The 137540-nt window shown below is 45.2% G+C and overlaps 1 protein-coding gene across 1 annotated transcript; it reads left to right on the top strand.

Moving 5' to 3' along the window:
- Positions 1–16311: 16311 nt before the first annotated feature.
- PRKCQ (protein kinase C theta) lies at positions 16312–89096 on the top strand. The gene is made up of 19 exons (XM_050936885.1): positions 16312–16473; positions 16564–16715; positions 20217–20342; positions 32566–32765; positions 35003–35063; positions 39034–39196; positions 41405–41436; positions 41532–41617; positions 42761–42890; positions 44251–44360; positions 44852–44975; positions 49729–49889; positions 53088–53261; positions 61884–61975; positions 64899–64961; positions 75813–75951; positions 82878–83066; positions 86093–86221; positions 88390–89096. The coding sequence occupies exons 3-19, from the start codon at positions 20225–20227 to the stop codon at positions 88543–88545; spliced, it is 2127 nt and encodes a 708-aa protein (XP_050792842.1). The 5' UTR covers positions 16312–16473; positions 16564–16715; positions 20217–20224; the 3' UTR covers positions 88546–89096.
- Positions 89097–137540: the final 48444 nt, after the last annotated feature.

Here is a 137540-nt window from a genome sequence, read left to right as displayed (position 1 = left end):
CTGGAAGATGTAGTCCAACTGGAGAGCCTGCCCAAAGGAGAATGGGGAAATGAGGAAGCTGAACTACAACTCCCATGAGGCACCATAATGGGATAGCTTGAAATATTTTGACTCATAGACTCATAGACTCATAGGTCAGAAGGGACCAATCTGATCATCTAGTCTGACCTCCTGCACAAGGCAGGCCACAGAACCCCACCCATCCAATTTTATAACAACCCCTATCCCAGGACCGAGTTATTGAAATCCTCAAAAAATGGTTTGAAGACCTCAAGCTGCAGAGAAACCACCAGCAAGCGACCCGTGCCCCACGCTGCAGGGGAAGGCAAAAAACCTCCAGGGCACCTGCCAATCCGCCCTGGAGGAAAATTCCTTCCTGACCCCAAATATGGCGATCAGCTAAACCCTGAGCATGTGGGCAAGAGTCACCAGCCAGCACCCAAGAAGGAATTCTCTGCAGCAACTCAGTACCCATCGCATCCAACATCTCCCCGCAGACCATTGAGCAGACCTGTCTGGTGGTAATTCAAGATCAATGGCCAAATTAACGATCCTATCATAACATCCCCTCCATATACTTATCAAGCTTTGTCTTAAAGCCAGGAAAGTCCTTTTGCCCCTACTACTTCCCTCGGAAGGCTATTCCAGAACTTCACTCCCCTAATGGTCAGAAACCTTCGTCTAATTTCAAGTCTAAAACTTCCTAATATCCAGTTTATACCCATTCGTCCTCGTGTCTACATTAGTACTAAAACTTAAATAATTCCTCATCCCTCCCTAACGTTAACCCCCTTGATATATTTATATAGAGCGAGCATATCCCCCCTCAGCCTTCTTTTTGGCCAGGCTAAACAAGCCAAGCTCTTTGAGTCTCCTTCATAAGGGCAGTTTTTCCATTCCTCGGATCATCCTTGTAGCCCGTCTCTGAACCTGTTCCAGTTTGAATTCATCCTTCTTGAACATGGGACACCAGAACTGCACACAGTATTCCAGATGGGGTCTCACCAACACCTTATATAACGGTACTAACACATCCTTATCCTTGCAGGAAATACCCCGCCTGATGCATCCCAAAATCGTATTTGCTTTTTTAACAGCCGTATCACATTGGCGACTCATAGTCATCCTGCTATCAACCAGTACCCCAAGGTCCTTCTCCTCCTCCGTCGCTTCCAACTGATGCACCCCCAACGTATATCCAAAATTCTTATTATTAATTCCTAAATGCATGACCTTGCACTTTTCACTATTGTATTTCATCCTATTTCTATTACTCCAGTTTACAAGGGGGTTCAGATCTTCCTGAATAGTATCCCTGTCCTTCTCCGTGTTAGCAATACCCCCCAGCTTTGTGTCATCCGCAAACTTTATTAGCACATTCCCGCTCTTTGTGCCAAGGTCAGTAATAAAAAGGTTAAATAAGATCGGTCCCAAAACCGATCCTTGAGGGACTCCACTGGTGACCTCCTTCCAGCCTGACAGTTCACCTTTCAATACGACCCTCTGGAGTCTCCCCTTTAACCAGTTCCTTGTCCACCTTACAACTTTCATATTCACTCCCATCTTTTCCAATTTAACTAACAGCTCCCTGTGCGGAACCATGTCGAACGCCTTACTGAAATCTAAGTAAATTATATCTACCGCATTTCCTTTATCTAAGTAATCCGTCACCTTCTCAAAGAAGGAGATCAGATTGGTTTGGATTTTGATTTCCAAGCATTTGTTTTTTCAATGAAAAATGTAGATTTTCCATAGAATAAAGGCACTTTTCAGGAAAAAACATGTGTAGAGTTCAGTCTCAGAAAGGGATTTGAAGGACAGGGCAATGGCCATGGGAAGCCATATGATCCAAGCATATGAGGCAGCATGGGAGGTGTGAGAATGCTCATGGGAGAAATGGATAAAAGAGGCTGCCATAATTGAGTACGATCACCAAGTCATTACTATGGTGATGGGTGGCAGTATTAAACCCAGAGAGAGAGAGGGGAAACTGGTGTAATGCTCCCCCAGGATTCCCAGGGTTGTGAGGCATCTCACCACCACCTGCCCTTGTGAAGGGGTCTTGTCTATGACTACTGCAGATCAGCTCTCTAAGACCAACAGCTTTTGGCAGCACAAGCACTGCCTTCCCTGCCTTCACAGGCCTCACTCTCTCTGGGCAGGTATTAAAAGGCACTCACCAACCCTCAAGTCCTCGGAGCATTGCCTGCAGCGTCCAGCCCCCTTTCCACTGAACACTGACAGAACTACCCGGCCTGTTGTTCCTGAAGGAATAGCACACACCAGCTTGTAAGATTCAACTCAGGATCATCATTTTGCTTAACACCACAGCACTGAGGTATATTTGTAGTGAAAACAAGAATAAATTTATTATCAAAGAACAGCGATTCAAGTGAAAGTGGATAAGAATATTGGAAATAAATGGTTACATATGAAACGAAATCGTAACACCCTTTCTAAAGACTACATATAACTTACAGGTTAACATCCTATCTAAACAAGTCTATCGCTTCCAAAGTTCTCTTCAGCGTGTTTGACCAAGCCTGACTGAGACCTCTTTTTCATGAACCAAAACTGCTGTCCTTTTAGTCCCCAGTCAAGGGTGCTCATGTGTTTTCTCTGCCCCCCAAGTATAGTCAAGAAAACCTTTGATGTGCATCTCCAGACAGGGTTCCCTGCCATCTGCTGTCCTACTCTTCTTGAGAAAGGGCAGGTCTACACTAATGCTTATTTTGATATAACATATAACATAACTTACACCAACCTAAGTGCTGGTGTGGACAACACTTGTCAGTGGGAGATGCTCTCCCGCTGACATAGCTACCACCGTTTGGGGTGGTGGAATAATTATGCTGCTGTAGTGATTCTAAGGTAGACTAGCCCTTAGAGTCCATCCATGGTCTTTCACTTGCCTTCAGTTTAGACTGGTGATGGGAAATCCACTGTGAATGAGACAATACTCAGTTCACATGTAAACACATAGGTAGAGTTAGATCTCTTGTCTGACAGGAAACCTGTTTTTTTAACCTTTGCCAGTGACCCGTGCCTTGAGACAGACTTTAAGAATGTATTTTACGTGTATATGCATAACTCCTTAAACAGTTTCACAGTGATACTGATGACAAGTGTGATGCCGGCTTTTATTTGAGACCTCACATGCCATTCTTTGGTACATATCCAACCCAGGAGATGCCTGCACTGCCCATTGCACTCCCTGGCCGGTGGACATTAAGAGGTTCTTGAGTCACAGCTGGTCATAATGCAGTGAGATTAGAGACTGGGTAAGTATATTGTCAATGAATACTCTGGTACGGAGGACCATCCAAGTACCTACATAGATGGTATATCTTTTTTGTGCTGAAAGGTAAAAGACCACCCATAGCCTAGATATTCCGTTCCAGAGTAAACAAACACGGAGGTGCAGCAGAATGTGCTTTTTCAGACCATGAAGCTCAGTTCTTTCCATGTTTGTGTTATATCACCAGGCACTGTCTGTAAAGAAAAATAAACCAAGTCCAGTCGACATAAGCCTCTCAGCCAGTAAGTGCAAGACCTAATTGGCATTTGATTATTTTGACCATTTCTCAGCATGCATGTTAACTCAGAGCGTGTATGTAATATTGTACTTCTCCACCCTGGAGAGCCAGGGCAGTTTATTATGTGCATATACAGATCACAGCACCTTCATTGAATTGCTGATGCCTGCTTAGGACACCTGGGGTTTTTTAAGGATCAGGTAATAAAATAGTCTGATGATTTATGGGGAAATATAAACCAGCTAAGAAACTTGCCCAAAGTTTAGACCAGATCCTAAGATCCTTTCTCAGATTTTACTCACTCCTTATTCAAGTGTAATGCTGATCGTCGGCAGGCAGGATTGAACTGGGGTACCTCTGGAGCTTAGTGCATGAGCTAAAAGCAAGCTCCTTCTTAGCTAAGACTAGAAAACACGCTCATTTTCTCCCTCACTCTAAGTGGTCTTGGTGCCACTAGATGGGACAGAACACCACACCCAGGAGGTGTGTGGGTTACACAAGCTAACTTCCAGTGGTTTCCTTCCTGCATAAAGACCACAGGATTTATCCTCTTTATAAATCATAACCATATATCACTACCTATCCACAGTGCAGGTCTTTCTAATGTCAAATCATGGTGCCACTGAAGTCTCCCAGATTCTATGCTCAGATACTACAGTGATGAGCACAGTATAAGAACCTATATAGAACAGAATAGAATATTAAACTTCCCACCGATTCAATGGGGCAAGGCTTTGGCTCATGGAGAATTGCACATGCAGGTAGATCATGTAACCTTTACTCAGATGTGCATATAGATTTAAGGCCCAATGGGCCTGATTCTGGTCTCAGAATGACTTGTTGGCTTTGGTGGAGTTGCACAGTGAACCCCAACATGCAGTGTGACTTTTGCCCTAATCCAAATGTAGGGTCAAATTCTGCTGTCAGAAACACACATGTGACTCCTGTCAACCTCAATGGAAAGTTGTGCGTCCATAGCTGCAAAGCCAAATTTGGCCCTTACACTGGTTTCTACATAGCCTGCCCAGCAAGATGTTTTTCATTTTTAACCTATTAAAAATATAAATGGTACTAGGCCAAATTTTGCTAACAGTTTCCCTGGTGTAAATCTACAGGGACTCCACTGAAATCAACAAGCTTGCTCTGAATTTATACAGCTGTGATAGAATTCAGAATTTGGCCTCTTCCTTTAAAGAGCACCACATGTGATGAAACAATTCATAACAATCAAGGGTGAAATCTGGCCCTGTTTAAGTCAACGGCAAAACTCCTGTTGACTTCAATGGGGCCAGAATTTCATCCCAAGATTTTAAGATATAGATTCGGTGTGTTTATGGTCTTTTTTTAACATGCAGCATTAGCATGATGCTGTTTTGGCTCTTCTATGCACCAATGGGCCTGATTCTCCTCTGATTTGGCCCATTTACACCAATGTAAATTAGGAATAACTGTCGAAGTCAATGACGAGGTGGAATCGGGGCCAGTCAGAGGAGAGTCAGGTACAATATTTTTAGTGCAAAAAGAACAGGTTGAGGTGTATGCAGATTTGTATTGGTGTGTGAATGGAATTAAGGCAAGGCCATACTGTAGCTGCCTGTAAAAATCAAATAAAGGCCCAAGTACTACTATGGGAAACACCATTATTTGCCCAGAAGGGTGAAAAAGAGCCAGAGCTGGAATTTAGCCAGGCTTAGGTTTCCCCTTTCCTTCCCCTCCTGCACTAAAGCAGTAATGAGCACTGTTTCTTTTTAGATCTATCACATTAGTAAACTAGCGAACACCCACCCTCCAGCTTCCTTTTTCAGCCACTTCCACCCACCCATCTCCCTCATTTTTTCCCCTGTGTTTAAAAATACAGAAAGGGAAAGAAAAAAAAAGTGCTGGCCCTAGGAGTGAAAACTGTAACAATTAGTAAAGACACCACCTCAGCCAATACTTAGAATCCTCAAAGTCTGAGAGGTGAAAAAGACCCATTCAGTGATTTACCCCATGTTCCTGCCTAAGAAAAATTGTTCCCTACAGTGTATTTTCTAGTGTATTGTCTCATCTGTATTTAAATGCATTGGTGCTTCCGTCACTCTAATAGAGCTGACTGTCAGGAAATTCATTCTTAGAGTCAGCCTAAATTTTCTGTTTCCCAGTTATAACCTCCGATGTGTTCTTACACTTTCTTGGTGTTTATGAATCTGAAATAAATAGAAACAATGAGGAGTCCTTGTGGCACCTTAGAGACTAACAAATTTATTTGGGCATAAGCTTTTGTGGCTAAAACCTACTTCATCAGTTGCATGGAGTGAAAAATGCAGTAAGCAGTATATATATACAGCACGTGAAAAAATGAGAGTTGCCTTACCAAGTGGGGGGTCAGTGCTAATGAGGCCAATTCAATTAAGGTGGAAGTGGCCTATTCTCAACAGCTGATAAGAAGGTGTGAGTACCAGTAGAGAGAAAATTACTTTTTGTAGTTACCTATCCACTCACAGTCTTTATTCAGGCCTAATTTGATGGTGTCCAGTTTGCAAATTAATTCCAGTTCTGCAGTTTCTCATTGAAGTCTGTTTTTGAAGTTTTTGTTGTTGAAGAATTACCACTTTTAAATCTGTTATTGAGTGTCCAGGGAGATTGAAGTGCTTTCCTACTGGTTTTTAATGTTACAATAATAGAATCATAGAATATCAGGGTTGGAAAGGACCTCAGGAGAGGGGTGGCTCCAGGCACCAGCACGCCAAGTGTGTGCTTGGGGCAGCAAGCCACGGGGGGCACTCTGCCGGTCACCATGAGGGCGGTAGGCAGGCTACCTTCGGCAGCTTGCTTGCGGAAAGTCCGCTGGTCACACAGGAGGTCTGCCGAAGCCGTGGGACCAGCGGACCTTCTGCAGGCATGCCGCTGAAGGCAGCCTGCCTGCTGTGCTTGGGGTGGCAAAATGCCTAGAACCACCCCTGCTTCAGGAGGTCATCTAGTCCAACCCCCTGCTCAAGGCAGGATTAATCCCCAATTATTTATTTTGCCCCAGTTCTCTAAATGGCCCTCTCAAGGATTGAATTCACAGCTCTGGATTTAGCAGACCAAGGCTTAAACCACTGAGCTATCCCTCCCCCCCACTCTCCATAGCAGAGGGGCATTGCTGGCACATGATGGCCTATATCACATATATAACATTGGTAGATGTGCAAGTGAATGAGCCCTTGATAGTGTGTCTGATGTGGTTAGGTCCCTATGATGGTGTCCCTTGAATAGATATGCAGACAGTGTTGGCAATGACGTTTGTTGCAGGGATTGGTTCCTGGATTAGTGTTTTTGTTGTATAGTTGCTGGTGAGTATTTGCTTCAGGTTGGGGGGCTGTCTGTAAGCGAGGACTGACCTGTCTCCCAAGGTCTGTGAGAGTGAGGGATCGTCCTTCAAGATAGGTTGTAGATCCTTAATGATGCACTGGAGAGGTTTTAGTTGGGGACTGTAGGTGACAGCTAGTGGCCTTCTGTTACTTTCTTTGTTGGGCCTATCCTGTAGTAGGTGACTTCTGGGTATCTTTCTGGCTCTGTCAACATATTTCTTCACTACACCAGGTGGGTATTGTAGTTTTAAGAATGCTTGATAGAGATCCTGTAGGTGTTTGTCTCTGTCTGAGGGATTGGAGCAAATGCAGTTGTATCTGAGGGCTTGGCTGTAGACAACAGATCATGTGATGTGATCTGGATGAAAGCTGGAGCATGTTGCTAAGTATAGCTGTTATTAGGTTTCCGGTATCAGGTGGTGTTTATGTGACCATCGCTTATTTGCATTGTAAAAATAAAAACATAAATACATAAATAAATGATGTGTAGAGCTGGAAGAGAAGAAATGCAACCCTGAAGCTACTCACGCGTTCTGGATTGCCTGAGGGCATCACGACCACCTGTGCAATTACCATCAGAGGTTCTAGTGAGTAACCACAGATGCTATTTGAACAATTCATTGTACAGTAAGAATGGGATCATACTATACAAGTAAAGTAAGTTTGTGCTGCTAAGGTGAAATTCACCCTGTGATGAATCCTGAAGATCCTGGGCAAGGCCCTTCATGTCACAAAATCCTGAGATATGCTGTGTAGGGGTGGGTTGGGTGTGCCCCACATAGGCCAACATAGAGAGGGGTGCAGGAAGAAGGCCAGAAGAGAAGCCACTGCATGTGTGACAGCCTGGATCTGGTGCCTCCAAGGGACACAGAAGAGCAGTGGAAGCTGTTCTAGCCCATAGACTGACACAGCCGTGGAGTGACCCCCTTGCGAGTTGGCTGTAGGTCATAGCTGCTTGATCTTTGCTTAGTTCTTCCCAGAGGATGAAACTCACCTGCAGAAAGCTCACACTTTTAGGAGGGAATGTGACAAAATGCCTAATTCTCGCCATTCTGGACTGAATGTAAATACCCTAGAACTTATCCCACCATACTCAGTTCAGGTCACAGAGGAAAATAAGGGCAGAAGGAAAGAGAGAGACATTTGTGGGTATGGATACAGGAGAAGAGAGATCTCTTCATCTTAGATAAGCTGGAAAATGGGCAAAGCAGAGAGCTTCAGGGAGGTTGTACAGAAAATCTGACATGATCAGATGTGAGACTGTGCAAGGGGAAAGAAAGGAGGCCAGTGTTAACTAGACAGAGAGCTGTGAATCGGGCTACAAAAGAGTTTCATGAACAATGAATGCCATTTTTAACCGGACCCTGGAATGCGTGGGGAACCGACAGAGTTGTTGGTGGATGGGATTGATGTGTTAAGAATGTAAGAAAGCAGACAGAATTCTAGAATCTGGAGAGCTTGGGAGCTGGAAAGCCAGAAAGAAGGGTGTTGCAATGATAATGACAAGAGGAGATGCTGATACAGGTGAGGACCTCAACAGGACCTCAACCTCATGGCAGCGATGCAGCCAGGAAACTTTGTGGAGGTGATTTGTAGATATAGGAGGAGAGCTCAAAGTCAAGGCTATGGGCAATAGAGAGCTATGGGAGACCTTAGCTGAGGATGGAGATAGAGGATGTGGAGTTCTGCGAAAGGATGCTCCTCTTGCCCAAGAGAAATGCAGCTGCCTTTAAGATAATTAGCTGAAGGGAGTAGAGAGGAAACCACAAGGTACCTGGTCAAGTGAAAGTGGACAAGGATGAATGACTAAAGGGACCAAATGATAGTATAACTGAGTCTCAGCAATGCAAATGTGTTCAGTAATACTGGGCTAGATGCTCAGCTGTTTCAAGAACTCTTGTACAGAGAATATAGGTTTCCTTGAAGGTGTGAGGTGGCAAAAGGGTAGAACATGACAGTCCCAGGGGATGTTCTTGAGGTGACCCTGTGTTCTGTCAGTCTGCCTTCAATTTGATCAGCTAGCTGGCCTGCAGCACCTTGAGGTGTCCATTTTGCCGTGGCATTACAAAAACTGGGACAAAACACTGGGGACAGGTCGTGAAAACAGGGACATTCTCAGACTAAAACAGGGCCTAAAATTAGGCTCCTTAATCCTAGTTTAGGCTCCTAAATAAGCATACTTGAGTACTAAAATATGGATTTCAGCTCCTCTATGTGATAATCTTGGTCCAACTTTTCAGGAAAACATGGTCACCCTAAGCATGTCCATTATCTAGCTACTGTGCCTGATTTGTGGGCGAGATCAGGGAGCTAGCAGTCCATATTTCTGTCCAGAATTAAGTGTGGGTTCAAAACTGGGCCTGCAAAATGGAGGACTTTTAAACATCAAGCCCATCTTATTTTTTTTCCCCTCTTGCATTTTCTTTTGCTTTTGATTGAGAGTGAAAAAAAAAAAAATACAGAAGTCGATGTGGGCAGGAAGTGCTATGAAATAGATGCCACTCTGACTTAAGGTGGTTAGATATTGGTTGAGGCAAAACTCCAGCTGTGTCATTTTTTTTAAAAGTAAACACAGCAGGAAGTCTGTTAACCAATACCAAAATCTTATAGAAATACAGGAACCACCCGGCTGATGAACAAGACAACAAAAGGGCGAAAGGTACTACAGTTGTATCTCAGTGTAAGAGATTTCCCTCATCACTATATGGAATGCAACTGCTGTTAAAAAGCCTTATGAAAAGATCCACCGGTCATGGAGTGTGGGGGAGTCAGGGCCCTGCACCCCTCTTCCTGAGATTCACCGTGACTCTCAGCCAGCCAATAAAACAGACCGTTTATTAGACGACAGGAACACAGTCCCAAGCAGAGTGTGTCGGTACAACCAGAACCCCTCAGTCAAGTCCTTCTGGGGGGTTCAGGGAGCTAGACCCCAGCTTGGGGTTCCCTGCATTGCACCACCCAGCCCAAACTGAAACTCAAAATTCCTCGAGCAGCTTTCTTCCCCCTCCCCCTGCACCTCCTCTCCTTTGTTCAGTCTCCTGCGCAGAAGGTGTCTCTTCTCCCAACCCCCCTCCTGGCCAGGTTACAGCTCAGGTAGCTTCCTTCTCAGCCCCAATGTAACATCCTGGCAACATTCCCAGGTCAAATCCACCCTGCTCCTTCAAACCACCATCCAGTCAAATTTTCTTAGAAGAAAACTAAGACCATGAGAAATATTTTCATGAAATAAAAAAAAAATGCAGTGGAAATAGTTGTTTTTAGACAATTAAATATTCCCCTGTGGTTTTTGCCACCCAGATGTTGCAGCACTGGGGTAATGCGGGACGTGAAATTAACTAGGAACAAAAGCAAAACTGACCAGTCAATTTTCCTTATGCATACCTGAGCAAAAGGCAAAAAGTAAACAAGCAGCAGAAATAGAGGAAAGTAAATATAGTGTTTGTACATCTTTCTGTTGGAACAGGTAAGGATGTGTTTGAGTTTAGGGCATCAGAGGTGGCAGTGCGTGGAATGATGGCAAGAGAAATGGTTATACAGTTGCTGAGTAGACAGGGAATTCAGCAAGGTTTTTCACTGAATATCTTTGCAGTCCCCCTATTGGCGTTCCTGGTTTGCCTCTCCCTGGTGTCTGCAGAAGTAGCAGAGGAGTCAAACCAGCCCGTAAAAATTACTGGTCTCCAAATTAATTGCTAGAGATGTTCTCATTGCCTATTAGGGAACAAGGCAAGTACCCAGCATCTAGGAAAGATCTCTTTTGCATGGAATAATCCTTATCTTGCAGGAAGTCCATCTCTTGGGAATGAAGAGTATTAATCCTTCCCTTAACATTTCAGTGTCGCTTTAAGGCTGCCAAACACCATTAGACTTGTCTCCAGCTGTCCATTGTTCAACCCTTGAGATCTGTCTCTCCTTCTCCTTCTCTCCTATAGTGTGGGCTGAAGCCGTGGGTCAGATCCTCAACTACAGTATCTGCCTAGTTACATTAATGTCACTGGACCTAATTTAAACCAGCTGGGGATTTGGCTCAGCCTAGGTGCTACGTCTTTTCTTTTTCACACAACAAGCATAAGATGAATATGATGTACAGGACGTCACACTGGGTGATCTAATGAACCTTCTGGCCTTAAACTTTGTGACATCACATGAGCATGGTGGAGTCCAAATAACTATGTACTAGCCTTATATAGCATGCAAGGCCTAGCTACCTTCATGCCCTGCTGCTGTGGCATATCTCTAAACATAGAACACAGAGACCATCACTGGATGTTCCACAAACTATTTAAAGGGAAATTACCCATCTCCTGAATGCTGCAGTGGGCTGCTCTGAACCCTGTACCATCTGTTCCACATGGCAGAAACATTCAGTGCCTTTTCTGGCTGAACTGTATTCAGATCAGTGGGAGTGTTGGCCTGGTACTGAGTTAGGGATCCTCTAGGTGCAGGAATCAAATTTGATTGTAAACTTTTTGGAGGTCTTCACCACATACAGTCTCATTCTGTAACATTTCCAAAAGTGACAACTGGCTCCCCTCCACTCCCCCTCACTCTTCCTCCACCCCCTCTAAGCCACTGGCTGCAAATGCTATGGCTGGCTGTGGAGAAAAGGGAAATTAAATAGCTATTCCAATTCCCTTTCGGCCCTCCTCCCATTCCCCAAGGCAGGCTGAGAAAGGGACTGTCCCACCCAAAATGCTTTCAGATGGTCTCTTTATAAAAATATTGGTTTTAGCTCTTTTGCACTACCAGTTGATGTATACCCCTAAAATGAAAATGACAAAAGGGAATTATTTACATATGTTCTCTCCTGAATTTCAGGACAGAGAGAGAGAAAATTTGGCCCTGATCCTGCAAGGATTTATGCACGTACTCATAGGTGCCAACTTTTCAAAGTGCCAGGGGGTGCACGACCCCCCTAGCTGTGCCCTAGGCCTCACCAGCACTCCACCCCTTCCCCCAAGGCCCCACCCCTGCCCCTTGCTCCTTCTCACTCCCTCCCAGCCTGCTTGCACACTGTGAAATAGCTGATTGTGATGGGTGGGAGGCGCAGGAAGGGAAGGGGAGGTGCCAATCAGCAGGACCTGCCAGCATGTGGGAGGCAATGGGGGGTGGCGGGAGCTGATGGAGGAGTGCCAGTGGGTGCTCAGCACCACTATTTTTTCCCCATGGATGCTCCAGTCCCGGAGCAGCTACGGAGTCTGCGTCTATGCTCATGTGCTCATCTTTATTCACTGGAAAGTAATCCTGTTGAACTCAGTTTGGGAGCCCAGATGTCATGGGACTACTCCTGGTGTGTAAAGTTCTGCATGTGTCCAAGTGTCTTTCAGCTGGGAAGCATCCCTTTGAGAGTTACATTTTTCACCCACAATACCAGCTCTTCTATCTGTTTGTGGTCACAGATGAGAAAGTTAAAGGTGCAAATACTGCCGTTTTGCCAGCAATATGGCTGGAAATAGATCCCATCCTCTCCACAAACTGTGAATTTAGCTACTGAAAAAAAGAGCTGAAATGTTTAAAATCTCCCCTCGGGTAGACCTTGATTCAGCAAAATACTTCTGCACATGCTTAAGACCATTCTGAAGTCAAGCATGCTAAGCGTGTGATTACGTGCTTTGCTGAATAAGAGCCTTGGTCCATACATTCCACGTGGTTCAGGTTCATGTGCTTAAGACTATTAAGTCTATTGCTTCCTAATATAGTCAAGAAAGAGTTGCCCTTCCTATTTTCCCAGGTGTGAGGATTGCACTGGGGCTGCAGTTGGAGACAGAGGCCAAGGCACCTGCCTCAAGCAGCAGTGCATATGCCCAGAAGCAGAAACTTAGGCACCAACGCAACTTTTACAGCAAAACTTTAGGTGCCCAGTGAGTTTTGGCAGCCATCGGGTTAGGCAGCAGCTGACGGGGGTTGGTGGATTGCAGTGGTCCCTAAAACTGGGACTTAGATGCCAGAGTTCCTTTGTGGATCTGGCCCTCAGGGCTGGTCTACACTAGGGGAGGGGATCAATCTAAGATACGCAACTTCAGGTAGCGTTGCTGAAGTCAAAGTATCTTAGTTCAACTTACCTGTCCATCCTCATGACGGCAAGTCGATCGCTGCAGCTCCCCTGTCAACTCCACTTACTCCTCCTGCCGAGGTGGAGTACGGGTGTCGATTCAGGGATCGATTTATCATGTCTAGATGAGACACGATAAATCAATCCCCGATAGATCGATTACTACCCGCCAATCCGGTGGGTAGTGTAGACGTGGCTTTAGTCTCTTTGTGCCTCAATCCCCTCCTGTAAAATGGCGGTAATAGCACTGCCTAGTTCACCAGGGTGCTGGGAGTATACATTTGTTAAAGGCTGTGAGGTGCTCAGATTGCATGTTGATAGACACCATATAAGTGTCTTAGATACGTCGCCTTACTGTGAGACCTGGGTTTAAATCCCAACTCCGCCACAGACTTCCTGTGTAATGTTGAGTGAGTCACTGAATCCCTTTGTGCTTAGTTCCCCATCTGTGAAATGGAGACTATGGTGCTTCCTTTCCTCTGTCTTTCTTGTTAGCTTAGAGGATAAACTCTTCAGGGGCAGGAGCTGCATCTTAATATTGCAATGAGGGCATTGGGTTCACCTGTCATCTGCTACCGCTATTGCTCTCCTGCACCACGCCACGATATCTGCCAGAAGTCCAGTCCCGTCCAGCTTCAAGCTTTCTGAGTAGTTAATAAAGAAGTGGTTTTATATAGGCATTTAGCTACAGAAAATAGGAGGATGTTAGAAGTTGGAGATGAAGCAAAGGATTAGATCATCCAGCCCTCCCCTATGCCAGGACTGGGTATGTACTATATGCCCTCTGCTTTCATCAAGTTATCAGGGGCCCGCTCTCTATCTTCTCCCAGATGCTTCTGTGGGGACTTCACACATTTCTATGAGTCTTACTGGGGAGAAAAAGTGAGCCTGCAGTTATTGTTCTTTGTAAAGCAATGGAATAGAAAGTCAGTGCACACAACACAAAAGACTCACACAGATCCCTGATGAACTCTCCCTCAGATACAATCTGTTTCCTTCGGTTGCAAAGGGCCCACACAGCCATGTAAAATATCCTCTCTCATTTGCTGATGACTGCTTGATTGCCATGGCATTTCAATTTCTAGAACCTCTGAGTGATAGATCAGCTTATGGGAAGTGCCCTGAATGTCCCCAATCCAGGTCTCCAGTTCTTTATAACTAATATGTGTAAGAGTCTCTAAAATTGATTTTCAATAGAATATAGTGACATGCTGTTGAGGTCAGTTACTGCGCAGCCAACCAGGGCTACAGTAAATGCTATTTTCCATTGGAAAGAGGGTTTTTGACTCTCCAGCGGAATACAGACCTGGCTCCTAACACTGATGGTGTATGAGGGGTGAGCCCTAAGGCTAGTACTGATTTGAGATCTGATAACTCTTCAAAACTGATCTTTTTAAAAACTTTGACCTTTGCTGTCAACACGATGGACCATGTTCATTGCTAAAGTAAATGCATCACTTCAGTGGATTACACTAATGATGGATTTAGCCCAATACTTTTCACCTAAGTGAAGTTTTTCTAAATGTTTGAGAAAATGACTTAGTTGCATTTGGGGTATTTCTGTGCCAAGAAGCTATAGAACAATATTTAGATTGCTTTGTTGATTTTCATGCTCAGAGATTCCCAAAGTGCTGTATTATACTTTTTAATCATAAGAACGGCCATACTGGGTCAGACCAAAGGTCCATCTAGCCCAGTATCCTGTCATCTGACAGTTGCTAATGCCAGGTGCTTCAGAGGGAATGAACAGAACATGGAATCATCAAGTGATCCATCCCTTGCCATCATGCAGTGACTGTAAGCCAGTGCTGCTCAGCATGGCATCAGTGGACCACTTACTGGTGATCACAGCCCTTCGTGAGGTTCCACAGAGTGGACTGTTTTGAGAGCCAAACAGTTGAGAATTAGGGTATTGGGACATGTACCCATTAAGGGATCTTTCTCTTGCCAGGTCATTAGCAGAATGAAAAAAATGGAGAACTGATGGTGTAAACAAATGCAAAGTGGAACCAAACTCCTACTGTGCTATTTATATAACAGATTAATCTCCTCACTCCAAGTGGGCAGGGCCAGCCTCTAAAAAGATGGGTTTCTACCTACTTCATATTTGAACAGGTGAGCGCAGAAGATTGCAGATGTTTTGAGTGTCAGCCCCAGGCTGTCTTCAGGGTCCTGTTAGTTTGCCCTGATGCCCATTACTTGGCACAGGCATTTATATTTACATCTTGCTGCCAGAATTCCTCAGGTTAGTTTTTTTACCCTCTCAGTTTAGCTATGCCTCTTATTTCAGGGGGGGCAGGAAATGTTTGAATAGTTGAAGACAAAGAAAGAAGAACAATGCATTTGTTTCTTGTGGGGGGACAACTATCTATTTGGATTGGGTTTTTCCATCAATCCAGGCTAAGGCACTCCTCTTCCTGATTCCTCATCTTCTTTAATATCATGGACCCCTCTCCTAATAAGTAACTTGGAGGGGGTTTCTACTCACTGGGCTCTTGGTGCTGCTCCATTTCTGTTCCCATCCTGTTTGTTGCCATGCAAACCTTTCCAAGCCTGGGCTGATTATGAGGATGGCCTCTCCAGCTTCCCTCAAGGACCTATCTTTCTAATACTGATGTATCTCCAAGGGGCTGAGCAAACTCCAGAGATATCTCGCCCAAGACCTGAGGAGAGATGGACGGTGCTAATTCCCTGTATTATCCTGCAGTACAGAAACTAGTTTCAGATGTTCCAGCCTGTGATTTACCCTCCCCAGCAATTCCTGGGAAAGTCAGAAATCACAGATGCTTCCGAAAATGGTTTCTCCTACTTGCGGGCAACATCAAACACTGAGATCTTATAGAGAAACACGGGAGTAGTTTTTTGAAGTGACCCTAGGAGCTTTCAGATTTTTATGTGCCACAGTCTGACCATCATCAGTGCACTGCCTGGGGTCTTATGAAGAGCTCATGGAGTTTTCTTTCTCCTAGGCATAAGACCCCTCTCAAGGTATCCAAAGGCTTTCCACTTTCTTAGACATAGTACCTAAGTGCCTATGTGATTCCTCCTAGAGCTCAGTCTGTCTCAGCCAGATTAGCAGCTACACAAGCTGCTGATCACAGAGCACTTCAGCTAAAATTGGGAGGAGAACCTTCACAATAATGCCAAGGTTGTGGACCGTCGCTATACTGGTGCAACTTATCTGAGAAATCCCTTGACAAACCCCTTAAAACATCTAGCAGTGAATAAACACGCCCCATTGCCTGTGCAAGAAAAGAGCAGGTGTCCCAGCCTTCAAAGGTGCTGAGCTCTGAGTCTTAAGCGCCTTTGAAAAATCAGGCCTGAAGCATTTGCCCCAAATCTTGTTTCAAGCCCAATCCTAATTGTAGATGTTTGTCTTTATTTTCCAAACCAGGAAGAAGAGGGTTTTACCATATTTAGATGGCAAGAGGATCTGCCAGAGGCTAGGGTTGTGAGGCACAGTCATGCATTTACAAAGACTCCTTCTGACTGTTGCAGTCACCCACTACTTCTGCACAGCGCGGGGGGATGGACTCTCGTCTCTCCAAATTGCCTGGTAAGATGGTCGCCATTTTGGCAAGTGGCTGCGGCCCGGTTTTGCTCCGACTCCCCCATTCATTCTCCTTTCTCCCACCTCCTTAAACAGAGAGTCCAGAGTTTTAAAGGCAGTCCAGCCCCAGGAGCAGTGACAATGAGAGACAGCAGTGACATTGCTCCATGTTTTCTACAGATGTGATGAAAAGGAAAACCCATCTAGTTAGAGACTGACCTTGTCTATCAGTAAAATTCCATTTACAGGTAAGAAAAATGGCTTTATTTACCCTATCCTCCTTCGCGTGACCCTTGAGGTCAGCTGGGTTGTTTTTACTGTCAGTCCATAGGAGCACTGGTGGCTGGGTGATCTCAGCTGTCCGTTCTGGACTGTGAGATTTATTTCCCAATCATAGTCCATGAAAGGCCTGGTTTGGCTTTCGGAGCACAGTGCAAGGTGTATCCTTTTAATCAACCGATTGACTGATGCTGCAACTAAGCTGTTCAAAAGGCAGCAAGAGGTTACAGACAAGGTTTGCCATTTGTGGACTGTGCACATGTGTCGATTCTGTTTATTTTAGGCTTTTGTGCTGCTGCCCATGACCATATCTGAGCACTTTCTGTGCAAAAATAGATTAGCAATGCCAAAATCCCTCCCAGTGAATTTCATACAGTCTCTGGCACGTCTTACTTTTCAGTGTATAAAAAGCTGTGCTCGGGAGAGGGTGTTTGTGTGTATAAGTGAGATGTGGTGGTTGTTCTTGTGAATGTTGTTCTGGTTAGGGTGGGAAAACCTTTCTAACATGACAAAGTTTTTCAGTGTTTTCTAAAAATGGTCAGACTCTGTATTCAGCTCATCTTTTCTAGAAGTTCAGATCCCCTTAACAGGGAATGCTTTGCCTCCAGCTCTCACACACTTATTTCTGGGCTTTGTGACCTTCATTGTCCCAGAGAATCACACTGTTTTAGGGGGTTCATAGATGGAAATTCACTCTCTTATGTTGGTAAGACCTGAGCCATAAATGCACAGGTGCTGACTTTTCAAACTGCGGGGGGAGGGTGGGGCAGGTCCCTCCTCCACTCCACCCCTTCCCTCAACCCCCACCACTGCCCCGCCTCTTCCCAGCCAGTTCCACCCCCTCTCCTGAGTGTGCCACATCCTCACTTCTCCCCTCTCCCTCTCAGCCTCCCTGCATGCCACAAAACAGCTGATTGCTGCGGATGGAAGGTGCGAGGAGGGACGGGGAGGTGCTGATCTGTGGGGCCCACCAGAGGGCTGGAGGCACTGGGAGGGGTGGGGGAAGTGCTGAAAGGAGGGCTTCTGTTGGGTGCTCAGCACCCACCATTTTTTCCCCATGGGTGCTCCAGCCCCAGAGCACCCCCGGAGTCAGGGCCTGTGCATTAATGGCTCTGACAACTAGATGCAAAGTCTTAAACTGGCATCTGTAGTGGACTGGGAGACATTGGAGGGGCCAGACCAGAGTCTTGAGCTTTTATGCTTTGTATGGGACCTAGATATGACTGTGGTGGGCACCCAATAATCTGAAAATAAAGAGTTATTCCATTGACATGATTATCACTTTGTGATATCTTTTCCCTGCAAGCTGTAGAAGAGCTACAAGATGAGAACAAATAAGTTGCTCTTCGGCTTTATGGTATTTCTTAGTGGCTTAACATATCTTAGGCCACATCTACACAACCAATCTTAAATCAGCATGCAGCCACCTCAGTGACAGCATTGCTTGTGTATGTCTATACTTGGCTCCTTGTGTCAGTGTGCATCCTCACCAGGAGCACTTGTATTGATTGCACTGTCAGTGTGGAGCACTGTGGGATGGCTCCTGAAAGCCAGTAACCAGGGCCAGCTCCAGGCACCAGCTAAGGAAGCAGGTGCTCGGGGCAGCCAATACCAAGGCGCGGCACTCCGGCTGCTACTGGGGCAGCACGTCCGGTTCTTCGGCAGCAACTCAGTGATGGGTCCCTCAGTCCCTGTTGGAATTGCCGCCGAAGAATGGAGCAGCGCGATCGTGCTGCTGCAGCTTTTCTTTTTTGTTTTTTAGCTACTTGGGGTGGCAGAAAACCTGGAGACGGCCCTGCCAGTAACAGTGGACATAAGCAACGCAGTGTCTATACTGACACTGGGTTGACCTACCTACAATGCCTTGACTCTATGCCACCTTTGGAGGTGGAGTTATTACGTTGGCATAGCAGGGCGGTTACATCAGCAGAGGTGAAATTTAAATGCAGTTAGGCTGGCATAAGCTAACTCTGTAGTGTAGACCAGGCTCTAGATGTCTATGCACAAATGGAAGGAGCAAACAGGAAGAACTGGAAGTATTGTACGTAAGCTAAATTCTGATTTAATTGGCATCAATTGGTGGGATAAATCTCATGACTGGAATATCGGTATAGAGGGGTGTACCTTGTTCCAGAAGACCATATTCAAAGAATAGTTATTCATAGCTTGCTGTCAAACTGAAAGGTCATAACTAGTGGGGATCTGCAGGGGTCTCCACAACTTTCTTGAAAAGCGATGCCCAGAACTGGACACAATACTCTAGTTGAGGCCTAACCAGTGCAGAGTAGAGCAGAAGAATGACTTCTTGTGTCTTGCTCACAACACACCTGTTAATGCATGAATACATTAAGGGCTGTTATAAAGAGGATGGTGATCAATTGTTCTCCATGTCCACTGAAAGTAGGAAAAGAAGTAATGACTTGACGTGCAGCAAAGGAGATTTAGGTTAGATATTAGGAAAATCTGTCTAACTATACGGATAATTAAGCATTGGAATAGATTTCCAAGGGAGGTTGTCAAATCCCCATCGTTGGAGGATTTTTAAGAACAAGTTAGACAAACATATGTCAGGTCTAGGTTTGCTTGGTCCTGCCTCAGTGCAGGGGGTGAATTAGATGACCTTTCGAGGTTCCTTCCAGCCCTATATTTCTGTGAATCTATGATTCTATAAGTGTTCTCCTCTCTGGCCTTCCAGCAAGATCTGGATCCAATGAGCAGCATTTTCACTTCAAAGGTTTGCCAATAAATAAGTGTCTGCTACCCAGTGATCTGATGTCTGACATCATTTCCATGTTTCATATAAACAGTGCTTCAATTTTTCATAGCGTCATGTTTTACTTGCAGGTTTCCAATAGACTGGTGTTCCCAAAACTCAGTGTTTCCCCACTGTGTTCTGTTTTGTGAGTGTGTGACTGCTCATAAACTAAAAGGGAGGGTATCCCATGAATATGACTTGGTTTCACTCTTGCTGTAGTTCCAATGTGTGAGCTAGTGTTGAATCAGTGGTACTCTGAAGCCAGCTGAGTGCATTTCTAGCAAATGCCTTGTGACTGGTAAAGTCACACCTAGAATATTAGGGTTGGAAGGGACCTCAGTAGGTCATTTAGTCCAACCTGCTGCTCAAAGTAGGGCCAGTCCCCAAACAGATTTTTATCCCACTTCCCTAAATGGCCCATTCAAGGATTGAACTCACAACCCTGGGTTTAGCAAGCTAATGCTCAAACCACTGAACTGTCCCTCCCCCCTAAGCCTTAAAATCGACATGTCTGGTTACGTTACCTCACTCATGCGTAGCCTCATGACAGTTTTGTGCTAGTCAAGCAACTTGCTAGGCAGAAGAGGAAATCATAGAGCCCCTTTTCAGATGGATAAGTAGCTGCTAGTTTGCCCCCTGACTACCAGTGACGCTAGTTAAAACAAAGGGAACTTTTAGACTCCCCCAAATATCATTTCTCTTTTCCTCAACACAGGATCTGTCATGTCACCCTTTCTTCGGATTGGCTTATCAAACTATGATAGCGGCCCCTACCTGCCATCACAAGGGGAGGTGATTAATCCTTATTGTGCGGTGATGGTCAAAGAAGCAGAGGAATCAGGTAAGCATATACATGCTAAGATATACATCTTATGTGGCTGTTATAGATGTGTGCCTCTCTGCATTGCTACTTGTGCATAAAATGTGTGCTGAGATCCTTATAAGCATTCGTAGCATCTTTTAATAACAAACTTTAAAAACAATAGTATTCCATAGAATAATTCCTCCATCATGCACGGCTTGACTGGTCTCACTGGGGCCTTCAAGACCATGAGGTATTTAAAATGTAGCCTAGAAAAGTCCTCATCTTTTCTGTGGGCTCATGGGTGCTGAGGCTATAGATCCCAGCATGCATTGCTCCAGAATTAGCTGAGCCAAGTCATGTTTCATTTTTATTCAAAGTAGGTGCAAATTGCCTGGGTGTCTCTGAGATACAGGGGTATAACTTAAAACATTCATTCTATTTTTAGAGATACAGCCAGGTGCAGCCATTTCTCTGTTTGAAGAAGCCTGGGAAATCTCACTCAAACAGGCAGAATCGTGTAAAACTGAATGAACTGTTTAGCATAATCACTGCCCTGTATAAGATATATTTTTGAGGGAATTTTACACTTAGGTATGAAGAGAAAACACTAAAGTAGCTAGTTTTCCAGCTGCAAATGCACACATTGTTACAGTTTTGATAGTGGAATGACTAATTGGAGACAGTCCAGTGAAGGGCAACAAAAATGATCAGGGGGCTGGGGCACATGACTTATGAGGAGAGGCTGAGGGAACTGGGCTTATTTAGCTTGCAGAAGAGAAGAATGAGGGGAGATTTGATAGCTGTTTTCAGCTACCGGAAGGGGAGTTCCAAAGAGGATAGAGCTCGGCTGTTCTCAGTGGTGGCAGATGACAGAACAAGGAGTAATGGTCTCAAGTTGCAGTGGGGGAGGTCTAGGTTGGATATAAGGAAACACTATTTCACTAGGAAGGTGGTGAAGCACTGGAATGGGTTAGTTAGGGAGGTGGCGGAATCTCCATCCTTAGAGGTTTTTAAGTCCCAGCTTGACAAAGCCCTGGCTGGGATGATTTAGTTGGTGTTGGTCCTGCTTTGAGCAGGGGGTTGGACTAGATGACCTCCTGAGGTCCCTTCCAACTCTAATATTCTAGGATTCTATGATTTATATGGGCCGTAGTCCTGAAGCCATTTTCACACATGCCTTTAAGCATGAGAACAGTCCCAATGAGATTACTCACATGTCTAAAGTTACTCACATCCATACGTATTTGCAAAATCAGGCCATAATTATTGTTCAAGAATTTCTTATATTTACTGTTGCATTTGACCATTGTTTATTTTAATCATTAGACTAATTGATGGCCACTGCCTACCATGCTGACCATTGTCTCATTATTTCCTTGTATTCCCCCATCTGCCTGTATCCATCTGTAGTCTGTTTCCTTATACTTAGATTGTAAGCTTTTGGGGGTAGGAACCATCCTTTTGTGATCTGTTTGTACAGCACCTAGCACAATGGGATCCTGGTCCATGACGGGGGCTCTGAGATGCTACAATAATAATAATAATTCAGGTGACTGTCTTAGAAATCAACTTGCCTGAGGAGTCTCTTTATATCACAAGCCCTGCAAGGTGTTACAGTACTTAGTAAAAGAAGATTTTTATACTTTTAAAACAATTAATTCAACAGTTAACTGTGGGTTGTTTTTTTAAGAAAATGTGGACTATGTTTATGCAGTGTTAAAATTCACCCTTTCATAATATATTTTAAATGATTTTGGAAAATGTAGGGATATCAATGCATGTAGGTGGAAAACAACGGATGCCACCAGATCCTTAGGATCTTAAAACTCACAGTCTTGATTGAAAGCAATACTTTCTCATTCAGCTTTATTCATAGCCGGGGTGTCTTCTTCAGTGAATCCTTTAAAGGAGCAACAACTCAGACTGAAGCCTCTGTCAGTTCAGAAGGGAATAAAATAAATTTGGGGAATCTTGGTTTATTCCATTAAAGAAGACTCTGAAGTTATGTCCCTCGCTTAACAGATTACACTGCTCTACAGCCAAAATGCTTCTGAAATAAATGTAGTCCAACTTTACTAATTCTGGATCACTGAGAACGAAAATGATGCTTAAAATTGTTGATTGGCTCTAGTTTTCAAGATATGCTATTGGGTCAGTATATACGACCCTTGACTTGGGAATGGCGGAGGATAAGTGAGTTATAAAGGGAAGGGATCTCAGTTTAAACCAGAAATGACTGAAATACATCTTTGACTGGATCTATGAATAAATCTATGACTGGGTTTGGACAGTACTTGCTTTTAAGGCAAAACAATGAATGATGCAATCTGAAGCTGGTATTGCGTCATACATAATATGAATTGCATCATGTTATTCCTAGAAGTCATGGATGATGCAATCATAACGAAGCTTACATCACTCTGCTGAACAAATTGCCCTCTATCAGCCCTAGAAATCATATAGTGTCGTGCTCTCTTATTTGTCAGTGCTTGATTTTGCAAAGGGACACATTTCTGTTTAGTCAAAGTGAGCAGAGATGCCTCGTACTTGTGTGAACAGTGCAGATAACTTCTCCTATGTTTGTGGTGAAGTGACTTTTGCATCACAAAAGCGCAGTATAACCACTCTGGTTAAGAAAGCCTATCACCTTTTTTTTGGCTGCAAAATTGGAGATCAGGACAAGAGGTGGGCCCCACAGATATGCTGCAATACTTGTGCAACAAATCTTCACCAGTGGTTGAACAGGAAAAGGAAATCTATGGCTTTAGCAGTGCCAATGATTTGGAGAGAGCCAACAGATCATACTAGCAATTGTTACTTCTGCATGGTGCCTCCAGTTGGGAAAGGTGTGTCAAAGAAGAAAAAGTGGACTGTGCATTATCCAAACATTCCATCAGCTATACGCCCAGTACCCCACGGAGAAGGCCTGCCGGTTCCTGATGCACCAGAATCCTTCTCACTTGAGTCAGACGAGGAAGAGGAAGAGGATGAAACTTCTGGTCCTGAACCATCAATGTCACAGGACCCACATTTTCTCCCATCCTCCTCCTCTGAACCACACCTCATAACACAAGGTGAACTGAATGACCTTGTCAGGGATTTGGACCTACCCAAGAGTAAGGCAGAGCTGTTGGGCTCCAGACTACAGCAGTAGAATCTCCTGGCAGGCTATCAGGGCAAATGGAGCCCATCAATACTTGCAGATTATTGCTGGACAGTGACAAGAGATGCTCCATTTAATGAATACAAGAGACAAGCCAAGAAGCACCGAGTAGACACTGAATAGGACTAAACTATGTACATAATAGTTTTTTGCCTTTTGTTTCATAATTAACCCTTTTGCTGATTTTTAAAGTGTTACATAAACAGGACAGGTGAAATATTATCATGTAAAGCAACCATAAACACATGAAAAGACCTAGGTTTACAATTTATGATTAAAACTCTACTATCTACACAATATACATAGACATAAAATGTAAAAACTTAAATATCTTAGAAACAGTAGCCAATCAGTTGTTTTAATTGTCATATTTGAATTCAGCACATCAAAATACATAATAAATATCACATTTTATCTCTGAAGCAGACGACTTCTCAAAAATTGTAGACCAGTGTTATTGTTCACTGTGTCCCGACAATGTTCTCAGCTCTGTGCCAGATACAAACAGTGACAGACTGTGATTGAGGGATCACTTGGTACCAACTGGCAGAGGGGTGCCCAGGGCTTTCCAGGGATTCCCTTGGTCAAATATGTGCATTATTGTTCACCAAAGAGTGGCATGTGAAGTCTCAAGTAAGAGCCAGTAGCCCACTGGTCGGCATAATCATTGCAAAATGTATACACAGACAATATTGATGAACGTATTTATCCATACTGAAAATTATGTTCTGAATATCTGGGAGTTAAGGTCACCAGGAGATGACAAACCTTGGACATATTCCTTTCAGGCAGGCAGAAACAGACGCTCATCTCTGGGTCTAGCTATATGTATACTGTATGTCTTACAATAAATGCCTATTTGCACACAACCCAGATACCAGTGGAAAGACTCTGAAATCTACAAGAAAGAAAACAACAGCAGGGTGTGTCCTGATTGTGACTAAAGGCAAAGAGCTGCTAGGGATACAAGGAAGCACACAGGATTGTTCATGGAGGATGCAAGCTGACACCATGTTTGTTGTAGGAAAGTGGGGTCACCGTCAGCCTGGCTGGCAAATGGTGAAAGGATTTGGGGTGAGCATTGCTCTACAAGGCAGGCTCGTATCTAGTTAACAAAGTCTAGATTCTAGAATGCGTGCTATGATTTAACTTTTCTGTAACCATTTGTTTCCAATACTGCTGTTCTCATAGACTCATAGACTTAAGGTCAGAAGGGACCATTATGGTCATCTAGTCTGACCTCCTGCACAACGCAGGCCACAGAATCTCACCCACCGACTCCTGTAACAAACCCTTAACCTACGTCTGAGCTATTGAAGTCCTCAAATCATGGTTTAAAGACTTCAAGGCACAGAGAATCCTCTAGCAAGTGACCCATGCCCCATGCTGCAGAGGAAGGCGAAAATCCCTCAGGGCCTCTGCTAATCTGCCCTGGAGGAAAATTCCTTCCCGACCCCAAATATGGCAATCAGATAAACCTTGAGCATGTGGGCAAGCCTCACCAGCCAGACACCCAGGAAAGAATTCTCTGTAGTAACTCAGATCGCACCCCATCTAACATCCCATCACAGACCGTTGGGCATATTTACCGTGAGTAGTCAAAGATCAATTAATTGCCAAAATTAGGCTATCCCATCATACCATCCCCTCCATAAATTTATCAAGCTTAGTCTTGAAGCCAGATTTGTCTTTTGCCCCCACTGCTCCCTTTGGAAGGCTGTTCCAGAACTTCACTCCTCTGATGGTTAGAAACCTTCGTCTAATTTCAAGTTTAAACTTCCCGATGGCCAGTTTATATCCATTTTTTCTTGTGTCCACACTGGTACTCCCTCCCTGGTATTTATCCTCTGATATATTTATAGAGAGCAATCATATCTCCACTCAGCCTTCTTTTGGTTAGGCTAAACAAGCCAAGCTCTTTGAGTCTCCTTTCATAAGACAAGTTTTCCATTCCTTGGATCATCCTAGTAGCCCTTCTCTGTACCTGTTCCAGTTTGAATTCATCCTTCTTAAACATGGGAGACCAGAACTGCACACAGTATTCCAGATGAGGTCTCACCAGTGCCTTGTATAATGGTACTAACACCTCCTTATCTCTACTGGAAATACCTCGCCTGATGCATCCCAAGACCACATTAGCTTTTTTCACGGCCATATCACATTGGCGGCTCATAGTCATCCTGTGATCAACCAATACTCTGAGGTCCTTCTCCTCCTCTGTTACTTCCAACTGATGAGTCCCCAGCTTATAACAAAAATTCTTGTTATTAATCCCTAAATGTATGACCTTGCACTTTTCACTATTAAATATCAACCTATTACTATTACTCCAGTTTACAAGGTCATCCAGATCTTCCTATATGATATCCCAGTCCTTCTCTGTATTGGCAATACCTCCCAACTTTGTGTCATCCACAAACTTTATTAGTACACTCCCACTTATTGTGCCAAGGTCAGTAATAAAAAGATCTAATAAGATTGGTCCCAAAACTGATCCCCGAGGAATCCACTAGTAACCTCCCTCCAGCCTGACAGTTCACCTTTCAATACAACACGTTGTAGTCTCTCCTTTAACCAGTTCCTTATCCACTTTTCAATTTTCATATGGATCCCCATCTTTTCCAATTTAACTAATAATAATTCTCCATGTGGAACCGTATCAAATACCTTACTGAAACTGAGATAAATTAGATCCACTCAATACTTGAGATCCTGCTCAATATCTGTGAAGATCAGGCTGTTTTTATTTAGGTGCCCAAACGTGATACCTAAGCATGAAAATATTGGGCTTGGTGAAATGCTCAAGGAGATTCAGTTAATTAGTTGCGAAGTTGGTAATATAATCCAGGAATCCTGGCTCTGAGCCTTATGCTCTGGCCATGCTACCTCCAAGGTTTTTATGGAGAAAAGACGCTAAATTCCCACTACAGCACAGGGAATGCTCAATGAACTTTTGGCTATCGTTGGTGTCTTTCACAAATTTAAATTATTTAAATGGATTTGTTTTTGTTAGTTGGGTCCAATGATATATCAGGATGGAATGAGCTTGTGATGGAATACACCCCTGTCTTCACACCCTACATGCTATTGTAATAGTCTTTGTACAAGGTATGCCTTGTGAGGTATAGTTTGAAAACTCATCACTTGCTGATCAGTAATAGCATGGTAAAGTCTATATAGCCACATTATATGTAAAATTAAGAACATAAGCTGAAATCACGACTGAAATAGGTTTCCCAGATAAGTCTAGAGATTGGTTATACCAGTTTCCCAAAGACAAAGAGCAAGCTGATGCCCCAGCCAGGTCTTAACAAAGCTGATGGGCCCTTCCCTACCAAGTGATCATTCTTTGGCAAGAAAGAGGATAGGGACAAAGAGATCTGCATCTCAGCGAAAAACACCCTGGAATCACTTTCCTCCAGCAGGCTGCCTGTCTATTGGTTCTCAGCTGGAAATGCTTTTCAAAGAGGGGTTAAAAAACTATAAAAAGGAGAGGCAAACACCCCAAGACATCCCTGTCTCTCCCTGTCTGTCTCTGGCAACAAAGGAAAACAGCCATTGGACTTTGTGGGGAGGGGTCCTGATCTGAAGCGTTTTAACCTTGCTGGAAGCATGTGGTGAGAAGCTTTGCTTGAATCTTATCTAGTTTGTTCAGTTAGGCACTAAAAAGCATTTTATCTTTGTTCTTCTCAAAACCATTTCTGACTCTTATCCCTCATTGCTTGTACTCACTTAAAATCTCTTTGTCATTAATAAACTTGTTTTATTGTTCTATCGAATCCAGCATTGGTAGCTGAAGTGCCTGGGTAACTGTTTCAGGTAATAACTGTTGTGTATTATTCTCTTCATGGAATAACAGACTTCATATATTTGGACTGTCCAGGAGGGGGCTGGGCAGTATAAGACATACATTTCAGGGGAAAATCCAGGACTGGGAGTGTATTGAGGTCACCCTGTAGTATGACCAAGACTGTTGATGTGCAGTTACACAAACACATCTGGGAGTGATCTGCATGCTGGTGGCCGTTTGTGAGCAATCCAGGTTGGGGGCTACAGCAGAAAGGCATTGCAAGGCACCCAAAGTTATAGGGCAGGGGTAACACAGCCCCGCACTGGTCTGGGTTCCCCTCTGGTATGTCACAGAGACATATCCCAGATATGCAGCTACATTATGTCTGATTCAAAGCTCCTTAAAACCCCCAGTAATTTCAATGGATTTTAGATCAGGCCCTCTATGCTGGAGCCATTTTGGTAGGAGATTCTGCTTCAATACTTTGCAATGTGCATTGGTGTCATCTTTCACTGCTGTGTCTGTTGCATGCTGTTTTTTCTGCACTTTGTAATTTGAGGCAAGGTTTTCGGGTTGTTTATTTTAAACACAGGAATCACAGTATTTAATCAAAGGCCATTGCCATTCTCAAAAATAAAAGTCAAGTGGTTGGAAGTGCTACTGCAGCTCACTACACAAGAGAAACCTTTTCAGATATCACAGGAGCCTTTGAGGCATAAAAAAATCTGCCCTTTAAAAACTGCTCTGGACCTAATGGGCCACCTGGATCCATGCCCTTTTAACACCTGTCTTGATGACATTTGTCTCATGAGAGGTTCTGCACTGTGTTTGAACTTTATACGCACTCCCACTGATCAAGAGACACTGTCAACCAAGGAGAAAGCCTTGCACTACAGGAAAGACAGATGCTGTTTCATCTTCCAGGACCATGGAGGTAAAGTAATCCCTGATATAACTCTATTCACTTCAGTGGGGTTACATCAGAGAGAATTTTGCCCTCATGCATTGGCCAATTCATTATCATCCCAGTTTTGTTTATTTTAGCCATATATTTTCCAGGGCACTGAAAACTGCAATATTTATTTTGCAGATGATTCTGTCTCTTGGATAAATTGATTTCTCTGTGTCGAGTGGTTGTGTAGGTGATGCAGTGAGGAAGTCATGTTAATATTTTTGTTCTCAGTGACATCTGGAAGTTTATGTTGCACTCGGCTGCTTTTCTTTTTGTGCAACTTTTTATCAAAAGATACTGAATGTATATTTATGAGCTTGTGCCTCGAAGCAAGCCTCTGTTGTTTGACATACAGAGTCATATTCATCCCTGATGAAACTCCATCAAAGCCAGGAATTACAGCAGGAATGAATTAGGCCCATAGACTATTATCTAAGTATATTAATTGCAAAAATCTGCATACATACAGTGTTCAAGTGTGAGTAAAATATGCCCAATCACATACTTACTAAATATGTGATGGTCTTTAATTATAGAGATGGGCCTGATCTAGACCCAAATTCCCTTGAACTTTGGGAAAGTCCATGTACAGATTTAAGCTTTCGACTGAGTGGTGCAACCTCTACTCATACGAGAAGTCTCGATTCACATGAGGAAACACTGTGTTGTTAGTTTTGTGATAAAAGTTCTTTTTGCAGAAGCTGTGGCAAGCCATAAGAAGTTTGTTCTCTGCCTTTATTTCTCTGATGTCTTGGTGCAAAATTGCTCTGAGGAACAACACGCAGAGTTTGGGCTGAGATTTCAGGAAGCAGGGTTTGCCAACATACCATTTGTGACCATCTCTGTTCAAGGACCGGTGTATATGGTGTAAATATGCCAGTGTGAGTAAAGCGTTCACGATCTGGTCCTTACCATACAAAACCTCAACACATATAGGGAGCTGGGACTGGATCCCAGATCCTTCCTTCAAGATTGTATATTTCTTTTCCCAGCCCTTGTCTCTACTTCCTTAGTGAAAGCAGGTGTAGGGATCACTGCTGTGGTGATATGCAAATAGAACAGACCCAGGGAGCTGAGAGGCAGCATCCTAGCAGAGGTCACACTGGGGCGCAGCACCAGGTACAGTAAGAGACATCTCTTCTCTGCCTTTTTCTCCAGGGATCCAGTTGCAGGAAGGGAGGAGAGGGCATGGACTCCTAAAGTGGGGGAGATGGAAAGGAGCAATAAAGGCAACTTTCTGTTGTCATTGGGTGAGCCAGACAGGGAATGGAGATTAAAAGCTTTCCATGTGCTCCCCATTCTATGTTCCCTCCCCTCTGGTTCCTGCTCCTCCCTTCCAGCAGCAGCAGGTGGCCGACGGCTGGTTCTCCCCCGAGCCCCAATCAACAGTAGGTTGCTGTCTCCTTACTTTGCCTCTACCCACTCTTGACCCTTAGAGAAAAGATCAGGGGGCAGGGGGGAGGGAGGTTCTTTTACATGGGAGTATGGGATCTCATAAAATTATGCTCCTTCAAGACCTGGTCTGAATACAGAACTTGCAGTGGTTTACCTTAAATCAGTTTGAAAACTGATTTAGTTAAACTGGTGCAAGTCTGCATGAAGACACACTTAATTCAGTTTAAGAGTGGTTCACTGCCAATTAATCCATTTTTTTTAAACTGGATTAAGAGAAATAAAAATAAGTGTCTAAACCAAAGATCATACCAATGTCACCAAATTGGTTTATAAAACCGCCTTTAGTTAAACTGGTTCCAGTTGGTTGTACGCATCCAAGTATTTAAAGTTGACCTGATGATGAATGATGAAGATGATGATGATAATTACTAATAATACCGAGCTCTTACATAGAGCTTTTCATCAGTAGATCTCAAAACACTTTACAAAGGAGATCAGTATCATTATCCCCATTTCACAGATGGGTAAACCGAGGCACAGAGCTCTGAAGTGACTTACCCAAGATCACCTGTCAGGTCAGTGGCTAACCAAGGAATAGAGCCCAGGTCTCCTAAATCCCAGTCCAGTGCTGTGGTTTCTATTGCTTCTGTGTGATGTATAAAGAAGTCATAGAAGTATTTTTATGAATATTTGTAAAGCATTTGTAGATTGTCTGAAGTAAGAGGCTATGAAGTGTAAAGTATTACTGTTATAGAGGGAGTCACCAGATGGCACCATTCCACACAGCATGCAAGCAGTGTATATTCTTTGAATAAATGCTGTATTGTTGTTAGTTTTTTTTGACATAGCTTCTTTTAAAGGAAGCTGTTGCAAACAGCAAGAGAGTTTGTTCTCTGCCTTTATTTCTCTAAGTCCAGTCAATACTTGGTGCAGAGTTGCTTCCTGGGAACCAGGTATTGGTTTTGGGGTGAAGATTTCAGAAAGTGGGGCTTTTCCTGCATGTCGTTTATGACTACCTTTGTTCATGGATTCCTGTATATTGTGTATATAAACCAGTTACAGTAAGGATAAACCCCCTCACCCTGCGTCATTGATTTTTCCTTTAACAGGAAACCAACCTGGAGGGTCCTGACCTCTGCTAACACTCGGCAGAGGGGCGATATCATTACCCCACAATTCACTTAAACATGCTTTATATTTTTAATTTTCTTATTCCATTAAATTAACATTTTATAAGAGGAAAAGTTAAGGATGGTTATTGTTAAGCAGAGCTCACCTTGAGTAAAGAGTCCAAGTTCTTGACATGAAGTATAAACTGACGGTTATAATACTGAGAACGATGGGTGAGGTTCTTTTCATTTTTACGGTCACAATGGGGATAAAGCTTTCTCCATAATGGCTTCTCCCAGCTGCTCCAAGTCCGTGTGGGTTTGGGCACTGGAACTGAAGACGGGCAGCCTTTCTCCTGCCCTCTCGGTCACCTTTCTGCTGGCACCCAGGCAGTGTGGAGGAGGAAACTGTCTGATTCAGATGCAGAGAGAGCTACAGCCGGATCTAAGGAAAGGAGTAGATTGGGACAGAGTCTGGCGAGACTTGGACTGAAGAGCGAGGGGAATTATAACTGAGACTGGCTGGGCAGTTTTATGGGAGGCCTCAAAGATACCTCACCTCCTATTAAGACGTGTCTCCTACCATAAGCATTGACTCCATAGCTGCTCCAGGGCCCAAGCGCCCAAGGAAAAAAAAATAGGGGTGCTCAGCACCCACCAGCCACAGCTGTTTGGCAGGGCTTCTGATCAGCTGTTCAGCAGCTGGCAGGAGGTGCTCGGGGGAGGGCAGAGAGCAGTGAGCAGCAGGCAGGCCGGGGCCTCAGGGGAGGGGGTGGGGCAGGGGGCGAGAAGAAGTGGAGCGAGTGCGGGGCCTCTGGGGAGGGGGGCGGAGTAGGGGCAGGATCTCAGGGCAGAGTGCAGACCTGCCAAACCTCTGAAAAAATGCAGAAATTGCACTTGGTTTTGGCTTAATTGGTTTGTGAGTTGCTTGTTGGAAAGTTTTTGGCTTGTTGCTTGTTTGGCTTGTAGCTTTGTGCTTGTTGTAGCTTGTTGCTCCTTTTTTTTTTTGATCAGCTCCTGGCACACAGGGGCAAGGGTAGGGGGAAAGTTGGGGCAAGGATGGGAGAGAGTCGGGGTGCACAGCAGGTCCACCACGGTCCCAGACTGCACACCGGGGGATCTAGTCACATAGAGTGTTGGGGTTCTTAGGGACTGGCTTGTTTTGGCCTTGTTTTGAGGTGGGATTAGCTTGATTTCTGGCTTATTGGGAAAGTCGGGGTGTTTATTTACCACGTGAAAGTTGGCAACTGTGGCGGCATGAGGATGGAGCACACACTGGGAAAAATAGAAGTCAGCACCTGTATCTCCTATGTCACATTTTCCTGCCCCTATTTTCTTCAGTGTTTCTGGCCTTGGTGGACTAATTGTGAGGAAACCAAGTGATTGTCCTCCCACAGAAGCCTAGGTTCTCTGACTCCGGTCTCATTTCCTCCACAGAAATGATCTAGCCGCCAGTTTCTTTGTTTGGGTTCAGAGGGAATAACCATGGAATTGCTTTACTTGTTTTGGTTTCATCGTGGAAGACAAAGAAGTTTAGAGGCAGGAATGTTGGGAAAATAATTTTGACTGAGACGATATTAAGGCCTGATTCATAACTGCATTACTGCAGATTAACACCAGTGTAACTCCACTGATTTTTAATGGACTTGATTCTTATTTACACTAAGTCACTTTACATTACTGTGGCAGAATAAAGAGGTCTTTAAGTGGGCACAAATTACATTTAAATCTAGTTCAAGGGCCCCTTCTCGCTTGCATGGTGGCCTTGGCAAAAATGAGAATCAGGCCCATTCTGTCACATCCTCTCAGGTGGACATCCCAATACGTCTAAATATCTTTTCCATTAACAGATAATGGCCAGGTGTACGTCCAAAAGAAGCCCACCATGTATCCACCCTGGAACAGCACGTTCGATGCCCATATCAACAAGGGTAGGGTCATGCACATTGTTGTGAAGGACAAAAGCGCGGAAATGGTTTCAGAAACCACGGTCGAACTCAATGTACTGGCGGACAGATGCAAGAAGACCAATGGGAAGACAGAAATATGGGTAAGCGCGTTGGGTTCTTAGCACCATTGATGGCTTGTTAGAGATAACTGTTATGGAATAAGGGGAGGCGCTAGGTGCATACCAGATTGCAAATGGAACTGATACGCCAACAAAAATTGTCTTCCATCCAATGAGCACATGTGGAGTCATCTTGTATATTGCTTGATGGAAAGCAGTCCATGAACATAAAAAAGAGCAACCTAATGCTTTCATATTAACTGTCACTGCTATATTAAAACATATACCTTATATTAGCAAGGATTCTGGTTCCTATGAGTCATGCAGACAAAATAAATTAGATTAGATAATCCTTTGGGGGCAGATAGTAATATGAGTGGCTACATATGAATTATTTTATGTGCCCTAGAGAAATGCTCTTAAAATGTAATCTTTCTAATATCAATGGACTGATTCCCCGCTGCATCACTTCAGTGTTATATCACTGCATCAGCGGTGTAAATCTGAAGTAGCGCAGTGATGAAACAGGCTTGAAGTATTAATTACATGGCATGATAATCCCAGCAGGTAGGCTTCAGGTAATGCTGTTTAGTATTTTTGTGATCGTCGTGCTCTTAATAGGGACATGACATCTGGAGAAATGTTAAATTACTTAAATGGCAGGTAGTTTTTCCTGTCAGCTTTCAGACTAACTTGCAGAGATACTGACTTTCTGATTTCCCGAAGGATGCTCACTCCCACTCTGCCCCAGGCCCTGCCCCCACTCCACCCTTCCCCCCAAGGCCCTACCCCTCCCCTGCCCCTTCCTACCTTGTTCCACCCCCGCCCCCGAGTGCACCCCGCCCTCACTCTGCATCTTCATGCCCCTGCTCCTCCTGCCCCCTCCCCAGCTCCTCCTGCCCGCTGCTGAACAGCTGATCCTTGGCTGGTGGGAGGCACTGGGAAGAGAGGGAGGAGCTGATTGGTGGGACCAGCCAGTGGGTGCTAAGCACCCACTATTTTTTTTTCCATGGGTGTTCCATCCCCGGAGCACCCACAGAGTTGGCATCTATGCTAACTTGTAAGATTTACCCATAGAGTGAAATTTTCAAAAGCACCTAATTTCTATTTTTAAAACAGTTTTAGGTACTTCAGAGCCTACGGGTATATAGAGTCTAAGGCCTGGTCTACACTACTGGGTTAAGTCAAATTTAGCCATGTTAGATCGATTTCAAAACGAATGCGTCCACACAACCAACCCCGTTCTGTCAACCTGAAAGGCTCTTAAAATCGACTTCTGTACTCCTTGGCGGGGAGAGTAGCGCTAAAATCAACTTTTCTGGGTCGAATTTGGGGTAGTGAGGATGCAAATCTATGGTGTTGGCCTCCAGGAGCTATCCCAGAATGCTCCATTGTGACCACTCTGGACAGCACTTTGAATTCCGATGCACTAGCCAGGTACACAGGAAAAGCTCCGAGAACTTTTGAATTTCATTTTCTGTTTGGTCAGCGTATGTCTGCACACAAAGAAAAACCTGCAGCTTGCCCATGCCAGCCAACTTGGGCTTGTGAGGCTCAGACAGTGGAGCCGATTCATTGCTGTGTAGGCTTCTCAGAGAGTTTTTTTTTTAAGCAGAAATCCTTCAAAAACAAAATGAAACATTTCATGTTGGATCGAATCAAACTTTCCTTGAGGTTTTTTTACTTTTTCTAATTGCTGAAAAATTTCATTGTTGGCCAACCTGAAACAATTAAAAAAAAAAACTTTTTGATTCAGCCAGCAAACCAAAAATATCAATAGGAATCTAACTCCCATTAAAGCCTATGGGAGCTAGGTACTTACAGTCAAATTTGCAAAAGTGCTTAGCACTCAGCAGCTGCCACTGGGAATGATATGGTCTCTTGATGGAAGCTGGTGGATACCGAGGTCTTTTGGCAAATCTCAGCCTTATTTATTATTTTATCCATACTTACGTATGTTCTAGCATGCTGTTCCCAAGCCTCTGATGAGAAGCAGCATAGTCTCATAACTGTCTCTCTCTCCTCCCACAGCCCTTCTATACACTTTGTTCTCTGGTGTACTTTGTTGTCCAGTAGTTACTGTGTCTAATAATGAACAAACCGAAAACAAGCATTTATTGCCATTTTTTGAACTCTATGTGGAAATTCATTCGTTTTCTTGCCAGCTGAGATTATTGCTAGACTTTAGCTTTGAGTTCGCTCAAGCATCTAACATGATTGCCATTAAGCAGTATTGCTGTCTAACATCTACACGTTTTCTTTCTCCTTGTCTCAACCAGCTAGACTTGAAACCTCAAGGGAGAATGCTAATGAATGCAAGATACTTCCTGGAAATGAGTGGCAAGTGACACTATTTATTGATTAATTGATTCGATTTCTGGTTACGTGGGGCAGACAAGTCACCTTCAGATAAACACCTACCATTTAAAATAATGCTCATTTCAATACTGCTGATTCACCTGTAAACTTGTATTGAGAGTATTGCAATGGATTGAATACGGCTCCACTATGCAGAGCGATTCATATAGCATTGCGGGGTTCCATGCTTGCTGTCCCTCAGTTATTTGCATTCAACTTTCCTAACTTTACCAGTAAAAAAGTGGATTCTCTAACTGCCAGCCCTACATATGCATTCCCTTAAGCCAACTAGGGTAGACCCAGAAGGAAAAAGGACCTAATTCCAGATCCAGCTCCCATCCAGGACAGTGGAAAGACTCCCACTGATTTCAAAGGTTTGGACTGGCCCCGTATAGAGCTCCTAGCTGAGAAATGTATACATTAAGAATATATTGGTTTGGAGCAATCTCAACATAAAGGCATGGCAACGTGCATAAATGGCCATGTAAAACACATTTTCATCTTTTGACCTTAATGACAAAACCTCAACTTAGAAAGATCTTCCAATGAGACAATGAAAATAATTCATTAGGAAGTGTGTGTATGTTGGTACTTTTCCTCATCAACTCCTACTTCTGATGGGTAGTAAGGCTTCTGCTGTCACGCTGTATCAGGTAAGCATTGAAACAGAAGTTTTAACCCATCATAAGGGCTAACTTTTAGAGAGGTTAGGTGTATAGTACATCTCTGAATTGCATGTAGCAAAGTCTGAATCAATACTTCAGTGCAGGCTACTTCCTACAGAATACTTAGGTGAATTGTTGCACAATCCACTATGCGGATATTATTCTATTTAGCAAGGGTTGGGTTTTTTTCCTCGCAAACCTTGCAGAATCACACTAACTGGGAATTTAACTGTGTATTTTCATGAATACAGTATATCGGAAAGCAGTACTGGCCTGGTAGAATGACAAGGAATATGCAAAAACAATCTTTCAGCAAATTATATATGTAATTCTAACTACTTTTTTCAGGGCAACAATTCTACGTAAATTGAAAATCTTACACCTGAGCACTCATGTCAAGAGTTGAAAGGTCTATATTTTTTAAATCAGCTTCATTTATATTTACCCCGTGGCCCTGATCTAACTCCCATAGTTGGATCAAGCCCTACATTTTTGTAGTATTACAGATTGTACTTTGAACTGCAAAGAAACTGCATCTGAAAGAGCACCCAGTGGGTTTTAAAAAAACATGCCTCAAAAATATTTCCTCTTGTTTATGCAACACTTTTCATCACTTAGTATTTTAGCTGTTCGTTTCTCTTAAGATCTTGATTTAGATCAAGGTACCATCAGTGAGGTCAACAACATCCCAAAGAGATACTTGTGACTGTTTTCCAGGCACATTCTCTCCTTTACATCGAATCCAATGGCAGCACTTCCATACTGCTGGGGCATTAGTTCAATTCTGAATAGAGGAACGTGCACTACTTATTGACCCACACAAACCACTTCCTTTAAAGTCCAGGGTTTCCTTGGAAATCTCCCACCCAAATACTAACCAAACCCAGCCCTGCTTCATTAGTGAAAGCCAACGAGAGGAGAAGACAAGAGCTTGTCTGTATTGACACATTCTGCTTCTGCGGGTTATAAGAGATCAGAAAGGGTTCAATGTCTTTTTATTTTAAGAAAATTATTTGCTGGAAACAATACATTAAATAACTCCTATGTTCTGTATATTATGAATTCGCATTAGCAACAATTCATTGGTCCCTGTTGTCTTGTAATTCAGCATGTTAAGCCAATTCCAACCTTTGGAAACATATATTTAAAAGCATGGGGCTGTAGTTTGGGGGGGATTATCATATAATGTTGCTTGCCACAGAATGAAATAGCCTCTTTCTAATAATAAATAGCATCACCCAAGCTTCTAGAATTTAAATGTAAACATGTATGGGAAACAAACACACTATTTAAAATATGGGTAGAGGTGGAAAGAAAGTCAGATAGGGCTCAAGGCATTGGCTGTAGGATCTAGAATTTTCTCCCTTAAGTCATCAGCTCAGCGCTAGTTCAGGTCAGTAGAAACCAAAATTCAGGGGTCCCAGGTGCAATAAGGTGGTATCAGTCCATTTCCTAGTGGATAGTTCTACCAGCACAATTGACCTCATTATCAAAAATAGCTAGCAATACCAAACACTGATTGAACAGACAAGGAAACTGAACTATTTTCTTGCCTATAGGTGTGCTCTATGGCTGAGTTACACTGGGGATGCAACATGAAGGACACCTACACTGTCGTTGTATCAAACAGTTCAATCCACTTTATCATTAGAGTTGGTCGGAAAAATCCCAGTGCAACAGTATTTTGTCAGAACTTGCCAATTCATCAAAAATAAAATGTTTCACAGAGATGGTTCAATTTCACCAAAGTTCCAATCGAACCCAGGCAGTATTTTGTGACAGTTCACCCACTCGACTCCTTGGTAGCCTGTCTGCTGGGGACCTCAGGGGTTCCATGGTCCATGGCTCCAGGGACACATACTACGCAGACTGCTTCAGAGTCACAGACTCCAGAGATTCAGGGGCCACCTGGTAGGCTGCTGGGGACCTCCCTGTTTCCAGGGTGCACAACTTCCAGACAGCCTACCAGCAGCCTGCCCCAGAGCTGGGGATCTTTTTCAATGAGAATTTTGAAATTTTGGGGTTTCGTTCCCAGTTGGAACGAAATATAAAAATCCTCCCTGAAACAGAATGACCTTTTTCTGCCCAGCTCGGATTCTCATTGTGAATTTTGCCAGCTGTTTCCTCCCACCTTTTTCCTCTCCTAGGTCATGCCCCCCATCATATGTTCACATTGTAAATGCTGAAAGGATCCTCTACCAGTAGTTTCAGAACAGCAAGTTGGTATTTAAACCAATTAACTGCTTATTTGGAGGACTTTCCCTTTCTGCTTTAAGGTGGTAGAATGAAAGCCCTCATGAAACAGACATGGGCACTCTGCCTGCTTCATTTCTAACCAGAGGATTCATGTGTAATCTCTTATAAGTTTTATACTAAGTATCTATGAGCAAGTTTGGTCTCACATTAGTTGTTTCCACCAGCATAGTTACAGAGAGGAGACTAGAGAGTAGGGCTGGGACTCAGAGCTCCTGGATTCTATTCTCCAGGGGTGGCTCCAGGCCCCAGCATGCCAAGCGCGTGCTTGGGGCAGCATGCCACGGGAGGCGCTCTGCTCGTCGCCGGGAGGGCAGCAGGCAGGCCGTCTTCGGCGGCATGCCTGCAGAGAGTCCGCTGGTCCCGCAGCTCCGGTGGACCTCCAGCAGGTGTGCCTACGGAGGGTCTGCTGGTCCCACGGCTCCGGTGGACCTCCTGCAGGTGTGCCCGAGGAAGGTCTGCTGGTCCCACGGCTCCACCAGGCACGAGACCAGTGTAGCCACTACAGACACGCCTGCAGGAGGTCCACTGGAGCCGCGGGACCAGTGGACCCTCTGCAGGCATGCCTGTGGGAGGCCCACCGGAGCCACGGGACCGGCGGACCCTCCGCAGGCACGCCACTGAAGGCTGCCTGCCTGCCGCCCTCCCGTTGACCAGCAGACCACTCCCTGCGGCATGCCGCCGTCCTTGGGGTGGCGAAATGTCTAGAGCTGCACCTGCTATTCTCAACTATACAGCCTCTGTCCTTCTGCAAGTCATTGAACTTGTCTGTGTCCCAGTTCCCCATCAGTCAAATGAATGTAATACCTGCCTCACCAGGGTGATGTGTGGCTTCATTTATTAATGCTTGTAAAGCACTCTGATGAGATTCTCAGCTCAGAACACAGAGTATAAACACAGTATAAGTACAGTGAGTGTATACACACACTGTCGTTATACTGTACTTACACTATATATACTTATACTGTATATATCCACACACATAGATAATAACTGAATTTTGTAATGAACTTTTACGTCTCCTTTCTTCCCAGATGCTAAAGAGCTGATTAACTTCGAGACAGAGGGGTTTTTCTCCTTGCATCAGCGCCGGGGAGCCATCAAACAAGCCAAAATTCACAACGTCAAATGTCACGAGTTCACTGCTACCTTTTTTCCGCAACCCACATTCTGCTCTGTCTGCCATGAGTTCGTCTGGTACGTACAATGATTCAGTGTTTCCTCTACCTGTCATTCTCGTTGTCCGTCATGTTAACTGGCTGCCCTTCCATAAGCACTCTGTGGCTACAAATGAATGAGAGTTGGTGTGACAGGTTGGATCACAGAACCCCTCTTGGGAGCTGCCACCTGATATGCCAAGACTACCTCTGCTCCTGCTTTCCCTGCCAGCTCGGGACCCCAGCACCCTGTCTTGCTGACCCAGACACGCTCATCTGCTCCAGCACAGACCCAGGGTCTGAATTACTTGCCCCAAAGCTATAAGTTTACCTGAAAGCAGCTAATAGACATGTTCCTGTCTTCAACATTCAGACGCCCAACTCCCAATGGGGTCTAAACCCAAATAAATCCGTTTTACCCTGTATAAAGCTTATACAGGGTAAACTCATGAATTGTTTGCCCTGTATAACACTGATAGAGAGGTATGCACAGGTGTTTGCTCCCCCAGGTATTAATACATACTTCGAGTTAATTAATAAGTAAAAAGTGATTTTATTAAATAGAGAAAGTAGGATTTAAGTGGTTCCAAGTAGTAACAGACAAAACAAAATAAGTCACCAAGCAAAATAAAATAAAATGAGCAAATCTATGTCTAATCAAACTGAATACAGATAAGATCCTCACCAGTGCCAGAATGCTTCCTTTTAGAGACTAATCTCCTTCTAGCCTGGGTCCAGCAATCACTTACACCCCCTGTAGTTGCTGTCCTTTGTTCCAGTTTCTTTCAAGTATCCTGGGGGTTGGAGAGGCTCTCTTTTTAGCCAGCTGAAGACCAAATGGAGGGGGCTCCCAGGGGTTTAAATAGACTTTTTGTTGTGGGTGAAGACCCTCTTCTCACTCCTATGCAAAGTCCAGCTCCAAGATGGAGTTTAGGAGTCACCTGGGCAAGTCACATGTCCATGCATGACTCACAGTTTTTACAGGTAGCATCCATTGTTTACATGCTACCTTGAACATCCTCAAATAGACTTCTTATGTGGATTGGAGCATTCCAAGATCCATTGTCCTTTTAGTGTTTCTTGATTAGGTACTTAATTTCAACATTCCTTTCTACAGGAACTGACCAAATGCTCTACTAAGGTTATTTAGAAATCAAGCTAGTACACAGCCAACATTCATAACATTCATAACTTCAAATACAAAAATGATACATGCATACAAATAGGATTAATACATTCAGTAGATCATAACCTTTGAGATATGTTATATGGCATATGTAGCAGAAAACACATTCTAATAATATTTCCATAAAGCCTTATGGGAGGTACCATCACAGTTGGTGCAAGTGAGGTGCTTTCCCTGGATCACAGCCCAGTGCAATGCAGCATGTACATGTGTAGGCAGATGTCCCCAGGTACTTCTGTTACACACTAGATACTAATCATCATCTCAGGAGAATCTATTCCTCCAAACATCAGTGAAGAATTATAACTACTCACCATTAAGACGCCTGACCCCACAACTCTCACTCCCATACTTGACTCCAATGGGCCTTTTCAGTGAGAGTTTGTCTGAGCAGGGCCCAATCCAGCACCTATTTAAGTCAGTCGGGCACAAATCCCCAAAGGTATTTAGCCCCTCAACTTCCTTTGAAATCAATTGGAGTTAGGTGCCTAACTACCTCTGAAGATCTGGACCTGAGAATCTTTCCATTGACTTTAATGGGAGTGTGATCGCCCTCGATGACCTCCTGAGTCCATTAGGACTGGAAACTGAGAAAAGGCCTCAGGTTTTGGGGCATTGGAACTGTTTGAAGGAGTAAAGACCCCTCATGTGAGTAAGTATCATGATATCAGGCCCTTTATCTGTTACATGTAGGTGTTACATGTTTCATTCCCGGGATATGACACACACAATTGTCATGTTTCTAATTGCATTTGCACCAATGTGAACATTCACTCTTATCTTTTACTTTTTATGCAGTGACTAAAAGACACATAACTTTCTAATAAACAGTTTGCCATTAACTGATGCAAAATTAAAAGTTGAAAAGTGCACAAAAACAGCTGTGAGGGCTGCAGGCAGTCATTCTAACTACTAGCTGAAGTGAATAAAGATACTTAAGCTAGATAAGCCCTACAGGAGCTAATAAAAATCAATGTGGTTTTATTCAATTTTCATTGCATAAATACTGCTGACATTAGCTCTCTGAAAATTCAGAATTAACCAGCTTTGTGTTTATTCCAGGGGTCTTAACAAACAAGGCTACCAGTGCAGGCGTAAGAAGCTTTATTTTATTACTATCATTATTTATTCCGTTGTGGTTTTTTAAATGGCATTTTTTCCTAATATTGTGACTTATCTGTTCTTTTAGAATGCAATGCTGCCATTCATAAGAAGTGTATTGATAAAGTAATAGCTAAGTGCACAGGATCAGCAATCAATAGCAGAGAAACAATGGTATGTGTCACATTTCGGCATAGGGATTTCATTCTGAGCTTTCTCATGCTGATGTAAATCAGGAGGAACTCCAGTGAAGTCACTAAAGTTACTGGTGTAGAATGGGTGTCATGGATCGGATTTGTGTCCTTTGCTTGCACCTTCCTAATCAGTCACACACAATCTCTTATTTGTGATGCACTCAAATATAATAACTGAATTTGCAATATGTAAATCAAGACTGGATATCTTCCACTGGTCCTTCTTTGAGCAGGCGGTTGGACTCGATGACCTCCTGAGGTCCCTTCCAACCCTAATATTCTATGATTCTATGATTCCAAAAGTGATGTTATACCTCTAAGTTATGGGCATGAGGGAGATATTGTTGGGTGAAGTTCATTGGTCTTTATGATGCAGGAGGTCAGACTCAATTATCATAATGGTCCCTTCTGGCCTTAAAATCGAGGAATTTACCATTTCAAGAGTGTATATATTATCCAAAGTTTGCAGATTGTTAATAGGAGATCTGTATGTTGACACGTTCCCCTTTATAAGATTTTTATCTTGCTTTTTCACACCATTGTTCCAGGGAGCATTCCCCTACCCTGTTCCAAAATGAGCATAAACTGCCATTTCTGCCTTGATGTGAAGACTGCATTTTTCTTAGTTAATTTCATCCCACAGCTCCGATTTACACCATGTCGCATTTCCCTTCATCAGTTCTGATCCCTCCATGGTGTTTACACTCTGCAAACACTTCAGGCTGTTATTCTCAAAGCTGACTAGTGGGTTTAGCCACACAGTTCCCGTTGACAAAGATGGGAGCTTTGTGGCAAAATCCCCTACTTGGCTTTGTAAATCTATAGACAATTTCCTCTGTTTGGTCAATCCCAATAACAAAGATGCAGCACTGGCATGGATGTCACTTTTTTTCCTACCCTGTTTTCTATGTACAATATATTGCTTATTCCCAAGGCCTTTTTTGCCCTGGGCATGGTAAAAACCCTGCCAACTAATAATAAGGCTGTCAAAGACCACTTGATGGGCAGCAGTATAATCCCCCTAAAATAGATAGAATAATATGGATGATGAATACTGCTTTTTTTTAATTCAGCGCCAGTGTAGAGTGAGCAGTATTTTCATTGCTGTCTTTTTTTCTTGCAGTTCCACAAGGAGAGGTTTAAGATAGATATGCCTCACCGGTTTAAGGTCTACAACTATAAGAGCCCGACGTTCTGCGAGCACTGTGGCACGCTTCTTTGGGGCCTGGCGAGGCAAGGGTTAAAGTGTGACGGTGAGTCCCACTGCTCTGCAACTGTAGATGGAATGGGCCTTTGCAAGGCTGCTCTCCTAAGGAGCTGCAGTCTAAGGGTACGGCCAGACTACCCGCCAGATCAGCGCGTAGTGATCGATCTATCGGGGATCAATATATCACATCTTCTCTAGATGCAATCTATCGATCCCCGAACGCTCTCCCGTCGACTCTGGAACTGCACCAGGGCGAGCAGCAGTAGCAGAGTTGATGGGAGAGCCGCGGCCGTCGATCCCGCATTGTGAGGACAGGAGGTAAGTTGAAATAAGATACGTCAACTTCAGCTACACTATTCCCGTAGTTGAAGTTGCGTATCTTACATCGACCCCTCCCCCCAGTGTAGACCAGGCTTAAAGGCCAAATCCTATTTATGTTACACATGCAAATAGCTCCTTAATACTTGGTGGCAAGGGGACATGCTGACGGCAGAACCTGAGGATCCCCCCCACACACACACACAGCAGGATCATTCTGAGGGATGCACAAGGATGCATGATCAGGGCCGGTGCAACCATTTAGGTGACCTAGGCGGTCGCCTAGGGTGCTAGGATTTGGTGGGGCGGCATTTTCTTTGGCAGCGACTGCGGCAGCTGGATCTTTGGCTGCCTCGGTCGCCACTGACATTTAGGCAGAGGGAGCTGGGGCAGGGGAGCGTGGGGAGGGCTGCCTGCAGCAAGTTGGGGGGGGCGGCACTCAGGGGAACTCCCCGCCCCAGCTCACCCCTGCCCCGTCTCCTCCCCGAGCACGCAGTGGCTGCTTCACTTCTCCCGCGACGGCGTGCTCGGGGAGGAGGCGGGGCAGGGCTGAGGTGGGGAGGGGGTGCCTGAGGGTGGGGGGAGCTGCTGCGGGGGCGTGCCTCAGGGTGTGAGGGGGGAGCTTCCACGGGGGGATGCCTCAGGGCAGAGGGTTGGGGGTGGGGAGCTGCCACACAGGGGGCGCCTCAGGGCGGAGGTGGGGAGCTGCCGCAGGGCAGGGGGCGCCTCAGGACGAGGACTTAGGGGAAGGCACAAGGTGGAAGTTTTGCCTAGGGCATGAAACATCCTTGCACTGGCCCTGTGCGTGATCTATAGGGTTGAAGAGTGGATCCACATCTGTCCACAGGCTTAGGGAGGAAAATGCCCACATGCATCTCTCCAGCCTGTGGCTTATTCAGGTCGGGCCAGCACAGTGACTGTGCACCAATAGGATTTAACTGGTGCTTAGGCCTTGAGCTACACAGGGCTTCAGAAGGGTGAATTTCTGGCTCAGGCCAATAGAAGTGCTCTGCCTCATGTCAAACAAATGCTGTTTATAATGCAAACCTCCCCAGGCCCTGATCACCTTATAAACTTCTTCCTTTCAGCATGTGGCATGAACGTCCATCACAAGTGCCAGACAAAAGTGGCAAACCTTTGTGGAGTTAACCAGAAACTAATGGCTGAAGCACTGGCAATGATAGAGAGCACCCAGCAGGTACAACAGCTCGTGGGCTGAAACGGCGTGGTTTAGTGGATAGGGTGCTGGTGTGGCATTCAAGAGACCTGGGTGCTAGTCTACTGACCCGCTCTGTGAGCTGGTGCAAATCATTTCCCCCTCCATTTCCCCCTCCACTCTGTCTTGTCTATTTGAATTGTAAACTCTTCAGGGCAGGGACTGTCTCTGACTCTTTGTGTGAACAACATGCAGCACAATGGGACCCAGATCTTGGTTGGGGACTCTAAGCATGGCTGTAATACATATATAACAACATAGAGACTCAAACTCTTCCACAGTGTGTTGCTTTAAAGAAACAAAGACTCCAAAACCATGACCTTCCTAATGCGTTCTATCGATGACTTCAGTTAGTAGCCAACTCCTTGTCTTTCTATAATTACGCCTGTGCGGATTAAGCAGGTTTAATAAGATACCTGTGCTCATAGGCATTTTCAGCCCCTAACATCGCTCCTTTTTTGCTTGTGACCCAGGCTCGCTGTTTGCGTGACACTGAACAGATCTTCAGAGAAGGACCTGTTGAAATTGGCCTTCCTGTTCCTATGAAAGAAGTAACTCTGCTTCAATCTGTGCCAGCACCTGCAACTGGGAAAAGAGGTACCTCTCCAATTATGTGTGTTCACGGTGCCAATTATTTAAACTGTTAACCACAGACAATGATAATAATGAACTTAGTCCATTCGTAGTACAGACATCCTATGTATTACGTATATAAGCCACTCCCACTCTGTGCTCTGTCCCCCTCTGGTGGTGTCTTTCATCTCCCCATGACCAGGAAGCACTTCCCAAGCCTCAGAGGCTTCCCAGCTAGATTCCATGGAAGGACCATCACTTGTAATGCTGATGTCCCTGGATGGCTTGTTGACAGCAGGGATCAAATCTGGGAAATCCATAAATGAGCCTCTATTACTTGAGCTGAAAGACCCATCTCTCTGAGCCAAGGTCTCGCTGCCACCAGAAGGAGACAGAGTCGCAGCAAGTGGGTGTGGCTTACACTTACAAGAGGTTCCTTCCAAGCCTCATGTGATGTCACGATTCTGACATAGTAGCACGGACATGATTTATGGCTTAGACCTAGTCAGCAACAATTCCAGTGCACGCTCCAAATAATGGAGTTTCCAAAAAATAACTCACTCCAGATGATATGTTCATTAGTCAATACAAAGCAACATCTGTCGCTAGAGTCATGCCTCTACCAAAGCATATCCCTCTCATCCAGACTCTGTCACACCTACCCTCAAACTATTCCCAGCCACTCCATACAGGGGCAACTAATGCCCTTGGTCTCAGTGCAACTCCCTTCCACCTCTCTGTAGACATGTGCCCTAACCCATCCATTCCTGTCCTCCAGTGACATGAACCACAAAGCACCACACACACTGCTGACAAAATCTTCCCCAAATCCTCCTTTAGGTCAGGTATCCCAATACCCACCACTTCCCCCACCCACAACCATATTCATCAGAACCTCAAGAAGAAACGTCGCCCACTGTTTAGTTTGAACTATCTGCTCACCACTGAAAATTCATATCCCGGTTTCATTATTTTCTCTGTGTTGTGGCTTATAGCTAATGAAAGAGCAATGTTCTTGACAGGTAGCAGCTTCATAACAGTTTAAATTGTTATTTATTTATTTATTGTTTTAGTACTGCACGCATGTTGTTATAGTCTTAACTAATTATGCTGATTACAGAAAGGTGAATCTCCTGCAAGTGTTTCATTGTTGTGTTTATCTTATCTGTGTACCCTGCCACACAGCTGGCAAGCTGCACTCTGTTGACATGTGTACTTGTTCCAAGAACTGGCTAAATTAATTGTGTTTCCAGGGCTTGTTTCACTTTATTCTTCTCTCTCCTCTCTTGAATTTTGTTTGTACTTAGCTTTGTGAACATCCCTGCAGGTAATGACCATTGATGCTGTGAGACCTTCTTTGTGAGTGTGGCCTACCTTCATAGCATGGCCAAATCACACATTTAATAAAATCTGCACTCGTGTACAAAAAAATGACCATTTGAGGGGAAATCTTTCAAAGACATAAATGGCAACTAGGTGCTGAAGAGCTTGTCTACACAGGGACACTCAAGGAAGTGAATCCAAATTAATTTTTAAAGTGAATTAGTTAAACCACATTAAATCCCTGCACAGACAGTATTATTCAGAATTAAAGTGACCTTAATTTGATGTGTCTTAATTCGCTTCCAAAGTGTGCTTCAAATTCACACCTTTAGTTAATTTGGATTAATTTTCCTGGATGTCTCCATGTAGCCATGCCATCATTCCTGTAGAAAGTCAATGGAAAATCTCCACCTTACTCATCCCAGAGCTGACCTAAACATCAAAATATGGGTTTTAAGTGGAATCTTTCAGCTCCCACATTTGGAAATTACCTCCCCCTGTGAACCACAATAGCTTTTATTCCTTTCAGTATTAGCAGTGAAGATTTAAAGTTAAAAAGAAACCTGAGCAAATTGGCCCAGATTCCTAGTGGTGTAAATCACAGTAGCTGCATTGAAGTGAACGGTGTGACACTGATTAACACCAGCTGAGGCTCTATTAATCAAATGATTGAGTTGCACGGTAGATTTAAGAACTACAGTATATGCTATGCCTACCAAATTCAAGTATCATTGTGACTGGATAATTGAGATCAGGGTGCATACTTGCTAATCTGCAGTGCTAATGTGCACCTTGACATGAAAGAACTGCATTTGGAAATAGCCAACAGGAGGCCATACAAGGAAGCTCTCCTTATCTTTCCTGCTGTGAAGCAGTGTTCCATGACAGCATGTTCTGTGTTATCGGAGATGAAGTTCAGGTGGGCAGGAAAGGGTACCAGGATAGGGTAAGAGCATAGGCCTGTGGATCTGGGCTGGAGCCCAGTGACCTGGAAAGAGGATTCTGTTCCCCTCCTCAGTTGACCAATGTGGAGAACCCTTGCACATTGTCTTCTAGCCTTTGAGCTGGGAATTTGCCCAAGGGGAGTTAAGCACACAAGTCCCAATGACTTTCGCTGCGCTCCTAACTCACATCAACCTGTCAGAAAATCCCACCTTTGGTCCATAGTGCCTATTATTACCTTGGCATCGAAGAGGTGTAGCACAACATATGAATACAGCTCATAGAATGAGCAGGACAAAAATCACCTCTCCTGCAAGCTTTAAAATACATGTATTAGGAACAAAAGCAAAACTAAACCAAAGCTTAAACCCAATAAAGGCCACAACATTGGGTTCCCAGCTTGGATTCCAGTGGAATGGTGAGAAGAGCACAGTATTTCCTTTCCAACCTTTCTACAATTATCCACGGTTTTGTCACCTTACGATCGCATTGCTCTGCACGAGGGCTGCACATAGAGACCACTGGGAAAATGAAGCTTGTGCAGAATGCTGCAGCCCACTTATGAAAGCAGAGTCGCCAATCAGAAGCATGTTATACCAATGCTCTGGAGACTTTGTTATGACTACCATCTTGGTCAACACCAGAGGACTCTCACACCAGAAGCATGAATCTCTACAGCTTGTAAGAAGTAAACGGAAGAAAACAGTGAGCAATTCTTCTCCATGTCCACTCAGAGTAGGACAAGAAGTAATTGGCTTAGTTTGCAACAACGGAAATTTAGGTTCAATATTAGAAAAAACGTTCTAACATTAAGGGATAGTTAAGTGCTGGAGGAGGTTACCAATGGAGGTTGTGGAATCCCCATCATTGCAGGTTTTTAAGAACATGTTGGACAAACACCTGTCCAGGGTGGTCTAGGACAGCATTTCTCAAATGCAGCCACTGTGGCCGTATGCAGCTACCAGGGGCTTTTCTTTTGGCCACAACCTCCTGGGCTGTGATGGAGGTGGGGCCAGGGGAGCAGCAGCTCCTCCCCTTCCCTGGTGCTCCTGGATGCGTTGGTGTTGGCTGCTGGGGCTTCCAGCCAGGGCTGGGCCCTGCCCTGCTCCGAGATGCCTGGGGCACAACACTGGAGGAGCAGCCCGTGAGTTCCCCACCTTCTCAGGAGTGGTGGGGATCAGGCTTTGGGCTTCAGCCCAGGGGTGGTGTGGAGGTAGGCTCTGGCCACAAGGGTTCAGGCTCCAGCCTGGGCTCCATCTCTGTGGCTTTGGGTTCCATCCCCTAGCCGCAGGGCTTCGGGCTCCAGCCCCCTGCTACCTCCCCCAGCCAACCCTCCCCTCCCCAGCCCCTGCTATTGCCTCCCTCAGCCTCTCCTGCAGGGCTTAATTTATCCCCAGGCTTGCCAGGGCTGAGTAAGTCTGCTGTGAAAAATGATACTTGTATGTTTGTTAATATCACTTTTTGCACAGACTTACTAGCTAGCCATAAATAAATGACAGTGATTTGGATGGGTATATGTGCCAATTCATTTGTTGTTCCTAAAGCTAATTCAGTATTTTAGGAAAAAGTGTGAAAGTGGCCACCAGCAAGAGTTGGTTGCTGCACTCTGAGGTCACCAAATCATTTGTCGTGAGAACGGCTGGTCTAGGTATATTTGGTCCTGCCTCTGCGCAGGGAGCTGGGCTCAGTGACCTCTTGAGGTCTTGTCCAGCCCAACATATCTGTGATTCTCTGACTCTAAAGAGCCAGACTTGCATCATTTGTGAATTGGCCCCAGAGGAGGATGTCTGACATACGCTGATCAGAGGATTACATCTGCAGTTAGTTTCTAGCTGGAGTTTGGGACCAGATTACCTAAGGCACCACAGTGGATATTTATTTTATCTGTCAAGGTGGGTTGAGCAATCCTCTATATGGTATTGCGTGTTTGAGTTTATGGGATAGTGTTCAGTAAGGAATAGATTCCTATAAAGGTTTTTATAAATCTAAATAAATAGAATACCCAGGAAACTCATGGAAGTCCCTCTCCAGGAACTGACAGCAAAGGCAGCCAACCTGATCTGAACTTCTGGGACAGGAGCATGAAGTATAAACAGTGTCTCATCTGTTTCACACAGCAACCTTGGCAATGAACTTGCAAGAGGCCCCAGGGTAAGATGTCATGGCATGGTGTGACAGCCAGCAAGAAGCAAAGTCAAGTAAAAGCTGCACAGCATCTTCGGCTTTGAAAGCAACATTGCAGTTAAAGGGTGTCTTTCTCTTCTCATTTACACCCACGTAACATCAGAAGTCACTCTACTTAAGTCAGTGCAGTTACACCACTGTAAAAACTGATGTAATTAGAAGGAGATTAAGGTACAATGCTTGTGATTTTCAAATCCACCTACTGAATGTGGACACCTGATTGCCATTGATTTTAATAGGAACGGGGTGTCTTTGAAATATGGAAAACTAGGATGTGGATTTTTTGTTTTGTTTCTGGGTGTTTATTTTGCTTTGGCGTTCATTTCAGAGCCACAGGGAATCTCCTGGGAGACTCCGGTGGAAGACGTGACAAGCCCCGAGTCTCTTATAGAATCAGAACCAGGAAAAGACCAGAAGTCTGAGCAATTGAAATTAACAATCGACGATTTTGTCTTACACAAAATGTTGGGAAAGGGAAGCTTTGGCAAGGTAAGTGAGATGGGGCTGACGTGTGCTAAGCAAAACCAGACAGTGCACTGCTGGAGAATATAAACAGCTTTTCAATGCCTACGTGGATGTTGCATTGCCAGGGGCAGAAGGCATGACTCTCTGTTTTCAAACCTCGGAAGAAACCCTGACCCAAATGTCCATAATAATAAATTAGATTTAAACATCGCCAAGGGTACCCAACTGTTGCATTGCATAGAAACCTAATTCTCCCAGGGCTCAATCATACACCCAGCCCCACCTCTGCATAGGAGAGTAAATGTACTCTAATGGCCCTCTTCCTCCCCTGCACCGGCTACCCACATCACAGCCAGGCTTCTACTTCCCCTTCTATGCATGTGGGTGGGGAGAAAGTGGGCAGAGAATGGACTGGGTGGAGTCCTGGCTCTGCTATGAGCCAGCACAGCTGAGCTAGCTCAGAGGAGGAAGTAAGCTGCACCTGAAAAAAGGCTGGAGTAGATTACTTCCCCCTCCAGGGCAAAGAGGAAGCAGGGACCAGATTATGAAGCCCCCTATTCTTGGGGCAGTGCAACTATGCTCTGCCCCTTACTCAGGCTGGATTCAGCTATATCTCTTAGATGTTTGGGGCCAGATCTCCAGCTGATGTAAATCTTTATAGCTCCACTGAGTCAATGGAGCTATACCAGTTTAAATCAGCTGGGGATCTGTGCCTTGGATCTGAAACATGAATCTTCTACCTTCAGTGGATTCGTTCGTCTCCCTTTACGTTGTGTGGCTGATCATTATTAATTCGTGGAAGCATCCTCCATGATAATGTTAACCATGATGAACTCATCTGGCACTAATGCAGTTTTGAGAGGCATTTCGGAAGCAACTCTTCATTGCAATTTAGCATCAACTAATGAGTGTGCATGTATTAGATAACGTGTTGCCCAAAGACATCAGAGATGGAACCTCCCCTGGGTGTATGGCTGATTCTTGCATATTTTATGGACTGATGCAATTGCAGTGGTCACATCTTAAATTGTTAATGAAACATCTGATTTTTTTTTCCATTTTGCTTTCCATCTTGCTTTCCAAGAGTCCAAATCAGACTCTTGCACAGAAAACCGTGTGGGAGTATAAAATACTACAAGCTTCCTCGACAGAATTCTCTCCAAATTCTTCCATTGATTGGAGTGGAGTGTGTCCTCCTTTGGAGAAGATGCAGGGTCTTCAGCCTTCATACCCTGCCGATCTCCAGAGACCAGTATGGGTTTCAATGGTACTGGGCCATCTGTGTAGAAGCCCATTGCCGCTGCATTGACCCTATTGTCTCCTACCCTCTCCTGCGTCCCAGTCAGACAGTTCCACTCTGGTTACTATCTCTTGAGCGCCTCTCTTAAAGAATATTCCATAGCTTGGAGAGGGCACTATGAGAGAGTTGTTGTAGCATCAGCATTAATATTACTGATTATTCCCCATATGGCATGGGAGAGGCGATACACGACACACTGATAAGTTAAACATACAAGTAACCAGAAGAGTAAATAAAACTTGCAAGGGGGTTGCAGATCCCTTGCACTCTTCCATAGCTACAGTTCAGTAAACAGTACTGAGGAAGTCTCATTGATTGTTCTTGAATGTTTAGCTAACCACTGGGCATGTTAATAATAAGACCTAACTCTTATATAGTGCTTTTTATCCATCAATCTCAAAGCAATTTATGAAGGATGTCAGTATCCCCATATCAGAGATGGGGAAATTGAGACACAGAGCGGGAAGTGACTTGCCCAAGATCATCTAGAAAATTTATGACAGAGTTAAGAAGTGAGGCCAGGTCCTCTAGTACTGTGCTCTGTCCACTAAGCCAGGTGGTTGCCTAGTACTATAATTAGCCTGTAGGCCAAGAAATCAGCCTACTTCCAACACTGCTACCGGCTCATTCAGTCATTTTGCCTCTGAGTGCTTCAGTTTCCCCATCAGTGAAAGAGGTATAATAAAGCTTGCCTATTTCTCTGCGACTCAGTTCATTAGTATTTGTTAAACTCAGATGAGATCCTCAGACAAGAAATACTGTAGAAGTGCAACCTCTCTATTCATACCGCACTCTTGTAAATCAGTCAATCAGTGGCGCTACATTGATTTATCCCAGCTGAGGATCTGACCCCAAATGTTCCCTTTATATATTGCTGACAAAATAATACTCCCCTATATGTCTTTTAGAGTACTGTAGTGGTTAGCAGAGTGGCCAGAAAATGGAAACCATTATTTATGAAAATGTGCATAAAACTGGTTTCAGTCATCAAAGTTTTCACATGTCTGAAGTGTTCCATCTACTTACATGACCCGCATCACTGTAGGAACCAAGTAACTCATAGTCATTAGTGGATTTATCCCCACAACACCCCTATGGGGTAGGAAAGCGTTATCCATATTTTACAAATGGAAACTAAGGCATAAGGTAGATTGAGTGACTTTCCCAAAGCCTTATATATTTGGGGCAGAATCGGGACCTGAATTCAGGCTACCTGAGTCCTAGTCGGGCAACTTAGCCACTAGATTGAGGGTAGGCAACCTATGACACACGTGCCAAAGGCAGCACATGAGCTGATTTTCAGTGGCACTCACACTGCCCGGGTCCTGGCCACCAGTCCAGGGGGATCTGGATTTTAATTTAATTTTAAAGAAGCTTCTTAAACATTTTTAAAACCTTATTTACTTTGCATACAACAATAGTTTAGTTATATATTATAGACTTAGAGAAAGAGACCTTCTAAAAATGTTAAAATGTATTACAGACACGCGAAACTTTAAATTAGAGAAGTGGTTCTCAAACTTTTGTACTGGTGACCCCTTTCACACAGCAAGCCTCTGAGTGCAACCCCCCCCATAAATGAAAAACACTTTTCAATATATTTAACACTATTATAAATGCTGGAGGCAGAGCAGGGTTTGGGGTGGAGGCTGATAGCTCGCGACCCCTCCATGTAATACCCTCACAACCCCCTCAGGGGTCCCGATCCCCAGTTTGAGAACCCCTGAATTAGAGTGAATAAATGAAGACTCAGCACACCAATTCTGAAAGTTTGCCGATCCCTGCACTAGATCATCCTTCCACTCTAAGTTGTCTGCTCAACCTTGGTGTTGAGCCAGTTATTCTCAACCCACTTCTTTAAACAGGTCTGAACATGATTTGAGAAAATGCACGTCTTATATGAGTTGGCCTTCCCCTTCCAGGTCTTCCTCGCTGAGTTAAAGAACACGGATCAGTTTTTCGCTGTGAAGGCTCTGAAAAAGGATGTGGTTTTGATGGACGATGACGTCGAATGCACCATGGTGGAAAAGAGAGTCCTCTCTTTAGCTTGGGAGCACCCGTTTCTAACCCATGTGTATTGTACATTCCAAACCAAGGTAAATACCTGCTTTCTAGTTGTGCCGGAACGTGCTGCGGACACTCTGCTTTACTCCTGTTACTGGGCAAAAGCCTGAGCCTGTTTACTCTGAGGAAAGTTCTCTCAAACAAAATAGGGCTAGAGGAAGGAATCTTCAGTCTCAGCATGTGCCTCAGAAACTTAGACCTTATCCCCAGCTTTCGTCCGACGAATGCTGGGTTTAGGGGTGGGTAGGACACTTGGCCAGCTGATCCGTTCCAAGGAACATGCTTGGACATTGGCCCCTATAGATTCATGCTTCTTTCCCCACCTAAGACTGTTAGTGCAGAGAGTCACTGTGGTGCACGGGGGGTTGCAGTATGTACTAAGGGTGAAATTCAGTCCTGTGCAGAGGTACAGCACAAGACATATCACTATTTAAGCTCTCAAAAACAAGGCTTAAGTGGGACTTAAATAGTGCATGAGCCTTGTGCACCCTAATGCAAAAAGTAGCTTCCAGAGTTTTTCTCTCTGTCCCTGACCAGCCTTTCAAGCACCATACCAGGCAAATAAAAAAGAACTAATTTGTTTCCTTCCCTGTATATCAGTGGTCCTCAAACTTGTAAGAGTCACACACACCCCTTACCCCTGTCTGCACCCCCACTTCAGAGCTGGGGCTGGGGCTCCCGGGAGGGGCACATGGACAGGGATAAGGAAGTCGAGGCTGGAGCCACACCTGGGAACCTGGGGACAGGAACGGAGCTGCAGCCAGGGGTTGAGGACTGAGGTTAGAGCCGGGAGCGGAGAAGCAGCTGGGAGGCAGGGCCACAGCAGAGCTGGGGGTCGAGTGGGGCTGGGTAGTGCTCCCTCCCCACCCTCCATGGGAGCTGACCTGGGCCTCACGCCCCCACCCCCCATGTTCCTTTGCACTCCCTAAGGCATTTGGGGGACCACTGCTCTATATAGTAACATTTTAAACTGGCATTACGACAAGTTTAACTGGGGATATCCCAAAGACCACTCTGTTCACTTAGGCAGCTCTGGAAGGTCTGGCTTCATCTCAGGAGGCTTCCATGCTCATTCATATACCCTAATTTAGCAACGCTAGATGTTGCTCAGTGCTAGGTTAACAACAGAGCAGCAAGTGTCATAGGAAATAAATAGTACCTCTGCTGCTTCCCAAACAACACGTGTTTAGGGACAGTGGATGAAATTTACTGTGGAAAAGTTTGTGAACTCCTGTGTCAGTAGATCATGAAATTTTGAATCCTGACATCTATTTTAATCCTTTCAGGACGATGAGCAAAGGGATACCCATAACATACAGGAAGTAAATTGTGTACAGTTTCAGCTGATGGTGGGGGAAAGATAAGTGCCCTGAAATTAAGGAAAGAAAACTGAGACTAGATAATAGGAAAAGTATTCTTGACAATAATAACAACTGGGAAGTGGAAAATACTCCCAGTGGAGGTGGTTGATATTCAAGGGTATGTTGGGTGAGACACCAGTGGGAATGATATATAGCAATGTATATGTTGCTAGAATAGAGCATTGGTTTATATAGTCCAAGATCCTGTCACCAACAGTGGCCAACACCAGCTGCTTCAGAGGAAGTGCAAGAAACCCTACAGTAGGCAGTTATGGGGTAACCTGCCTCCAGGACAAGCTTCTCCTAAGCTCCTGGAGTCAACGGTTGGCTTACACCCTGAATAACAAGGATCTGTATAGTGAATAGTTCTGAAAAATGCAACGAGGTCAAATGAGTGATCACTTCAAGCCCCCCCTCTCTACTGCATGAATCTATATTGCCCTCTTAATGTACATTAAGTATCTTCTTCGGTCTTACTCAAGTCAACTTTTCAACATTTTAAAGCAGTTTGGCCTCTTCATTTCATACTATAGCTGTAGGAGTTGGCGCATGTCTTTTTAATCCAAATCGCCTGTAGACTGATTGATTTCTGACTTATGTTTTTCTCCTCTGACCTTTCCGAGTCAAGCAGTGATCATTCAACTCATGAAAGTCATTCTGAATGAGAGAGCTGTAACAAGCCGCAGACATTCTCTCCCCACTCGATGGAGGCATGTTTTAATCATAATATCCTCAGAGTAAGCATTTCATAGCAGATGCACTGGTGTGTAGAAGCCATGCCTAAGAGTTATTACTGGAATCTCTTTTTGAAGGCTTCACTGGAATGGCTTTTGATAAGTGGCATCAAACAGAAAAGCGTGCGTCAGAAACCTTTCTGAAATATTGATTTGTTGGCAATGTGAAGTTTCTGAGTTCCTTTATGTACTGAATGCATCTACAAAGAATAGTAGAAACAGGAACATAGGCATCTCCATACTGAGACAGACCAGTAGTCCTTTCAGTCCAGCGTTCTTCATCAGCATCAATATCTGCCACATGTCTTCAAAGGAATAAAATATCTCTCTAATGTACCTAGTTTGGACAGTATGATCCATTACGGGGGGATGGGTTCTGCTTGATCCCAGTCAGTGATGTTCAATGTATGCTATGAAGCATGAGAATTGATAGTCCTTTGGCCTGAATTTCAAAGATGCTGAACACCTACGGCTCTCACTGACTTTCATGGAAGATGCAGCACTCATGAAAATCAGGCAACTTGTTATTTTTAGCCTCCTTAGAATAAATGAAGATGCACTTTTTTTCAAATGTTTTTTATTTACTTATTTTTTTGCCGCAGTGATCTCAGCAGTGAGTTCAACAGGCTAATTATATACTGTGTTAAAAACCTTTTATTTTATGTGATTTAAAGGGACACTGTAAAAACTGTTTTATAATTCCTGTGCTACTAATCCTGAAATTATTGACACCGATACAGTGTTAATCTCTGAATTAACTCTTCACTCTTTATGCTGCTTTTTTTCATTTATTGATTGATTTTTGCATTTCACTCAGCTTGAATCATAAAAATAGACTTTCTATTTTTGAAAGTCAGTTTCATTTTTATTTACAGCTTGTTTCACTTCATACCCCAGATTCTAATTTACATTAAGGCCCCTCTCACAGTAAAATAGAAACCATATTTATTGTAGTTTAAAAACAAATGTTACTGAAACATTTCTGTGCTGTTAGCCTTATCTTTTGTAACAGCTCATTTGTACAACGCTTAAAGGCTGGGCCAAATTTGACATAACATGTCACATTAACATATGGGATTTTAACATGTTCAGACTCCTGTTCACTGACAGACTAGTATAAAAGGCTTTAGGGTAAAGGAGAATCAGACCCTGTAACTTCCTTTAAAAAAAAAATCTGAGGAGCCAATTCTGTGGTGAGCTGAGAGTTTTCAAAAAGCTTCAGTGGGTGTGGAGCGCACTCAGGATGTCACGGTGAACACTCAGTACCATGCAGCATTAGGCCATTAATAGATACAAGCACTCCCGTCATCCTTTTATCAACATATCAAACCTACATCTTGATTAGAGCTGGTCAGGAATTCCCTATCAAAATGACATTGAAGGTAGAGAATGTTGTTTCTGGAAAATTGAATTTTCCATGGGAACATTTCAATTTTGCTGATTTATTTATTTTTCATTTTCCATCAATCTGAATCAGAATATTTCAGTTTGTTGAACATTTTGAGTCCGTTCAACATTAAACTTCATTTCTGTATTGTGCTGCATTGCCTAATGGCAGCTGTACTTCGGAGCCCCATGCTCTCCTATGGGCAACATGGACTCTGACCAAGCTGTGTGGTGCATCAAAGGACACACGTGATCAGGGTCAGCGTAAGGATGTTTCGCGTCCTAGGCAAAACTTCAACCTTGCGCTTTTCCCCGTTCCTGAGCCCCCGCCCTGAGGCCCCCCCCACGGCAGCTCCCGCCCTCTGCCCTGAGGCGCCACCCCTGCAGCAGCTCCCCATCCCCCACACTCTGCCCTGAGGCACCCCCTCGCCCCAGCTCACCCATGCTCCGCGCACGAGCACCCCAAGCATGCCGTCGCTGCTTCACTTCTCCTGCCTCCCAGGCTTGCGGTGCCTAAGCTGATTGGTGCCACAAGCCTGGGAGGTGGAGAAGTGAAGCAGCCATGGCGTGCTCAGGGAGGAGGTGGGGCATGGGTGAGCTGGGGTGGGGAGTTCCCCTGTGTGCAGCCCCCCCCCCACCACTTATTTGCTGCAGGCGGCCCTCCTCGCGCTCCCCTGCCCCAGCTCCCTCCGCCTAAATGCCGGCAGCGACCGGGACGGCCAAAGATCCGGCCACCACAGTCACTGCCGAAGAAAATGCCACCCCGCAAATCCTAGCACCATGCTCGCCTAAATAGTTGCACTGGCCCTGCCCGTGATTGCAGGTGTATTATGGGAAATGTAGTCCAGATGCATCAGATGAAGTGGGTTATAGCCCATGAAAGCCTATGCCCAAATACATTTTTTAGTCTCTAAGGTGCCACAAGGACTCCTCTTTGTTTTTGCTGATACAGACTAACACGGCTACCCCTCTGAAACCTGTAGTCCAGTCAGGAACGCTGGCCCAAATGGGACCTTCAGGCTCCCAATCTAAAATTCCCATGGGGCAATGTGGCATCATAAGGAAATGGAGTTTAATTTTGAACTTATTCTAAATGAAACATTTTAGGTCAGTTCAACAAACCAAAATAAAACATTTCAGTATGGGCACATTGACAAATTTCATTGTGATCGACAATGATGAAATGCTTATCCATTTCTGAATCAAAATTTTTCAGAATATTTTGATCCATGAAAAATTTCAATAATCCTACTTTTCATCCTGATTCAGGACAAAAAAAATATTGAATTATTAGATTTTTTCTTTGAGTTGGAAATTCCTGGCTAGGTTTTCTCTGCCTGTCACTGTGCTGCTATCTTAGCATCATGCAAATTTAAGCCAGTGCAGTTCAAAAGACTAGCTTTCAAAAAAGTTGTAAAAACACAATTGTACCCCACATTCAAGTTCACAATGGATTGTTGTCACATCAAAAATATAAAGTCTGAACTGAAAAGACATTACAGTACAAAGATGATGTCAGTAGATGATGGGGGCTGAGTTTTGCCCTCTGTACAACAGGTAGGCAAGGAAAAGGGGAGAGCAGGTGTCAGTGATTATTAAAATGACAAAGAGCCATAGTCTCAGTTGGAGTAAATCTGCATAGCTCCATTGACTATCCATTGCTCTACTGACAATCAGCTCCATTTATACCAGATAAACATTTGGTCTATAGTTTGTGTTTTTTAAGAAGAGCTGGTCAGATTTTTTTTTCCATTGCAGAAAATGTTGACTTTTTATCAGACATTTAAAACCAAAGTATTTTGGCCAAAAAAATTTCAGTTTTCAGCTGAAAATTAGAGCATTTTTAGATTTTCAGACAAAAGATGGAAATTTTTCGAGCAAACGGCAATTTTTGCTTAATCAAAAACCCAATTTTCCATCCGAAAAGAATTTTTGAAAATTTTCAACCAGCCCTGAAACCAGCAATAGGGGCAGTTCTATCCCCTTGTAGGAGGGGTAGGTTAGCTACTCCACTTAAGCACCGCAGAAAACTCTTGTTTTGAAGTCCTAAGTGAGATTTAAGTGGTGGAATTAGCCTTTTGCTGAATTATGCCAGGAGGCCTTTAATATGTTGAGATACCATAATCTACACCTGCATCTTTGCATACATATTCAGATGTGTTTGCTGCTTTAAACCAAGCAGATGAACTTGCAAAGCAGAGCATCCTGAATCAGGTTATTTAACATGCAGTAAAATATGCTGCAAGTGCCAGAATCAGAATAAAAAGCTAATTGTGTGAGATGAGGACTGAATTGAATTGGCTGGCAGCTGTAGGAAATGCTGCCATCTCTAGTGAATAGGCTGATATTACACAAGGGAAAACATTCTTTAGCACTGAAGAACAAAATTAAACCCTCAGTCATTTTGTCTTTAGCAGCTAGGCTTCGATTGTCCTCAAAACCTTCCATTGCAAGTAGTATCTTCTGTACTTCCTATAACCACAAATTGACAGAGGTAGGATCCTGCACAAGCCATTCATCACCTAAGTAGTTCCACTGAAGTCAATGCATCTAAGGATGGACAGGGTCAGACCCAAGGCAGGACTATACATACTGATATAGGTGGGCTTGGAGGGCCAGATCCTTCGCTGGTGTAAATCAACCTATTTCCATGGACCTCAGTGGAGTTATATGAATTTACACTATCTGGAAATTTGGCCCAAGAATGGCACACATTTGCTAGGATAAAGGAAACCAACAGCAGGTGTACGTATCATGCATGCCTACCACATGAATGGATCAAATATTTGTGACCGTTAAAGCCATGGGAAGATATTTCTTCCTCTTCAGTAACTAGTCTGACTTATATTTGTATGTATGCAATGCTTAAAAAATAAACATACCCCAGGGAAAGTGCTGTGGAGTGTTTCCAGTTGGTCATAGGATTAGTTAGACCATACCTTCACAAGATTCATTTAAATGCTGCCCTGTTTCATACTTCCTGTTTATAAAGGCAAAATCACTACTGCCAGCAACTGTTCATTTTCACAGTCATTGCATGTAAAGCAGGAGCATGCTGATTTAACTCCATGCATGCCACACCCTGAGAACGTAGACAATGAGGCAAGTGATACAACATGCTTTGGTAGAATGTACATTCTGTTTCTCAAAGCACTAAGGGTTTGATCATGTAATGCATCTCCCACTGAAATCAGTCAACCCCCTTACCAGAGTGCTCAGCACCCAGGAAGGGTGACATCATTTTCAGATGGTTTCCCATTGCACACTGTCTTATGTGGGTTTGTTTTTTTCAATTACCAGTTCCTCAAGGCAGAGCATGTCTTTAATGTTGTGTATTGCACAGCATGGAGCAACACAATTCCCTGTGCCATGATAATAACACATAGCACACTCAGTAGGCACCATTAAAAATGGGTGCTTATTACAGCATTGTGGTATTTATAGTCATCTCTGTACTTAGAATGGGAAAGGCCATTGTAAGATTGACTCTAACAGGTGAGGAATGTCTAGCTGTATATAGCGTTTTTCTTGTTCACGGGACACTGCAAACATCGGGCTATACTCTGACCCAGAATACATGCCCAAGAATGGGAGGAGGAATCTCCCTTACGATCCTATCCAGGTCCAGGAACATGGGAGTAAGCAGGGCTGTTTGCCAGATGACTCCCGCCCTGGAGCATGGCAACAGGGAGAGGAGGGGAACTGACTGGCCAGAGAAGCTGAGCTGGCAGGATTGGAAGAATAATTTACTGCTGGTACAAGCCACCAGCAAATCACTACCCTTCAGGATCAAGAAAGAAGCGAGGGAGAAATTGTGACTCCCAGGGTATCTCTGAGGCACAGTGCTTCCTGGCATGATGCAGTTTATGCACCAACACTCGTTTAAGACTTTGCCTAAATTCATAATCTAAGTTATTGTTTTATTAATGTTTACAACAGGATTTTGGGTCAGTAATTAATATCCAAGTTCTGCATATGCACAGGCTACAGTCCTGCTCACCTCCTGAAAGGTACTCGGCACCCTAAATTCTTGAGGACCACAGTGGGAGCTGATGTCACTGGCTGTCCCTCAGAGCCTGGTATAATCAGACATTGAGGTCAAAGGATTTTTCTAAGACTCCAGAGGAAGTCTGTGTCAGAGGCAGGGCAAGGGCAAGAACCCAGCCTAGCATAGGACTCCGTGGCGTTCTGACACCACTAGACCAGGGCATACACTCAGATTTGTGCAGGCTCGAGTGACAGGGCTGTCCCTAATATAATTGCACTATCAAAACCATATGCAATGGCTATACGCAAAGAACTGAAATTGAAGCTTAGGAATCCAGTCCTGCTATTGATTCCCTGCAGACAGACCCTTGCATCCATGCAGGACCCCATTTATATAATGGGACACCGTACTAGCCTCAGGGTCTTCCAATTGCAGTATTAGGACACTTGTCTGTATCCAGTTTGGAAGCAGGAACTGTGGCTTTCTAAAGCTTCTGTGAACTGTTGGCACATTTTGGGCATACTACAAGACTTATTATTCGCTTAAACCTTCGCAATAATTGTTTATGTACTGCCCCATCAACAGAACTATTCACTTGCTTAAAATTAAGCATGTGCTTAAGTGCTCTGCTGGACCAGGGCCAGTGTGCTCAGTATATTACAGGATCAAGCTCTTTATTGGACCATTCCCATACATAAAGTTGCTCACATGGGCAGGTGTCTCTCTGACTGGGGCCCGTGGCAGGCAGTGTGGCCTAGTGATCAATGGACTGGACTGAGACTCAAAAGCCTTGGGCTCTATTCGCAGCTCTGTCACTCTGCTGGCTGGCCTTGGGCAAGTCACTTCACTGCTCCTTGCCTCAGTTTCCCCATATCTGAAAGGGGGATAATGAAACTGATCTCCTTTGCAATGCACTTTGAAATCTGCTGATGAAAAATGCTATGTGTGAGTTTGGGATTGTTTATTATTATGTTTTTTAACAGTGATTATACAAATCTGGGCAGTGGGAGCTAGGTAGGAGGTCAACAGAAAAAAAGTGGAAAGGAAATACTAGTGAAATAGGTTGCTTGCTTCAGAAATCCAACTTCATATTATACCCTTCTTTCCTTCCCCTTTCTCCTTCCACTTCTTCTTCATGGTTTTTTCCTTTTAGTACCTAATTCTAGTCTTTTATTGTTTTTCTAGGAAAACCTCTTTTTTGTAATGGAATATCTAAATGGAGGAGACCTAATGTTTCATATACAAAGCTGTCACAAGTTTGACACCGCCAGAGCAACGTAAGATGGTTTAATTGCCTTTTACTTTGTAGGTCCCATACTTAGTGTAATAGGGAGGCAGTGTGACCTAATGGATAAAGCTCAGGGAGACTTGGGTTTTGTTTTTGGCTCTGCCAATGGCCTGCTGTGTTAGCTTTGGCAAGCCAGTTCTCTTCTCTGTGCCTCTGTTTCCTTATCTGTAAAAGAGGAGTAATGATACTGAACCTCCTTTGTAAAGCTTCTGGACCTACAGGTGAAAATTACTATATTAGGGCTTGGTATGATTATTGTCATCTGGCCTCAGCCATTGACTTTGGGTGTGTCATTTCCTCTCCCTGTGCCTCTGTTTCCCCTCCCACCATTTCTCTGTCTTGTCTGTGTAACTTGTAAATTCTTCAGGGCAGAGACTTTCTCTTATACTGTGTATGTACAGCGCCTAGCACCTTGCAGCCCCAATCTCAGTTGAGGGGTCTAGGTACAACCATAACAAAAGCACAAAGTGTACGTTCCATTTCAAGATCTTCCAGTCAAGCATAGCCTTTCATTCAGCTGATTTTTCCAGTCATGGATCAGCGGGCCCAGTCTGGCTGCTGAAGTAGGTACCTGGGCCTTTTCATACAAAGTGTGAATCATTCACTAAAGAACTAAGATGGTGGGGTTACATTGATCCACATCTCCAGGTAATCTACAGAGAAGAAGACTGTAAGGCAATAGCAGAGCTTTTGACAACACACCAGTGCCCTGATTCTGTCCCTTGGTTTGGCCCTTCTGTTTGGCTCCAGCCACAAAAGGACACAGAACAGCTGCTGGGGATTTACCCAGAAAGGAGGGGTTCCCTTGACTCCACAGGGGTGGCATAAGCAGCCCCAAGCCACCTTCCTTCCCTGTTCCTGGCAAGACACATCTTGGGGCAGGACAAGACTTGGGAGAGGATAGTGCCGTTGCTGGAACTCTCTGGGCCGTGCAGGAGCCCATAGGTGGCTGTTGAAAATTAGAGCAGCCCCTGGGCTGCCCTAAATTGCACTGGGAGCTGGGTAGGCCCCGGTTAGGCCACAATTTTGAGAGCACAAAGGTGGCTTAAAACTCCCCTGCCCCTCCCCCACCCCCTCCCCCAGATTGTGCTGCACCTTGAATTTCAGATATGGGACCTGGTTCTGATCTCACTGCCACTGATGGAAATCAGGAGTAAAACCCCTGAAGTTAGTGGAGTTACTGCAGTGTAAAACTGGAGTAAATGTAAGGCTAATCAGGCCTCTGATGCTCAGTGTCAAATGTCTGGGGACATCTTCTGACCTTGTAAGTGTGTGGGCAGCTCACACTGAGCCGTGTTCAGCCCTGATGTAAACGAACAAACTCCGACACAGGGGAAATAAAGCAGCCAGGATTTCCCACTTTGATTGCTGAAAGTGTTTGCAGGCAGGAGAAGACTCTCTCCATACTCTTAGGGTGTGTCTACACTACAGTTGAGGGTGTAATTTCCAGCTCAGGTAGACATACATGCCCTAGCCTAAAAACAGGATGGCGATGGGGATGAGTGGGGCTGTACTCTGGGCAACTAGACTCTCCCACCTCCCGAACTGCTGCAGCTACTCTGCTGCTTTTAGGTTCTTGCTCAATCAAATTTAGCATCTGTCCATCTACCTGAGCTGGGAGTTACACTTCTAGTTCCAGTGTAGATGTACCCTTAGAAAAAGCCATTGAGCAAAAGGACTACAAATGAATCCCATAATCTTCAGCCATTCCCAGAAGTTGAAGCTCTTTGGCTTTAGGATGACTGTGTAAGCCACATGCCCCGTTATGCAGAGCTCCTGCGACCACCTACTTTGGACAAAAATAGTGTATTATGAAAGAAATGGGAGTCTCCTGTTTTCAGCACCGAGCAGCAAAAAAGTGGAATGGGGACATGAATCCTGTCAAATCGAATGGCAAAAAGGTAAATGTATATAAAAAATAAATATGCCAAGGGAGAATTAAAAATGTATTTAGGCACGATTGAAATGGAGGAACTGAAATAGATAAAAGTATTTTCTAAGTCCTTATGCCAGCAAACGATATTGTAAAAGTCAATATTGAAACACCTTAGAAATTAATTTCTATTTAAATAGCAGAGCCTAATTTAAATAAAAGAGTTTGATTTGTTGGGTTTTCTTTGAAAAAAACCCTGAATGTTGAGGATTGTGCCCCCAGCCTAGGATATTCAAGGTCTGATGAGAGTATGCAGTCGAATCCAGTGGAAATATGGCCCTAGGGTTACATTCACCTCTGGGCAGAGGGGTCCTATTTTGAGGGCTGAAGTGAAACTTAAGTGGCATATTGGTCCTACACTGGGCCTGTGTGTTGGGGTGAAGTTTCACCCCAATGCAGAAATGTGCTGTGAACAAGGGTCTCTAAAGAACCTTGGTAAAAAATGACTCTACAAAGGACACAAGCAGCCAGATCTGCAGCTGGTGTAAACTGACATGGGGTAAAATTTCCAAAAGCACTTAAGTGGTTTAGGAGCCTAAGTCCCATTTTCAAAAGTGATTTAGGCAGATTTTCAAAGCTGCCTAAAGATGCACACTAGGCACCTAAGAGGATTTTAAAAAGTGCTTAAGCAGGTAAGGGGACAATTCTCATTGATTTCCCAAGTGATTTAAATGGCAATTAGAACCAAACCCTTTAGAATATCCCACTCGGAAGCTATCAGCATCTTTAGGTGCCTAAATAATCTGTCCCTCAGAAGCCAAAATCAAAAGTCAGTGGAACTTGGGCTCTTAAGTGCCTAAGTCATGTTTGAAAAAGGGAGTTGGGGTCCTAAAATCACTCGGCTGCTTTTGAAGACATTGTTTGTAGTCCTTTGACTGCAGTGGAATGATGCCAATTTACACCAGCTGCGAATCTGGCCCCAAATGGAGAATTATTGTGGGAAGACATCAGTTCTGATTCACGGTCTGTTTTTTTCCAGGTTCTATGCTGCTGAAATCATTTGTGGTCTGCAATTTCTTCATTCTAAGGGAATAATATACAGGTAGTTTTACACTTTGGAATCTAATATACGGCACAGTTAGGTGTTTTCTTCAACATATTGATTTTACCTGTTAGTTTGTACTTTGTTCTTCTTACTAATATTGAATTTACAACATGCTTTGTTTTTCATCCCATTCGCCTATTTTATTTTGGGAGAGAGAGCTTGGAAAAGAGTCAATCTTATGCACCCCTTTGGAGATCCCATCCTACATCCATTGAGGTCAATGTGCATTGTGTATTCCAAAGCCAGTCTGAGATGTTAGTGACATTTATAAAGTGCCTTGCACTGAAAGATCCTGAAGACATGATTGCAAAACATGGGCCCAGCCCCTCCAGCACATGTCCATTCAGAACTCCCTCTGACTTTGTTAGGAGTTTCGAGTGCACCAGGAGTGCATGCTTAGACCTTATATATGGAAGGGTCACTTTGCCCTGCCACTGCAATGTAACCACTTCTAGATTGGAAGACAGCAGCTTATATTAAAAGGGGAAAAAAATACAATACTACTGAACTATTCCAATAGAACTGCAAAGGGATTTTAAATAAACAAAATGTTCTTACCCACTAGGAATTTATCCAGGTCACCAAAGTTAAGAATGATCCTAGTTGATGGGAAGATGACATGGGATTCTTAATGACCCGAAGTAGCTCAAAAGATAGCACCTCCACTAAAGCAAGACTCCCTAACCCCATTGGTTCAGTAGTGAATCAGATGGAAGTACCCCCTAATTAATCATCAATGCCACACCTTCTAAATTAAAGGGAATAGTCTCCCCTTAATTTGCATCCATAACTCCAAGTGTAGCTAAATGGAATTACATCCTTGCAGAGAAAAAATACCATTCAGCCTTCTTTTTACTGTGTCAATAGAGTTTGCACATCCTTGATGTATAATATGGACAGTGTTGCACATTGGAAAGTTTTTCAGAAGGATACTACGATGCTAAATATGCACTGAGCTCAGTTTTATTTAATGTAGGGATGTGTTGGAGCAAAATGAGGGTTGCCCCTCTATGCTGAAAACTCATTCAGAAGAAATGAGGAAATGAATAGAAATGTTCAGGAATTTTCCCTCAAAATTCAATTTAAAAAAAAAATTTGATCACCCTATAAGCTGGTTGAAAAACCAGCAAAAATCAGATGGAAGATATTCCGGAGAGCAACATTTAGAATTTCTGCACAAAAATTATATTGAAAATTTGAAATTTTTCTAACTTTTAATTAGCTCTTGATATTGGGAATTGGCTTCTGGAAAGGGGACGTTCAGCTGCCTGCCGTTAGCTAATGTAGAGACCTTGAAGCCCTAACACTTTAGCTGATGACGTTACATTTTCTGTATAAGTGTTGCCTCCACAATGGTACTAACATGATAGTTTAAGCCCTGGTCTACACTGGGGAGGGATCGATCTAAGTTACGCAACTTCAGCTATGTGAATAACGTAGCTGAAGTCGACATACTTAGATTGACTCACCTTGGTATCTTCACTGCGGTGAGTCAACTGCTGCCATTCCCCGGTCAACTCTGCCTGTGCCTCTCGTGGCACTGGAGTACAGGAGTCAATGGGAGAGCGCTTGGGAGTCAATTTATCGTGTCTAGACTAGACGCGATAAATCAACCCCCGCTGGATCACTCGCTGCCCGCCAATCCGGTGAGTAGTGTGGAAATACCCTTAGATGTCACTAGAGGAAGCACTATCAACAATATTTCAGCATGTAAACAGCACAGCTTGCTGTGATTAGAGCTGACTGGAGACTTTTCAACAAAACTTTTTGTTGTTGTTGGAAAATGCCAATTTGTTAAGACCGAAATGTTGACAAAACATTAATCAGGCAGGTTTCTGAGGTCCAAGATGAAATTGCTGGTCAAAATGAGAGAATGAGCAATAGCCAGGACACCCAACTGGGATGTGGGAGACCTAGTTTGAAACCTCTGCTCCTCCTGACAGGGACTAATGACTCATAGACTCATAGACTCACAGGTCAGAAGGGAGCAATATGATCATCTAGTCTGACCTCCTGCACAAGGCAGGCTGCAGAACCCCACCCATCCACTTTTATAACAATCCCTAACCCAGGACCGAGTTATTGAAATCCTCAAATTGGTTTGAAGACCTCAAGCTGCAGAGAATCCACCAGCAAGAGACCCATGCCCCACGCTGCAGGGGAAGGCGAAAAACCTCCAGGGCCCCTGCCAATCCACCCTGAAGGAAAATTCCTTCCCGACCCCAAATATGGCGATCAGCTAAATCCTGAGCATGTGGGCAAGACTCACCAGCCAGCACCCAAGAAGGAATTCTCTGCAGTAACTCAGTTCCCATCCCATCCAACATCTCCCCGCAGACCATTGAGCAGACCTATCTGGTGGTAATCCAAGATTAATTGCCCAAATTAACGATCCTATCATAACATCCCCTCCATATACTTGATAAGCTTTGTCTTAAAGCCAGAAAAGTCTTTTACCCCCACTACTTCCCTCGGAAGGCTGTTCCAGAACTTCACTCCCCTAATGGTTAGAAACCTTCGTCTAATTTCAAATCTAAACTTCCTAATATCCAGTTTATACCCATTCGTCCTTGTGCCTACATTAGTACTAAACATAAATAATTCCTCTCCCTCCCTAACGTTAACCCCCCTGATATATTTATATAAAGCAAGCATATCCCCTCGCAGCCTTCTTTTGGCCAGGCTAAACAAGCCAAGCTCTTTGAGTCTCCTTTCATAAGGCAGGTTTTCCATTCCTCGGATCATCCTAGTAGCCCGTCTCTGAACCTGTTCCAGTTTGAATTCATCCTTCTTGAACATGGGACACCAGAACTGCACACAGTATTCCAGAAGGGGTCTCACCAGCGCCTTATATAACGGTACTAACACCTCCTTATCCTTGCTGGAAATACCTCGCCTGATACATCCTAAAATCGCATTTGCTTTTTTAACAGCCGTATCACATTGGCGACTCATAGTCATCCTGCTATCAACCAATACCCCAAGGTCCTTCTCCTCCTCTGTCGCTTCCAACTGATGCGCCCCCAACGTATATCTAAAATTCTTATTATTAATCCCTAAGTGCATGACCTTGAACTTTTCACTGTTGTATTTCATCCTATTTCTATTACTCCAGTTTACAAGGTGGTCCAGATCTTCCTGAATAGTATCCCTGTCGTTCTCCGTGTTAGCAATACCCCCCAGCTTCGTGTCATCCGCAAACTTTATTAGCACATTCCCGCTCTTTGTGCCAAGGTCAGTAATAAAAAGGTTAAATAAGATCGGTCCCAAAACCGATCCTTGAGGGACTCCACTAGTGACCTCCTTCCAGCCTGACAGTTCACCCTTCAATACGACCCGCTGGAGTCTCCCCTTTAACCAGTTCCTTATCCACCTTACAACTTTCATATTCATCCCCATCTTTTCCAATTTAGCTAACAGTTCCCCATGCGGAACTGTGTCAAACGCCTTATTGAAATCTAGGTAAATTATATCTACCGCATTTCCTTTATCTAAGTAATCTGTCACCTTCTCAAAGAAGGAGATCAGATTGGTTTGACACGATCTACCTTTAGTAAATCCGTGTTGCAATTCGTCCCAATTACCATTGACCTCTATGTCCTTAACTACTTTCTCCCTTAAAATTTTTTCCAAGACCTTACATACTACAGACGTCAAGCTAACAGGCCTATAATTACCCGGATCACTTTTATTCCCTTTCTTAAAAATAGGAACTACGTTAGCAATCCTCCAGTCATACGGCACAACCCCCGAGTTTATCGATTGCTTAAAAATTCTCGCTAACGGGCTAGCAATTTCACGCGCCAGTTCCTTTAATATCCTCAGATGGAGATTGTCCGGGCCCTCCGATTTCGTCCCATTAAGCTGTTCAAGTACGGCCTCTACCTCAGTTGCGGTAATATCCACTTCCATATCCACATTCCTGTTTATCATCCCTCCATCATCGCTAGACTCCTCACTAGTCTTATTAAAAACTGAGGCAAAGTACTTATTTAGATATTGGGCCATGCCTAGGTTATCCTTAACCTCCATTCCATCCTCAGTGTATAGCGGCCCCACTTCTTCTTTCTTTGTTTTATTCTTATTTATGTGGCTGTAGAACCTTTTACTATTGGTTTTGATTCCCTTTGCAAGGTCCAGTTCAATGCGGCTTTTAGCCTTCCTCACTTTATCCCTACATGTTCTGACCTCACCCAGGTAGCTTCCCTTACTAATCCTGCCTTTCTTCCATTCCCTGTAAGCTTTCTGCTTTTTTCTAATCCCCTCTCTGAGTTGCTTGCTCATCCAGCTTGGCCTACAACTCCTGCCCATGGTTTTTTTCCCCTTTCTTGGGATGCAGGCTTCCAACAGTCTCCGCAGGTGCGACTTAAAGTAATTCCAGGCCTCCTCTGCATTTAAATCCACAAGTTCCTCCATCCAATCCACTTCCCTAACTAATTTCCTTAACTCTTTAAAATTAGCCCTTGAGAAGTCGAAAACCCTAATCCCAGATCTACAACTGTTTATCCTTCCATCTAGTTTGAATTGAATCAGCTCATGATCACTCGAACCAAGGTTGTTCCCTACCACCATTTCTTCTACGAGGTCCTCACTGCTCACCAACACCAAATCTAAAATGGCATCCCCTCTCGTAGGTACTTCAACTACTTGATGAAGAAATCCATCCGCTATCACATCCAGAAAAATCTGACCCCTAATATTCTTGCAAGCACTCGTCCTCCAGTCTATATCCGGGAAGTTGAAGTCCCCCATAATCACACATTTCCCCTTTGTGTTTACTTCATTAAAGACATTAAAGAGGTCTCTATCCATATCCAAATCAGATCCCGGCGGTCTATAGCACACCCCAAGCACTATCTCAGGGGAAGCTCTAGTTGCTTTTTTACCCAGTGTGATTTTTGCCCAGACAGACTCTGTCTTATCCATTCCATCGCTTCTTATTTCACTACAGTTAATCTCATCAATGATGTACAAGGCTACTCCACCACCTTTGCCTTTCTTCCTGTCTTTTCTAAACAGCACATAGCCTTCAATACCCGTGCTCCAGTCATGAGTACTATTCCACCAGGTTTCAGTTATCCCTATAATATCCGGTTTGACTTCCTGCACCAGTAGCTCCAGTTCCTCCATCTTGTTACCTAGGCTCCTCACATTAGTGTACAGACATTTTAATTTTTGGCATTTGGCGTCAGTGACATTCTTTCCCCCGTTGTGCACAGACCTTCTACCACCAGCATCACCCGTTACTCTGGTTTCTACTCCACAATTCCTCCTTGTATCAATTCTTTGGTCCGCAAGGGTATCCCCTCTCACTTTGTTTACTTCCCTCTCCAGGTTATATTCCTGCGTGGAGATCTCCCGAACATCTCCCAACCATCTCCCCCAACTTCCTAGTTTAAAGCTCTCTTGATGAGGTCGGCGAGCCTCCATCCTAGAATTCTATTTCCCTCCTTGCTTAGATGAAGTCCATCCTGAGCGAACAGTTGTCTATCCGTAAATGCTTCCCAATGACCGTACATCCCAAAGCCCTCCTTATAGCACCAATGCCTGAGCCATCTGTTGATCGCCATAATCTTGTCACTCCTTCGTCGCCCTGCTCTGACTTGAACTTGGGTCTGTTACAACCCTAGTGAGTGCTTTTATCACCAAGGTATTCGCTAGCTAATTGGCAGTCAACTGAGATCTTTCTGTTTCATTTTATTTTCACACAAAAATAACATCATGGGCTTGTTCCACACTGGAACCTCACTGCCAGACATCATGGGCTTGTTCCACACTGGAACCTCAAAATGTTTTGCAAAATGGAATTCTTGTTTTCCATCAGTTCTACTCAGGAGATATGTACGAATGTTGAGGGTGTTGTTGGGTGTTTTCTGAATTATTTTTCAAAAGTAGTCTAAGGAATACATTATTTATTCATTTTTTCATCTGAATTTATGTCATTATTATTAAGAATGTCTGGATCCCTCTTAATTTCCAAGATCTGACACATTATAAGGAAATATTGGGGTGCAAACACCAAGGACACAAAACTGGATTTACGATGGACAAACTGTGGGCCTAATGCACAAACTAGGAGCCTAATTCTCAACTGCACAAAGGCTACTGTACACCACTCCAGCAGTGTAAAAGGGCCTTAAAGTGAATGTAAATGTAAATTACACTCCTTTAAATGCCACTTCACATTCCAAGAGCAGTACAAAGTGCCTCAGGCCCAGCCTGTTTTAATGATTTAATGGGTCTGATTCTCATTTACATTAAGGTCACTTTACAGTGACTTTATATTTACACCCTTTTCAAAGTCCCTTTACACGACTCAGGCCTTGTCTACACTGCCACGTAAAGCACTGAAACTTTCTTTGCTCAGGAGTGTGAAAAAATAACCCCCTGAGCGATGCACGTTTCAGTGCTGTAAAGTGGCAGTGTAGATAGTGCTCCAGCGCTGGGAGCTACTCCCCTTGTGGAGCTGGTTTTATTGCAGCGCTGGGAGAGCTCTCGCTCAGTGCTGGAGCCGCGACTACACAACCACATTAAAGCGCTGCCACGGCAGCGCTTTAACCTCGGTTCTGTAGACATACTCTAGAGAAGCGTAAAGTGGCCTCAGGATAAATGAGGATCAGACCCAACACCAGGGTTTCATTAATATAAACTAACCTTGCCAGCAATCAGTAAATACTTGAGCTGGTTGGAAAACAAATTTTCTGCCCTGTGAAAAATTGTGAGCTTTTGGGGGGGAAATTGTTCAAAATTGGGACCAAAAGCCAAACTTTTACATTTTTCATGGTTTCATTTTGTTTCAGCGAATTTGAAACACTTTGGTTTGATTTTGACCCTTTGCATTTATTTATTTTTATAAAGTCACGTTTCCAAATGAAAAACCAAATCTTTTCCTTCAGAAACTATTGAGAGGAGAGGATTCAACATTTTCTAAATGTTTTCCCCCATTTTTTCCAAACAAAATTGAATCAAAATTGACATAATTTAACATACAAAAAAGTCGGTTTTGTGTAAACAGTGTTTTCTCATGGAGAAGGGTTACGATGAAAGGTTTTTTTGCCCAGATCTAGTAAATATCCAGGGCCTGATTCCCTCCTTTGCACCTTGTGTAGTCAAATACCCCTCTGCCAAATGGATGTCAAATCCTAGCAGTCTGATTTGCCTTCTCTTAGGACAGGTGTAAATGACTAGACAAGGTATGGGGAATCAGGCTGCCAGTTTTGTGTGTATATAACAAACAGGGATTACATTTAATTCCTAAATAAAAGGGCATGGGAACAATAAAGGATGGAAAGGGCTATTAAAATCAGTCTTGTGGCTCATGTTCCCTATGACGACAATTGCTGGCATTCAGAGTAATGACTGAACGCGTGGGAACTAGACTGAACTAGTTCTTTACAGGACAATTGACCTTCCAGTGCTCTGGTAAAAATTAGTTGTTAAATTATTACCTTACAAAATGAGGATGCAAGCAGATCATTGAAAGAAAATTAGAAAATTCTCAGAAGCAACAATGTTTACTGAAACCAAAATCAGTTTATTTCAAGGTTAGTCATGAAGTGTAAACACGGTAACAGAAATTACAGTTGAATGACTTGTTTACAAACAACTTGCCCATTAAAACAAAAGATTTGACTCGACATAATTCTTCTTATTCGTTATTAGTATTCATGTGGGAGCCGTTTATATAATCTCTATTGACCAATGACGGTGATTACCTCAATACAAGAGCAATATCACTGACATTAAGCTAAGAAGATGCTATCCGGCATCTGAATGTGTCTTATTTTTATTTTATTCCAGCCCTTTGGTGCTTTTGAGAATTTTACTGAAAGTTCTTAGTAGAGCTGGATGAAAAGCATGAGGGAGGAGGATGTGAGTTTGCAGAATATCAGTAATTTTTGGCAGAAATTTCAATACCAAAAATGTTGGCCAAAAAGCAAAATATTTTGGCTGCAATACAAAATATTTTGATTTGGAAATGCTGCCCTGATGACTCATGTGAGTTGTAGTTCAGGTAGCACGTGCTCCCATTCTCCTCTACAAGCATTTTCCCGGATCCGACTACATCTCCCCTCTACATTTTAATAAACAGCCTGAGTTTTAATTGGCTGAAGCATGTTCAACGTTTGTCCCTTGAGCCAATAAAACTGTGGCTGATCAGTAATGGAGGTGGGGGCAAGTAATACTGTTCTTTGTTTCTGTCTGTCAGACAAAACATCACAGAATGGGATTAATCTCTTTTGAGTAACAGAAATAAAGTCAGTGAAGTTGGGAATGATGACAACATGAATATCTGCCCCTTGGAGAGTGAACACAACTGTTGCCTCTGTATTTCTTGTTGATCAATGTCTCGCCTTTTATCCTGGCAGCAGGAGACTATTATCCTCTGACAATGTTTTCTTCTCTTGATATTATGGTCCTTATTTTTAAAGATTGGTGCTTTGTCTGGGATTTTCAGTGGCACCTCAGCTGAATGGGATTTGAATGCCTAACTCCCTTTTTTTTCCTTCAATAAACCCCAGTCTTTAATAGGAGTCCAACATGGCTCATGGTTGACTACTCAGATAGAGTGCTCTCAATTTTCAGAAGCAACTAAAGCCATGTCTACACTAACACTTATGATGGCAAAATTGATGTCACTCGGGGGGGGGGGTGAAAAAACTCATCCCTGAGTGACATAAATGTTGCCAGCATAAGTGGTAGTGTGCACACGTGCTCTCTCAGCAGGAGAACTTCTCTCACTGATATAGCTACCATCACTTGCTGGGGAGTGGTTTAATTATGTTGATGGGAGAGCTTTCTCCCCTCAGCATTGAGCAGCTACATGAGAGACCTTACAGTGGCACAGCTGCAAGGTCTGCAGTGTGTGCAGATATATCTATCTCATAGAACTGGAAGGGACCTTGAAAGGTCATCAAGTCCAGTCCCCTGCCTTCAAACCAAGTACTGTCCCTAACAGATTTTTGCCCCAGATCCCTAGATGGTCCCCTCAAGGATTAAATGCACAACCTGGATTTAGCAGGCCAATGCTCAAACCACTGAGCTATCCCTTCCCATAGCCTAAGCAATTTTGGTTGCCTTTATTTTTGGGCTGCTCAATTTGAAACAGGTTCTGATTTTCAGAAGGCTCTGGGTAGCCACCCACTGGAAGTCAGGCCCCTTTCAAGGTGCCTCAGGTGGGGTGCCCAAAATTATAAGTCACTTCTATATGCAGTGTTGTTGTAGCCGTGTTGGTCCCATGATATTACAGAGACAAGTTGGGTGAGGTAACATCTTTTATTGGACCAGCTTTTTTGGTAGGAGAGACAAATGTTCATGCTTCTCCAGAGCTCTTCTTCAGGTCTGGGAAATGTACTCAGAATGTCACAGCTCAATATTCAGGGTGGAGTAGATTGCATAAGTAAGCACATATTTCAAGGGACCATTCAAGGTAAAGTGGCTAAGTCACATGCTTAAGGGCCTGCTGGCGCATGTAAGTGCAGAAAAATGTGTTCTTTAGAAAACCACTTTGAAAATTGGTCTCTGTGACTTAATCACTATTTTATCAGCCGTAACTTGAAGTTTAGGTCAGCTCTGGAGACTAACCCAGAAGAAGCAGCAAAGAGTCCTGTGGCACCTTATAGACTAACAGAAGTTTTGGAACAGTTCATGGAGTTTACGTGACCCCCGAGCATGCTCCAAAACTTCTGTTAGTCTATAAGGTACCACAGGACCCTTTACTGCTTTTACAGATCCAGACTAACACGGCTACCCCTCTGATACTTAACCCAGAAGAAGTCATCACCCCATTTCTCCTTTCAGGGGTCGTTCCTGTGTGGGCATCTCTTTGTTCTGTGTTGATGTGTGTGATTCATTGGCTGGCTTGCTTTTTATTTCTCTCCAAGCTCTCGGCTCCCTGCAGCAGCCTGCAGAGTCTGCAACCTCAGAGGAGAGCTTTGCAGTAGTGTGTGAAGGACTTATGTAAATACTTCAGCTTCAGCTAGTGGAGCCCCTGAAGGGAAAAGATGATGGATGTTTTACTCATGTTCTGGGGTGCTTCCAGCCTTTGCAAAGCCAGCCCGGCTGCAGCTTCCCTGCAATTGTTTTTTGGGCTAGCTAGATCAAAGCTATCTCTGGGGTATCTCCATATGCTGCAGCACACATGCATCTCTAACTGCAGTGTAGACAGACCCCTTGAGGCTAGCACCGGAATTTGATTTTGGGACAGGATTTGTGTGGAGGTATAGTTTGGCCTTTGTCTCAGCCTCCATGAATTCCTAATGTCCTCCCCTGTCCCCGGGAGCAGAGCTGCTTATACTGCTATTTAACATGGATGTTGCAAGGCTGCCAAACGAGAAAGAAAGTGTAAAAAACCCCTCCTCCTTCTTGTAGCCTGTCTCAGCAGCCAGGTAAAAACTACAGCCCATGTGCTTCCCTGAGTGCAAGGTGTGCATCTTCCTTGTGTGCCCTGGGGGTCAATGCAACCCAAAGGGGACAGGGTGAGGCTGTGTTCTTGCCCCTCTTACACAGGCAATTTCATTCTTGAAGCTACTGAGCAGGCAGGACAGCTCCATGCTGCTCCCCGTTAATCTTCACACAACCCCCTTCCAAGGCATGGGAGGTACAGTAACTATTATAAGCCCATATGACAGGTGAGGAAATGAGAGTAGAGTAGACAGGGTGAACTCACTAAGTTGGCTGTAGAGATTGCTGGGGTCAGGATGGAGACCTTGACTCCCTCTTGAGTTCTCAAATCACCAAATCTTGCCACTGTCCCATTGCAAGAACACATTGTGTACTATTATATATGTGCTTACGCCGCTGGATAACATTTCCATAGGAGATGTTTACTTTGCTCTTCTCTTGCAGAGATTTGAAGCTGGATAACGTTCTGTTAGACAAGGACGGGCATATCAAAATCGCTGACTTTGGGATGTGTAAGGAGAACATGTTTGAAGATGCAAAGACAAGCACTTTCTGTGGAACCCCTGATTACATTGCTCCCGAGGTAGGTATGACCTGAACTTAAGTCAAATCTCTTCTCAGTCTGACCTGCATGAAGCCCATCAATATCAATGAGATTGCATGGTTGTTACTGAAAGCATAATTTAGCCCAGGGGTTGCATCATTTTCTTTGAGGAAACAGACAATGATTAATCACTTGCAGGGCTGCATGAAAGGTATATAAAAAGAAGCCCCCCATCAGCTCCCCACACCCCGCTCCCAGTGCCTCCTACCCACCAGCAGCCCTGCCAGTCAGTGCCTCTCTCTCCGTCCCTGCACCTCCCAATCAGCTGTTTTGTGGCATGCAGGAGGCTCTGGGGAGGAGGAGTGAGGGCACGGCAGGCTCAGGGGAGGGCACGGGAAGGGTTGGAGTGGGGTAGGGCCTGTGGCAGAGCCAGAGGTTGAGCAGTGAGCACTCCCAGCACATTGGAAAGTTGGTACCTGTAGCTCCAGTCCTGGATTCGATGCCTGTATAGGGTGACCAGACAGCAAATGTGAAAAATCGGGACAGGGGATGGGGTTTAATAGGAGCCTATATAAGAAAAAGACCCAAAAATCAGGACTGTCCCTATAAAATAGGGACATCTGGTCACCTACTATACAAGGAGTCTCATATTAACTTCTAAAGAGCCGCAGGTGGCTCCGGAGCCACAGGCTGGCCTGGTATATAAAGTTCTTGCGAATGGTTCCCCTAGTTAGAAACTGGGTTTCAGTTTGGCTTGTTGGTCCCTTTATTGCTCTCTGTGAACATAGGCGCTGACTCCATGGGTGGCTGAATCAAGAAATGAGATTTGATCTGTGATTAAAGGAAATTAATTTCAGGCAGTAGCTGTTTATAAAGGCAGGTCATCCAATCAGGCCACAGAAATGCCATGTGATTAAAGTGACCTGTCGCAAAACTCAATAGAAAATCCTGAATAGTTGATTGAATACTCCCTAATTTCAATGGGATTTAAGACCATGCTTAAAGTTAAGCATGGATTGAAAGAGCTTTCCAAAATAAGGATGGACTAACACATGCTTTAGTGCTTCCTGAATCAGGGTCTTTGCTGAGTAGTATTGTTAACGTGACTGGGCCCTAAATAAGGCACAGTACAAGTTTATGTGAATCACAACTGTTTTTTCATATAAATATATAGGGACTCTCATTTATACCAGTGACAATCTGAAGTCAGTGGGCCCAGTTCTCCCTTATAGTCCCATCAAGGGGGCAGAAACAGCCCCTGGGAAATACTCGAGTATAAGTAGGCCCCTTGTCCTATGTACGGTGCACGACATGGGCAGTGAGGGAATATCAGGGGAGTGGTCAGTGTGCTTTCACTGTTTTCAGTTGGTTCCTAGATGGGACTGGGGAAAGTTTAACAGTATTTACCCCAAGGCTGCTCTAAAGTGTATCGGGCTGGGATAAAGGGAGACACAAAGGTGGCTTAAAGTCCGTTCTGTTCCTGCGCTCCTCCTTGTCCTCTTCTCTTTCACCAGGATGCATCAGCTAATGAGCTGTGCATAGAGACCAGAATCCGGTCTTTGTGTGCCCTGACTGATGTAGCCTGGTGCAGGAGTGCCAGAAGCTCTCTAGAAGTGGAGGGGGGGCACCAGTGCCCAAACCATGACCCTGCCCCCTTCTCCGCCCCTTCCCCTGAGACCCCACCCCACTCTCCCTCTTCCCCCGAGGCCATGCTCCACCCCTTCCTCTGAGGCCCCACCCTCACTCCACTCCTTCTCCTGAGGCCCTCTCCTTCTTCCACCTCTTCTCCCAAGGCCCTACCCCCACAATGCCTCTTCCTCCTGCCCTCACCCTGTTCCGGCACGCCTGGCCTTGTGGTTGATCTTACTGGGTGCAGACTCCAGCTGAAAGCAGACACAGATCTTACTGGGGAGAGACTTTGACTAATTTAGCAGCAAGCCAAATGTTTCTCAGGAAGGAAGAGAACCCAAGAGCCCTCAATGCATCATGCCTGGCATCACTCTGAAATCCATTTCTTTGCCTTTCAAGGTCCCGTTCCCCGAGTGTAGTGTTTTCATGATGGATATCGGTGCTTGCCAGATGGCTTTTAAAGGCTCTGTTTTCACCCGCACTATATTTCATCAGTCTTTTACTGCACTCCGGGGACCTGATTCTGATCTCAGCGGTAGCCGTGCAATTCAGGAGCCGCTCTGTTGAAGTCATTGGAATGACGCCAGCTTGATGCCGGTGGGCGTGAGATCACAATCAAGTCCCCAATGGCTTTTATTCAGCTTCAGCATTCTTTTAAAGGAATCTTTTTCTGATCCTAAACCAGAGCCACGGTCTCCAAGAGATAATCCATTATCTGCGATTTCACTTAATGCGAGCTGGAGAGGCCAGGAGCTTTTATCTCGGCACCATCCTTTATTTTAGAACTTCAGCCAGTGCATAGAAAAACCTTTTCCCTACAAACTGAAAGAACTGGTGGAGTTGATTAATCATCTTTCAAGCCAAGTAACAGACTTTTTTCCAGCATTTCAGCACAGCTGCCTGTTCCAGTTATTATTGTTTGTATTGCAGTGGTGCCTGGAGTTTCTAACTGAGACTGGGGCCACATTGTGCTATGTGCTGCACTTACCTAGTCCTAAAGAGCCTACAAGCTAAGTAGAAAAGGCTGATGGAGGGTGGGAAGGGAAACAGACACAAAGGTAAAGTGACATGCCCAAGGTCACATAGCAGGTCAGTAGCCAGGAATAGCACCCAGGTATCCTGACTCCCACACCAGTGCCCTGTTCCCCAGACCACACTGCTTCAGCCATCAGCGGCTGTGTCTGCACTTATAAGAATAATTGTGTTCTGTGGTATTAATCATCTCCACAGTTAGCCATTTATAGCTACAGCAACTCTAGCATACGGGGTCAGATTGTAATCAGCTCCTGTGCTGAAGAGCATAGGGGAGGAGCTGCAGTGAATTTCCCCTCCATTTCTTGAGCCCCTTAATATGGGCAAGTTACAGTGGGCCGAAGCTGTCTGAAAAAGGGTTGAAAGGGGAAAGGTGAGGGCTGGGCCAGGGCCCTAGAGGGACCCCTCTGAAAAGTCATGTCATTTCCTCAGAGCTCCCAGGAAGAATTCTGGCTGACTCTCCCAGAGTTCCTTGCAGGGGGCAGCTCCGGGATGGCCACTGCAGACTGAATGTACAATTGCATTTGAGGCTCAACCCAGCAATCCGACTCTGGTAAAATGCCCATTGATTTATCATGTCTCTATCCCGCTTCTGGCATTGGAATGCTGTCATGTTGCCCTATCTCACTGACCTCAAAGGGAGATTTACCTTCCTAAGGTCTACAGAATAGAGCCCTTACAAGTCGAACAGTGAATGCCAGCAAGCCCACACCTGTGTCTTTTGCCACCTGCCAAATGGCTCACACTCAAGGGCCTTCTAACTTGGCCTTGCTCACTCACAGCTGGGCATGGGGTTATATTCTTCTTGCTCTGGCTTGTCCCGAGAAAAGGGTAATTTCTGGGCTCCATGCAATCACCCAGATTCTGGCTACAGGGGAGTTACTCCAGATGTAAATAAGAGCAGAACTGGACCAATCATATCACAGTAGGTTTGCCGGACCAAATTGTGCTCTCAGTTACATCGTTGTTAACTCATTGCCTTCAATATGGGCATGTGATTGCCAGTAACATGAAGCTTAGTTTATGCACTATTAATAGCTGAGTGACATTCCCTCTGTGCTGTCCCATTCCTTTCCTGGGTAACTTAGAGCAGTGTGTCTCAAACTGTTGTACTGGTGACCCCTTTCACACAGCAAGCTTCTGAGTGCAGCCCCCCTTATAAATTAAAAACACTTTTTTATATATTTAACCATTATAAATGCTGGAGGCCAAGCGGGGTTGGGGTGGAGGCAGGGCCGGTGCAAACATTTAGGCGACCTAGGCGGTCGCCTAGAGTACTGGTATTTGGGGGTCACCATTTTCCTCAGCAGCGACTGCGGCAGCTGGATCTTCAGCCGCCTCGGTCGCTGCCGGCATTTTGGCGGAGGGAGCTGGGGCAGGGGAGCACAGGGAGGGTCGCCTGCAGCAAGTAAGGGGGGGGCAGCATGCAGGGGAACTCCCTCCCCCAGTTCACCCCTACCCCACCTCCTCCCTGAGCACGCCGTGGCCGCTTCACTTCTCCCGCCTCCCAGGCTTGTGGTGCCAATCAGCATAGGAGCCGCAAGCCTGGGGGGTGGGAGAAGTGAAGTGGCCACAGCGTGCTTGGGGTGTTCGTGCACGGAGCGGGGGAGAGCTGGGGCGGGGGGAGGGGTGTCTCAGAGTGGAGGGTGGGGAGCTGCCACAAGGGGGACACCTCAGGGCAGAAGGGGGGAGCTGCCGCAGGGAGGGTGCCTCAGGGTGGGGGTGCTGGGGGGGAGGGCGCAAGGTGGAAGTTTCGCCTAGGGAGCGAAACATCCTTGCACCGGCCCTGGGTGGAGGCTGACAGCTCGCGTCCCCCCATGTGTAATAACCTCACGATCCCCTAAGGGGTCCCGACCCCCAGTTTGAGAATCCCTGACTTAGGGTGATTCCACCACAGCAGAAGATAGCTTGTAAAATTACAACTGGGGTCTAGTGAACACATTAAAGATCCCATGTAGCTGCTTACAGCAAACCTTACAAGACACCACACTCAACTATTACGGGATGATTTTTGTACCTCCTGCTGTGGAAATTGGACCCTGTTTGAACAGGGATTTGGGAACCAAGAAGTTTCCGAGTCATCGTCGCAAACAAGCTGTCGGAGGCATTCTCTTCTGTGAATCAAAAATCTATCCAGTACAGCTTTAAACTGTGGAGTGAAATGTTAAATTAAGGTTCAGCTAACAGAGTCTTTATGCATTGGTGTAGGGCTGAAGTACGGCTAGTGCATGGATAGGCAACTTTCTGGCCAGTTGCATGTTAACGTAATTAGAAAAAAGAACAGGAGTACTCGTGGCACCTTAGAGACTAACAAAATTTATTGTAGCATAAGCTTTCTAAGGTGCCACAAGTACTCCTATTCTTTTTGCAGATACAGACTAACACGGCTACTCTAAAACCTGTAATTAGAAAAGAAACCTAACAAAACTCTGTAAAAACGACTGGATGATCGTGGACACTTGAGCACATTATTTTATTTTTAAACCTTATTCTGGTGGTTTTGATTTTGATTTCTCAAAAAGTCAGATGCTATGGGACCACGCTGAAGACCACAGGTTTAAACTTGTTCATCTAGTGAACCATATCCTAACAACTAGGCCAGACTAGTTTCTCTGACCTATTGCACCACCTTTGCATTGATATTTCCTAGCACGGGGGAATCCCCACCCAGCATAGAGCCTGCAGAGTTGCTTCCTGTTACTCCTTTCCTGCAGACCCTAGTGCTGGGGAAGGGAGGTGTCAAGATGGGCAAGAGAACTGGCAGAGCACAAAGTCAGCTGACATATGGTCCTTAGGTAATAACACACTGGTGCATTTTAGAGCAGCCCCATGACTGCTCTAAACTGATCCAATGCCAGGGGAAAGACTCAGGCTATCGGAGCAGAATAACAAGTTCCCTACTAGCCAACACGCACATATATTTTGCTTCATCCACTATTAACTGGATATAACAGAGAAGTAGGTCCATAATCTATTGGTTACCTCTCCCCCACAAACAATGTGTGATTAGCATACTGCCACCCCTCCCAATAAAGACCCTATTCACAATTGCACAACGTCCCTGTGGGAATTACAGCAATTACATTACATGCAGCTAGGCTGGCTCCTTCCTTCTTATCTTTAGCTGCTTCCCCAGCCCTCAGGGCTTTTCTTTATAATGAAGAGCATGGATGCCTGTAGAAGAGGTTAGTAACTAGGTGGGGCTAACATCATATGACCTGCTCTCTGTGGGCTACCAGAAAGTGATTCACAGACCACACTCTGAGGAACACTAGTGTAGACTACTAGTCAGTTCCAAATTCAGTTCTTTAAAATGCAGCTCTGATTAATTAAAGAAGCCCCACAATGCACCTCACAAACTGGGTTTTTCTTTAAACAATAAGTCTGGGTTGATTTTTCTTTTTCCGATGAATTTTGCAAAAGAATCTAGGCCTGGCACTACTTCCCATATTGCAACTCAACAGTTTAGCTCCGTGTTTGTAAGCAGAAAACCAGCAGGGTTTATAATGTAACTTTAGCACACCTTTAATTGCTAGCCGTGTGTCTATTTTTCCTGCAGCAAATTGCACTAGTCTTCTACTGTTGCAGGAAAGCAAACTGTGTAGTAAAATTATACTTGCTATTTACAGCTTTTCAGGCATAGATTTCAAAGGTGGGTACATATTGTTATTATCCCTGGTTTTTATAACTAAGGAAACTGAGGCACAGATAGATTAAGTGATTTGCCCAAGGTCACACAGTAGCTTGTTGACAAACCCAGGCCTTCTGACCCACAGGCTGGTTGCCCATTCACTTGATGATGACAATGATGATGCCAGTTAATTGCTTTCTCCAAATCCCTGGCCCAAATCCTCAGCTGCATCCCAGCTCTGGGTGCAACTTATGGAAAAGGCATGGGTCAAAAGGGTCTTTACATCAGCTTTCTGTCCCTGATTCCATTAGTGGCCACGGATCAGTTAAAGAAGCCTCAGGAAAGTCCCTGACTTATACCCAGCAGTGTATGGCCCAAAGGGAGGGTTCAGGAAGCCTAGGGTTGCTGTGATTTAGAGGTGCCCTGACCCCACACTGGCAACTGTGAGGAAGGGTTCTCCAGTAAGTCTATGCCATCTGGAGGTTGCTGAGGAAAATCGTCCAATTGCTGTTTAAAATAGCATCATGCCTGTTTCGCTCTGCCTCAGCATCACAAAGTAGCTGTAGAGGGATCCAAGTCTGCCACTAATGGACACTACCGAGAGGATAGACTGTTAATGTCAAATATTTTGTGTCTGCCTTTCTCACTCTCTGCCAATTTCCCTCTGACATAGATTTTGCTGGGACAGAAATACAACACTGCAGTTGACTGGTGGTCCTTTGGTGTCCTTCTGTATGAGATGCTGATTGGCCAGTCTCCTTTCCATGGCCAAGATGAAGAGGAGCTTTTCCAGTCCATCCGCATGGATAATCCATTCTACCCTCGCTGGCTCAATAAGGATGCAAAAGACATCCTAGTGAAGGTAAGAAGACACAGCACTTCCACTTTTATAGGTCAAATACTTTTTGACAAATGCTAACATCTCTCTTTGATTTTTGCATCTTCTCACTGGTGTGCAGAGAAATGGGCTTAGTACTATGGTGAGAAATAATCTCATAGAATCATAGAATATTAGGCTTGGAAGAGACCTCAGGAGGTCATTTAGTCCAATCCCCTGCTCAAAGCAGGACCAACGCCAACTAAATCATCCCAGCCAGGGCTTTGTCAAGCCTGACCTTAAAAACCTCTAAGGATGGAGATTCCACCACCTCCCTAGGTAACCCTTTCCAGTGCTTCACCACCCTCCTAGTGAAAGAGTGTTTCCTAATATCCAACTTAAATCTCCCCCACTGCAACCTGAGACTATTGCTTCTTGTTGTCATCTGCCACCATCCTCTTTGGAACCTCCCTTCAGGTAGTTGAAGGCTGCTATCAAATCCCCCCTCACTCTTCTCTTCTGCAGACTAAATAAGCCCAGTTCCCTCAGTCTCTCCTCGTAAGTCATGTGCCCCACCCCCTAATCATTTTCATTGCCTTCCACTGGACTGTCACCAATTTGTCCCCATCCTTTCTATAGTGAGGGGACCAAACCTGGACACACAATTATATACAGTGTTTTGTCTGAGGATCTCACAGCACAATGGGCCTGATCCCAGGCCCCCTGAGTCTTAAGGCCTACATTGATCTCCACATCATCTTCATCCCCCATCTTGTTCTCTCTTGTCTCATATTAATCTTTCTGATTTGGACTCGGGGGAAGGACCATGTTATTTATGTGTCAATAAATGCTCCATCAATAATAATAACAATGGAGAAAGAGGATCCTCTGTTCTATGTATGTACAGAACCTAGGACAGCAGGACTCGGGCTTCTAGGAACCACCATAATAAGAATAATAAACAATAATGAAGTACAAACATGCTTGCTCAAACAATGCACAACGTGTGAGACAGAGATTATGGAGGTCTGACTAAGTGTCTCTTTGGTGCATATGATGCCATCTTTCCGCACAAGCAGACTGAGCCTCTGTTAGCTTTATTTAATGTAGAATCAGAAATAAAGATAATCCTTATTGCTAAACACTAAACTCCCTTGCTGAGAAAGAGACAATTAGCCTGGTTGTTGGCCACTTCCCATTAGCACTGAATTTATATAGTTATACATGTTGTAATATTTGCTCCATTAGCGTAAGCACTTAATTTAGCAGAGAGGACTCTGCATAGCTGAATTATAGCTGTGCAATCAATCTCTTTGGTTTATTTCAACACTGCGGCCAGGTTATGATTTGCTGGTGCACAACCGAAGACACCATTCTTTTCATATACGAGTAGCTGGGATTTCCTTCCACCTGATTCTTCGGTGGCTACCTTTGGCCCAAGACCTTATTGCTTATTAGTTGTTGAGCAGCGGCTGTGTGGTTGCTTGCTAAGGAGCATGCACATAAAAGTCGTGGTCCTGCCCCAGATAAAAGGCCAGATTTTCAAAAGACCTCAGCACCTACAATTGGGGGGCCAGGTTGCCGAAAGAGCTTAGCAGCCAGCTTCTTGTGTCGAGAACAATGGGAGCTGTTGGGTGCTGAGCACTTTGGAAAATGTGGCCACTAGCACTGGGCAGGAAATGGTGTTCCTGTCGTGCAAAAGTTTCCGAGAATTAAAAATAAATTATCCTGTTCAGAGACCCATGCACTGTAGCCAAGGTGGTGAGACCTGGGTTTGAGTCAGGGAGAGATGGGTCTTGAACTTAGATTACCCATATCTCAACAGATTCTGTAGTCACTGGTCTTTTTGGATGTTGGGAGGTGACTGTCTTTCTCTCTATCTCTCTATCCAGAAATTCCATCCTGGACCTAAGCAACCTTTCCCCATGAAAGTTTAATTAAACCTGATATGTCCTTGTCTCTCTAATACCTTGGGTCGAGCATGCCTACCACAACACTGCCCACCTACAGAAGGTCTTGTTTTTGTCCAGTTGGCATTTTCTAGTGAAAACACATTTTGTCAAAACATTCCTGACCCATTCTACATGCCATTTCGTTTAGGGGCCTGCAGGAGAGCTCAGCTCTTTTGAAAATCTGTGTCATAGACAACCGTCTTCTTCTAGGGCTAGAAAAGTCTTCTATCTTTTCAGCTGATCTTGATAAACAAGGGAACCTGTGGCCATGGTGGGGTGGTGGAAGCTTCCTAAAGGTAGGGGGCCCTGGGGGCCCAAACCGTGGCCCCACTCCCTGCATCGCCCCTTCCCCCTGAGCCTTTGCCCCCATGCTGCCCCTTCCTCTGAGGCCCGGCCCCTACACTGCCCCTTCCCTGAGGCCCCACCCCTTTTCCCCATTGCTCGTCCTTACTGCTGGTAAAAAGTGGGAGGGCATAGCCCCCGTTGTTGCCGTGCCCCTAGGCCAAGGTGTTATGGTAAAAGTGCCGACAGAAGGGAAGACAACACACAGATGCAAGGAGTGACTTTTAAATAGCTTTGCCACATCATAGCAACCTTTCTGATTCAGAGAGCCTCACAAAATGCAAGACCAGATGACTGGAATGCTTGGTAAAAATGAAGGTGGGGAGTATTCCAGCATCAAGGCCTAATTTTTCCAACACTGATGCCTCAGATTTATCTACAGAATATTCATCCTCACACAGGTAATTGTACACACTTGTAATTGTACAGGCATTTGCGCAGGCAAACAGGTGCAGTAATTGTGCATCTAAGCACCTATTTTGTACACACAATTCACCATTTACTTGTGCATCAGCATGTTTTGAGGGCATATAGCTTAATGGCTGACATTGAAAAACTGGCCTCAAATATCAAACTGAAATAATGAGGACAGGACAAGGTGATTCAGCTTCCCACTTGGCATGTGAGGCTAGGAATCAGCACCACTTTGCCTACAAGATTCACGTTTTTACTGAATAAAGAGGTACCATGGGTGACACCTACCCTGGCTACGTGTGTGCTAGTCAGATGGTGCTATCCACAGAAAAGTAAAGTGCTCTGCTCTCTGCTAACTTCCAGCTTTTCGTGAGAGAACCTGAGAGGCGGCTCGGAGCAAAGGGGAACATCCGCCAGCATGCCTTTTTCCAGGAGATAAACTGGGAGGTTTTAGAAGAGCGGGCGATGGAGCCACCATTCAAACCCAGAGTGGTAAGGACCATTCTTAGGTCCCTCATTCTTTTGCTCCTGAACCTTGCGCTCGCCCCAGTGGCGTAACCAGCATAGAATATTTGGGTGGACCCCAACTTCGGGTGGGCGGGCAATTATGAAGGGGCTGGGAGGGCAGCAAGGATGGGGGGGCCTGCCTCTCCCCGCCCCATGCAGCTGGCCTTGTGGGGGGGCAATGGATGGACCCTCTGCCCAGGGGCTCCCCGGGGCCCTGGGCACACACCAAGCTCTGGGAGGAGATGCTGCTCTCCAGCATGCATGGCTCCCAGCTCTCTTCCAGGAGCCACAGCCCCACGCAGGGGCCCGGCTCCCCCAGGCAGCAGACCTATCTTTTTTTAAAGATCTGCTCTACCGCCACTGCCCGCCCACTTGTTCGCCCTTCTTCCAATGGTGGATTAGCCATTGGGCCAACCCAGGGCCCTGGAAAAATGGGCGCTCCCACATCCCCACCCACTCTGCCTGCCCGGTGTTCCTGCTGGAAATCAGGGTGGGTGCGCGGGGGCTTGCTCCACTCTGCCTGCTCCACCAGTGCTCCAGCTGGGGAATGGGTTTGGGGTATGGGGGCTTTCCCTGCTCCACCCAACCGGCCCGGCAGAAGCGCCAGGTGGGCAGAGTGGAGCAAGCCCCCGCACCCTGATCCCACTCCCCGGCTGGAGCATTGGGCAAGCGGAACGGGGGAAGTGCTGGGACCAGAGCACAGCCATGGCTGGGGGGTGGGCCTGGATGCTGGACCCAGGACCACCTGTGGCTATGCCACTGGTTCTCCATACCAGCACTGAAGCAGGCACCAACAGCCAATCAGAACAGCCTGCCTGGAGAGCACCAGCAGGATTCTGGCCAACACTTTCAAATGTAGTCGCCTCTGGTCAGACACACTGGGCAACATTTTCAAGCTCCGGGGTCTAATGTCAGGGACCCCAACCCACAGTTAGGCACCTTGGGTCTTGTTTTTAGTTGTGTTGATTTCCCACCTGCAGCACTCATTGACTTCATGTGGCGTTGTAGGAACTCTTCGCTTCTGCAAATCAGTCCCTGATCCCTCAGCGTGGATTGACTTTGGACACACAGGGTGGACAATGTTGGTCTTAGGTTAAGTGCCTTAGTATATACTGAAGCATCTAATCATGGACATCCAAATGTGAAAATGCTGAACCTAACTTCTGGTACCCCATGCAGTGTTTAATTTCTTCCAGGCCTTGCCAACGGCTGAGCCCAGGCACCTATAGGCTTGGCAGTTCACAGCCCTGGCACCTCTGGGCTTGCTGCATCAGTTATGAATGTAAAAAAAAACTGTTTGAGGCCCAGCACTTAATCCCTTGAGCCCCAACACATCTTTCATTACAAATTAAGCACTAGCCCCATAGGATTTTCCTTCATCAGGACACACAGAATTAAGGTACAAAACCAAATCAAACCATCAGCTTCTCTGTGAAATCTGGAGAACATTGATGTTGTCAATAATACCAAGAGAATTTATACACTACGTACAACACAGCATTTATGTAGAGCCTTTTACCTTCAAAGTCCCTGCCAAACACAGGTTAATTCGCCTTCACAGACTGATACATCAGCATAATTATCCCTGTTTTACAGAAAGAGAAACCAATTTTCTAATGTCCCTACTAGGTAGAATTCACCGGGGTCACACTGTTGCCCATATAATCTGTACTCCCACGTACAGTACTTAGATATCATGGTGATAGGTAGGCGATTGACATCAAGGTACTGGATACTTTGATACCACACTGATACCAAGGTAACCAATCCCAGGATGATGGATACTTAGGCCTGGTCTACACTTAAAAATAGATTGAACTAACTGCATCGCTCAGGACTGAGAAAAATTTTACACCCTGAGCACCATAGTTAGGTCGACCTAACCCCTAGTGTAGACGTGGCTAGATCAATGGAAGGATTCTTCTGTTGAGCTAACTACCAGCTCTTGGAGTGGTGGATTAACTACATCAACGCAAAAACCCTTCCATCAATGTAGGAAGTGTCTACACTACAGTGCTACAGTGTAGACATGCCCCTTAGATAACAAAGATATGGGTGCCTTAAATATACCATTCGATTAGATTTAGATAAATGGCAAATGCTGTGAAATGAAACAACTGATTTTTTCGTTCTTTTCTTCTTCCTTCTTGAAGAAATCCGCAAGTGACTGTAGCAACTTTGACAAGGAGTTTCTCAATGAAAAACCTAGATTGTCGTGTGCAGACAGAGCACTGATTAACAGCATGGACCAGAACATGTTCAGCAACTTTTCATTTGTGAACCCTAAAATGGAGAGGATGTTATCCTGAGATCTGGCCTCCCCAGCACCTTCCTTGCTAAAGGAATGATGTGAATTGATTTGAGTAACACTTCTATCAACTGAAAACCAAGAATGGTTCATTTGGACAAGGACCTGAACAGAAGCACTCACCAGTGAAAGCTGATACTGTGTTTGTGGGTTTCCACCTGATTGTATCTTGTAACAGATGCCAAACATACTTCACTAATGACCAACTCTCTTTCTGGTCTCTCTTGGTCTCACTCTCTTTTCTGGATGCTCTTGGATTTGAAGGCAATAGAAAAGGAGTAGGTACAAAATCCTGTTCGCCTTATTCACACACATAGCCAGTGGAACTCCTCGTGTGCGTAAGACAACTACATTTCGGCCCTAGCGGCGAGTCTCAGATTTGCTACTCTAGAGTCCAGTCCTGATGTTCTTATTGAGGCAAAACTTTCATTGAGTAAAGGGTTGTGTGTTCAAGAATTGGAGCTCCTAGAAGGCTACCTTTCCAAGTGGGTCTCATTTCAGCCCCCACCTGTGCACATGTATGTCCACCTATGTGCACTTGGCGAAGACAAACACCGGCCTGCATTCTTTAAAAATGCCTTTATCTATGCAAGAGTTAGCATTTGCCCTCACAAAAAAGTCTTGAGACAGATGGGCTTTGCGGGTACAAATTCCAACCCTTGCATGCACATAATTGTTAGATTTGCCTAGGTGTGCAGGCAGGGATTTACACTTGCACAGACTGGGGACATTTTGACGTGATCTTCAAACCACAGACTAAACATCACGCTCTAGGTCAATGCACTGAGGCTCAGCTCTGAGCTTTATTCATCTCACCTGCATTGTATGGGTGGGTCTGTGCTTCAAGCTAGGGGTGTGATTTGCAGCTCAAAGAGATGTACCCACGCTAGCTCTGCTTGAGCTAATGCGCTAAACTTAGAGCATGGCTGTGGAACCACAAGCAGTGTGAGGATCAAACTGCCCCAAGTTCATGCCTAGCATCTCAGCCATGTACATACTCAGGTAGGCCACCCCTAGGGTGACCAGATGCAGGGCCGGCTCTAGCAATTTCGCCACCCCAAGCACGGTGGCACGCCGCCGGGGGCGCTCTGCTGCTCCCCGGTCCCGTGGCTCTGGTGGACCTCCCGCAAGCATGCCTGCGGATGCTCCACCGGAGCCGCAGACCAGCGGACCCTCCGCAGGCACACCTGCGGGAGGTCCACCAGAGCCGCCTGCCGCCCTCCCAGCAACTGGCAGAGCGCCCCCTGTGGCGTGCCGCCCCAAGCACGCGCTTGGCGCGCTGTGGCCTGGAGCCGGCCCTGACCAGATGTCCCAATTTTATAGGGACAGTCCTGATTTTGGGGTCTTTTTCTTTTATAGGCTCCTATTACCCCCACCCTGTCCCAATTTTTCATACTTGCTGTCTGATCACCCTAACCACCCACCCTGCCCCCCCCCCAGTCACTCACAGCACTGCATCTACACTCCATTTTTAGCCCGCCAGCTCCATCAGAGCTAGTGTGGGTTATCTCCTTGCACTGTGAATCACACCCCCAGCTCCAAAGGTAGATGTACCCTATGGGTGTTTGTTCACACAGGACTCTCTAAATCAAGGCTTTTCAGGACAAATTTTTTGGTGGCCTCAGAGTGCAGCCATCAACTCTTCCTAAAATGCTTAGTTAGCTTTAAGAAAAACAATTAAATATGCACATATGCATGTCCATATCATTATAATTTATTTATTGCTAGCTAGTGAGTCCATTGTAAAAAGTGATATTAGCCTACAAATATAACTTTTCACAGCCGACTTACTCAGCCCTGCCAAGCCTGAGGAGAAATTAAGCCCTGGATGAGGGGCTAGGGGAAGTGAAGTTGGGGGTAGAGCCCACCACTCCAGGACTGAAATCCAAAGCCTGATCCCATCACCCTTGGGAAGGTGGGAAACTCACTGGCTGCCTGCTCCTCCAGCATTGTGTCCCAGGTGTCTCCAGAGAGGGGCAGGGCCCAAACCCTGCTGACAGCCCCAGCAACCAACACCAAGCTAGTGCATCCAGGAGCAACAGGGAGAGGGAGGGGTTGTTACTCCCCTGCACGCGCACACACACACACACACAGAGCACAGGGGCTATGGCTGCAAGAAAAACCCCTCTTGGCTGAGTTTGGGAAATGCTGCTCTAAACGCCTGTCCTAGCATCAGGGAAAAATCTGAGTTGAGTGTCTTTTTAGAATATCAGGGTTGGAAGGAACTTCATCTAGTCTAACCCACCTGCTGAAAGCAGGACCAATCCCCAGATGGATTTTTGTCCCAGGTCCCTAACTGGCCCCCTCAAAGATTGAGCTTACAACCCTGGGTTTAGCAGGCCAATGCTCAAACCACTGAGCTATCCCTCTGCCTAATACCTGGTCAGGACTATGGAAAGACCCTCTCCAAAACCTTATTTTGGGATTTCAAGATTGGGCCTCCAGTCATTGCTGTGCAAGTATTAACTTGACAGATAGTATTCAGTATTTTCAAAGACTGAACAACTTAATACTGCTCCAAATGATGCTGCCCCTGCCCTTTGGTATTCAGCAGGAACCTGGATCAAGGTACAAAACTGCACACAACACTCTAAAGATGAGACAATACATTGCATGGTACGGCAATTATTTTCTCTCAACTGTTGACAACAAATTGCTGACCTATTATGTTCTGTTTCAGGCAAAAAAATTATTGTAGCAGTAATGAGATTTTCGTGGAAATCCTTTACAATAAATGTACGCTGTCTTCTGAGATTTGTAAAACCATCATCCTATTTATTCAGTTGCCGTTCAAGAGATAGAAATGGAAAGATCTAATGCCTCCAAGCTACTGCTTTTCACTGATAGTCTTATGGAAATATTTAGCCTGGTTATCATGTCAAAGCAGAAATAAAGAGCCAGATTCTCTGCTATGTGTAGCTCTGTTGACTTCAGTGGAGCTATGTTGGTTTATTCCAGCTGAGGATCTGTATGAATATTGAGAGATTTCCAAGGGCAATGTAATGTTAGTGACTCATTACAATTAAAACTGTCTTAGGCTTTCTACCTACGTTGTGGATATCAGTGTCAGAGGCCACGGTCCCATGTGAGGGAATGGACACTCAGCATAATACGGTGATGGGCAGCAGTATGAAAATCTAAGACAGAAAAGAAAACCACTGTGCAGTTAAAATAATATCCCAGTAATGTGAGTCTCCTGCCTCTTGAGAAGTCGCTGTTTGTGCTGTATGAAATGTAGGCGAAATCTGTGCACACTTTTTGCCACTAGTGATCATGTTTAATTAGAACTGTTAACATGAATTTTGAAAATGTCTGTGCTGTTTGTACAGTTTAATAAAACGTTGGGTACGATGGGCGAATGAGTGTAAATGTGATTAAAGGGGAACAAAGAAAGACGCCGCTCCGAAAAGCCATTAAAATTGTGACGGGCGCGTTGCTGTGTGTTCTTCAGGGGTATTTCAACCAGGTGGTAAGGAACCAAAGTCAGGATGCATTTGGATATTAAAAACTGTGCTATGGACTAACACCTATTTCTGCACGAGAGCAACTGTAAAACCAAAATGTGCCCTTTTGTAGGAGCATGCCCCTCCTGCTGATGTCAGCAACGGGATTTGTTTGTGCATCGTGGGGCCAGATCTTCAGCAGTGTATCTCAGTTTGAAGTTGATGGAGCTATGCCAGTTTATACCAGCTGAGCATCAGGCCTTTAGTATCTAAGAATGAAAAATGATATTATAAGAACGAAAAGGGGATCAAAGTAAAGAGCCAAATTCTCCTCTTAGTGACAAAAGGGGTTGCATGGGAATAACAGAGACGTATAATATCCACCACAGTGTTCCAAATATGCTTACAGGGGCCTAAATTTAGACACCCAGTGTGTTATTTTAAAAAGCACTCAGCGTTGGCTTAAACTTAGCTCCCACTGCAGTCAATAGTTAAACTCCCATTGAATCCAGCCGGAGCAGAGTTAGGTCAATGCTGTATGCTTTTGAAAATCCCACACCTAAATCCTTCATTGAGCATGTAAAAGAGGATGGCCTGGTTCTCACTGGTGCTCAGCACTTGCTGCTTGCATTGAAGTCAGTGGGAGCTGGGAGTGCTCAGCACTGCTGATCAGAAGGAAATTTCCTATTAGGTTCTTACATTCAGCTTTAGGAGCCTGTTTTTAGGCATCTAACTTTGAAAGGGTTGGTCTTTTTATACTTAAACCTAGAGTGATGGATGGGCACATTTTAAAAAAAAGATCTACATCACTAGAAATTAAATCACATCACTTCCTGCTCGTTGAATTCCAGCCAAGCCTATTCTCCTCCTGGGGGAATTCTACACTGAAAAATGAAAAATTCTATGCCAAAAAACATTAAAAATTCTGCACAGGATATTTTAAAATTCTGCAAATTTTATTTGTCAAAATAGCACTATATAATAGTGCCAGTTTCAAGTATTTTGGTAATTTATTTCAAAATACATGTCAGCAGGTATGTCTGTAACAATGCAGACACATACATGTACAGTAAAGTCCCCAAGGTCCCAGATTTCAGCACTATCCCTTAGTGAGCACCAACAATGTGCTCAGGGTTATACTAGAAAAACTGTTGAACCAAGCTGTCTTCTGGCTCAGGTTCAACTTCATAGTACTGTGGATTGGCATTGCAGGCATGCAATTTCTGCTATTTCACTTGCTCCCCCCCCACCATCAAGTGGAAATACTGCCAAATAGATACATCACAGATTGCCTCTTAAAGGCATATCACATTTAATATCTGAACTGGCTCCTTGTCTCCTGCTTTGATTTTCTTCTGGGTTTTGGTTTTGAGGTTTCTTACTGTTACCTAATCCTGTCTGGTGTTCCACACTGAGGAACTAAGACAAGTTTCATTATTAACATTGTCATCCGAATTTAGAAATGAACCCAAATCAAAACCTTATTTACCAACATCCCTACCTTACAGGAAGCTTTGGATCTAAACTTTGTGCTCAGCCCCTATCTCCAATGGGATGAACAAAACCTTTGAGATCCAAGACTTTCAAGAAATTCAGAGCTGGGTTTGAAAAGTCTAATCTGAATGGTATCATTCTGAACTGTTGCCTAAATGGTTCCCATTTCTCCTTCCCCCAACCCACACAAACCATCCTGACTCACTTGTCTCTCTCACCAACAGAAACTGGTCCAATAAAATATATTACCTCACCCACCTTGTGTCTCTAATATCTTCACTCACTAGACATAGAAACTTCCTTTCCCCATCTGTAACACTATCTCCTGACAGTCTCAAGCTGGTTAAGCGGAACGCTGGAGGAAGTCCTGTATTTCCTTAGCTTTTGGTTCAGAAGCTCTGGTCAAACACAAACAATTACTACATGCAGAAGACAGATGGTCTAGTGGCTGAGCACCTCCCTAGAACTTAGGAGACCTGGATTCAAGGCCATACTCCACAACATGCTTCCTGTATGACCTTGGACTAGTCTCTCTGGGACAGATTTGCAAAGGATTTAGGCACCTAAGGGCAGAGTTTCACAGAAATTCAGGCACCTAAAAGTGCGGATAAGTGCTTAAGCTCTGACTCTACCCCTTCCTGCCCCTACTCTGGCCCTCCAGGGTGATTCCAAGCACCAGCACAGCAAGCGCGAGCCTGGAGCGGCAAACCATTTGGGGCGCCCTGCCAGTCCCTGCGAGGGCGGCAGTCAAGCTGCCTTCAGCGGCATGCCTGCGGGAAGTCTGCCAGTCCCGCGGATTCAGCAGCAATTCGGCGGCGGGTACGCGGGACCAGTGGACCTCCTGCAGGCGTGCCGTCAAATCCATGGGACCGGGGACCTCCAGCAGGCAAGCCGCCGAAGCCGCAGGACCGGGAACCTCCTGCAGGCATGCCGCCGAAGGCTGCCTGACTGCCGTGCTTGGGGAGGCAAAAAAGCTAGAGCTATCCCTGCTGGCCCCTTTTCTGAGGCCCCGCCCTCAGTCAGCCTCCTCTTGATCCAGCTCCACCACTGAGGCCCCTGCCCACTCGCTCCTCTCTGCCCTCCCCCAGCTGCCAAACAGCTAATCAGCAGGGTCCCAGCTGTGGCTGGTGGGTGCTGAGCTCCCACTATTTTTATCCCTGGTTACTCCAGCCCTGGATGTTGGGATGGGATGGATGCTACCTAACCAGCTTTTCCACTCTTTTGTGCACTAATGTCATGAGCCCACCCTTTGTTTGCCAAACAGGAATCCCTGATACAGCCGGTCAGAACATAGCAAACATTTTTCCCAAAGGAGAAAATGTCCAAACATTTAAGAGATGTGCACCAGCTCTGATTCCTGAACCACAAAGGGAGGGAAGACCCAGGGATCCTGCACACTTAGGTATGTTGTAATGAACTAGTCTCCTAGAGAAGCTCACCAAGAACATGCAGAAAGTCAAAACATATGAGATGAAACCAGTTTCCTTCAGGTGTTGTGTATTTGGTTGTCATGGCTTTTGTTCCTATGGCAACTGAGTTAGATTATTAGGGGATAACCCAGCCAGCTTCCGCGGGTTAGGTGAGCTCTGTGTCTGTAAATAAATGGTAGTTTTGTTAGCTGTCTGCTCTCTGCCTCAAGTGATTTCTTCCTAAACCGGCTGCCCCCAAGGATATAACAAGTGGCAACGATAGATGAGATTCCGGTGCTGCTCCAGTAACAGAAGGAAGTAGAAGTCAAGGTAAAGAACAAACAAACAAAAAAACTGCTTGTTTGCACTGACTGTGAAAGTGAAACTAAAAATCATGGCTACTCTGACCAGGCCACTGGAACCTTTTGATGAGAATATAGTGCAGTGGCATGTGTATACTGAGCGTTTTGAGCTTTTTGTTATTGCAAATGACATTACAGAAGAGAAGAAGGTGCCGATATTCTTAAGTGTTGTAGGGGCTAAAACCTACTCCCTGCTACGCAGCTTACTACACCCTGTTAAGCCTGAGACTAAATCTTACAGTGACACTGTGGAAATCCTGGAGTCCCATTTTTCCCCAAAACCACTGGTAATTGCTGAAAGATACAGGTTCCACAAAAGAGACAAAAAGAAGATGAAACAGTTGTACAATTTGTAGCAATTTTCAAAAAGCTAGCAGAACACTGTGAATTTAAGGAGATGTTAAATGGTGCCCTGCGTGACAGGTTAGTGTGTGGCCTGTACAGTGAAGCTATACGGAAGTGCCTACTGACAGAGGCTCAGCTTTCATTACAGAAGGTTGTTGATATTGCTGTCTCCTTGGAACTGGCTACAAGGGAGGCGCAAATCATCAGTGCATCCCCTAGGGTGCAAAAAGTGTCACAAGAACCTACCCACAAAACTGTGCAGAGTCAGGAAAGTTACCGCTGTGGTAAGCCGGGTCACCAGGCGTCAGAATGCTGGTGTAAGAACGTGGTGTGTCGACACTGTGGCAAAAAATGGCATTGAGCGTACCTGTAAACAAAAGAAAAAGAGGCCTGTGGTCTAGCCAACAAAAAAAGGAACCTTGCATACCCTAGAGCAGACCCAGGATGATCAAGGTGACACCTCATCGCAAGAGGAAGTGCCACTGCATGTTTTGTCTTTCGCAGTGGGCTCACATGAACAGTGGGTAACCCCGTTGTTGGATGGCAAAACTATACTCATGGAACTGGACACCGGCGCAGCCGTCTCGCTGGTCTCTGAGACTGTGTATAAAGAAAAGCTACAGCATCTTCCACTTAAGGCAACAAAAAAAGTTTTGAAGACGTATACGGGAGAAGCTGTGCCCATGTTGGGCACTGTTGATGTTAAGGTGGAGCTCAATGGACAGGCTGCTAAATTGCCATTGTTTGTGGTGAGAGGTAATTACCCAGCTTTAATGGGTAGGTCTTGGCTTAGGAAGATTCAGCTGAACTGGGCAGAAGTGCACCGGATGACTAAAGAAGAAACTAGTCTAACCCCTATACTAAGGAAACATGCTGCTGTTTTTGGAGAGGACCTGGGAAGTATGAAGGGAATCACTGTGACATTGAACATTAAACCTGACAGTCCTGACACCAAAACCTGACATTAAACCTGACACCAAAATATCTGAAAGCCTGAACTGTACCATATGCCATCAGGCCAAAAGTTGAAGCAGACCTGGAGCATCTGGTCACCAATGGAGTCTTAATACCAGTTACCCATAGCCAAAAGGCCACTCCTATCGTTCCAATAGTGAAAAAAGATGGCTCTCTCCAGATTTGTGGTGATTTTAAAGTCACTGTCAACCCAGTGTTGTGTGCAGAGCAATACTCACTTCCCCGCATCGATGACCTCTTCGCAGGCCTGGCTGGGGGACAAAAGTTCAGTAAGATTGATGTGAGTCAAGAATATTTACAGATGCATGTCGATGAAAAGTCCCAAGAGCTGTTGACTATTGTGACTCATAAGGGGCTTTATTGATACTGTCACCTCCCCTTCGGAATAATGTCTGCTCCCACCCTGTTCCAGAGGGCTATGGACCAGATCTTGTGTGGCTTGTCAGGAGTTCAGTGCTATCTGGATGATATCCTGGTCACTGGAAGGAATGAAGAGGATCACTTAAAGAATTTAGAGGCTACCCTACAAAGACTGGAAAAGTATGGCCAATGAGTTCGCAAAGACAAGTGTGAATTCTTCCAGCCCTCTGTTGAATATTTGGGACGCATCATTGATGCTAGCTTAGATCTGGTAACACTGCCACCACCCAGAATTTCAGCATCTGGGGCAATTTCTGTCCCCCTGAAACTCTCCCCTCCCCAGGTTGCCTTGAAAGGCTTCACCAATTCCCTGGTGAATACAGATCCAAACCCCTTGGATCTTAAAACAAGGAGGAATTAACCATCCCCCCTCCTTTCCCCCCATCAGTCCCTGGTGAGTCCAGACCCAATCCCCTGGGACCTTAAAATAAGGAGAATTTAACCATACCCCCTTCTTTCCCCCACCAATCCCTGGTGAGTCCAGATCCAATCGCCTTGGATCTTAAAACAAGGAAAAATCAATCAGGTTCTTAAAAAGAAAGCTTTTAATTAAAGAAAGAAAAATTGAAAATTATCTCTGTAAAATCAGGATGGAAAATGCTTTACAGGGTAATCAGATTCATATAGCCCAGAGGAAACCCCCTCTAGCCTTAGGTTCAAAGTTACAGCAAATAGAGGTAAAATCCTTCTAGCAAAAGAAGCATTTACAAGTTGAGAAAACAAAAATAAGACTAACACGCCTTGCCTGGCTAGTTACTTACAAGTTTGAAACATGAGAGACTGATTTAGAAATATTTGGAGAGCCTGGAGTGATGTCCCGTCCCTCTCAGTCCCGAGAGCAAACAACATCACAAAAAGCACAAACAAAGACTTCCCTCAACCAAGATTTGAAAGTATTTTGTCCCCGTATTGGTCCTCTGGTCAGGTGTCAGCCAGGTTTACTGAGCTTCTTAACCCTTTACAGGTAAAAGAGACATTAACCCTTAACTATCTGTTTGTGACAATTGGAAATCCACTCTGCACGGCAATGCAGATGGCCTCTCAAGGTTGCCTTTGCCCGTCAAACATCAAGATAGTGCCCAAAAGGAAATATTCTACTTTGAACAGGTAGAGAATACACCGTCACTGCTACTCAGATAAAGAAGGCAACTCACGTTGACCCGGTATTGTCCCAAGTTATGGACCCAGTGATGCATGGAAAATCTCGACAAACCTCTCCAATCTCACCCGACCTTTTTACCTACATGTCCAGGAAGACGGAGTTATCGGTCTAATCTGGTTGTTTGTTGTGGGGGAGATGTGTCATTATTCCACCACCACTGAGATCACAGATGTTAGAACAGCTACATTCCAGTCACTGTGGAATAGTGCGCATGAAGGAAATTACACGCAGCTATTTTTGGTGGCCTGGATTAGACAGTGCTATTGAAGAGAAGGCAAAAGCTTGTATGTCATGTCAAGGTATGAGGAATGCACCCCAGTGGGCACCCGTACACCCATGGGACTGGCCTGAAAACCCGTGGCAACGTATTCACGTTGACTTCGCTGGCCCCCTTGAAGGAAGCATGTTCTTGGTGGCAGTAGATGCCCATTCTAAATGGCCAGAAGTCTCTATAATGCAGTCCACTACTGCAGAGAGTACTATACAAAGACTACGGGGACTCTTTAGTCGTTTCAGTCTGCCAGAACAACTTGTGAGTGACAACGGACCGCAGTTCGCCTCTCAGGAGTTTCATAATTTTTGAAGGCAAATGGGATACACCACATCACTTCAGCACCATATCATCCAACCACCAATGGATTAGCTGAAAGATTTGTGCAGATAATGAAACATGCTTTGAAATCAGCAAGGGGGCAACGCTCCATTCAAAAGCGTCTGGATACCTTACGTTCCTACATAAACACACCTCATGCTTCGACCAAGGCATCCCCGGCCTTTCTAATGATGGGACGACAGCTGCGCACTTGCTTTGATCTGCTAAAACCTTCTGAAACCTGACAAATTGTGCAACATCAGCAGCAATATCAAGTCATCAGACGGGCACCCAGAGCAAAAGACCGAACCTTTAGCTCGGGACAGCCAGTTTTGGCTCGGAATTATACTTCCGGAGCTAAATGGGTCCCTACCATGATCATCACTCAAACAGGACCTGTTTCCTACACAGTCCAGACTGCAGAGAATCTTACCTGGTGGCGACATGTAGATCAGCTGTTGCCAGGTCATGCCAGTCCTCAGGACACATCTGCAGTTGAGTGGTCTGACTTCACCTCTTCTGGTGAGACACCGAATGACGAATCACCGGTTCCTGACTGTTCTCCTCCATTACTACCGGTGGCTGAGATACCCCTTTGCCCAGCACGAGCGGATACCACCTCCTCACCCGTTCGTGTTGCGGACCCTGAGCCCATGGTACATTCGGGTGCAACAACACCAGAAGTTCGCCGTAATCCACCTAGAGACAGAAGGCCTCCTCATCGGCTGGATCTTTAACTAGGACGAATCCACGGTTATGGGGCAAAATAATCCCCAGGGTTTAGCCGGGAATGCAGGCAGTCTACTCTCCCTTTCTAGTCTAATGTGTGTTTTATTTAGGGGATGTTCTTATTGGGGGGGAGGAATATGTTGTGTTTTTGGTTGTCATGGTTTTTGTTCCTATGGCAACTGAGTTAGATTATTAGGGGATAGCTCAGCCAGCTTCGGGCTGGTTAGGTGAGCTCTGTGTCTGTAAATAAATGGTAGTTTTGTTAGCTGTCTGCTCTCTTCCTCAAGTGATTTCTTCCTAAACTGGCTGCCCCCAAGGATATCACATCAGGGGCCCACTGATATTTTGGAGGCTTTTGTTACAATGTTAGCCCACAATAGACAATGGTGCTAATGGAATCAGGTCAGTGGTAAGAGGTGTCAGAGGCCCTAGTGTATCCGCCTTGTTTCCAGTTGCATTCCCCCTGTTTTCACTGGCGTAAGTGAGATCAGAATCAAGCCCGGTGGAGCGGATACAGATTGAAAAGTTCTGATAGCTTGTCCATCCAGGCCATCTCTGACAGTGCAACTCTTACCCAGCGGCGTGCACAAGGCATGCGGGGGTTACTCCAGCTGAGATGCTGCAGTAATGCCCCTCGAATGGTTTTGTTCCCATCCCACAGCCTGGGGAAAGAGGATCCCTGGAGAGATCCCAAACGTCCAGCCCAGTTATTCAGGCTAGGCGCTAGCTGAGGATTTGTCTGTAATTAATGCAGGCTAAATTAAGTATCTGTTAACATCCAGCTGGGTTATCGTCCATACAAGGACATTGTGTTCATGTGTCACCCTCACGCAAGCATAGCCAAAGGGAGCAGCCTGAGGAAGTGAGATAATTTGTGTTGCTGAATCATCCTCTGTGGTTCGGTGGCTGAGCACCACAAGCTTTTAACACCCTGATGGCCAGAACTGTTCCCAGATATCATCCCAGACAGCCAAGCTGCAGAGCAGGCAGGTGATTCACAAGGGAAACATGTTTGAATAACTGTCAAAACATGCCCCCCCCTTTCACTTACTGCACACTGTGCTTTTGACTCTGACCGCAATAAGAGGGGTCTGCATCTCGCCCTGAGCGTCACCATTTTGAAAACCAAAGGCCCGAAGCACGGGGGGGCCCTCTATGTTGCGAGAACGTGAATGCTACGCATCTCGCCGGAGCGATGGGCTGAAATGCTGGTCTCTCCCTGCCAGGAGGTGTCTGTGGTGCACAGAGGGTGACGTGGGAAGCGACACTCGCTTTCCTGTGGTGAAGTCTGCTGTGAGATAGGAGCTGACTTGAGCTGAACATGAAGCGTCTATGTGGAAGCTGACAAAAACTCAGCCCCTTGCTGATGTTTTCAGCTAAACCTAACTCCTCCAAAGCCAGGTGCAAAATCTTCTTCGGAAAGGGGCATGTTTTATTGCAAACGGTTTCATCCAAGTCTTACAAGGGCTTGGTTAGTCTTTCATTAGGGGGCCGAATCCTGCCTTTGGCTCCAGGTGAAAACAGTGGCGTATGTATATCCACAAGGATGGCCTCCCAGGTGTCAGGTCTAAATGTAAGCCACGTTTTTGCACCCACAATTCGACTATGGTCTCAGCTCAGGTCGTGAGAGGGGCAGGAACCCAGATTTGCACCCACAATTGATTTGGAGCTAGATTCCACTACCCTTACCCATGCTGAGTGGCGCCAAAATGTGATTCCCCCACTCAGTTACTCACATGAACAGCCCCATTCTTGTCAATGGAGCTATTCATGGGAGTAATTGCTCATCAAAGTAAGGGGAGGAAGGAGGTTGTCAGTTGTCTCATTGAGTTAAGGTACTGCTCAGTGAGAGTAACGGTGGTAGGATCAGGACCAAAATCAATTGCATATGTATTAACAGCCAAACCATGGACAGCTTCTACACAGGTGCTTTGGCGTGTGGGTGCCTTGACTCCCTTCCAGCACATCCAGAATGGTCTAAATTAGTCTGTGGTGTACATCGTGCTGGATCAGTGGGCCCCAGCTGTAGGCCATGGAGCATATCTGCTGGTGTTCTGAGGAGAACATGCTTGACATATGGTACTGGTTCATCCGCTTGGTTTTCAGCTACTACATCACGTCAGAAGATAGTCAGAAAGACATTAAATACTCGCCTAACTAATGTTACTATTCCATAGAAGCAATTGGCATAGTTGCCACGGGGATTCCACATGATCACAAGTGCTGGTTGGAAAATATATTTTATATTCTGCAAAATATATATTACTACTACTACTACTACTAATAATAATAATAATAGAAAACAAAAAAAAATCCTATGTTTTTCCTGACATTTTTCAGCCAAAAACTTCTGAGTTTGGATTTTCATGAAACTAAACTCTAGTGTCAACAATGGAGCCAATATTTTCCTTCACGCCGTGCCTGTGTATTATCTTTTAGAAAATATCTCTTTTGCACTCACTCTCTCTCTCTCTCTGCTCTTTCTTGCTGCTTGCAATGGCAGGAGACACACACAAAATGTTGTTTTGCCACTTTCTTGAGCCAGACTCACTCAGCAGCATCAGTAAATAGAGTGGTAGCCCCAGGGGTGGGGTTAGAGCAGCTCTCGAGAGCATTTCTAATCCTAAAGAGATCGGCCATGCAGATGTGTCTGAGGCAGAGCTGCTGGTGGCTGCGTGACTTTCATAGCACCCTTAGCTGGTGTATAGTTCATTGATGCCAGGTACACAGGTCCAGAGCTTCTAGAGGCAGTGGTTCTCAAACTTATTTGATCAGAGCCCTCCTTCTTCGTGTCTGTAGTCATTTACACCCACACCCACAAGTACGTATACTGCCACCCAGCTCTGAAGGCGGAGGGGAGAGCAGTGGCCGCTGGCCAGGCGCCTGGCTCTGAACGCAGAGGGGAGAGCAGCGGCTGCTGGTCGGATGCCCGGCTCTGAAGGCGGAGGGGAGAGCAGCGGCTGCTGGCCAGGTGCCCAGCTCTGAATGCAGAGGGGAGAGCACGGCTGATGGCGGGTGCCCGGCTCTGAAGGCAGAGGGAAGAGCAGCGGCTGATGGCGTGTGCCCGGCTCTGAAGGCAGAGTGGAGACCAGCGGCTGATGGCCGGGTGCCCGGCTCTGAACGCAGAGGGGAGAGAATCGGCTGCTGGCCGGGTGCCCAGCTCTGAAGGCAGAGGGGAGAGCAGCGGCTGCTGGCCAGGTGCCCAGCTCTGAAGGCGAAGGGGAGAGCAGCGGCTGCTGGCTGGACGCCCGGCTCTGAAGGCAGAGGGGAGAGCAGCGGCTGCTGGCCGGGCGCCCGGCTCTGAACACAGAGGGGAGAGCAGCGGCTGCTGGCCGGGTGCCCGGCTCTGAAGGCGGAGGGGAGAGCAGCGGCTGCTGGCCGGGCGCCCAGCTCTGAATGCAGAGGGGAGAGCAGCGGCTGATGGCGGGTGCCCGGCTCTGAAGGCAGAGGGAAGAGCAGCGGCTGATGGCATGTGCCTGGCTCTGAAGGCAGAGAGGAGACCAGCAGCTGATGGCCAGGTGCCCGGCTTTGAACGCAGAGGGGAGAGAAGCGGCTGCTGGCCGGGTGCCCAGCTCTGAAGGCGAAAGGGAGAGCACGGCTGATGGCGGGTGCCCAGCTCTGAAGGCAGAGGGGAAAGAAGCGGCTGCCAGCTGGGCGTCCGGCTCTGAACGCAGAAGGGAGAGCAGCAGCTGCTGGCCGGGCGCCCGGTTCTGAAGGCAGAGGGGAGAGCAGCGGCTGCTGGCCGGGTGCCCGGCTCTGAAGGCGAAGGGGAGAGCAGCGGCTGCTGGCCGGGTGCCCGGCTCTGAAGGCGGAGGGGAGAGCAGCGGCTGATGGCCAGGTGCTCAGCTCTGAAGGCAGAGGGGAGAGCAGCGGCTGCTGGCCGGGCGCCCGGCTCTGAACGCAGAGGGGAGAGCAGCGGCTGCTGGTCGGATGCCCAGCTCTGAAGGCGGAGAGGAGAGCAGCGGCTGCTGGCCGGGCGCCCAGCTCTGAATGCAGAGGGGAGAGCACGGCTGATGGCAGGTGCCCGGCTCTGAAGGCAGAGGGAAGAGCAGCGGCTGATGGCATGTGCCTGGCTCTGAAGGCAGAGGGGAGACCAGCAGCTGATGGCCAGGTGCCCGGCTTTGAACGCAGAGGGGAGAGAAGCGGCTGCTGGCCGGGTGCCCAGCTCTGAAGGCAGAGGGGAGACCAGCAGCTGATGGCCAGGTGCCCGGCTCTGAAGGAGGAGGGGAGAGCAGCGGCTGCTGGCCAGGTGCCCAGCTCTGAAGGCGAAGGGGAGAGCAGCGGCTGATGGCCAGGCACCCAGCTCTGAAGGCAGAGGGGAGAGCACGGCTGATGGCGGGTGCCCAGCTCTGAAGGCAGAGGGGAAAGAAGCGGCTGCCAGCTGGGCGTCCGGCTCTGAACGCAGAAGGGAGAGCAGCAGCCGCTGGCCGGGCGCCCGGTTCTGAAGGCAGAGGGGAGAGCAGCGGCTGCTGGCCAGGTGCCCGGCTCTGAAGGCAGAGGGGAGAGCAGCGGCTGATGGCCAGGTGCCCGGCTCTGAAGGCAGAGGGGAGAGCAGTGGCTGATGGCCGGGTGCCCGGCTCTGAAGGCAGAGGGGAGAGCAGCGGCTGATGGCTGGATGCCCAGCTCTGAAGGCAGAGGGGAGAGCAGCGGCTGCTGGCTGGGTGCCCGGCTCTGAAGGCAGCGCTGCACCTGAAGCAATGCAGAAGGGCAGAAATGTGGAAAGTGATATTTGTCAGTGTCACTTTTCACAGCAGACTTAGTTCCCCATTGACACCGTTACTTCTGTGCTGCTGCTGCCATCCCGAGGCTGACAGCCTCACAGTGAGGGATTCGGGCCGGTGGGGAGGTAACGAGAGCCCAAGCCTGGGTGGAACTGCTCCAGCTGTCAGGTGTGCACAGCCTGTCTGCACGATCCCCAGTTGCCTGGGGCGGACAACCAGAGCTCTTCAAAAAAAAAAGGAAAGCACACAGCTTGCGCTTCCTTTGACACATTCCTGTGCCTGCCATGGGAGGCCTGCCCCATAGTTTGAAAACCACTGCTCAAAGATATTTAGGAAATGAATTCAAATGAAATCAAAGAGAATTAGGCACCTGAATACTCTGGAGATCTGGGCCTCAATTACTATGTGGATGGGGGTCAAATAAGCACTGAGTTAGAGGGGGGGAAAGTCCCCTCAGCGGATAAATTTCTGCCCTGAGCACGCGCACCACTGCCTCCCTCAAGGCATTTGGGGACCTATCTCCCACCTAAGCCCCAGAGTGATTCATGAACCATGGGAAGACAGGTGTTACTCCACCTATTTCACCCAGGGGACCTGATCCAGTTGGTGTGCTCAGAGGCTTCCCACTAGATCAGGTCCCGGTTAAAATCTGGCCAGAGCAAGATGGTAGAATAGCTTCAACAGGAGAGACTGAGGGAGCCCACCTCAGAATAACCCCTAGCCCAGTGGTTAGAGCATGCTCCTGAAAAGCGGTTCTGTGGGGTGTGAGACAGGTGCCTAATTCATTTCCATGGAAACGGCCTAGGTGCCTAAGCCACCGGACTGCAGGAGGGGTTCCCATGTATGGATCATAAGCAGAGATAGGCACATCCCTGTAGCCCAGACTTTGGCACCAATCTCTGAGAGCGGGGCAGGGCTTAGGACAAACCCCTCTCTTTGGCTTCTCCCGTTGGCTAGCTCAGGCAGTTCCCTTCCTATCGCACTGTCTGTTGTGGGTCACATTCTCAGACACCTCTCTCTCCCCATGCATTGTACAGAGAGCCTGGGCTCCACAGGCTTAGTGGATTACAGTGTTGTTCCTGTGATTTTCTAGGTGCCTAAAAAGTTAAGCATTGCAATGCTCAAGGTCATAGCACCCAAGTCCCTTTGTGGATTCAGGCCACAGAGACTGCACTACCTAGGGTGACCAGATAGCAAGTGTGAAAAATTTGGACAGGGGGTGGGGGGTAATAGGAGCCTATATAAGAAAAAGCCCCCAAAATTGAGACTGTCCCTATAAAATCTGGGCATCTGGTCACCCTATCTCTCACTTCAGCAAGGGCAAGATTTTAATCCTGCGCTGAATCTGATAGTCACAGAACGGAGGCCATGGGTCAGTCTGTGAATAGGCCAAAGTGCGTACTGGTGTGAAATGGTTAGGCAGATACCAAGGCACTTGTGTCCCAAGGCACATAGGCACCTTAGAAATACCTGAGACAGAATCTGGACAAGACTCTTCACGCTTCTTCCTTTAAATCACATAAGTAGTGTCCCTTTAAGGTACTAATGGGACTTTCTGCATGCTCATTATGTGTGTCAGGGACCCTGATCCTAGGCACCTGGAGAAAGGCCTGATCACTTTCCCAGGGCCAAAGGGAGCTTATAGGAAGCAGACTAAGCACTGTGATTGGTGGAGGTTGTGAGGGGTGGAGTCAGAGACCCTTTAAAGCTGGACATTTCCTCCTCAGTCAGACTGATGGGGAAATTCAAAGATGAGAGAGGCCAGGCCAGGCCAGAAAATAAAAGACAAGAAAAGCAGGGTAGCTTGGTTCAGGAATTTGCTGATTTTTCTTTCCTGGCTTTACAGGGAAGTTATGGCCTTAGCTGTAGCTGTGAAAATTCACTCTGGGATTGGCTAGTGTGGGGGCTGTTTTCTTTACCACACAGGGACGGGGTCTGCAGGATCAATGGGTATGTGTGTAAAATCACTGCAGACTAATGGATGCTGGGAGTTCAATATAAAACATCCCTAGCAGTTTATTTGTGGTTCCATAGCAGTAACCTGGCAGGCAATAACACTGCAAATATTGTAATGTGACAGGGTCAAGCCAGATGGCTACAGGAGAGTGGTAGTAGGCAGATATATTAGCCCCAGGTTAAGTAGGTTCCCTTTCCCTGGGTAAGGTAACAGGGAAGGTTCCAGAACAATCAGGAACTTTCTGGAAACAATTAAGGCAGACAGGCTGATTAGAACACCTGCAGCCAATCAAGAAGCTGCTAGAATCAATTAAGACAGGCTAATCAGGGCACCTGGGTTTAAAAGGGAGCTCACTTCAGTTAGTGGTGCGCGTGTGAGGAGCTGAGAGTGAGAGGGTGTGCTACTGGAGGACTGAGGAGTACAAGCATTATCAAACACCAGGAGGAAGGTCCTGTGGTGAGGATAAAGGTGTTTGGAGGAGGCCATGGAGAAGTAGCCCAGGGAGTTGTAGCTGTCATGCAGCTGTTACAGGAGGTACTATAGACAGCTACAGTCCACAGGACCCTGAGCTGGAACCTGAAGTAGAGGGTGGACCTGGGTTCCCCCCAAAACCTCCCAACTCCTGATCCAACATGGGAAGATCTCTGAGACTAGCAAAATCCTCCAATAAGTGCAGGATCCACCAAGGTAGAGGAGGAACTTAGTCACAGTAGGGAGAAAAGGACCAGGTCATCCAGCTTAACTCTGAGGGTTTCCAACACTATTCACCTTCCCCATGAAAGCTGCACCCTCCCCACTGAAAGCAGCACGCCTCTATTTAATGTAAGTGGCTATAGAGCAACTGTTCTCCTATCTAGGCACTGATGATGGCTGCCCACTTTAAGGGGTGGGGATCAAGCAGAAAAAATGAGGCCTATGCACAACAGAAGGAATTAGGACTATACATTCAAGCAGGTTGGAGAGCTAACACTGAACTCAAATTAGAGTCCTGGAGGCACCTAGAGTAGAACAGAAAACCAGATGCCTCAATCCCACCTCCCCCACCCCATGGAACCACTCCTGGGATAGTTCTCACTGGTTTTAAACCCTGAATGAGTGGGCTGTAGCCCACGAAAGCTTATGCTCAAATAAATCTGTTAGTCTCTAAGGTGCCACAAGTACTCCTGTTCTATTTTTTAGACACTATGGTGACGGATGCTTGATAGATGGAAGGTTTGACTGATCAGGGAGCATCCATCTATATATTCATGACATACAGATTGGCTTGGGAGTGGGGTGAATTAGAAATCTCCACCCAAGGTAACTTTCTGGCTACAACTGGAAGGTAGAGCTGTAAATCAAAGGGATTTGGTCATGATACTGAAGCTGGGTCAACTCACTCATGCCTGCATATTCACCCACTTGCCCTCTGAAATGTTCTTCCCCCCTGCATCCTTCTGAGCAGATCCTGCTCTCCAGTCCCAAGCCTGAAGGGACAGGAGAGAAGACAGTGGAGAGGACTAAAGGTTGGGAGGTAGTACTTGAGGGTGAGGAGAGAGCAAGAGGGCTAAGGGTTGGTAGAAAACAGAGAAGACCGAAAACAGAGGGTAGAGATTGGGCTACTCAGAGGGAAGGAGGAGAGAGGGGAAATGCTGACAGCAAAATCTAGATGGGGATAAAGGCAAAATAAGAAAGAAACAATAAATAGAAACTGTCACGCTGTCTGGAGTGGCCCACGACTGTGAGTGTCAGTCTCAGGACAGGGGGTCAAGAAGCAGACTGGAGACCTCAAACTGGTTATATGTGCTACAATTAGATTTCACCAACCCGGTAACAAATGTCAACTCCTGAAGCACTCTAACAGTCTTACCACGGAGTCACAGACAGTCCCCTTGGGCATTTCCCTCTGTTTTGCTACCTGGGCAAGGTGGACTTAGTTGGTTGCTATACACCAAAGATCTCTTGGGACTGGAAGCAACTGGAATATTTTGTGATCAGTCACTTACCTAGGTCAACTTAGAATCACAGAATATCAGGGTTGGAAGAGACCTCAGGAGGTCATCTAGTCCAACCCCCTGCTCAAAGCAGGACCAACACCAACTAAATCATCCCAGCCAAGGCTTTTTCAAGCTGGGCCTTAAAAACCTCTAAGGATGGAGATTCCACCACCTCCCTAGGGAACCCATTCCAGTGCTTCACCACCCTCCTAGTAAAATAGTGTTTCCTAATATCCAGCTAAGACCTCCCCCACTGCAACTTGAGACCATTGTTCTTGTTCTGTCATCTGCCACCACTGAGAACAGCCAAGCTCCATCCTCTTTGGAACCCCCTTCAGGTAGTTGAAGGCTGCTATCAAATCCCCTCTCACTCTTCTCTTCTGCAGACTAAATAGGCCCAGTTCCCTCAGCCTCTCCTCGTAAGTCATGTGCCCCAGCCTGCTAATCATTTTTGTTGCCCTCCGCTAGACTTCCTCCAATTTGTACACATCCTTTCTGTAGTGGGGGGACCAAAACTGGACACAATACTCCACATGTGGCCTCACCAGTGCCAAATAGAGGAGAATAATCACTTCTCTTGATCTGCTGGCAATGCTCCTACTAATACAGCCCAGTATCCCTTTGGTCTTCTTGGCAACAAGGGCACACTGCTGACTCATATCCAGCTTCTCATCCACTGTAATCCCCAGATCCTTTTCTGCAGAACTGCTGCTTAGTCAGTCGGTCCCCAGCGTGTAGCAGTACATGTGATTCTTCCTTCCTAAGTGCAGGACTCTACACTTGTCCTTGTGAAATCTCATCAGATTTCTTTTGGCCCAATCCTCCAATTTGTCTAGGTCACTCTGGACCCTATCCCTACTCTCCGGCGCATCTACCTCTCCCCCCAGCTTAGTGTCTTGTACCTCAGATCTCACACCAAAGACACTGCTTGTGGCCAATCCTATAGTAAACTAACTAAGGGTTTATTAACTAGGAAAAAGAAATGAGTTACTCACAGGTTAAAACTGGCAAACATACATACATACATACACAAATGAGTTACAGTCTATGGTTCCAAAAGGTGACAAAGTTGTAGCAATCTGTGAGCACTGCATGTCTTTTAGGGCTCACCCAGGTTAACCCTGGGGATCTCTGTTGCTGTTTTATGACTTCAGCCCTATGAGAGTCCAAACAGCAAAAGAGATGAAAAATTTTCTTCTTCACTATCTTTATTTTCTTCTTCCAGATTTCAAGTTGATGGAATGAGCCCTCTTGCACTGTAGCCTCTTCATGGCTGTGAAGGAGCAGTTAATAAAGTCTTTGTGTTGTGATGTCTCTCAATGGCCCATTTTGTTTTCATAGCCTTCTTGAGGAGCAGGAGATAATCCCTCCTGAACTTAAATATTAACTTATGGCACATGATAAAGACAATATAAGTGAGATTAATGCATGCTGCAATTTACAAGGATGTCATAAAGTCTAAATACTAAACACATTGTTGTAAGTTCTATACTCATCTTAACCATACTAACACACAGGTGAAATGGACTGATTTCCAGCAATGAATTTCAGTGCTCAGCTGAGGGCTAAAGCCTTGGCAAGAGCTGGCACCTGGTTTGCCGGCATCGCAGAAAAAGGACACAGTATAGTAGGAAAGAGACTGAAGAAAAACTGCACCAGGTACAGAAGACAAGAGGAAAGGAATGCAGGTTGTTATGATTTTTATACAGCATTGTCTTTATACAACACTTTAAATCAATGGTCTGATTGTTGTTCCTAGATGCCACCAGCATCTTTAAAGAGGAAAGAGAGTCTTGTGGTTAAGATACAGGATGAGGACTCAAGCAGTGTGAGTTCAGTTCCTAGTTCTGCTGCAGGAGTTCTGTGTGACCGTGGGAAAATCATTTAACATCTCTGGGCCTCAGTTTTCTATCTTCCTTTCTCCAGCTTCAGGGATTCATAGATTCCAAGGCTAGAAGGGACCATTGTGATCATCTAGTCTGACTTCCTGTATAACCCAGGCCAGAGAACTTCCCCAAAAGCATTCCTAGAGTGTATCTTTTAGAAAAAGGAATCTAATACTGAAGAGGAAAGGTCTCTCCATTATTTATCACATGTGGAGAATAGTGTCATATAAAAACTCCCAGTGAAGGTTTTAGATCTCCTTCGAGGTCGTTAATAAAAAAGGTTAAATAGCTGCTTCATTATCTTGCCAGAAATTGATATCAGACTAACTGGCATATAATTACCAGGTCATCAGCAGCTATTTTCCCTTTTTAAATATTGGCAAAACTTTAGCTTTCTTCTGATCTCCAAAAACTTCTCCAGTGTTCCAAGACTTTCTGAAAATCAACATTAATGGTCCAGTGAGTGCCTCAGCCAGCTCTTTTAAAACTCTTGGATGCAAGTTATCTGGACCTGCCAATTTTAAAATATCTAACTTTACTAGCGGCTGCTTAACATCCTCTTAAGACATGAGTGCAGTGGAAAGAGTATTATCAAATTATATTACTATATCATATTTTCCCCCAAATACAGAACAGAAATACTTATTGAATGTGTCTGCCTTTTCTGCATTATTACTGATAATTCTACCATTTCCACTAATAGCAGTAATACCATTGCTAGGATTTCTTTTGTTCCAAGTATACTTTAAAAACTCCTTCTTATTGTTCTTAACTATACTGGCCATAGATTTTTCCTTGTGTCTCTTTGCTTCCCTTATCAATTCTCTATAGTTCCTACAGTTCCTAGCTTCTGATTTTATATTCTTTACTATCAAGTTCCCCTTTCTTTAATTTGTTATATAGCTTCTTTCATGACCCTTCTAAACCAGGTCAGTTTTTTAACCAACATGGCCTTCTTCCTCAATTGTAAGATTGTGGCTTTTGGAGCATCTTGTAAAATGTTCTTTAACAATTCAAAATTATCTGATTTGTCTCATAATTGTTTTCCACTTTGTGAAATTAGCCCTTTTTAAAGCACCAAGTATATATATCACTGGTCTGGACTTCATTCTGTTTGCACATTATAAATGTTGCACTTAAGTTACCATTAATTTTTAGTTCTGTAATCAGATCCTCTTTATTTGTCAAAAGGAGGTCCTGTAGAAAGTGTAGAGAATTCCCCAGTGTTGGATGTAACACTTTTTGTGTATTTAGTTGGGAAGTATTTAGAGGCAGGGACTGTCTCTGCGTTTGCTTAACACAACAGGGCTTTGATCTTGGTCGAGTCTTCTAGTCGCTCCCATAATAAATAAAACAAAATGTTCCCGGCTTTGGAAGGGAAGGGTTGACACATCACTTGTCCTCAGCCATGACCTGCTAAGGATAGTTTTGGCAGACTCATTTTGTCCCCAAAGTAGTGACAGGTATGCAACAGGTTGATGTGGCAAGGGGAAGTTGATTAAAAGGGAGCTGTGATCGCAGGACTCTCACAAATGAACATATAAATTTTCCTTCAATATCATCCACTGCTAAAACACCAACTCCTTGAAAGTGAGGCAAATGTGCGGCAGAGTGGTGATGACTCATTTCCTGAGCGGCATGAGAAACGAGAGCTCTCACATTTATGCTTGTTATCAATCACTAGTTTAAAGGAAATCTAATGCTGCACTATCCATCACCACCAACGATGAATATGGGCTCAGGGACAGACAGAATTGATTTACATGTCTGGGGCAGCCATTTCCAGAAGTGTAGCATTCTGGGTGTGGGAATGTTGCTAAGCACTGACCTTCTGGAAACCACATGACCTAAAACTTGAACATTTCACTGTGTCTAGTCCCTAGCAGCAAGAGATATTAAACAAGTGAACATCAGCTAGATGTCTATATTAAGTCTATGTCTGGTCCACCTTGTATTTAGCTGTGACACTCTGTATAATTCCGTAATGGAGGACAGAGCTGTCCCTAGGGACCCTGAGCAGCACGGGACACTGAGGAGACTTAACCTTTAAGACTCCATTATAAGAAATGGAAAGGGAGGTGGATATTTTTTGCTGTTTTTAAAATTAAATAGGTAGCTAGGATTGTTTTTAAAATTATTATGAAAAACAAGTTTAAGCTTTGTTGTAACATATGTTGTTTGCCTGGAGTGCAAGACCTGAATGCTTGTGTAGGAGAAACTCTTTGAGTTGGCTTTTTAAATACCTTTCTGCTGTTTCACATCTGATACTCCTTGATGAAACATAGGAGCCTTGTCTTATAACAGGCTTATTCAAAGTGATACAAGCTACAAAAGTGAGATCTTGGAAGTGTGTTGCCATTTTCATAATGCAATAAAAATACTGTAATGATAAATAATAATTAATACATAGTGTATAATAAACATGTCACAAAAACAAATTTTATATTTTCAAGATCACTGCTTTTATAATTTATACTCAGGTAAAGGAGAAAATCCCTGGAAATATTCATTTTTAAGAGGAGGTTCACAAGACTTGACATTTTAGTGAAAGGGGTTCACAGGTTATTAAAGTTTGGGAACCACTGCATTAAGATTTGTTTTTTAGTAGCTGTTATGTCCACCAGATGAGTGTCAGAGATGGCAGTCTTGTGTATATGGGAGCCTTAGCGTATGTTCCATGAGGACAAGGTGGTGCTCAGAACACCAGAATCCATTCTTTGTAAGGTAAATCCTTCCTTCCACACTTCTCAAGAGGCTGCACTTCCTTCATTTTGTCCAAAACTATAATACCCAAAGGCATGGCACATCTTAGAGGTCAGAAGAGCATTGAAAATCTACCTCAAGCATGAAGAATCTACAAGAAGACTGGGTTCCTTATTTGTGTCCTTCCACCCAAAGTGCCAGGGACTGAGAGCTACCAAATCCTCCATCACTATATGGTTTAGACTGTTTTTTGGAAGCCGACAAATCATCAGAGGTTCCTGTCCTGGAAGAGGTCAAAATGCACTCCACGACATCCTTAGCAGCGTAGGTGAAATGAATAGGTGCGTCCACTTTGGAAATTTGCAAAGCAGCCACCTGGTCTACAGCTAACACCTTTGTTAAGCTTTACAAAGAGGACTTACTTATTTTTTGCAAAGGCGTCCTTTGAGAGGAAGGTGCTGAAGGCAGTAGCCCAGAAATATAGACCTTTGAGCAAGCTCTTTAAAATGGGGGGTACTTCTCATCTACTGAACTCCTGTTTTCATATCCCTCCCTACATCTGATTACTTTAAATGGAGCAATTACCATAGGACCATTTGTCTGTGGTCTAATGTACATAATTATTGTGTCTGTCTGTTAATGATGTTATGCAAGTGTTATAGCTTGGGACTAACTCATCTAGTGGTAAGTAGGAGCAGAGCGGGCGTGGTCAGAGTATGTGGAGCCAAAACAATGCTTTGTCTCTGTGAAGCTGCAGGGAGGGGGTGTAGAGGCCCAGAAGTCTAGACTTGTGGGAGATGCCTTTACCAGGAAGGAAATTATTGGTAAAAATTTTCTGTTATAGTGATAGACTCAAGGAGCTCAATCTTATTGCTGGAAGATTCTCTGCACCTTGAAGTCTTTAAACCACGATTTGAGGACTTCAATGGCTCAGACACAGGTTTGATACAGGAGTGGGTGGGTGAGATTCTGTGGCCTGCATTGGGCAGGAGGTAAGACTAGATGATCAAAATGGTCCCTTCTGACCTTAAAGTCAATGATTTGATGATTCTATGTTTCCCAGACCTGAAGAAAAGCTCTGTGTAGCTCAAAAGCTTGTCTCTCTCACCAACAGAAGTTGGTCCAGTAAAAGACATTACCTCACCTACCTTGTCTCTCTAATATCCTGGGACCAATATGGCTCCAAATCGTTTATAGTCAGGCCCAGATAGGCTTCTGGAATCCAACTCCCCGTCCTTCTAGCACAGGGGTTGGCAAACTTTTTGGCCCGAGGACCACATCTGGGTATATAAATTGTATGGCGGGCCATGAATGCTAATGAAATTGGGGGTTGAGGTGCGGGGGGCGGGTGAGGGCTCCGACTAGGGGTGAGGGCTCTGGGGTGGGGCTGGGAATGAGGGGTTGGGGATACAAGAAGGTGCTCTGGGCTGAGATCAAGGGGATTGGAGGACAGGAGGGGGATCAGGGCTGGGGCAGGCAGGTGTCAGGGGTGCAGGCTCCTTACAGCACTTAAGCAGCTCCCAGAAGTAGTGGCATGTCACCTCTCCGGCTCCTATACAGAGGCATGGCCAGGTGGCTCTGCGCGCTGCTGTATCTGCAGGCACTGCCCCTACATCTCCTATTGGCTACGGTTCCTGGCTAATGGGAGCTGCAGGGGCAGCGCTTGGGGCAGGGGCAGTGTGCGGAAGCCCCTGGCTGCCGCTACACGTAGGAACCGGAGGGGGACATGCTGCTGCTTCTGGAAGCAGAGCAGAGTGGGACAAGCCCTCGACATTTCTCCCTGGCTGGAGCACCAGACCGGGGGGAGCCACAGACCCCGCTTCCAGGTGGGAGTTTGAGGGATGAATTAAAACATCTGAAGGGCTGGATATGGCCCCCGGGCTGTAGTTTGACCACCCCTGTTCTAGCATATACTCAAAGAGTTATAGAGACTCAGTTTCACTTCATTCCCATCTCAGCTCATCCACCAGCCACCAGTATTACCATAACACTAGCTAGAGTTGTCCAAAACTCTTCCTTTATGTTTCCTTTGAGCATTGCCTTTGGTTTTGATCCACCCAGAAATACTGAGTTTCACTTTGAGTTTTGGGGTTTGAGGGAGTAAAACAATCCAAAGCAATACTCATTCTCAAATGTTTTCCACTCGGCTCTTGCATCAAACCTTGCAAAAGCACACACTGTGCAACTCGTACGTCGTCCCAGGTTCCTTCAAAAGGTTGGCAAACTGTATCGACTCTCTGAGCTCCAGTAGAACATTGGGACAGGTTGGAACGTGAGCATGAATAGTCTGGGCTAGCCACCGTGATGTTAACACAACTTTGCATCAGTGCAGGCAAGGTTAAGTCATGTCTTAGGGCATTGGTTTTCAAACTGTGGGGTGTGGTCCTGGAGGGCACTAGAGGGGCATGGAGCTGTGGCCAGCCAGGTGTTCAGGCCGGGGCAAGATAGCAGCAGGAAGAGAGGCAGGGAATCTCGAGCAGTTGGGAGGGAAAAGAGAACAGTCCCACCCCACCCCATGCCTCCCCGCCCTGGCAGCATTTTGCTGCTTTCCTTCTCCTCCCCAGCCTGACAGTTGGGGACTCCCTGCACACGCTCCCTGCAGCTGCCTCACCCTAGACACTGGGCCAGCCACAGCCCCACATATTTTAAGCTAGCCAGAGACTGCAAGCAAGGAGCCACAGACCACTCTATGCTGTGCTACCATGGGCTTTTCCGGGGATGGAGCTAACCAGGTCCTGCCACCAGCCAAGATGTGAGTTGCCTGCTCCCCTCAGTGAGTCACTTTCTGCACCAGAGAGGCAGGAGTGGAAGGGAACCAGTCATGTAGCTTCCGTGGAGAAGGGAGTGCAGCAAAAAACATATGGGAGCCTCTGTTTTAGAGGAAGTGCAATCTTGTGGTAAAAGTTTTAGTTGATCATTGGAGATCTGGATTCAGTTCCTGGCTCTGTGACAACACGCCCTGTGTAACCTTGGGCAAGTCATTTACTCTCAATGCCTCAGTTTCCCATTTCTAATACAAGGAAGTTCCCCCTCCTGATCTGTCTTGTGTCTATCTGTCTTGTGTCTTTGGGGCAGGGCCTGTCTCACAGTATGTATGTGCAAAAGAGCCTCAATCTCAGTTGGTGCCTCTAGGCATTACCATAATGTAAATAATAACAACGTACCAGTGTGTCAGCTAATTGTATAACCCATATGCCTAATAGGGAGCTATCTCTTTAGGAGACCCCTTGCTGGGTAGAAGTGAGTTGTGTCCAGGTAATTGCTTCTGGATTTGGGGTGTGGTAGTTTTGGGTCTGCTCCGATAGGTTCTCTGTTGCTGGGGTCAGACTCCATGAGGGCAAGTGGTCAGGGTGGCTGCTTTACAAATGGTCATGTGACCTGGGTGAGTTGCGAGTAGCTGAACCCAGGAGTAGAAAACAGGCTGTTTGCCCTAACTCTGAAGTATTTTGCAGAAGGTGAGTGATCTTGTTAAGCCTTTAACAAGGAAGCATGGGCAATGTTAATTACTGAAAGGGACAAATAATTTCTTCTATCTTAATTGTATACTTTGAATGTTGTTTGAGTTTAGCCAAACTGTTTTAATTAAATGTCTCAACTAGTCTGAGTCACCAACTTTTCTTTAAATATACTAATGGGGAAAGAACAGGAGTACTTGTGGCACCTTAGAGACTAACAAATGTATTTGAGCATAAACTTTCATGGGCTAAAACCCACTTCATCGGATGCATGAAGTAGAAAATACAGTAGGAAGAGATATATATACAGAGAACATGAGAAAGTGGGAGTTGCCATACCCACTATAATGAGAGTGATCAGTTAAGGTGAGCTATTATCAGCAGGAAAAAAAACCTCTTTTATAGTGATAATCAGGATGGCCCAGTTCCAACAGTTGACAAGGTGTGAGCAACAGTAGGGGGGGGAGATAAGCATGGGGAAATAGTTTTACTTTGTTTAATGACCCATCCACTTACAGTCTTTATTCAAGCTTAATTTAATGGTGTCAAGTTTGCAAATTAATTCCAATTCAGCAGTCTCTCATTGGAGTCTGTTTTTGAAGTTTTTTGTTGTAATATTGCAACTTTTAGCTCTGTAATCGAGTGACCAGGGAGATTGAAGTGTTCTCCAACTGGTTTTTGAATCTTATAATTCTTGACATCTGATTTGTGTCATTTATTCTTTTACATAGAGACTGTCCAGTTTGGCCAATGTAATGGGGAAAGAGCCATTTATATTTTGCTGTTCTCAGTTCTTGTATTTTATTGTCAGAGGGTTTTTTTTTTTTTTAATCTATACACTTAACTGAGTGGTTGGTTAATCAGTTAGCTGACTGGCTCTCAATGATTTCAGCAAAGGACGAGTCTGCATGGATTCCAACTGAAGATTCTCAAAAGCAAGTGGAGCGGAAATGTTGCATCCCTTCACACAAAGATGCCGGGGTGCACAGCAAATGAGGGCCATAGAAGAATGCCACAAAAGAAAGCCAGAAGTACGTGGAATGCTGGGATGGAAACAGGGCTGGCTCTAACTTTTTTGCCACCCCAAGCAAAAAAGAAGCGCGCCATCCTGCCCTACCCCACCCCTGCGAGCACCACGCCGCTGAACCCCACACACTGCCGAAACCCCCGCTCCCCCAAGCACCACGCTGCCCGAAGCCGAGTGCCGCCCAAAGCCACCACCCCCCCGAGCGCTGCACAGCCAAAACAAAAAAAACCCTTCTTCAGCGCTGCCCCAATGAACCAAAACAAAAAACAAAAACAGAGCACCACCCCGCCCCAAGGTGCCGCCCCAAGCACGTGCTTGGTCGGCTGGTTCCTGGAGCCGGCCCTGGATGGAAATCAATGCATCATGGGACATTGAGCCCGGTCCCAAGATGTGCTGCGATCCACTCTGCCTTCCCACAAGACCTACAGGCAGAAGGTGTCAAGCTGGACTGTGGGATAGGTACCCACAATGCATTGCTCACACTGCCGACGGAGGCAGCGAGTGTGAACATGCAATGCTGATTTTTACTATAGAGCTTTTTGAGTGTCGACATAACTTTAGTTGACAAAACTCTGTAATGTAGATCAGGGACTCTGCAGACTGTAGACTGGGTGATCAAAGACTCTAACTCAGACTCAAGTGAACTCAGTCTAAGCTGTGGGGAATTCATGAGTTTCTTCTCACTGTGTTTCTGTGGGGACTGACCTGTTTAGGTTTAATTTGTTTTCTTTATTTATGTTTATGTACAACCGTGAAGACAATGTCTATGGATTATAAAATACTCATGTTATGTTGTAAAAATTAAATTATTATAATTTATTATGTTTCTTTATCATAAGATTTTATAAAGTTGTTACTTGGGTAAATTCATTAATTTCGTTCCTTTTGGGACTTGAATGTGGGGAGGTTGACCCTGTGCAAGCCTTCTGAAAATCCTTAGAGACTTAATTCTGGGTCTCAGTTGCTTTTCTACGAGAGTTGAGGATTTTTATGGGAACTGGACAAGGGCAATTTAGTGAACACTAGCCCACACAAAGGTTACACTAGCTCCTATCTCTGTCACAGAGTCACTGTGTGACCTCGGTCAAAACATTTAACCTTTCTATAGTAACAGCCCTGGGTTAGTCTAGTAGTATGAATAATGGAGTCTGTTAACCCAAGAAGTTCCAGGAAACAGCCAGCTCACAGCCTACGCTGCATAGCTCAGAACCACAGCTGGAGATGCAACCAACCGTTCTGAGCAGGCCCTACGGCTGCTTATCCATTAATAGGTAATAGATAACGTGACAAGGGCTGGGTGCTGCAGATGAAACTCTTCCAGGGAGATTGGGGACCAGGGTGTATCCAGTGTTACCCGCAAGGCACAAAGGAATGGTGCAGTCCTAAAGAGCTTGTCTGCCGCGCTAGCAAGCAGGGGTGACCGAGAGCTGTCACTCACTTTAACACCAACAAATCTCTTTGGCTAAAGCAGAGAATTAACAAGGACAACCATAGTTCTGGACCCGCCCCAGAAAGTCTCACATTGGGTGGCCCAGGTGGCCATGGCCACATCACTTTTTACTTGCCTTAAGGGCGAGCGATGGAGGGGAGAGGCAGAGAGGAGCAAGCAGTTGGAGGAGCATCAGGGGGAAGAGGCCAAGTGACAGCAGGGTCTCGGTAGCAGGGGTGGAGCACAGGTGGAGCCTCTGGGGGGCCCAGCAGGGGGTGGGGCCACGGTCCAGGCAATGGTGGACCCCTATCTCTAGGGAGCTTCCGGCTCTTCTACTTCACAATGTGTCTGGTGAAATCAATGTTTATCTGCATTTACTGTTAAAAATCTAATTCTTCCAAGCCTATTTATACTGTTATCTGCCAACTTGTTAAGCAGAGGCCTATGACTCCCAAATGCCATCAGTCCCTTCCCCACTGTCCTCTCCTTTCCCTGGCCAGGCCAGAGGAAAGGTCCTGGATCAGGAAGTGGCCGGTCTCTGTTAGGAAGCCAGGAGCTGCAGGAAGCTGGATGGAGGAAGACTCCCTAGGTACCGTGTGCAGAGCTGCGTGTGGAACATGCTGTGGCTGCCGGATATTACAGATGGGACCAGTTCTGTGTGAGACATATGGCAGGGAGCCAGTGCAGAAGGGCCCCGATGAGAGACACTTACTGAGCCTGGCTGGGAAACCCTTCATCTAAGAGTGACTGGGCTGGAGAAGACACCCCAAGCACTAGCCCTGAGGAGCCCTGACTCTCAAATGGACTCCTCAGGGACCCGAACATTTACTGCTATTGCTCACCTTGAACTGTAACTGCGTAAGCCTCTGCACCTAGGGTATCTGCATCTTCCCCCTTTCCTGCCCGCCCTAGCAAAATACCCTTTCCCTTAGCCGTGGGTTGGCATGGGTATGAAGACTTACTCAGGCGAGCATCGATGAGGCCTAGATGCAGGAGCACCTGCAGTTTTTGCCTCCAAGTCTTGGTGCCCTTGGCACGCTACTGGCACTGAGGGATTGGTGTACTCCAGCACTGAGCCGCCCCAATATTTACAAAGGACTAGATAAGCTCATCAGTGCAGTCTCTGTGTCTGTACAGCACCTAGCACAATGAGGTCCTGATCTTGGCTGGGGATCCAAGGCACTACCATAACACAAATAAAGTGTAATAATCATTGCATGTTTCTATACGTTTGCATAGGTCTGTATTTCTCTTTACACATATGGGGCCAGATTCTCAGCTGGTGTAAATGTGCGGTTAACCCACACACCTCCTGGGTGTGGGGTTCTGTCCCATCTAGTGGCACCGAGACCACTTAGAGAAAGAAATTAATGAGTTTGCTCTACAGCCTTAGCTAACAGCCAGGTGGCTTTTTAGCTCGTGTGGTAGAGGCTCATGCACTAAGCTCCTGACGTCGCAGGTTCAATCCCACAAGCCGACAACTGGGGTTTGTTGCCATTACATGTGCAGCTCCATTGACTTTAAGCGAGCGACGCCAATGTACACCAGCTTAGGTCAGACCCACTGTTTTAATGATTGACTTAACAGCAAACACATTACTTAGGTGGGAGGTTATATTTGATTTATGCCTTGATCTTTTATTTTAAAATAATGTAAACAGAAAATATTCTGACATCAGAACAGGAATCTCAGTTTTCAGCTCTATTATTTATTGTTGTTACCCTCTCGGTAGCAAAGAAAACGATTTTTCAGGCAATCATTTCCGTTTCATTTACAACATCTTTCCGTTGATAACATTCTGTGTAACCTTTTTCCTAATGGTTCATTTTAAATGTGGGCTTTGATATTCCATTTGGCTTGCGGGGAAGCAAAATCAGTTCTGGAAAGCCATTTTATCTCTGCTGTGCACTGGCTCTGCAGGGTAATGTAACATCTCAGAGAATGTATTTATTTAAAATTGCTGGCATTTTCCACCGGGGTGAAATTCTTTGAGATGTAACATCTCATCTCCCCCCCCCAAAATAATGTCATGGGGTGAAGGCAGTTGAGAAAAGGAACCACATAGTGACTTTCATTCAAAAGGCATAACAATCAACTCATCATATCAAGTCACTTCTAGCCATACTAAGAATAAAGAAAAGAGTAAAAAATTGACAGAATGGAGAAAATGAAGCACATTATTATCATCAGGATAATAAATCCCAGCCCGGTGGAGTTTCTGAGATAGCAAGGTAGGAACTGGCAGAGACTGGGAAATGACCTTTCTGAAAAGATGTTTAAACTTAATAATGCATTTTAATTCTGTCGGAGCTCACTGGTGCCAGGATTCAGACTGGGAGGAGGAGGAAATACGAGCTGCTGCTCTGTGCTTTATTTTCCTCGTACACAAAATGCAACTGTACACTTTTGGTCCCAAGTGATTTATTTCGGCCAGACAAAACAAGAAAGAACAAATGTAAAATCACTCTGAGAGATCGCCATGGGTGTGATGGTAACCAACGCTGCTTCGGCCCAAATCTGGGTTTGAATCTGTAGAGCTAATAATATGAGCTGTCATCATTTGAACTAAAGGCTTAGATGCTTGTTTAGCTGGAAGCCATAACAGACTCAAACTGCCTAAATGCTCCGACGAGCAGGGGGAGACAAAGACTCGCTCTTCCCCTAGTGTGGGTTATGCCGCTCACTCTGCAGTAGCCGCCATCTTGAACTAGCTTGGCTCTTCAGACGCTGTCTTCAAAGGAGACAAGCAGGTGGATTCCTTGGAAACTTTAAAGGGGCAGTGCACAAAACAGATAGCTACCTCACACTGTCCAGAGCTGGCTGTGGGGATGGATCAGAGCCTATATAACTGCACGGATCACAAAGGCTTAAAGGCTCCCTGCTCCCTCCAAGTTTGTTAGGCTGTGACGTTGTGGTTCTGGCAGGACCCAACTGAGAGTGCCAATTCAGGACCAATTGCTTAAACAGGGCAGTCACAGCCCAAGGCTGGGGTTTTTCCACCTCTAAGGCAAACCAAACCAGCCAGACAAAAAGGACTTCGGTTTTACCCCACTGGCTAACCACAAGTCACACAAGCAATTTCCTTAGACACTCCAGTCTCCCAGTATCACCACCAGTGCCACCCGTCCTGGGATGAATGGTTATGAAAACCAACAACCCAGTAAAAGAAAAAGGTTCTCTCGATCCCAGAGGACCAAGCCCCAGACCCAGGTCAATATACACATTAGATCTTACCCACAAATCACGCTGTTGCCAATCCTTTAGAATCTAAAATCTAAAGGTTTATTCATAAAGGGAAAAAGATAGAGATGAGAGCTAGAATTGGTTAAATGGAATCAATTACATACAGTAATGGCAAAGTTCTTAGTTCAGGCTTGTAGCAGTGATGGAGTAAACTGCAGGTTCAAATCAAGTCTCTGGAGAACATCCCCAGCTGGGATGGGTCATTCAGTCCTTTGTGCAGAGCTTCTGTTCATAGCAAAGTCCCTCCAGAGGTAAGAAGCAGGATTGAAGACCAAAATGGAGATGAGGCCTCCGCCTTATATAGGCTTTTCCAAGTGTAAGAACACTCCTTTGTTCCTGCTGTGGAAAGTTACAGCAAAATGGAGTTTGCAGTCACATGGGTCAGTTTCTGCACACTCTGCTGAGTCACAGGGCGTAACTGCCTTCTCTCGATGGGACAATTGTGTAGGTGATGGTCCTTAATGGGCCATCAAGCAGGCTAAACAGAGCTGACACCAACTTGTCTGGGATCTTTCCCAGTAACACAACACAAGTTTGCAATACAGACAGCATACAGCCAATATTCATAACTTCAACTACCAAAATGCTACAGACATACAGACAGCATAATCATAACCAGTAATCCGTAACCTGGTCTTAGACACCTTATATGACCCCCTTTACCTAGGATTTGGTGCCACTACAGGACCTTGGTTGCAACCCATGTTCTATATGGTCCCAGTTTATATCAATAACGTCACATAGGCATAATTGTCCTCGGGAGTAATTCTTATTCATTAGTCATCGCTAATCCAACCAACTGGAAACTAAGCATTTAGGGCTAGACTGTGAGGCAGGCTGCGCCCCTACACAGGTGCAAATTCTACTCCGATTTTGGCTCGAGACATGCAAGGGAAGGTGATTGGTCAGCAGGGCCGGCTCCAGCATTTTTGCCGCTCCAAGCGGCCAAAAAAAAAAAAGCTGTGATCGGCGGCACTTCGGCAGCAGCTCTACCTCCTCCGCTTCATTCTTCAGCAGCAGGTCCTTCCCTCCGAGAGGGACTGAGGGATCCACCACCGAATTGCCGGACATGCTGCCCCAGGCACCTGCTTGCTGTGCTGGTACCTGGAGCCGGCCCTGTTGGTCAGGCCTCCAAGCAGGTGGGTGCCGAAGTTGGTGAGACTCCAGTGAGCTAGGCGGCACAGCTGAGCCATTGCAGAAGGGATAATAAACACTTGCTTCTGGCATGGACCACTAGCCAATTTCTACCCCTCTTTGTACCTCTCTGAGATACATTTCTTCCCCTGCTCTCCCTCTGGGGCAGTGCAGCACCAAACACTGACCCACACACAGGGCTTGTGGCAAAGCTAGAACCTAGCACTTACCACCTTCCGAAGAAAGGACAGTGCACTCCAAGGATCTAATTCTCTCTGACCAGTTTCTTGCTGGTGTAACTCCATTGGCTTCCATGGAGTGACTCCTGATTTTCTTCTGAATAACTGAAAGGCGAGTTGGACCCAAAGATTTTGCTCTTCTTTTGATGTGACTTAAATAAGAGCCCTTCTCCCCCAATGAAAGCCAGGTTTCTCCTTTCACTGAGGTAGCCAGCACAGAGGCCATGGCTACTATGCAATTAGAAACCCGTGGGCTGTCCCATGCCAACTGACTCTGGCTGCCAGGCTGTTTAATTGCAGTGTAGACATACCTGGAGTGACCTTGACAATGCAGTGAGACAGAATGCAAATCAGTTCTCTGAAAAGCTTGATTGTTCTGATGTTCTGCAAAAGATACCATGGTGCTTCTAAGGGGGGAAAGAAACCCTGTTTGATGCCACTGAATCTATACGGCTTGGTTTAGAAACTGCCTTGAGCTTTAGCATATGGAGGCTTGTGGCGAATGTTAAAACCTGGGTGCTCAACCTTTGCGATACCAAAGGAGCAGACGGCTGAAGGCTGCAGTTACTTGCAAATACATGTCCACTCTTGGTTTTAATCAAATAAACACACCAAGTCATCTGTGATGGGATGTGTACCCCACATAGCCCTTGAACGGGTAAATGTGGGCTCAAGAGGCCAATTAACATACCAGGCTGCATCTGGAGAGGGGGGGACACTTAATGAATCCTGAAGGCCAGCTGGCCAGGAGCAGGCCAGACAGTATAAAGAGAGGAAGTTTGTAGCAGAAAGAGGCTGCAGGGAGAGACTCTGCTGTCCTTCTCTGGGAATAGCAAGATAGGTAGTTCAGGTGGTGGGGGAGAAAAATTCTGGGATGGGATCCTAGCCAAGCTAGGAAAAGACGGGGAAGGAGAGCAGGGCTGCAGGGTAAAGGAATGCCCCTGGGTAACAGGCCATGAGAGGAGGGCAGGACTTGGCTTTGAAAAGAAGAGTTAAGCCCTGAAAGAGGGGCAAGGCTAGGGAAGCTGGGCTGTGGAGGGAGACAAGATTCAAGAGGAAAGGAACAACAGAGGGACTTGCAGGAAAGAGCTTGTCCCTTGAGACTGCCCCTGAAGGGAGAAGGCAGCTAGGGAGAAGGAGACTCCTAAAGCAGGCCCAGGGGAAGAGAATCTCCAGAAAAGAAACCCTGAGGGTCAGCATCTCAGGAGGAGCCAGGCCTCCCGGGAGAAGGCTCTGGAAGGCAGCATGCTGTGACAGAGCGAGGAGGGACTCTGCAGAGCCCAGGAGTGGGGCAAAGAGTGTGCAGAGGATTGATTCTGGGGAGGATAGAAGAGGGGGTTTATTTCCTTTGAGTAGGGACATTATTACCCTGGAAGGGGGGTTGAATTTTATGTGACTTGGCCAGATGCTCAAGCCACAGAAGTCCTGGTGAAAAGCAGGCAGCCTGCAAAAGGCGCTGGAGCTGAGAACATTATGCATGGACATAAGGAGGCACCCCAAGGATGAATATGCCTCATCACAAATCTTACAGGGAAGGCACTTCGATATTACGGTGATGGGTGGTAGTGTGAAACCCTACAATCATTAGATAGATAGCAAAGGTTCTTTAGCCATGTAAATAAAAAGAGAACAAGGAAAGAGGAAGTGAGACTGCTAAGCACTGAGGATGGAGTGGAGGTTAAAGATAATCTAGGCATGGCCCAACACTTAAAGGAATATTTTTCCTCAGTGTTTAATAAGGGTAATGAGCTTGGGGCAGTGGCAGGATGGCTAATGGGAACAAGGATATGGAAGTAGAAATAACCACAGCCGAGGTGGAAGCCAAACTCAATCAACTTAATGGGACCAAACTAGGGACCTGGATAATCTCCATCCAAGAATATTAAAGGAACTGGAGGATGAATTCAAAAGTCCAACAGCAAGGATCTTTAATGAATCCGTAAACTCAGAGGTCATACCCAATGACTGGAGAATTGCAAATGTAGTACCTGTATTTCAGAAAGTGAAAAAATGATCTGGGAAACTACAAGCCTTGTTAATTTGACTTCAATTGTATGCACGATTTTAGAACACATTTTGAAAGAGACAGTAGTTATGGACATAGAGATAAAAGGTAATTGGGATAAAATACAACATGGTTATACAAAAGGTACATCATGCCAGACTAGCCTGATATCTTTCTTTGAGAAAATAATCAATTTTCAAGAGAAAGGAAATGCAATTGATCTAATCTCACTGGATTTCAGTAAAGCATTTGATACAGTTCTACATGGGAAATGATTAGTTACATTGAAGATGACAGGGATTAATTTGTGAATCAAAAGGTGGGTAAGGAACTGGTTAAAGGAGAGACAACAGTGAGCCATGCTGAAAGATGAACTGTCAGGCTAGAGGGAAGTTACTTAGTGTTTCTCAAGGATCAGCCCTGGGGCCAATCTTATTTCCATTAGTGTCCTTGACACAAAGAGGAGAGTATGCTAATAACATTTGCAGATGACACGAAGTTTGGAGGTAGTGCCAGGATCAAGGAGGACTGGAATATCATACAAGAAGATTTGGATGACCTTGAAAAGTGTAATAGTAGAATTGGGATGAAATTTAATAGTGTAAAGTGCAACGTCATGCAGAAGAATATTTGCTATATACTTGGGTATCAGTTGGAAGCAAAGAGAAGAAATACCTAGATGTATTGGTCAATGACATAAAGATTATGAGCCATGAATATGTTGTGGCCGTGAAAAAGGCTAATGCAGTCCTAGGATGCATCAGGGAAGATATTTCCAGTAGAGAGAGGGAAATGTTAGTACCATTATACAAGGCATTGATGAAACCTTATCTGGAATATTGGGTGCAATTCTTGTCTCCCATGTTTAAGAAAGATTAATTCAACCTGGAACAGGTGCAGAGAAGGGCTGCTAGAATGATCCAAGGAACAGAAAACCTACCTAAGGAGAGGAGACTCAAAGAGTTTGGCTTGTTTAGCCTAACCAAAAAAAAGCTGAGAGGAGGTATGATTGCTTTCTTTGAATACATCAGAGGAATAAACACCAGGGAGGGAGAGGAGTTATTTAAGTTAAGGGCCAATGTTGACATAAGAGCAAACAGCTATAAACTGGCCATCAGCAAGTTTAGGCTTGAAAGTAGATGGTTTCTAACCATCAGAGGAGTGATGTTCTGGAACAGCCTTCACAAGGAACCAGTGGGAGCAAAAAACCTAACTGATAAATTTGTGGAGGGGATGGTACGAGAAGGTTGCCTACAATGGCATATGGCCCATGCATGCCTGCTCTTTGCTAATATCTCCAATGACCCGAGATGGGACACTAGATGGGTAGGGCTCTGAGTTACTACAGAGAATTCTTTCTTGGATATCTGGCTAGTGGGTCTCACCAACATGCTCACAGTCTAACTGATCACTGTATTTTGGAAGGAATTTTCCCCCCGGTCAGATGTACAGAGACCCTGGGGCAGGGACTGGGGGGGGATCACCTTCCTCTGTAGCATGGGGCATGGGTCACTTGCTGGTTCAATTAGGCTAACTGGTGAATTCTCTGTAATTTGAATTCTTTAAATTAAGATTTGAGGACTTCAGTAACTCGGCCAGAGGTTATAGGCCTATTACAGGAGTGGGTGTGCAAGGTTCTGTGGCCTGCAATGTGCAGGAGGTCAGAATAGATGGATCATGATGCTCCCTTCTGGCCATAAAATCTATGAGGCTATAAGATAGATAAATAGATCTTAGTCCCTTGTGCTTCTCTCTTCCTTGGTAGATGAATAGAAATGGCTTGTTGTCCCAGATTGCCAGCAGTAAAGAAATCCTTGTTGTGATCAGCTCTGTCCTCCTTAGCCTGCCAAGTGAGAGCTCAGCCAGATACCACAGTTTCTGGTTGTGTGGGCTATCAATTACTTTCTCTCCTTATTGAAGAACGAGGTGGAGAGGCGGCAGCATCCCTGCTTGAAATATGTCTATGAGAGCCACCACATTTGTAAGAATGAGAGCAGTGATGGTGGCTTTTAGTGGTAAGGATTAGAGATGGGACATATCCACATCAGACAAGCTGCAGCTAGCGCTAATTGACCCCATTTGTTATGAGGATTAGCACAGAGGCCTATGGGACGCATATATAGGCCTTGATGGCAAACCGAGCCTCTTGCTCATAACTGCTACTTTAATGTTTTTAAGTAAGCAACTATTAGCCAGATGCTGACCCAAAAAAGGTTTGTCTCAGTAGGTGGCCCAGTGGGACTTCTCTGCTTCCATGTAGGAGATCTAGGTTTGAGTTCTGGTCCCGATGGCTTTCTCCCTGAGCCAGCAGGATCTGATTAAAGAGCCACCAACACGACACTATAGTGAGGCTCATCCGACAACTTCATTGGCGTTACTCTGGATTTATACTGCTGTCAGTGAGACCAGGATCTCACCCATCCTCATCTACTTCATCCCCTGCCATGATGCCTACTAAAGACTCAACAATGGTTAAGTGACAGGTCTGCTGTGACCTCTGCTTTTTATGTTGATCAGTTTCATCTCATTGTTTCCTAGTGCTCCCTTGCCTGTTTGTTGTATCCACTTTTTGTCTTCTGTCATATACTTAACTTGTAAGCTCTTCAGGATAGGAATTGTCTTTTTGTTCTATGTTTGTACAGCCCCTAGCACGGTGGGGTCATGGTCTACAATTAGGGTCTCGAGGCACTACTTCAATATAAATAAATAATAATATCAACAGGATCTCACCCTTTCACTGTAATTCCACAGACCAGCTGGCTGTCACAATACACTGCTTCTATTTAAAGGAACCTGACGTAAAACAGTCTTGATGGCTGCTGAGACTGTTAATGATTCGTCTAATTGTGCTGTATTGAAAACTGTGTTAAAATTGTAAGCTGGTCCTGCTTGCAGGCTAAGGGGCTTTGTGGGGAAGTGTGCGATCTGGGTCTAGCAGCAGTCAGTCTGCAGAGTCAGCTTATAGCAAGGTGGGGTGAGTTGTGCTTCTCTATTTTAACAGAGCAGCCTGCTTTGTCTCTCTCTGTTTTAGGTTCTTGTGTATTACAGTGCTGGATTTTAAGTGTTATGTTGCAACCTTCCAGAAAGAGTATTATATGATTTTACATAATTTCTCTGTTTGTATGCCATGAACATAACACCAAGCAGAGCCCAAGAGACTGAGGGCTAAAGTTACACAAGGGTCTCCTTCTAAAGATGTCCATAACCTACAAAGGTCAGGGATTTGGATCCAAAATTCCCAAATGTTTGGAGATGTGTGGCTGTGGAGACTTGGTTCAGATCCATCTCTCTCTCTGTGACCAAACGTTTTCTTTCCTTTCAGTCAGAGTGGAGATTAGAAATGTGCTGATCTCAGTATCTGAGAACAGATGGGAGAACAGTATTGATTAGCAGTTGATGCTGGCTAGGACATAAATAGCTTGTTAAAAGTAAATAATATTTTCAACTCCATGTACAAACCCTTATAAAACCCAGTGAAACCAATCAAACAATAATCCACTCAGAAATCTATATGGCTTTTTGGCAAGGCAAAGAAACTCAATGGCCTCTTTTACTTATGTTAGTGCTGACATATGGGCTGATAGAATGAACAGTCTGGAACAGCTAGAGATGAGCCTGTGCTGGCACATCACATCCAAATGAGAGGTTTGCCACTGATGTGCGAAGGGAGGTGGAGACTCGAAGAGGCAGCGAGGTGCAAGATGGCAGGAGCTGAAGAGGAGAAAGCTCTGGTAGGACGAGTAGTGATGGGCCCAAGCCACAAAGCATGGGATTCATACTGGGATCCAAATTCAGACTTGCTCTGGAAGCAGGAGGTGTTCAGATTATGGGCCAGAGAGATTCTCTGAAGTACAAATCCAAGTACAAAATCTGGCCTCATTGATTTCAATGGCATTATTCACATGCTTAAAATTAGGCATGTGCTTAAGTTCCCTGCTGACTTGGGACCTTTGTGAGGGCAGGTTCAGAATCTCTCTGTCTCATCAGCATTACCACACTACCGGAGCACAATGGTTTTTCACTGCTGTGACTGTGCTGAGCTCCTGATTCACACCTCTGTAAATCAGATCAGAATCGAGCCCAGAGCATAAGCCAGAGGCTGGAATAAGTCCATGGAAGGTTTTAAAAGCACAAGGCAACTGTGAAGTGTTCTGAAACAGAAAGTTGTACAAAGTGGCTCTTTGAAGTTCTTTGAAATTATTCAAGGTCATTCGTAGGGGTGTGGTTTTTTTCTTCATTATTTTTTCTTCAATTTTGTGCTGAGCTATTTTAGGGGCAGTTCAATAAATAAAAATGAAAGTGGTGTGCGTGTGTTGCAGATCCTCTTCTGTGCCAATCTGTGGAGATTCTGAGCTGGGACAGCCCCCAGCTGCAAAGTGTTCACTTGTTTTAGCTCAAGCTGTTACTTCTCATGCTCTAAACATCAGCAGTTGAATCCCCTGTGTGTTGGCCAAGATGGCAGCCGTGCCACAAGCACTGGATCTCTAAGGTTTACAGACACATACACGTGAAAACACACCTGTCCCTGCAAATGCACACAGGTGCTCACCCTGAAATCTCTGAGGCTGTCGGGAAAGGTGCCACCTTCACAGGACTGTTTATTCTCTTAACTAATATTCTGAGATCATAGAACCATAGAATTGGAAGAGACCTCCAGAGATCATCTAGTCCAGTGCCCTGCACTCCTGGCAGGACTATGTATCATTGGGCCTTTATCTCCCCCATGCTAATTGGCTGAACATAAAAAGGATTCAATGTGTGTGGTATCAAAATTTCCCTGGGGGTCCCCTAATGACAGAATATTCTAAGCCCCACTCTGCCTTTTGGCCTCATACACTCATTTGCATCCCATTTTCATATGTGGGGGCCACCAAGTAACTGCCTCCCTTGTTTGCTCTCTGGCTTAGGAATGGAAAGGACTTCATTCTTTGTTCCTAAAACATTTGGGGCCCTTTTGAATACTGATATCAATGGGGCCAAACCACAGGTTTGTTGGATACTCCTACTTGCTGTTGAAGTTTGTTATAAATTCCATATGCTTTTGACAGCCTGAAAGGGTCTGGATTCTAAAGCATGCTGACTCATAGCCAGATTAACCCTTTGAGCATTGGCATTTTCCAGGCTGCTGGACAGTGGACCAAAATCTGGCCCTTCATCTTCAAGCACATTTCCTCTCAACTTTAACAAGAGCTGTAGTGCATGTATTTGAGACCATGCATTGGCCCAGAGAATCCTTAGTAGTGGCATAAAACAACGGGATAGTCCTCGTAAACCCTCAAGAGGGGTTATCCGTTTGCCTTACAGAAGAGAAGAAGAAAATGAGACAAGATAAAAGTAAAGTAAACTGGACACTTCTATTCACCCATTCATAAATCAAGACTAAAAGAACACTTAAGGAAATGGAAAGGCAGCAAAAATAAAACAGATGAGCAGGAAATACTTTTCAACACTATCCACAATTAGACTGTGGAACTCATTGCTACAAGATGTCTCTGAGTTTAGTAGGATTTGAGAAAGTTTTAATCATTATAGGTGAGAAGCTATAGGTAATGTAGCTGTAGGATGGTCTAGACAGGGATGGTGGTCTTATGAGTAAGGCACTGAAATGGGGCTTAGCAGATCTGGATTCAGTATCCATCTGCTACAGACTTCCTATGCATCCTTAGACATGTAACTTGGTCTCTCTGTGCCACAACTCCCCATCTATAGAATGGAGATAACAACAAGGGTTGTAGTGGATTCTCCATCACTGGCAATTTTTAAATCAAGATTGGATGTTTTTCCTAAAGAGCTGCTCTAGATTAAATATACATTATTTTGGGGAAGTTCTATGTCTTGTGTTATATGGGACATCAGACTAGATGATCAGTGATCCCTGCTGGCTTTGGAATCTATTAATCTAGCTACCTCAAGAGAGATGAAGTGACTTGCCCAAGGTCACGAGAGAGCCAGTGGCAGAGTCTGGAATTCAACACAGGTCTCCCTGCTTTCAGTTAGCGCTAATGCTTATGTACTCTAATGGGCCGTGTTTTACGATCCTTTTAGAATATTAAACTATGGTTTTATTCTGGCTTTTAATGCTCCAAGTAATTTGGCAAAGGGTGGCATATAAATAAAACTACTTCTATTATTATGGTCTATTAATGATAGAAGTGAGAGTTAAGATTGCTCCTGTTACAGAATGTAAAAGATTTTGCTGAAGCTAAAGCTACATGCCTTTTTAAACAAAGGCAATCAGCTAATATGTATTCTCTGGGGATTATCATACTAAATAATATTGAATTCTCAGCATTTTCTACATCCACTCCTTAATGGCTAGGGAGGGGTATATTAAATTGCACCCTTTATCACATGCTTCTTTTACATGAGAGTTGAATGATTGCAAATTATGTCTGGTTGAAAGGAAACAGTATGTTCAATAGTGTTTAAAGATGTCACACTCATTATAGTGCTTTTACTAACCAGTGAGTCAGCAGGAGAGACACAATGTCGGTTCCAGCTATTAGGCAGTCATTTAAAATAAACAAAAACTCACTTGTAACCTCAACAGATGCAATGAATTGCCAGATTTGCAAAGGCTAAAATGTTTGCATAGAGTCAAAGGGGATTGTTATTGACATCAAGGTCACCCCAGTCAATGATTCATTTAAATGTATTTATTCGGTGTTTTTGTAATCTTGTTAAATTGTGATGCCTATAAACAAATAACCTCTAAACACACAAAGAAAATCAAATAATACCAAGACACATGTGCGGGGACAGAATGACAAAAGGAAAGGCCCATCATGAAATGAATGGTTTATACAGTCTCTTCTAGCTTCCTTGCACACTCTTTGCAACAGCTGTCCCTTTGTCATTCCCTGTTTGCAATTCACTTATTCTTGCCATATGATTGGTTGTCTGAGGGTACGTCTGCCCTGCTGTCACAAGGTACAGCTGCAGCTTGTGTAGACATACCCAGCTAGCTTTAATCTAGCTAGCTCAGGTACTAGAGCCGTGAAGCCATGGCAGCATTATTAATGCCCAGGGTTTGGGAGGGGCTGCAACTTCATGGCTCCAGTACCTGACCCAGCTAGATTAAGGCTAGCTTGGGTATGTCTTCCCAAACTCCAATCACACCCAACGAGTGCAGTATGGAGAGATCCTAAGTAACGTGCTCTCCTTTCTGCTCACTAATTGGATCACTCCCAAACGCACCCAGCTTTCAATATGGAATGTGAACACTTGCAGCACAAACACTCATGCAGTTATATATTTGCATGCGTATTTCCAGGGGAATACATTTTTAAATGAGTATTTGCAACCCTTTCTGCAACTGAAAAGGGCCACTCATGCTGCTGAACCTAATTCTTGGCTGTGAGCTCAACAAAATTCACCAGTACTTTTTGGCAGCATTTGTCCAGCTCTCGAGGAAACGGTGAAATAGGAGTTGACAAGTATGGACTATTTAGTAGCTTCTAAAATACATAGAATAGGCTTCTCTTTAGTGAGTGAAATGTTAGTTTAAAAAAAAATGTAAAAGTAACAGGGGTATAAATTACTGGAGGGAAGGTCACTAACTCAAACTTGTGAACTGTGCAAACCTGTGATAGGTCTGTGAGCACTTGTGCTCTGAGTGTGAATCTTCAAACGTGCTCAGTGTTGGCTAAACTGATGTCAGTGGAAAGACTTCCATTGTTTTCAAAGAGCTTTGGATCAGGTACTAATTCCAATTTGCCAGTCTGGTTTGTTATTAAATATAACAAAGGTTTTTGTTTCTTCTAGACTACTCTAGGATTGGATCAAGATGGACATCCTTTGATACAGTTCAAAGTGTATTTCTTTGTTATATGGAGATATACCTATCTCCTAGAACTGGAGGAGACACTGAAAGGTCATTGAGTCCAGCCCCCTGCCTTTGCTAGTAGGACCAAGTACTGATTTTGCCCCAGATCCCTAAGTGGCCCTCTCTAGGATTGAACTCACAACCCTGGGTTTAGGAGGCCAATGCTCAAACCACTGAGCTATCCCTCCCCCCTGATAAATGGCAGTTGATTTAAGTTACTTCATGTGTTCCAGTTTCCAGGTGACCTCAGAACAAGCCCAAGATTTATCAAGGACCTGATTCTAGTCTTCCCTGGATTAGAACTTCATGATGGCATCCTGAGGGGGTGAATTATAAGTCTTATAATGCTCCCCATTGAGGTATGTTATATAAATCCCTATGCAGCCCTATTTAGGTGTGTAGCTCGCACTAACAGGTTTCAAGTGTAAAAGGAACACTTCAGATGCTGGCACGTTTCCAGCCTGCCTGTAGTCCAGCAAATATTAATCTCCATTGTTTAGTCATTAATATCTGATGCATTTGTTTACAGCCCTAATTAAGACACTGGGTCACATCCCAGTCCCTTTGATGTCAATTTCAAAAATGTCCATACACTTCAATGGGATCACAATTTGACCCATTTTTCAGGGCAGCTGTGCACAGGTCAGCAGTTTTGTTTCACAGGGAGTCGTGAAATATTTTTCTCATTCCCCTTTGGTCTGGAGCTTGAATGAACCCAAAAACTTAAAGAAAAGCTCATCAGAAGCTGCTGAGGTTTGCATGATTTCAGACTGAGGCCAAAAACTGGGAAAGGTTCCCCCAAAGTAAACTCATGAAGCTGACCTTGTCAGCACCGTTTTGTAAAGCATTGCCTCTTGTTAGCAGGGTGAACTGTTTCCTGTTCTCTGCACTAACCCACCACTTACTTGCACAGAAGTGACCTCCACCACTATTGCTGTACCTCAGACATGTTCTTCTTTTAAAAATCACATGTATCCTACTGAATATTGATTAGACCAGGCCCATGTGCAAAGGAGAAGCTGGGTCAGATACAAAAGGAGAAAAGAACAAGAGATCAAAACCAAAACACAATATAAAAGGAGGGTCGCAGAGACCGAGTGGACCAGGAAACCCAGTTCCAACACATGTTTAGGGGAAGCCATCACTGAAATCAGCAACAGTTCAGTTTCCTCGGTCCAGATTCCCAATGGTATATAGGCTCCTAACTCCCACTGGAACCTCATTGAGGAGAGTCAATGGGAGTTAGGTATCTAAATACCTTTGAGGCTCTGGGCCCTAGTGTAAACAGGGCAGCACTACACTACATGTTGCCAGCTTTCCCTACCCACCAACGAACTCTTCTAGATGGAGCTTGATACATTTATTGACAGGATGGATATGATGAGGTTGTCTGCAATAGCAGAGGACTGGATTCAATGATTCAGGAGGCTTTTTCCAAGTCTATGTCCTATCTTCCTGAGTTCTCCCTCCATCCCTTTGCGCTTTCTCCTCTGCCTGCCATATGAGTTGGGAGAACTTCCTGACAAAATCCATCTCACTACCACCTTATTCACTGCCAGATCCCGCCTTAAAACTCTCCCAGGCTGAGACACCTGCAAGACATGGCCTGCTGCCAACGGCAAGGCAGGTGGTGAGACATGATCGTTGCTCGCTGTGCTGAGATCGGCTTATTCTACGCTAGTCCCCATCCTTCAACTCTCCCATGCCACGGCCCTCTTTGTTTGGACTGTCCACCTGTTGGGATAAGAACTGTTGTTTCACTGTTCATACAGCACCTGACACCTGGGCCGGGATTGCAGCCATTGGACAACACCAATACTTTGAATGAACAAGGGCAGCAGAGCTTTCTTACTGTCACAGACAACCTGGCTGGGGACACAACAGAGTTCATTTGTCACCTTGCGCTGTGACATCTTTCATTTATCTTGTCACACCTCTGCCAGGAAGTGACTCACTTGGTTTCCCCTCAAGGAGGCTGCTTTGTGACACAGGAGGGTTTTTTTTGTTATTTGTTTTTTTTTAATTTATCTTGGTGATTTATTTTTCCTTTTCATTGGTACAAACACAGTGACAAAACCTCAACAAATCATTGCTTGGATCTCCTTCTGTTCATGCAGCCTACGCAATCCTGCTTGGTGTAAAGGGGAAAAAAGAACTCCCACTGTCACCCAGACATGACTTAGGCCCAGCAATAGACATTCAGAGGCAGAGGGTTAGCCAGAGGGACCAAGGCTCCAGCTCTTAAAATTAGGCTCATGCTTAAGGACATTGTTAAAACAAGACCCTACAGGACTGATATGCAAAAGTATTCAACACCCATGACAGTGCCAGATTTTGAGAAGAGTTTCACACCTGAGAGTACCCATTTGAGAACCAAAAGGTGAACACTTCTAAAAATCAGGCGGATTAAAGAACCCAGTCTCCACTTATTAGTAGACGTCTGCCCTTTCCAAGCAGAACTGATGAGATACTAGAGAATTAAAAACTGTGAAACTCCGGGGTTCGGTTAGACAAAGAGAGAATGTTGTTTTGATGCCGTAGAAACCTACATGGCAACTGTTGCATGCAGAATTCTTTTGAAATATGGGTCTGTAATAGATGAATATAAAATGGGGAGTGGCACTAGATAAAGCAAAGCATGAGCAATCTGATTCATCAAATTTCACTTCTTTTTCTGTTTGCCAGTAACCTTATAACAGATCATATTTCCCTCCTTGTTCAGAGTAAAAAGACTGACTCATTTCTCTGAATCATTCTTACTTTATTCACAAGCCCGCGCATTGTGATCACTGGCTATTCAAAACTTGAGCTCTCTGGATTGGATGCAGAGATCATACCGTGTGAAATAGCTCAAACTTGATGACCTGCCAGGAAAGCTGTTTGACAAGGTTTTTGCAGGATGGGGAAGTTTAAGAGCTGTTTTGTCGCTTTGATTGGCTGGCCGAGTTAATTTTTTTGTATATGCTTATTTAGTGCTGCTAGTTCTGTTTTCATTATGTGGTGGAGAGCCTAATTAATCTTGATCACAGCATTGTTTCTGTCCCCCGACTTCATGAAGTACAGTTGTTACTCCCAACTCACATTTCCAATCTGCATACTTGTGACTGCGAATTTTAAATCTGCTTTCTTAGGGCTTTGTTTTAATTGACTATTTCAATAGAGGATCCTGTCAGCAAACTCATTGTGGGAATAAGCATGCAAAATGAATAGCAAAGAATAGAGATTGTGAATTTATTTAAAATTCCAGTGTATATCCATGTGATGTATTTTATAGTCATCACCATGATCTTATCAGTCTCTTGCTTTATATTGCCTGCCACCTCAATATGTGAGCACTGACAGTAGCTGATACTAGAATGGAAAGTCATTTCCTTCTAGTCTGTGTTGGAAGTGGCAGAAAGCCATTACCACCTGACGCTTGTTCATTGACCTAAGGAAAACAAGTTGGGGGTCTCAGTTCATCGCCCAGTGGACAGACATCTCAGCTGCCAAAAACTCACACCAGTGATTAGCGTCTTTGTTATAATTCCCTTCCGAGAGGCCAGGGACTGTGTTGGCCTGGGGAACAATCTCTCCCTCACCACTAGAAGCACATATCTTTCCAAGTCATGTTTCAGCATGCAGGGAAAGTTGGAACAGCCACTGCCTGTGCTGGACTGTGGTGCAGATGAATATTCTTTGTAGGACTACAGCACCTAGGAGCCCTGGTGACGGACCATGACCCTATTGTTCTAGGCGCTGTACAAAAAGCGAACGAAAAGATGGTCCCTGCCACTAAGAGTTTACAATGTACAGGGCCGGCTCCAGGGGTTTTGCCACCCCAAGCAGCCAAAAAAATAAAGCCACGATCGTGATCTGCGGCAATTCAGCAGGAGGTCCTTTGCTCTGAGTGGGAGTGAGGGACCCTCCGCTGAATTGCCGCTGAATACCTGAAAGTTCCGCCCCGCTCCAGAGTTGCTTCCCTAAGCACTTGCTTGATAAGCTGGTGCCTGGAGCTGGCCCTGACAATGTAACTATACGACAAGAGACAACGGGTGGATACAGGTGGGAGCAACCAGGACTACCCCTTTGTGACATACAGTCCCGAAAAAGCCTGCAGCTCTTTGCAGCATGACCTGAAAGTTGCCCACCAAACTTGGGTTCTGGTGGACTCAGGAATGAAGCAATTTCCAAAGTTGTTATTTCCATAAACCCAGGAGTCCTCATTATGGTAAGCACTATACATGTATATTGGTAGAGGCTGTACCCCCCCCACCTGCCCCCAAAGAGCTGACAAGTGTAATAGATCAGACAGATGAAGGTTAGGAGAATGGATGTATTAGTATCTCCACATTACAGATGGAAAACTAAGACATTAATTGATTTCTACCAGGTGGCAGAGAAAACCTTCAGCCAGAGCTGGCTCCAGGCACCAGTCCAGCAAGCATGTGCTTGGGGCGGCCAACGAAGAGGGGCGGCATGTCCG

Source organism: Gopherus flavomarginatus, chromosome 1 (assembly GCF_025201925.1).
Source record: "Gopherus flavomarginatus isolate rGopFla2 chromosome 1, rGopFla2.mat.asm, whole genome shotgun sequence".
NCBI lineage: Eukaryota > Metazoa > Chordata > Testudines > Testudinidae > Gopherus > Gopherus flavomarginatus.
The sequence above is the reverse complement of the archived record's forward strand: the minus strand, read 5'-3'. Positions and strand labels throughout refer to the sequence as shown.

What these genes read in the sequence shown, in the direction of transcription:
- PRKCQ (XM_050936885.1), top strand. Translation starts at nt 20,225, where the DNA reads ATGTCACCCTTTCTTCGGATTGGCTTATCAAACTATGATAGCGGCCCC. An exon ending in TTTGACACCGCCAGAGCAAC is followed by an intron (nt 61,976 to 64,898) that starts GTAAGATGGTTT and finishes GTTTTTTTCCAG; the next exon opens with GTTCTATGCTGCTGAAATCA. An exon ending in TCTAAGGGAATAATATACAG is followed by an intron (nt 64,962 to 75,812) that starts GTAGTTTTACAC and finishes CTTCTCTTGCAG; the next exon opens with AGATTTGAAGCTGGATAACG.